We start from the raw sequence: 120,735 nt of genomic DNA, 5'->3' as shown, positions 1-120,735 counted from the left end.
GCCAGGGAAAGTCAGGAACATGGGAAAAACAAAAATATAAAAGCAACATGCAACAATTTAAATCATTTGACTGAATTACAGTTCATTTAACGAAATCAAGTAAATTTAAATAAATAAATTAGGCCTTAATCTATGGATTTGACATGACTGGGCAGGGGTGCAGCAATGGGAGGGCATAGGCCCACCCACTTGGGAGCCAGACCCAGCCAATCAGAATGAGTTTTTCCCCACAAAAGGTCTTTATTACAGACAGAAATACTCCTGTTTCATCTGGGTGGCTGGTCTCAGACGATCCCGCAGGTGAAGAAACCAGATGTGGAGGTCCTGGGCTTGCATGGTTACACGTGGTCAGCGGTTGTGAGGCCGGTTGGACGTACTGCAAAACGATGTTAGAGGTGGCTTATGGTAAAGAAATGGACATTACATTCTCTGAGAATAGAGAATACAACAGACATCAAGAAAGCCAGTCAGTTGATTATTGACAAGTTTTTCCAACACTTTTGATAAACAGGGCAAAATAGAAATTGGCCTGTAACAGTTAGGATCAGCTTGATCTCCCCGTTAAATAAAGGATGCACCGTGGCTGCCTTTCAAGCAATGGGAACCTCCCCAGAAAGGAGAGACAGGCTTAGCAATGATAGGGGCTGCAACCTTAAAGAAAGGATCTGAACCAGATGTCTTTGGGGGGTCAAGTTTAAGGAGCTCCTTTAGCACCTTAGACTCAGATACATTTTGTAGCGGGGCAGGGGGAAAAGCGGGAGGAGCATCAGGGCTAGTCGCATTAGAAGGGGTGGGAGATGAGGAAATGATGGATGGGCAATGAAGCATGGCTGAGTCAAATAGGAATCCTGACTTAATGAAATGGTGATTAAAGAGCTCAGCCATGTGCTCCTTGTCAGTAACAACCACATCATGGGACATGGGTAGCTGTGAGGAAGAGGGTTTATTCTCCAGGTCTTAAACCGTTTTCCATAACTTTTTGGGGTTAGACCCACAGAGAGAGAATTGCTCCTTAAAGTAACTAACTTTGGCCTTCCGGATAGCCTGAGTGCACTTATTTCTCATTTGCCTAAACGAGAGCCAGTCAGTCTGAGTATGTGTGTGCCGAGCCTTTCGCCAAATGGAATTCTTGAGGTGGAGTAACTCTGCGAGATCACGGTCGAACCAGGGGCTGAACCTGTTTTTTTTCTCATTATCTTTATGGGGTGTGTTATACCACTGAAAATATAAAAAAAGAAGGTCCAAGCGTCTTCGACAGAGGGGATCAAGCTGATTCTATACCAATTTGCAGAGGCCAGGTCATGAAGGAAGGCTTGCTCATTAAAGTTTTTTAGCAAGCGTCTATGACAAATCAGGACAGGTCGTTTCACCGAGCAGCCATTACGAACACAAGCTGTAAAACAGTGATCACTAAGGTAATTAGAGAAAACACCAGACTGATACCTATCAGGATTATTTGTGAGGATAACATCAAGGACAAACATTGGCAGTAGAATGGCCCTTACTGAAGAGCTCAGTGACTTTCAACGGAGCACTGTCATTGGATGCCACCTTTCCAACAATTCAGTTCGTCAAGACTCTGTCCTGCTAGAGCTGCCCCGGTCAACTGTAAGTGCTGTTATTATGAAGTGGAAAGTCTAGGAGAAACAACGGCTCAGCCGCAAAGTGGTAGGCCACACAAGCTCACAGAACTGGACTGCCGAGTGCTGAAGCGTGTAGCACGTAAAAATTGTCTGTCCTAGGTTGCAACACTCACTACTGAGTTCCAAACTGCTTCTGGAATCACTGTCAGCACAAGAACTGTTTGTTGGGAGCTGAGCAGCCATACACAAGCCTAAGATCACCATGCGCAATGCCAAGCGTCGGCTGGAGCTCGCCACTGGAACAGTGTAAACAGTGAATCACGTTTCACCATCTAGCAGTCAGACGGACAAATCTGGGTTTGGCAGATGCCAGGAGAACGCTACCTGCCCCAATGCATAGTGCCAACTGTAAAGAGGCCCCTTAGTTCCAGTGAAGGGAAATCTTAACGCTACATCATACAAATGGTCAGTTGTTCCTTCACAGCTAACTTTACCAGCAGAGGGTGCTATGGACACAGAAATACAATATTATGCCAGACCAATAAGCAATTGAAGCATTCTGTTTACTGTAACATGAGTGCTGGCGGTAAATACTCGTTATTTAGGCATAGGAACTTTTATATGAGGGCCCTTTTGGATCCAGTCAGTCTCTAACAGGGCAAAAATATTTTAAAACCTGTTATAGGATCCTATGCCTAATGTTTGATATAGTCATTCTACCCTCATCTAACAATTTATTTCTCTCCCACTCACTACCCTTCCTCTCTCCATTCTCATCATTATCAATGTGAAATGGGAGACCCTGGCCTACTGTACTCTTCTGTCCATCCCCCCCTCCTCCCCCTGGCCAGCTGTTGAATACATACCCACCCTTTGGTGCAGACAGCTGCCCATAGCAGGAGGTCCAGCACAGTCACACCAGATTACATAACACCTCCCCCACGAGACACAACACCATCACACACCATACTGGCATGGGAGGTATGTTTAGACGTACATCTATACATCATGGGAGATATGCCATGGACATCATTTATCTCTCATGTACAGTATGAAACCATTTCCACGAAGAGCAGTATATAGGCTACTGGACAGCAATGATTGAGTCAGAGAAAGGCAAGACCAATTAAGTCCTGAGCAGTGAAGGCTATGGCTAACATATAAAGTGCCTTCTGCCCTGTAACTCTGAAGCAGGCTTTACAATTACAGTGTTGTATGGGGTGGATATCTAATATCTCCCTGATACTTTAGAAACACTCCATCATGAATACTTCCTTTCACCCTAATATGTTTGATTAGAGCAGGCTTTACACTTACAGCCAGTCTGAGCTGTCTTCTATACTGATACTGCAGAGCGTCATTGAGCGTTGAGGGAGAGGCAGGAAACACGTCTTTCAGCGGGCTGTGAACAGAGACAGGAAGTGGAGGTGCCTGGCCCAGTAATGTCTTTGCCTCTCTGGCCCCGCCCACAGGAAATGCCAGTCCGCTGTGCGTCTGGATCAACAGGCTTCTGGAGGTCCTTAGACAGGGGACTGGAGTGCATCACAAATAACACCCTATCCTCTATATAGTGCAGTACTTTTGACCAGAGCCGTTTGGGCCCTGGTCAAAAGTACTGCACTATAAAGGGAATAGGGTACCATTTAGGACTAACCCTGGAGTGAGAAAGAGCAGGGCAGGGCAAGGGGTACGACCCAGTGAAGGGGCAGACTAGGCTGGGTTACATTCTTATAGTTTGGGTGTGATATTCCGGGAGAGGGGGGTAGGGGAACAGTAGTAACACACACGCAACCACATATCGGTACACATCCTCTGCTATTGTGACCCCCTTTGGTGGTTTAGAGTATATGTCCAAATGTCAAGGAATTCATAAGAGATAATACATGACGTTGTCCTAATTTTATAAATCCTATTTCTCCTATTCCTCATCTGGAAACATGGAGGTATTTGAGCTGAATGTTCCCTCTGCTACTTGGAAGCTCAAGTTCAGCTCAGTGTGTAGTCCTCCCTCTCTGTCATTGCATTTTGATGAGAGTATTTTCCATAGCAGCCTAAAGCCACCAATCTAATTATAAGACATTGTAAATACTTCCAGATATTCTTGGTTAGACCATGCAATGTCATGGTGGAAGACCACTCGACACACTAAATAAAAGGATTCTGACTAACCAACCATTGGATGATCAGTCATTTGACTAAGTTTCCATCTGCATCTCATTGACGAAACACTCCTATTAAAATATGAGTATCATTCAAATTCAGAGGATGAAGTTATTAGAATATTTCAAACTTACTTCAACATTTACGTTATTCTACACCGATCTCGACAAACCCTTTTTGTATGTACCTCACTTTGTGTACTTGGGGCATTGTCATGCTGAAACAGGAAAGGGCCTTCCCCAAACTGTTGCCACAAAGTTGGAAGCACAGAAACGTCTAGAATGTAATTGTATGCTGTGGAATTAAGATTTCCCTTCACTGGCCTCCTGAGTGACGCGACCGGGAGACCCATGAGACGGTGCACAATTGGCCCAGTGTTGTCCAGGTTAGGGAAGGGTTTGGCTGGCCGGGATGTCCTTGTCCCATCGAGCTCTAGCAACTCTTGTGGTGGGCAGGGCACATGTACGCTGACATGGTCGCCAGTTTGACGGTGTTTCCTCCGACACATTGGTGCGACTGTCTTCCGGGTTAAGCGAGCAGTGTGTCAAGAAGCAGTGCAGCTTGGCAGGGTCGTGTATCGGAGGACGCATGGCTTCGACCTTCGCCTCTCCCGAGTCCATATGTGAGTTGCACTGATAGGACAAGACTGTAACTTCTAATTGGATATCACGAAAAAGGGGTAAAGAATATAATAATATTTATAATAATATTTCCATTCACTGGAACTAAGGGGCCTATCCGTAACCATGAAAAACAGCCCCAGACCATTAATCCTCCACCAAACTTTACAGTTGGCACATTGCATTGGGGCAGGTAGCGTTCTCCTGGCCTTAACACAGATTCATCCGTCGGACTGCCAGATAGTGAAGCGTGATTCATCACTCCAGTGAACGTGTTTACACTACTCCAGAGTCCAATGGCGGTGAGCTTTACATCACTCCAGACAACGCTTGGCATTGCGCATGGTGATCTTAGGTTTGTATGCGACTGTTTGGCCATGGAAACCCATTTCATGAAGGTCCTGACGAACAGTTCTTGTGCTGACGTTGCTTCCAGTTTGGAGCTCAGTAGTAAGTGTTGCAACCGAGGACAGGGAATTTTTAAGCACTCGGTCCCGTTTTGTAAGCTTGTGTGGCCCACCACTTCATGGCTGAGCCGTTGTTGCTCCTAGACGTTTCCACTTCACAATAACAGCACTGACAGTTGACCAGGGCAGCTCTAGCAGGGCAGAAATTTGATGAACTGACTTGTTGGAAAGGTGGCATACTATGACGATGCCATGTTGAAAGTCAGTGAGCTCTTCAGTAAGGCCATTCTACTGCCAATGTTTGTCTATGGAGATTGCATGGCGGTGTGCTCGATTTTATACACCTGTCAGCAACAGGTGTGACTGAAATAGCCGTGCACTAATTTGAAGGGGTGTCCACATACTTATATACACTGCTCAAAAAAATAAAGGGAACACTTCAACAACACATCCTAGATCTGAATGAATGAAATAATCTTATTAAATACTTTTTTCTTTACATAGTTGAATGTGCTGACAACAAAATCACACAAAAATAATCAATGGAAATCCAATTTATCAACCCATGGAGGTCTGGATTTGTAGTCACACTCAAAATTAAAGTGGAAAACCACACTACAGGCTGATCCAACTTTGATGTAATGTCCTTAAAACAAGTCAAAATGAGGCTCAGTAGTGTGTGTGGCCTCCACGTGCCTGTATGACCTCCCTACAACGCCTGGGCATGCTCCTGATGAGGTGGCGGATGGTCTCCTGAGGGATCTCCTCCCAGACCTGGACTAAAGCATCCGCCAACTCCTGGACAGTCTGTGGTGCAACGTGGCGTTGGTGGATGGAGCGAGACATGATGTCCCAGATGTGCTCAATTGGATTCAGGTCTGGGGAACGGGCGGGCCAGTCCATAGCATCAATGCCTTCCTCTTGCAGGAACTGCTGACACACTCCAGCCACATGAGGTCTAGCATTGTCTTGCATTAGGAGGAACCCAGGGCCAACCGCACCAGCATATGGTCTCACAAGGGGTCTGAGGATCTCATCTCAGTACCTAATGGCAGTCAAGCTACCTCTGGCGAGCACATGGAGGGCTGTGCGGCCCCCCAAAGAAATGCCACCCCACACCATGACTGACCCACCGCCAAACCGGTCATGATGGAGGATGTTGCAGGCAGCAGAACGTTCTCCACAGCGTCTCCAGACTCTGTCACGTCTGTCACATGTGCTCAGTGTGAACCTGCTTTCATCTGTGAAGAGCACAGGGCGCCAGTGGCGAATTTGCCAATCTTGGTGTTTTCTGGCAAATGCCAAACGTCCTGCACGGTGTTGGGCTGTAAGCACAACCCCCACCTGTGGACGTTGGGCCCTCATACCACCCTCATGGAGTCTGTTTCTGACCGTTTGAGCAGACACATGCACATTTGTGGCCTGCTAGAGGTAATTTTGCAGGGCTCTGGCAGTGCTCCTCCTGCTCCTCCTTGCACAAAGGTGGAGGTAGCGGTCCTGCTGCTGGGTTGTTGCCCTCCTACGGCCTCCTCCACGTCTCCTGATGTACTGGCCTGACTCCTGGTAGCGCCTCCATGCTCTGGACACTACGCTGACAGACACAGCAAACCTTCTTGCCACAGCTCGCATTGATGTGCCATCCTGGATGAGCTGCACTACCTGAGCCACTTGTGTGGGTTGTAGACTCCGTCTCATGCTACCACTAGAGTGAAAGCACCGCCAGCATTCAAAAGTGACCAAAGCATCAGCCAGGAAGCATAGGAACTGAGAAGTGGTCTGTGGTCCCCACCTGCAGAACCACTCCTTTATTGGGGGTGTCTTGCTAATTGCCTATAATTTCCACCTGTTGTCTATTCCATTTGCACAACAGCATGTGAAATTTATTGTCAATCAGTGTTGCTTCCTAAGTGGACAGTTTGATTTCACAGAAGTGTGATTGACTTGGAGTTACATTGTGTTGTTTAAGTGTTCCCTTTATTTTTTTGAGCAGTATATATAGTGTATGTACAGTTGAAGTCGGAAGTTTACATACACCTTAGCCAAATACTTTTAAGCTCAGTTTTTCACAATTCCTGACATTTAATCCTTGTAAAAATTCCCTGTCTTAGGTCAGTTAGGATCACCACTTTATTTTAAGAATGTGAAATGTCAGAATAATAGTAGAGAGAATTATTTATTTCAGCTTTTATTTCTTTCATCATATTCCCAGTCGGTCAGAAGTTTACAAACACTATATTAGTATTTGGTAGCATTGCCTTTAAATTGTTTAACTTGGGTCAAACGTTTCAGGTAGCCTTCCACAAGCTTCCTATAATAAGTTGGGTGAATTTTGGCCCATTCCTCCTGACAGAGCTGGTGTAACTGAATCAGATTTGAAGGCCTCCTTGTGTTGAGATGGTGTTCTTCTTTCTCTAGGAGACAGAACGCATTTCCTTCCTGAGTGGTAGGATGGCTGCGTGGTCCCATGGTGTTTATACTTGCGTACTATTGTTTGTACAGATGAACGTGGTACCTTCAGGCGTTTGGAAATTTCTCTGAAAGGTGAACCAGACTTGTGGAGGTCTACATTTTTTTCTGAGGTCTTGGCACAGTCAACTTAGTGTATGTAAACTTCTGACCCACTGGAATTGTGATACAGGGAATTATAAGTGAAATGATCTGTCTGTAAACAATTGTTGGAAAAATGACTTGTGTCATGCACAAAGTAGATGTCCTAACCGACTTGCCAAAACTATAGTTTGTTAACAAGAAATGTGTGGAGTGGTTGAAAAACAAGTTTTAATGACCCCATCCTAAGTGTATGTAAACTTCCGACTTCAACTATACATACAGTACCAGTCAAAAGTTTGGACACACCTACCCATTCCAGGGTTTTTCTTTATTTGTACTATTTTCTACAATGTCAAATAATAGTGAAGACATCAAAACTATGAAATAACAGATATGGAATCATGTAGTCACCAAATAAGTATTAGACAAATCGAAATATACAGTATTTTATATTTGAGATTCTTCAAAGTAGCCACTCTTTGCCTTTGACAGCTTTGCACAATCTAGGCTGTCTCATCGTCGTGGGTGATCAGGCTACCACCCTCGTGTCATCAGCAAACTTTTATTTATTTACCATTATTTCTTTTTTTTACCTCTTTATCGCCCCAATTTCATGGTATCCAATTGGTTGTTACAGTCTTGTCTTATCACTGCAACTCCCATATGGACTCGGAAGAGGCAAAGGTCGAGAGCCGTGCATCCTCTGAATTACAACCCAACCAAGCCGCACTACTTCTTGACACAATGCCCACTTAACCCGGAAGCCAGCCACCCCAATGTGTTGGAGGAAACACCGTACACCTGGCGACCGTGTCAGTGTGCACTGCGCCCGGCCTGCCACAGGAGTCGCTGGTGCGCGATGGTAGAAGGACATCCCTGCCGGCCAAACCCTCCCCTAACCCGGACGACGCTGGTCCAATTGTGCGCTGCCCCATGGGTTTCCCGGTTGCGGCCGGGAACCCAGAATCTCTAGTGGCACAGCTAGCACTGCAATTCAGTGCCTTAGACCTCTGCGCCACTCGGGAAGCCCCGTCAGCAAACTTAATGATGTTGTTGGAGTCATGCTCTGCCACGCAGTTGTGGGTGCACAGGGAGTACATGAGGGGACTAAGCACGCACCCCTGGGGTGCCCACGTGTTGAGGGTCAGCTTGGTGGGTGTGTTGTTGCCTACCCTCACCACCTGGGGGCGGCCGTCAGAAAGTCCAGGATTCAGTTGCAGAGGGATGTGTTCAAGCCCAGGGTCCTGAACTTAGTGATGAGCTTGGATGGCACTATGGTGTTGAACACTGAGCTGTGGTCAATGAACAGCATTCTCACATAGGTGTTTCTCTTGTCCAGGTGGGAGAGGACAGTGTGGAGTGCAATAGAGATTGTGTCATCTGTGGATCTTTGGGGTGGTATGCGAATTGGAGTGGGTCCAGGGTGTCTGAGATGATGGTGTTGATCTGAGCCATGACCAGTCTTTCAAGGCATTTCATGGATACAGATGCTTGAAACATGTAGGTATTACAGACTGGGTCAGGCAGAGGTTGAAAATGTCAGTGAAGACACTTGCCTGATGGTCAGCGCATGCTCTGAGTACGCGTCCTGCTAATCCATCTGGCCCCACGACCTTGTGAATGTTAACCTGTTTAAAGGTCTTACTCACATTGGCTATTTATAGGGAGATCATACAGTAGTCCGGAACAGCTGGTGCTCTAATTCATGGTTCAGTGTTGCTTGCCTCGAAGCGAGCATAGAAGGAATTTAGCTTGTCTGATAGGCCTGTGTCAATGGGCAGCTCGCAGCTGGGTTTTCCCTTTCTAACCCTCGATAGTTTGCAATTCCTGTCACATCCCTGCCATAGACCTGTATTGACGTTTTGACTGTTTGATGGCTCGTCAGAGGTCGTAGCGGGATCTCTTATAAGCGTCCGAATTAGTGTCCTGCTCCTTGAAAGTGGCAGCTCTAGCCTTTAGCTCAGTGCGGATGTTACTTGTAATCCATGTTTTCTGGTTGCGATATGTACTGTACATATGGTCACTGTGGGGACGACTTCATCGATGCACTTATTAATAAAGCTGGTGACTGATGTGGTAAACTCCTGAATGTTATCGTATGAATACCAGAACATATTCCAGTCTGCTACCGAACAGTCCTGTGGCTCAAGGTTACCCAATGAGCAGTACATCCACAGCTGCCGACTCCTTGTATAAATCTTCATCCAAATCGAGGTTCGTGATCACTGTTCCGATGTCCAGAAGCTGTTTTCGGTCATAGGCGATATTATTTAAAAAAAAGTGAAGCTCAACGTAAAAAAAAAACACAAAATAGCAGAATTGGTCAGGAGCCCGTAAGACAGCAGCTATCCACTGCGGCGCCATTGTCTTCTTTTGTGTGTGTATGTGCGTGTGTGTTTGTATGTGAGAGAGGGGAGGAGGGCAGGGGCAGGATTGTCTTTAGCTGGGCAGTAAGGGCCCTGCATACGTGGCTCCTCAGTTATAGTCAGGGTTTAGCACCAAGCCAAGCTCCATATCCACAGTCTGACTGTCCCCATGCCAGCAGCTCCCAATGAAGATACCATACACACATACACAAACACAAAAACACACACACTTGCACATACACACTCAAACTAAAGTTCCTCAAAGAATGGTAAGTGTATAACAGGTTGGAGTCCCTCCTGCAATCTCAGCATTACAGTGAATTTGTTCCAAACTGCCCTGTACATCATAAATCAAACCTAAGATATGACATTCCTTCCTTGTCTGTGTGTGTATGCATGCGTGCTTTCCTCCCTGCGTGTGTTTTCATAGCATTTTTGCCGATCATTTGTGTGGTAATGTGGCATATCTGTGTATACAGTAACAAGCAGAGCTTTGAGTGGCTGTCTTAGGAGAGTAGATGCGAGCTATAAACAGAGCTGTTGAAAGGAACATTTATGGTAAGTAAGAACTATCAAGACATACAAAATTACTTAAGACATAAAAAAATGTGTTTAAACCTCTCAGCAGGGTCAATGTGGATTTTACATGCAGTAAACCAGTGTCGCTGTGGAGAGAGTTGGGTCTCTATATAAGGAGGCCTCCTGTGCCTCACTCTGTTTCTGTCCCAAATGGCACCCTATGCCCTATATAAGGCCCTGGTCAAAAGTAGTGCACTATATACGGAACAGGATACAATTTGGGATGCAGATCCTCTCTCTGGACCTGGCCTCAGGGTAAGGAAGGAATGCTACCCAGTGGTGGCTAGCCCTGGGTAGAAGGTCTGGGCTCTGTCTGCCTCCCTGGCCTGGCATCATCCCTACACCACCATCTGTCTTTCTGAGAATACACCAATACAAAGACCAGTACAGACTAGAAGATATACCAGCACAAACCAGTACAGATACCAGAGAGGACTAGTTAGAATAGCAAAGACCATCATGGATTTTCACATAATTGATAGACCAGATGCAAAGACCCGAACGGTCCACTTCAGAGACCAGCATAGAAGAGTGAACAGCAGCATACCAACCAGCACAGAAAAGCTCAGACCACAGGGACCCATTGGATGAAGATAACAAGTCCAGCTGTTTTTCTCATGGCAACAAAACGTTTGTTGGTTGTTTCTATAATTCTGGAGAGCAAGGACCTTTTAGCGCCCTCATTGTTGAATAGAAAAATGGCCAATCTCTACCCCCACCACAGAATGGGTGACCGCATGCCTCTTTTTCAACTTACATGCCCACTGTCACAAACACACTCTACTGTTAAGATGCCACTCTTCACCACATGTTGAGTACTAATTACTCTGAGGTGAATACTGTCACGGTCGTGTGGAGAGACGGACCAAAGCGCAGCGTGATTGGAGTTCCACATCTTTATTTTAGTGAAACTTAACCTAACCAAACCGCAACCAACAACCATGCAGTACTGAAGTGCTACATGCACTCTCTCAAAAACAATATCCCACAAACACAGGTGGAAAAACGGCTACCTAAATATGATCCCCAATTAGAGGCAAAGATTACCAGCTGCCTCTAATTGGAAACCATACAAAACACCAACATAGAAAATATAAACTAGAACACCCCCTAGTCACGTCCTGACCTCCTACACCATAGAGAACCAAGGGCTCTCTATGGTCAGGGCGTGACAAATACAAACACACACTCTACTGTTAAGATGCCACTCTTCACCACATGTTGAGTACTAATTACTCTGAGGTGAATACAAACACACAGACACTGTCTCCAAAAACAGAATGGGAGAGAGTGTTATCCACATGTTGACTGACGTACAAACACACACATTACATTTCAGTATGTTGCATGTCTTTTGCACGCAGGGAGGAGTCAAGAGTGTGCCTGGTGTGTGTGTGTGTGTGTGTGTGTGTGTGTGTGTGTGTGTGTGTGTGTGTGTGTGTGTGTGTGTGTGTGTGTGTGTGTGTGTGTGTGTGTGTGTGTGTGTGTGTGTGTGTGTGTGTGTGTGTGTGTGTGTGTGTGTGTGTGTGTGTGTGTGTGTGTGTGTGTGTGTGTGTGTGTGTGTGTGTGTGTGTGTGTGTGTGTGTGTGTGTGTGTGTGTGTGTGTGTGTGTGTGTGTGTGTGTGTGTGTGTGTGTGTGTGTGTGTGTGTGTGTGTGTGTGTGTGTGTGTGTGCGCGCGCGCGCGTGCGCCACTGTGCATACTATGACGAATGTCTGTGATCATGACTTCCGGGCTCCTGGGTGGCGAGGTCGTCTAAGGCACTGCATCTCAGTGCAAGAGGCAACACTACAGTCCCTGGTTCGAATCCAGGCGGAATCACATCTGGTTGTGATTGGGAGTCCCATAGGGCGGAGCACAATTGGCACAGTGTTGTCTGGGTTTGGCTGGGGTAGGACATCATTGTAAATAGGAACTTGTTCTTAACTGACTTGCCTAAATTAAATTTAAAAAATAAATAATCTGTGGACCACTGGCCTGAGAGGCTGACCCTTTATGTGTCTGCTCCACACCTGGCTACACACACTGCTCCACTCCAGACACAGACACACACTCTTGACCCCTCCTGTCCCCTGCTCCTCGGATATACGGCTCAAACTAAATAAACACATACAGTTTATGTAGCTAAGCTCCCCTTCTCTCTCTTATCACATGGACAGATACAGGCTTAGAGGACAACACTGGCTTTTTCCATAAGATCCCTGATAACTGGGACCTGGAGTCTCAGCATAGTCCTGTGAACTCAGACACGTCACCTTTACAACAAAAGAGAGGAGGGTTGGGACTGGGATGATCCATTTGTTTAGGATGGGTACGAAAGGATGAAAGATCTATTGTGGGAGAGATCCAAAGCTATTTGGAGACTGTGAGGTATGTGTCAGACGATTTCTGTTTGTGAGTGTGTGGGTCTTTTGAGAGAGAGAGAGAGAGAGAATGTGGGTGTGTGTGTGTGTTTCAGTCTGTTTTCCTGTTTTAGTCTTGCATGAGCATATTGCTGGACCTAATAATAGCCCATTGTCTCTGGTCCCCGCCACATTTCCTTCCAGGTCAGAATTCTCGGAAATAGGGACACAGTCCAAACAAATACCAACAGCTACACCTCCATCCCTACCTCACTACTGCATCGCTGGAGGAACCGTGTGCCTACAGGGGTCTTGTTTCCCAGAGGAAGCTAATCAACGTCGCACCCTGACCTGAGAAAAAGCCACATGCAATTGTGCTTGGGTGTGGGTACATAGAGATAAATGGGCGGATGAAGGTTTTTAAAATGAAACCAAGACTGTGATATTCAATAGTAGCCCATGTAGCTTGTTTGGTCATAATCCAAGGTAAGGATTTGAGGAATGTAAACTGATCCTAGATCTGTGCGTACAGGCACCATCCACCCAGAGAGGTTCCACAGCAGATCACTGGCCTCAGGGATATAGACTGGGTACCAGGGATACAGGCCTCTCCTGTACATCCCCTCCACCTCCCACCTTCCCTTCTGAAGGCAACATCTGGGATTTATAATAACCAAATCCAGCTCTGCTCTCCAGCTCCTAATAGAGCTCAAATACCGCGGCTGCATGGCCAAGGGTCTCTGGGTCTATGCTTTGGCTGCTCTGACTGCTCCATTACATAAATATTTGCTTTCTGGGAAAACAAAAGAAGAAAATTACCCAACATGTTAACTGTTGATGTCCCTGCTGTTCAGAGACTAGAAAAACAGAAAGTTGATATAGAGAAGTTTCTTTCATGATGTGAATGTAAACATATAAATACGCACACACTTGCACACACACGCAAGTACACACACAAACCTTTCCTCCACTAAGCCCATGGCAGTATAGGAAAGGAAAGAGTAGGTCAGGATACAGACTTCATGAAAACAAGAATTTGGAGATTTGTTCATCTGGCCACTAAGATTTCACTGCGACTGCAGTAAGTCACTCCAAAACATATCAAACCCTGTGCCATACTCCTGGAGAAGATGTACTATACCTGTGGTCCCTCCAGACTTCTCCCTCCCTCAGAGGGCTGAAAAACACAGTAGTTGCTGTTATTTTAGGAGTCAAATTAGTTTGGACCTCAACATGGAACCTCATTGCAGCTCTAGATGAGTAATTGAAAACAGTTGTTAAGCCCACAATTAAGCATTCACTGCAATAAAGATAGGAAGATATTGGTTAGCGGTATCATTTGAATTGAACTAAGTTAAAGTTACATTTGTGGTGTAAATTGCAATTTAAAAGATAGTCTCATCATGGCACTTATTAGTAGTAGACCCAGTCCAAGATCTCCCCCAAACGGTGTGTCTATGTTATTAGCAAACTGTTGCTGGACCATTTGCAACGCCACTTTTTTTCAAACCATTACATATACATTTGTAAGGTTGCTTATTACCTGAACATTTTAAATGATACAGTAAGAAAAGCATCCTGCTAAATCCTGAAGTAAATCATAAAATTTAACAAAAAATGTGAGTAGGCGTTTGGTAAAAGGGTTTCAACATAGCTGGCAGACCTGCTATACTGTGAAAGTCATTTCCTGGAAAGACATCCCTGTTCTGTTTGTGATATATTTATCACATTTTACTGGCCCCTTGAAGAATGTAAGAATATCCAAACTGTTCTTCTATCCAATTACAATGACACAAACTCAAGACACAAATCACAAGCAAAGGTTTGGAAAAGATTGGCACATTTACACTTCCAAACACAAAACTCAGGAGACAACAGGAGACAACATGGGCTAATACTATGAACCAGACATACACACAGCCATGTACACACCTCCCCCTACCAAAGAACCCAAAAACAAAACACACAGTCAGTCCACTAAAAATGAAAACCTGTGAGGCACGTTTGTCTCTCTTTGGTTCTTGGCCTCAACCTCTCTCTATCTCCCTTCTCTCTCTCTCTCGGTTATTGTTGCTCTGGTTATTGTGTAATTACACCCTCAACATGCTCAGGAAGCCAAACAGTTATCTGTATCTCTATATAGGAATGGTGGCCCAGTCTAAACACGGGATACCGTGTTTGTGTGTGTGTGTGTGTGTGTGTGTGTGTGTGTGTGTGTGTGTGTGTGTGTGTGTGTGTGTGTGTGTGTGTGTGTGTGTGTGTGTGTGTGTGTGTGTGTGTGTGTGTGTGTGTGTGTGTGTGTGTGTGTGTGTAGGATGCTGTGGTCTGACAGTAGCTCGCCTCGCCGGCTGGTTACTGTGCATGGAGGACGGAGGTTGCTGTCATCGCACACTATCGCACAGCTGGTACACAGTGCTGATGGGCCGTAACACAAGGAGGGAGAGAGGAGAGAGAGGCAGACAGAGGGTAAAGAGATGCAGACAGACAGAGAGTGTTTAATGTCAAGCCAAGTACCAAAGACCACAAAAAAAAACAAAAAACAATCAAGACAATTATCCAAACCTAAAAGAGAATGTAGTGTGTTACCGCCAACTGTGTTGTTAAAGTGTGTGTGGGTGACTGTGTGTGTCTGTGCATGCTTATGTGTGTGTGCTCCTGTGGGACTATACTGAAGTTTAGCCATAGCTTTGAAGCCTGAGAACCAGAGGTTTTCCCCTTATGATAATTTAGGGTTAGTGTTGAAACCCCTGGCTAGTCATAGAAACATGTCAGTGATTGTTAAACAATGAGGGAGAGGGGGACTTGATACAGTACAACTGCTGAGCTATGGAGAGGGTGTGCAGGTCAAATGTAAGGGTGCCAGTATTACGGTACTGGGTGTGATAATTACGCAAATTGTGAGTCCACAGGGCCCTTTGAATGATTGACTTAAACCTCATCAGAGAGAGCGAGGGAACGAAAGAGCTAGTCAGACAAAGGGAGACAGAGAGAAAAATAAAAAGGATTACATTTGTAATCTTGCCTCCCTGTGGGGACCCATATATCTGAACAGTGTCCAAAATCTGTTGGCTTTTTTGGACAAATAGCTGGCATGCTTCAGCACGGGGTTGTTTATCTTGGGACGGAGGGGGGACGGGGGGGGGACGGGGGGGACGGGGGGGGGACGGAGGGACTCAGGGATAGCCTGTGAGAAAAGAAGGAGAAAACAGACCCAAATAGATGGATTGGAAGATAGAGTATGAGCTTATGCAAAGGCAACAGAATAAAGAAACACAGAGAGGGAGAGATGAGAAAGATGAGAGAGAAAGAAAAAGAAGTAGGCTTAAGCCTGATGCTATCCCTTCATCCATCCCGTGTTAAACCAGATTGGAAAGCCGGATCAATTTACTTCAAATTGCTGATGTCACAATGCTCCTTGTCACAAGATAGATCACAATATCGATCAGGCATTGAACCTAGTTTGGGGGTGAAAAAAAGTAAACTTTGGTTCAAGACACCTAGAGCTGTGCACAGAAAGTGGTTTGTATAAGTACCAGCCTTGTCAACGTCTCATGCCACACCATTTGAATCAGAGAAGCGTGGGTAGAGGTGGCAGCTGAACACAGCACAGACCATATACAGCCCTGCCATCCTCACATGCCCTAACCTACTTGTTTAAACTGATACAAGTGTGTGATCCACAATGGCCAGGCAGACACCTCAGCGTAGCCTTGAGGTAGACATTGTTGCTAGGCACAGATTTGGATCAGCTTATTGTTCGACTACAGCCATAAACATGTGGAGGTGAAAAGCAAAACTGACCATAGATCAGCACTGAGGGGAAACTTTGTCGTACATTTAAGTGATGAGATGAGGAAGGGTGTTTACTTGGTTTTTACAGTTCTACGGAGGTGGTGTGTTTGTGTTTGTGTGTGTGTGTAAAACATGAAGAGTGGGTGTCATCAAAACTCGAACAGCCTTGCCAGAAGCTCAGGCCACCTGGGAGTTGTTACTACTTAGCGGCCGACACATAAAATACTTTGAAGACCGTCTTCAGGATACTTCTGTGTTCCTGTTGATAAGAACGTAGTATCCTGTTGAACATGTCAGCATTGGAAACTGGAAATTGGTTTCATTACTGTGTATATGTATATGCCTCACAAGTCCTCAACTGGCAGCTTCATTAAATAGTACTTGCAAAACACCTGTTTCAATGTCAACAGCGAAGAGGCGACTCCAGGATGCTGGCCTTCTAGGCAGAGTTCCTCTGTCCAGTGTCTGTGTTCTTTTGCCCATCTTAATCTTTTATTTTTATTGGCCAGTCTGAGTTTGCAACTCTGCCTAGAAGGCCAGCATCCCGGAGTTGCCTCTCCACTGTTGACATTGAGACTGGTGTTTTGCGGGTACAATTTAATGTTTCTCAAACTAGACACTCTAATGTACTTGTCCTCTTGCTCAGTTGTGCACCGGGGCCTCTCACTCCTCTTTCTATTCTGGTTAGAGACAGTTTGCGCTGTTCTGTGAGGGGAGTAGTACACAGCATTGTACGAGATCTTTGGTTTCTTGGCAGTTTCTTCTCGCATGGAATAGCCTTCATTTCTCATAGAATAGACTGACGAGTTTCAGAAGAAAGTTCTTTGTTTCTGGCCATTTTGAGCCTGTAATCGAACCCACAAATGCTGATGCTCCAGATACTCAACTAGTCTAAAGAAGGCCAGTTTTATTGCTTCTTTAATCAGAACAACAGTTTTCAGCTGTGCTAACATAATTGCAAAAGGGTTTTCTAATGATCAATTAGCCTTTTAAAATGATAAACTTGGATAAGTTAACACAACGTGCCATTGGAACACAGGAGTGATGGTTGCTGATAATGGGCCTCTGTACGCCTATGCAGATATTCCCCCCAAAATGTGCCGTTTCCAGCTACAATAGTAATTTACAACATTAACAATGTCTACACTGTATTTCTGATCAATTTGATGTTATTTTAATGGACAAAAAAAAAAGACCTTTTCTTTCAAAAACAAGGACATTTCTAAGTGACCACAAACTTTTGAACGGCAGTGTATATAGAGTGGGGAGAACAAGTATTTGATTCACTGCCAATTTTGCAGGTTTCCCTACTTACAAAGCATGTAGAGGTCTGTCATTTTTTATCATAGGTACACTTCAACTGTGAGAGACGGAATCTAAAAAATCCAATCCAGAAAATCACATTGTATGATTTTTAAGTAATTAATTTGCATTTTATTGCATGACATAAGTATTTGATACATCAGAAAATCAGAACTTAATATTTGGTACAGAAACCTTTGTTTGCAATTACAGAGATCATACGTTTCCTGTAGTTCTTGACCAGGTTTGCACACACTGCAGCAGGGATTTTGGCCCACTCCTCCATACAGACCTTCTCCAGATCCTTCAGGTTTCGGGGCTGTCGCTGGGCAATACGGACTTTCAGCTCCCTCCAAAGATTTTCTATTGGGTTCAGGTCTGGAGACTGGCTAGGCCACTCCAGGACCTTGAGATGCTTCTTATGGAGCCACTCCTTAGTTGCCCTGGCTGTGTGTTTCGGGTCGTTGTCATGCTGGAAGACCCAGCCACGACCCATCTTCAATGCTCTTACTGAGGGAAGGAGGTTGTTGGCCAAGATCTCGCGATACATGGCCCCATCCATCCTCCCCTCAATACGGTGCAGTCATCCTGTCCCCTTTGCAGAAAAGCATCCCCAAAGAATGATGTTTCCACCTCCATGCTTCACGGTTGGGATGGTGTTCTTGGGGTTGTACTCATCCTTCTTCTTCCTCCAAACACGGCGAGTGGAGTTTAGACCAAAAAGCTCTATTTTTGTCTCATCAGACCACATGACCTTCTCCCATTCCTCCTCTGGATCATCCAAATGGTCATTGGCAAACTTCAGACGGGCCTGGACATGCGCTGGCTTGAGCAGGGGGACCTTGCGTGCGCTGCAGGATTTTAATCCATGACGGCATAGTGTGTAACTAATGGTTTTCTTTGAGACTGTGGTCCCAGCTCACTTAAGGTCATTGACCAGGTCCTGCCATGTAGTTCTGGGCTGATCCCTCACCTTCCTCATGATCATTGATGCCCCACGAGGTGAGATCTTGCATGGAGCCCCAGACCGAGGGTGATTGACCATCATCTTGAACTTCTTCCATTTTCTAATAATTAAACAGTTGTTGCCTTCTCACCAAGCTGCTTGCCTATTGTCCTGGCTCCGGGCTGAGAGGCGTCGCTGGAGACTCCAGGCTGGGGAGCGTCGCTGGAGGCCTCCTGCGTGGAGCTGGGACCGGTCTTCCCGGACTGGGGAGACTTACAGGAGACTGGGTGCGCAGAGCAGGCACGGGGCACACTGGGCCGTGGAGGCGCACCGGCGGTCTGGAACTCAGGGCTGGCACACCCCGTCCTGGCTGAGTGGTCACTGTAGCCCGGCATGGGCGGAGCGCTGGCACAGAGCGAACTGGGCTGTGCTGGAGAGTGAAGGCTGCCGTGCATAGAGCAGGCACAGGGTAAGCTGAACCGAGGAGACACACTGGTGGCCAGATGCGCTGCGCCGGCGTGCTTCTCCCTGGCTGCCGGCCAACTCTCGCCCGGCAACGCTGCGGAGCCCGTACTGACCGCACCGGACTGTGCGTGCGTATGGGCGACACCGTGCGCATTTCTGCATAGCTCGGTGCTCCCCTCGTCACCTGCTCCACACGGTAAGCACTGGGAGTTGGCTCAGGACTCCATCCTGACTCTGCCCAACTCCCCGTGTGCCCCCCCCCCCCAAATATGTTTTGGGGCTGCCTCTCGCACTTGCCTCTGGGCCTTTACAGCTCCTCATAATAGAGCCGCTCTGCCTTTGCTGCCTCCGCTGCATCCAGTTCCGCCTTCGGTCGCCGGTACTCCCCAGCCTGCCTCCAGGGTCCTTTCCCATCTAAGATCTCCTCCCACGTCCATGACTCCAAATACTTCTCCTTCCACTGCTTGGTCCTTCTTTGGTGGATGGTTCTGTCACAGGCGTCGTTAAGGACAGACCAAGGCGCAGCGGGTATAGTGCTCATTCTTACCTGTTTATTTAAAGAGAACACTTAAACAAAGAAAAAACAAACGACAGCAAACAGTTCTGTAAGGTTCACAGACTATAACGGAAAATAACCACCCACAAAACCCAAAGGAAAACAGGCTGCCTAAGTATGGCTTCCAATCAGAGACAACGAAAGACACCTGCCTCTGATTGGAAACCACACTTGGCCAAACCTGGAAAACGAAACATAGAAAATGAAAACTAGAACCAAAATCCCCTAGACCAAAAACCCCAAAACACACAAAACAAACACCCCCTGCCAAGCCCTGACCATACTACAATGACAAAAGACCCCTTTACTGGTCAGGACGTGACATCATCACACATAACATAGCCAGCACTGCTATTATCCTCTTTTACCAAATCAACTCCGGCATTGTCCTTTTTGCCTCAGTGGATCAAATCAAATTAAATGGTATTGGTCACATGCAGTGAAATTCTTACTTACCAGCCGATTCTCCAAAATGCTGAGTTTAACATTTTACAGATGCTCTTATCCAGAGCGACTTACATACATTTCATACATTATTTTAATATACTGGTCCCCCGTGGGAATCGAACCCACAACCCTGGCGTTGCAAACACCATGCTCTACCAACTGAGCTACACGGGACCACTTTAAAAGCTAAGACAAATATTTGCTAAATAAAAAAAGGAAATAATAACACAATAAAAACAATAACGAGGCTATATATACAAGGAGTACCAGTACGGAGTCAATGTGCAAGGGTACGAGGTAGTTGAGGTAATTGAGGTAATACAGTATGTACATGTTGGTAGGGGTAAAAGTGACTAGGCAATCAGGATATATAATAAACAGAGTAGCAGCAGCATATGTGAAGTGCGTGTGTGTGTGTGTGTGTGTGTGTGTGTGTGTGTGTGTGTGTGTGTGTGTGTGTGTGTGTGTGTGTGTGTGTGTGTGTGTGTGTGTGTGTGTGTGTGTGTGTGTGTGTGTGTGTGTGTGTGTGTGTGTATGTGGAATGTCAGTGCAGTATGTGTGAGTGTCTGGGTAGAGTCTATAGAGTCAGGGCAAAACAATGAAGATCTTTTTTTAAATTTATTTTTAATTTATGTCACCTTTATTTAACAAGGTAGGCTAGTTAAGAACAAGTTCTCATTTACAACTGCGACCTGGCCAAGATAGAGCAAAGCAGTGCGACACAAACAACACAGAGTTACACATGGGATAAACAAACGTACAGTCAATAACACAATACAAAAGTCTATATACAGTGTGTGCAAATGTTGTAAGATTAGGGAGGTAAGGCAATAAATAGGCCATAGTGGTGAAATAATTACAATTTAGCAATTAAACACATAGATGTGCAGAAGATGACTTAGTACTTGGTGGCAAAATCCTTGTTGGCAATCACAGAGGTCAGACGTTTCTTGTACAGTGGGGGAAAAAAGTATTTGATCCCCTGCTGATTTTGTACGTTTGCCCACTTACAAAGAAATGATCAGTCTATAATTTTAATAGTAGGTTTATTTGAACAGTGAGAGACAGAATAACAACAACAAAAATCCAGAAAAACGCATGTCAAAAATGTTATAAAAGGATTTACATTTTAATGAGGGAAATAAGTATTTGACCCCTCTGCAAAACATGACTTAGTACTTGGTGGCAAAACCCTTGTTGGCAATCACAGAGGTCAGATGTTTCTTGTAGTTGGCCACCAGGTTTGCACACATCTCAGGAGGGATTTTGTCCCACTCCTCTTTGCAGATCTTCTCCAAGTCATTAAGGTTTCAAGGCTGATGTTTGGCAACTCAACCTTCAGCTCCCTCCACAGATTTTCTATGGGATTAAGGTCTGGAGACTGGCTAGGCCACTCCAGGACCTTAATGTGCTTCTTCTTGAGCCACTCCTTTGTTGCCTTGGCCGTGTGTTTTGGGTCATTGTCATGCTGGAATACCCATCCACGACCCATTTTCAATGCCCTGGCTGAGGGAAGGAGGTTCTCACCCAAGATTTGACAGTACATGGCCCCGTCCATCGTCCCTTTGATGTGGTGAAGTTGTCCGGTCCCCTTAGCAGAAAAACAGCCCCAAAGCATAATGTTTCCACCTCCATGTTTGACGGTGGGGATGGTATTCTTGGGGTCATAGGCAGCATTCCTGCTCCTCCAAACATGGCGAGTTGAGTTGATGCCAAAGAGCTCCATTTCCATTTTCTGACCACAACACTTTCACCCAGTTGTCCTCTGAATCATTCAGATGTTCATTGGCAAACTTCAGACGGGCATGAATATGTGCTTTCTTGAGCAGGGGGACCTTGCGGGCGCTGCAGGATTTCAGTCCTTCACGGCGTAGTGTGTTACCAATTGTTTTCTTGGTGACAATGGTCCCAGCCGCCTTGAGATCATTGACAAGATCCTCCCGTGTAGTTCTGGGCTGATTCCTCACCGTTTTCATGATCATTGCAACTCCACAAGGTGAGATCTTGCATGGAGCCCCAGGCCGAGGGAGATTGACAGTTCTTTTGTGTTTCTTCCATTTGCGAATAATCGCACCAAATGTTGTCACCTTCTCACCAAGCTGCTTGGCGATGGTCTTGTAGCCCATTCCAGCCTTGTGTAGGTTTACAATCTTGTCCCTGACATCCTTGGAGAGCTCTTTGGTCTTGGCCATGGTGGAGAGTTTGGAATCTGATTGATTGATTGCTTCTGTGGACAGGTGTCTTTTATACAGGTAACAAGCTGAGATTAGGAGCACTCCCTTTAAGAGTGTGCTCCTTATCTCAGCTTGTTACCTGTATAAAAGACACCTGGGAGCCAGAAATCTTTCTGATTGAGAGGGGGTCAAATACGTATTTCCCTCATTAAAATGCTAATCAATTTATAACATTTTTGACATGCGTTTTTCTGGATTTTTTTGTTGTTATTCTGTCTCTCACTGTTCAAATAAACCAACCATTAAAATGATAGACTGATCATTTCTTTGTCAGTGGGCAAACGTACAAAATCAGCAGGGGATCAAATACTTTTTTCCCTCACTGTAGGTATTTGTAGTTGTCCACATATTCTAATTCAGAACCGTCCAGAGTAGTGATGCGAGACGGGCGGGTGGGTGCGGGCAGTGATCGGTTGAAGAGCATGCATTTAGTTTTGCTTGCATTTAAGAGCAGTTGGAGGCCACGAAAGGAGTGTTGTATGGCATTGAATCTTGTCTGGAGGTTTGTTAACACAGTGTCCAAAGATGGGCCAGAAATATACAGAATGGTGTCGTCTGCAGAATGGTGTCGTCTGCGTCTGCGAGGTGGATCAGAGAATCACCAGCAGCAAGAGCGACATCATTGATGTATACAGAGAAGAGAGTCGGCCCGAGAATTGATCCCTGTGGCACCCCCATAGAGACTGCCAGAGGTCTGGACAACAGGCCCTCCGATTTGACACATTGACCAATATCTGAGAAGTAGTTGGTGAACCAGGCGAGGCAGTCATTTTGGTCAGTGATCTGTTTGTTAACTTGGCTTTCGAAGACTTTAGAATGGCAGGGTAGGATAGGTATAGGTCTGTAACAGTTTGGGTCTAGAGTGTCACCCCCTTTGAAGAGGGGGATGACCGTGGCAGCTTTCCAATCTTTAGGGATCTCAGACGATACAAAAGAGAGATTGCACAGGCTAGTAATAGGGCTTGCAACAATTGTGGCGGATAATTTTAGAAAGAGAGGGTCCAGATTGTCTAGCCCAGCTGATTTGTAGGTCCAGATTTTGCATCTCTTTCAGAACATCAGCTATCTGGATTTGGGTGAAGGAGAAATGGCTGAGCCTTGGGCAAGTTGCTGTGGGAGGTGCAGAGCTGTTGACCGGTGTATAGGTAGCCAGGTGGAAAGCATGACCAGCCGTAGAAAAATGCTTATTGAAATTCTCGATTATCGTAGATTTATCGGTGGTGACAGTGTTTCCTAGTCTCAGTGCAGTGGGCAGCTGGGAGGAGGTGCTCTTATTCTCCATGGACTTTACAATGTCCCAGAACTTTTTGGAGTTTGTGCTACAGGATGCAAATTTCTGTTTGAAAAATCTAGTCTTCGCTTTCCTAACTGCCTGTGTATATTGGTTCCTAACTTCCTGAAAAGTTGCATATCGCGGGGGCTTTTCGATGCTAATGCAGTACGCCACAGGATGTTTTTGTGCTGGTCAAGAGCAGTCAGTTCTGGAGTGAACCAAGGGCTATATCTGTTCTTAGTTCTACATTTTTTGAATGAGGCATGCTTATTTAAGATGGTGAGGAAAGCGTTTAAAAAAAATAACCAGGCATCCTCTACTGACGGAATGAGGTCAATATCCTTTCAGGATACCCGGGCCAGGTTGATTAGAAAGGCCTGCTCGCTGAAGTGTTTTAGGGAGCGTTTGACAGTGATGAGTGATAAAGATAAGTAAATAAATAATAAAAGGGATCAATGTAAATTGTCTGGGTAGCCATTTGATTAACTGTTCAGCAGTCTTATGGCTTGAGGGTAGAAGCTGTTCAGATGCCTTTTGGTCCCAGACTTGGCACTCCGGTTGTGCCATTCAAGAAGCACTCGTTAGTGTGTGCTTTTTCCCTGTTGTTGCTCTACTGTTGACATCACGTTCATAGAATCTAGTGATTTTCTCTTCTGTAGCTTTGGTAATTATGTTGCACTGCTTTTTCCTGGAGTATTGAAGACTTGTTGGCCTGTTTTCATTTGCCCTTTCACCAGGCCGTACTTTCTCAGGATGTTGCCTGTGAGCATTTTTGAATCCACTTGTTTGCACTCCGCATTTTTTGATACTTTTGCTTTAGCTCTGCAACGGTGGCATTTTGAAACAATAAAATCCTTCTCAAGTTCTTCGGAGTTCCCTTCATTTGCTGTTTTGACTTTGTCTTTGTGGAATCTTGTCTCTCTATTTTCTTCATCAGTTGATCATACCTTTTTTCCTCAGCTTTCTGTAAAGTTTGATCAAGTTTGACATTTGTCATGCAATGATATCTCTATGTTTTTGAGCGACCTCTTCCAACCTTTTTCCTTCCAGCAAGTATTCGACTTCTCATTCCTGTTGCAGATGATGAGAAAGGGGTATCAGGGCATGCATCAGGGGCAGGTAAGTTAGGGGCAGGTATGTTGGCCTCATGTTCTGGCTGCAAATCATCTGGTGACTGAGGTGGTGTGTCTCCTGATAGGTAGGTCTCCATTGCAACTGTTCTCTTTAAAATCTGTCTTCTATTCCGTTGGTTACATTTCCATGGCCTCCTCTTGCTTCTTTGTTCTTGCTTTGTAAGCTCAGAGATAGATTTCACTTCTCCCTTCTCTTTTTTCTTCCAGTATCTCTCCCTGTCTATTTGCAGATGTTCCAGGTATGGTATAGGATATTTTTTTAAATGTTGTTTCTATGTCTCTATGTCTTTATGTGGCATCTTTTCAAAGCAAAGAAAAATACTACTTAAGTTTTGAGTTTGTGCACCAATTGGAGCATTTTCTAGATTAAATGAATTTAAAGCATGATTAAATAAGCCTAAAGCAAAACAAAGTAAAAAGTAATAACATAATGGATTTTTGTGAATACGTAAAATAAAACATAAATTATACTCCAAATTAACGAAATTATAGCCTGTTTGACCCTAAACCTGCATATAACTGCGGGACTGCAGGTTATGAGTCAACCCGCGTATCACTAGCTACTTCATACAGTAAATTCCTCTTGCCTGCTTCGCTGCTGCTGATTCGATGATGGCCTCGTCATCAGTTTTTGAGTAGCCCGCCCCATTCTTCACCGCCTACTCAAGCTCATTCTACTGAAGCTGAACGCGCTAGCAGTACTGTCCGGTTACAAGACCGGCTACTAGAACTCACACTACTTCATGATACTTCATTATAAATACGGATTTTTGGGGTTATCATAAAAAGTACTGGTTTTTAATCGTATTCTAACTGTGTGAACGTCTCAGTCTACTTGCCCAGGTAAGTTTTTCTTTACGCTCAACTTTTTTCTTCTTGTCTTGAATAAATATTAAGGCTATTAATTAGCCTTCTATAAATGTAATCTCTCAAATATCAATAGACTCTGTGTCAACTGAAAATAAAGTATGGAGGAAAACTTTTTTGTTGTTCAATTGTTTAATGTTCTCTTGCTGTCTATTCACAATCAAGTCATCATATTTGATATCTGAAATTATGAGCCATAGGCTGCCGATGTATACGGTTCTATGGCTCTGTAGCCTAACTGTAGCCTAACATGCACATTTGTTATTGTGCTGAAGGTTTTGTGGGTGACTATCCATAGATCATTTGGCATGAAACATAATCTGTCCTGCATTATATTTAGGGTTGCTTGTGTTGCAATATATCACTGGTCTATGCTTAGGTCTTAGCAGATGAAAAATATTGTCCACAAATTATATGAATCTATCCTCTCCTGTGGTCTGCATTCTGCATATGCTCATCTGATGTTTTATGGGGTGAATCAGAACATTTACCATTGAGGATTCAACTATTCATTAAAATGACTTGTTTAAAAGCATGGTTATTAAACTGTAGGGGACCCCCTGACTCACATATTGACAAGTTAATCATGCAGCCCCTGCTCCACATGTCAAGGGTAGCAACACCACATAACAGAGCTCTCATTACTCTGACCTCATTAGGGAGATCAGCCAATACAATTGGTTGGAGAGCGTGTTAGCTTCACACACAAGACAGATCAATGAAGAGGGCAGGCTCTGTGATAATAGCAATGTTTTCCTGGCGCTCTGCCTGCAACACCAGGCAGGTCTGCTGGATCAACTCTAGCTCATGCATGGCCACAGTAGACCTGTTTGACCATCCGCATGCCTCTATTGATTTTTGTTTTTCAATTTTGGCCTGCCGCCGGCCTTACTCATGCATATTGAACCAGAATAACCAAGCAAACACCTGATGATGAGGTATTGGAATGTAGATTTGGGGCATTCCTTCCCTGTTGGCCTCATCCAATGAGATTCCTTCATTTTAACTCTGGACAATTGTACCTGTGCCCCACCTTCCTCCAATGTGACCCGTGTCATTGATGCCAGAGACAGCAGAGGAAGCGAGACACCCCACTCGCAGGTTTTTTTCTGCTTACATTGAAGTCAATGACCTAATCAGACCAGACCCAGATGCTATCGCATTGGTATCTATGGGAGAGCCATCCCGTTAAGCAGACAGAAAATAATTCAATGGTAAACGGCCTGAGTGAACTATCTTCATTTATCCACCATCTTTGATTAACGCAGCCAGGAAAGAGTTCAGTTTAGGAGGCGTGAACTCCCAGTATGGGCGCACTGTCTGTTTTAACACCTGAGGCTACTTGTTGTTGGTGTCTTGGTTGCCACACATAAAGGGTAGGGGATACATGCTCCATCATGGCCTGTCAATCTCACCAAATGGGCCTGACTCATTCCTTCCCTGACCCCCTCAAAGTCTGTCCACAACAGCATGGCAAATGACAAATAGAGAGAAAGAGGGGTAGAGAGAGAGTGAGGGAGGTGGGAGAGAGCGCTGAAAGGGGGGAAAAGGAGGACAAAGAATGAAGGAAGGATAGATTCTTCAAGAGCCTATGGATGTTTGTTGAAGAAGCATTAAAAAAATGATTGGCTTAGGGGAAGTGTTTTCCTTGGATTCAAATAGAGCACAGCTAAGGGGAAGATAATTTATTTGGATGTGGCGGGGGAGTGAAAAAATGCAGCCTTATCTTGTATGTTTGTTCACCTGGTTAACTTAGTTAGTGAGTACGGGACTTACAATAGGACCGGAGTTTGGAAAGGAGGAGAGGGGTCAAATGCTGGTTGGTATACCCAACAAAACATAATTCTGTATAAAATCTTGACTCATTCGATTCAATAAATGATGATTGAGAGTACAGTACAGTATCTCTCCAGTCCATTGATCTAGCCGTGTGTTTTTTTTTGCATGTGTGTGCCAACTGTATCTCTCCAAACCATGAGATCTTCATACAGTACTGTAACACAGCCAGCCTCAGAGAAGGGAAGCGGGATCAGACCTAAAGGTGTTTCTAATCAGGGATGTGGTTGGGTTCTTTTCTTCTCTGTCTGTTGTGATGGTTGTAATGGAGAGAGAGAGTCCAGTGATGTTGCTCCCAGGAATGTGTTCACACACACACGGCTCCTATTAGAGCCTGGCTTCTCTGGTTTACATCTACAGTGCATCCCAAATGGAACCCTATTCACTACATAGTGCACTACTTTTGACCTGACTATATAAGTAATATGGTGCCATTTGGGATGTAGCCATACCATACCTCACAGGCCAGGCAGTGAACATCCACCATCCCTCACCTTGGCTCACAGGTATGGTAGCTACATGGTGGAGGGGGTGGATTGGATGGATGGTTCTGGGATGTAGCCTACCAAAGAGATATTTGGGAAACCCCTTTATTAATACTCAGCTTGTGTAATTTTGGAGTTTTGCGTTATGTTTAGCCAGTTGAATTACAGTCAAACAGAAACTATTATATAGTTACTACTTGAGTAGTGGCAGGAAAGGAGTGGAAAAAATATGGAATACAAACGAAAACAACTGTCAGTACCAGCTGCACTTTGAAAACAACTGTCAGTACCAGCTGCACTTTGAAAACAACTGTCAGTACCAGCTGCACTTTGAAAACAACTATCAGTACCAGCTGCGCTTTGAAAACAACTGTCAGTACCAGCTGCGCTTTGAAAACAACTGTCAGTACCAGCTGCGCTTTGAAAACAACTGTCAGTACCAGCTGCACTTTGAAAACAACTGTCAGTACCAGCTGCACTTTGAAAACAACTGTCAGTACCAGCTGCACTTTGAAAACAACTGTCAGTACCAGCTGCACTTTGAAAACAACTGTCAGTACCAGCTGCACTTTGAAAACAACTGTCAGTACCAGCTGCACTTTGAAAACAACTGTCAGTACCAGCTGCACTTTGAAAACAACTGTCAGTACCAGCTGCGCTTTGAAAACAACTGTCAGTACCAGCTGCACTCCAAATGCCAGATGATTTATCTTTCATTATATTTATATGCGTGTCTTACCTACAGTTGAAGTCGGAAGTTTGCATACACCTTAGCCAAATACATTTAAACTCAGTTTTTCATAATTCCTGACATTTTAATCCTAGTAAAAATTCCCTGTCTTAGTTCCGTTAGGATCACCACTTTATTTTAAGAATGTGAAATGTCAGAATAATAGTAGAGAGAATAATTCATTTAAGCTTTTATTTCTTTCATCACATTCCCAGCGGGTCAGAAGTTTACATACTCAATTAGTATTTGGTAGCATTGCCTTTAAATTGTTTAACTTGGGTCAAACGTTTCGGGTTAGCCTTCCACAAGCTTCCCACAATAAGTTGGGTGAATTTTGGCCCATTCCTCCTGACAGAGCTGGTGTAACTGAGTCAGGTTTGTAGGTCTCCTTGCTCACACACGCTTTTTCAGTTCTGCCCACAAACTTTCTATAGGATTGAGGTCAGGGCTTTGTGATGGCCACTCCAATAATTTGACTTTGTTGTCCTTAAGCCATTTTGCCACAACTTTGGAATTATGCTTGGGGTCATTGTCCATTTGGAAGACCCATTTGCGACCAAGCTTTAACTTCCTGACTGCTGTCTTGAGATGTTGCTTCAATATATCCACATAATTTTCCTACCTCATGATGCCATCTATTTTGTGAAGTGCACCAGTCCCTCCTGCAGCAAAGCACTCCCACGACATGATGCTGCCACCCCCGTGCTTCACGGTTGGGATGGTATTCTTCGGCTTGCAAGCCTCCCCCTTTTTCCTCCAAACATAATGATGGTCATTATGGCCAAACAGTTCTATTTTTGTTTCATCAGACCAGAGGATATTTCTCCAAAAAGTACGAACTTTGTCCCAATGTGCAGTTGCAAACCGTAGTCTGGCTTTTTTATGGCGGTTTTGGAGCAGTGGCTTCTTCCTTGCTGAGCGGCCTTTCAGGTTATGTCGATATAGGACTCGTTTTACTGTGGATATAGATACTTTTGTACCTGTTTCCTCCAGCATCTTCACAAGTTCCTTTGCTGTTGTTCTGGGATTGATTTGCACTTTCCGCACGAAAGTAACTTCATCTCTTGGAGACAGAACGTGTCTCCTTCCTGAGCGGTATGATGGCTGCGTGGTCCCATGGTGTTTATACTTGCGTACTATTGTTTGTACAGATGAACGTGGTACCTTCAGGCGTTTGGAAATTTCTTCCAAGGATGGACCAGATTTGTGGAGGTCAAAAATAAATATTCTGGGGTCTTGGCTGATTTCTTTAGATTTTTCCATGATGTCAAGCTAAGAGGCACTGAGTTTGAAAGTAGGCCTTGAAATACATCCACAGGTACACCTCCAATTGACTCAAATTATGTCAATTAGCCTATCAGAAGCTTCTAAAGCCATGACTTCATTTTCTGGAATTTTCCAAGCTGTTTAAAGGCACAGTCAACTTAGTGTATGTAAACTTCTGACCCACTGGAATTGTGATACAGTGAATTATAAGTGAAATTGTCTGTCTGTAAACAATTGTTGGAAAAATTACTTGTGCCATGCACAAAGTAGATGTCCTAACCGACTTGCCAAAACTATAGTTTGTTAACAAGAAATTTGTGGAGTGGTTGAAAAACGAGTTTTAATGACTCCAACATAAGTGTAAGTAAACTTCTGACTTCAACTCCCCTCTCTCTCTCCCACAGCAGACAGCATTTTTTCAGGCGAAGGTAGCTTCTCAGACCCAGATAACCAGCAGATAACCAGCAGGCCTGGCGGAGAGAACCAGCACAGACCCAGAGAGAGGGAGGTCAGTGCCAGAACAGAGCCCAGAAAGAGGGAGGAGAGAGCCCAAAAAAAGTATTGACGGACAGGCGAGGGGAAGAAGAGATCCATGGATTAGGGGCTAATCCAGTCTACGACCAATCCCCTGAGGAGACCCCCCTTTTTCCTTCTGAAAACTCAGACAGCCGCCCGGATTACTGCATTAAACTTATTACCTTTTAGAGACTTCTGTTTTTGTTCTTTTTTTCTGAAACCAGCTGGTGCTCAGTTTCAGCCGTGCTCTATCAGATGCCTGGAGTGTGGGCGGCTGGATTTGCGTAACTCTGAAAACAAAGGATCAGAAGGAGAGGAGGAGGACAGAGCAGGGTATGGGGGGATGCTGGAACGTTTAGGAGACATCTAGGAGCGTTCTTTAAAGACGTGTGGGGATAAACCTTCGGGCTCCGGCTGTGTCTGCGGGAGTCAGACGAGAGGTCAAAAAGTCTCTCTCTCTCTTTCTCTTTCTTTCAACCATGAGAGAGAATCTGCTTTGCTTCACATTCACACACAAGCTGAGCATTGCATGATTGCTTTTGCGTCTGCAGCTCACAGTCACACAGGAGAGTTAGTCAGGGATGTTGAGGTGGTGGCTTGAACTGTAAGTATATGAAGTCTGGTTATGAGTGTCTGGTTCATGCTCTCGAGAGGTTAAGACTATCTGAAATTCAACATCACACCTAATAGAAGTCTGTTGGTCTGGTAAGTAGACCCCTGGTACTGCTCTCTCTATCTCTCTCTCGCTCCTCTCTCTCGCTCTCTCTCTTTCCAGTCTGTGGTATGAGGCGTGCTTCCTCCCTCTGTGCTGCTACCAGCTGCCCCTCTTAAAACGCCAGCCAGTGGAGACCTAAAGGAGAGGGCCTGGGACTGTGGTCAGGAGCAAATTAAAAGGCTGCTTTAACCCTGACGCAATCCCATTCAGAGGTCTGCTCCAAGTCATTAATGAAGACAGGCTATCGCGCGTGGGAGGGCCTCTGAAGTGGAAAGCTCTAAAAAGAACAAGAACACCTTGTCAGTGTACGTTACACTATCAAATTATTACAGAAAGCAATATCCATTACTTTGCTGGATAAAGATAACAGGAAAAGTCCATTATTTGCATACCTCCTGCCAGTGTTGACTTACTGGGGTATTTTGTGCAATAAAAGTCAGCTAAGTGATTTTCTTATCAGTACATTTGTCGGTATTTTATGAATTTTGGGCTAAAAATAGAACACGTTTTTTTCTGGTGGAATATATTTTTCATGTTTGAAAACAAGATTTGGGGCTTCTGGTCAGATCAGTTATAAGTGTTGAATTAGGGTCTCTGCTCTGCTTTTATAGAGATTTTGCAAATGTATTTCGGGGAAATATGTGATATGATTAAGTAGCACTCATGTTGTAACAAAACACAGGACGAGAGAGAGACAAAATACCCTGAAACTCTCAGACAAAAAAAACAGACTTACATTTAATTTGTTCTCGAGGGCAGTGACAGGAGAGTCACTGTGGTCTACATTTAGAAGGTTCCAGAACAGTGGACTTTGAAACCCGGAACTTTGACGACTAACAGCAGGCAAGGGTCTGTAGAAAAACCTGATCCAGTTACTTTATGACTGAATGTTCCAGATAGTGATGTGTTCTGTCAGATCTCCTACCTGGTTCTACATCTTTACACTAAATCAGTCTCTAGCATAGAAAGTCCCCTCATGGTTACTGGACTGTTATAGCTGCGTTTGAGCCTCTTCTAGACAGAGAATTGAATAACGTTTTGTGCTTTCTTTTAATAAATGTTTCCAGTGTACAACCACAGGAGGGATATTTGCAGCTAAAACTCGGGTTATTCCTAAGCTGATGTTTTATAAACCCAAAGCCTAAAACAACTGTTGAGCATAGCGTCTCTGACCACACTCAAACTGGCAGTGGATTCCAGGAACTGAGCTGCATACTTTTTTCCTCCATTTCTCTCCACTTAATCCAGCTGGGTATGGATGACAACAAACAGCAGAAAATGGGACTGAAATTGCAAACAGCACATGATAACAAGAGAATACAATAGACATCTCCATTACTGAGGTTGACCCTACAAGACCTGGTGGTGGAATTCTATTCAAAACCTAAACGATCACGATCATTACTTTTGAGCCACACAATCCCCCTGGGAGAATTTCTGAAGCAAATCTTTCACCAAAGATATTTAAATTCCTTTGCCATCCCTACTTTCAGTGGATTTAAAGGGATTTTTGTAATTTTGCCATCACCATGAACCTGGGGAAGATCCCTGGGCTGAAGGGCCTGGTGGCCGGCTCTCACGGTAAACGTCATTTCAAGGGTGACCTCACCTTGGACATGATCAGCCCTCCGCTGGGAGACTTCCGTCACACCATGCACGTGGGCCGCGGAGGGGACGTGTTCGGGGACACTTCGTTCCTTAGCAATCACGGCGGGGCTGCCAACGGAAACGAGGATGATGTTTCCGTCACAAGTCCTGACAACAAGATCGGGGCTTTCTTCTCCCGGACCCTCCGGCATGTTCGGAAGACACCAGAGCATCCCAGGGGGGGGTCGAAGGACCTGTCCCCGCCACCCCCTCCCATCTCCCCCATCATCAAGAACGCAGTGTCTCTCCCCCGGCTGGATGTGGACGGCTGCCCTATTAAAAACCTCTTCCACACCCCTCCTACCTCCCTGGATGAGACCACTTATGGTTATGGTGAGTCTTACTGTACACCCACACACACACAAACATATGCACGCATCCACACAATAAGTGAACATGCAACCGTACCTGTGAAGACTTGCGGTAGATCCTGGACCTAAGGTCTAAGCTTAAGCTCAGAAAGCTAACACTGTTTGTGGCATGCAGGAGACTTGGATTTTATACATTGTCATGTATCAAACATAGACGCAATAGCTGCTGTTGGACATGCTGTGAAAACGCTCTCATTTCCACAGTAATTCAAACAAATTTTCCACAGCTGTCATGATGAATCACCTTGGCTGACACACAACAACCCTCACACTCTCTTTAGCTTGTTATGTGATGATAAGAGAGAGGCGCATCAGACATTACTGTGCTGTTGTGTGTCTGGTCTGAGGCCCTATGTGACTGACTGCCCCACATTAATACCCTCATGTTTCACTGTCTGACCTCTCTGCTCTATTTTGGTGTGTATGTGTGTGTTTGGAAGCATGTTTTTGTCTATGTGCGTGCATGCATGTTATTGGTGTAAGAGCCCTGTACTCCCAGGCAGAGGGCACTTCCCATTCAAACTATGTAGTGGTACTAATTTACCTTGTATCATGTTTGTTTCCAGCAGACCTGGGCAGAATATTTTTGCATTTTGTAGTTTATTTGAAAATACCAACTTTTTAAATACTTAAGGTAGTCGAATATACTGTAGTTTAAATAGAGTTTAAACTAAAAGGCAACTATTTTCTTTGATATTTAAATACAGGTCCAGAAAAATAAATAATATTTGAATGTATTTGAATATATGCAAGTTATTCGAAATATATGATCATAAGCACATGGTTTGGAGGGCTCTTAGATATTAATCTTAATGTAGCCTATAGCCTACAATTAAATATATAAGGGACATGGAATCACCTCAACATTTCATTAGACCACTTTTGCAGCTTAAAAATGACTAACAAATATATTTTCATAATGTCTGAGTCATAAGGTAATACCAACAAACTCTCACAGTCTAACTTCATCCACATTCTCCAAACGTTAAATTTCAATGTTGCTCAAAATGTCAAATTTCAAAGTGTTTTTCACACACTGGGTTGACTCCTGCTGCTCTTTATCGCTCCATTTCTCCAAATGTCAAATGTTGAAGTTAAGGGGTAAGTTTAGGCACTCTTTCTGAATGACTAAGGTAAGTAAGGGTTAAGGTTCGGGATAGGGTTAAAACCCCAAAATGCCTCCAGAGTGGCGCAGCGTCACTGCATCGCAGCGCTAGAGGTGTCACTACAGATCCGGGTTCGAACCCGGGCTGTGTCGCAGTCGACCGCGACTGGGAGACTCATGAGGTGGCGCACAATTGGCCCAGCGTCGTCTGGGTTAGGGGAGGGTTAGGCCGGCTGGGATGTCCTTGTCCCATCGCACTCTAGCGACTCCTTGTGGCGGGCCGGGCGCATGCACACTGACTTCGGTCACTAGCTGTTCGGTGTTTCCTCTGACACATTGGTGCGGCTGACTTCCGGGTTAAACGAGCAGTGTGTCAAGAAGCAGAGAGGCTTGGCGTGGTTGTGTTTCGGAGGAGTCCGTACGGGAGTTTCAGCTATTGGATAAGACTGTAACTACTAATTGGAAATCACGAAATTGAGGAGAAAAAGTGGTCAAAAGTTAAAAAACATATACAGTATATATAATTTTTTCTAATAAAAATAAAAGAACAGTGTTCATGACTGGGATCGAACATACAACCTTCTGATCCAGAGTCATGGGATTACTATTTCTGAATGGTTAAGGTAAGGGTTAAGGTTTGGGATAGGGTTAAAAGTATCATGCTTGAAGGTAAGACCCAGAGGTGGGGCAAAGGTACAGGACGGCAGGCAGGGTCAGGGGCAGGCAGAGTGGTCAGGCAGGCGGGCTCAGAGACAGGGCAGGCAAGGTTCAAAACCAGGAGGGCACGAAAAAGAGAGACTGGGGAGAAGCAGGAGCTGAGATGAAAAACGCTGGTTGACTTGAAAAACAAGACAAACTGGCAACAGACAAACAGAGAACACAGGTATAAATACACAGGGGATAATGGGGAAGATGGGCGACATCTGGAGGGGGGTGGAGACAATCACAAAGACAGGTGAAACAGATCAGGGTGGTGGCGCCCCTAGAGGGGGGGTGTCCTGGTGTCCTACCTGTGCGCATATCTGGTTGACCGGGGTGTCGGCGTTGAAAATCCGCAATGAGGCCTGGGTCGAGGATGTCCCTGGCGGGGACCCAGCACCTCTCCTCCGTGCCATAACCCTCCCAGGCAACCAGGTACTGGAACCCCCTGCCCCGAGGTCGAAACTTCAGGAGACGCCTCACCGTGTAAGCCGGTTGGCCATCGATGAGACAGGGAGAGGTGTGGGCCTAGAAAAACAGGAGACAAAGGACTGTGAGACATGGGTTTAACTCTGGACACATGAAAGGTGGGATGTATACGAAGGGTATGTGGCAACAGAAGACGAACAGCTGATGGGCTAATCATTTTGTCGATGGGAAATGGGCTAATAAACCGGGGGGAGAACTTGCGGGATTCCAACCGGAAGGGCAGTTCCCGGGTGGATAGCCATACCTTCTGCCCAAGATGATGAAGGGGAGCCGGGGTCCGATGGAGATCCACTTGTTGTCGATATCTGGAGGTGGTCTTGAGGAGGGCCGACCGAGCTCTCCTCCAGGTATGATGACAGCGGCGGACAAACATCTGGGCAGAAGGAATGCTGACCTCTTCCTCCTGCTTGGGGAAGAGCGGGGGCTGATACCCCAAGGAACACTCAAAAGGAGATAGGCCCGTGTAATATGTCCGGTGGCGATTTTTATGAATTGTTCAGCAGTCTAATGGCTTGGGGGTAGAAGCTGTTGAGGAGCCTTTTGGTCCTAGTCTTGGCACTCCGGTACCGCTTGCCGTGTGGTAGCAGAGAAAACAGTCTATAACTTGGGTGACTGGAGTCTTTGACAATTTTATGGGCTTTCCTCTGACACCGTCTATTTATAGGTCCTGGATGGCAGGAAGCTTGTACTGGGCCATTCACACTACCCTCTGTAGCATCTTACGGTCAGATGCTGAGCAGTTGCCATACCAGGCGGTGATGCAACCGGTCAGGATGCTCTCGATGGTGCAGCTGTAGAACTTTTTGAGGATCTGGGGGCCCATGCCAAATCTTTTCAGTCTCCTGAGGGGGGAAAAGGTTTTGTCGTGCCCTCTTCACGACTGTCTTGGTATGTTTGGACCATGATAGTGCGTTGGTGTTGTGGACACCAAGGAACTTGAATCTCTCAACCCGCTCCACTACAGCCCCGTCGATGTTAATGGGGGCCTGTTCGGCCCGCCTTTTCCTGTAGTCCACGATCAGCTCCTTCGTCTTGCTCACATTGAGGGAGAGGTTGTTGTCCTGGCACCACACTGCCAGTTCTCTGACCTCCTCCCTATAGGCTGTCTCATCTTTGTCGGTGATCAGGTCTACCACTGTTGTGTCGTCAGCAAACTTAATGATGGTGTTGGAGTCGTGTTTGACCATGCAGTCGTGGGTGAACAGGGAATACAGGAGGGCACTAAGTACACACCCCTGAGGGGCCCCAGTGTTAAGGATCAGCGTGGCAGACGTATTGTTGCCTACTCTTATCACATGGAGGCGGCCAGTCAGGAAGTCCAGGATCCAGTTGCAGAGAGAGGTGTTTAGTTCCAGAATCCTTAGCTTACTGATTAGCTTCATGGGCACTATGGTGTTGAATGCTGAGCTGTAGTTGATGAACAGCATTCTCACATAGGTGTTCCTTTTGTCCAGGTAAGAAAGGGCGAGTGTGGAGTGCAATTGAGATTGTGTCATCTGTGGATCTGTTGGGGCGTTATGCGAATTAGAGTGGGTCTAGGGTGTCCGGGAGGATGCTGTTGATGTGAGCCATGACCAGCCTTTCAAAGCACTTCATGGCTACCGACGTGAGTGCCACTGGGCGGTTATCATTTAGGCAGGTTACCTTCGCTTCCTTGGGCACAGGGATTATGGTGGTCTGCTTGAAACATGTAGGTATTACAGACTCAGCCAGGGAGAGGTTGAAAATGTCAGTGAAGACACTTGACAGTTAGTCTGCGCATGCTTTGAGTACATGTCCTGATAATCCGTCTGGTCCAGCCACTTTGTGAATGGGACCTGTTTAAATAGTTTGTTCACATCGGCTACCGAGAGCGTTATCACACAGTCATCCAGAATAGCTGGTGCTCTCGTGCATGCTTCAGTGTTGCTTGCCTCGAAGTGAGCATAAAAGGCATTTAGCTTGTAAAGGTAGGCTCGCGTCACTGGGCAGCTCGCATCTGGGTTTCCCCTTGTAGTCCGTAATAGTTTTCAAGCCCTGCCACATCCGATGAGCGTCAGAGTCGGTGTAGTAGGATTCAATCTTTATCCTGTATCGACGCTTTGCATGCTTGATGGTTCATCTGAGGGCATAGGGGAATTTCCTACTAGTGTCTGGATTAGTCTCCCGCTCCTTGAGAGCGGAAGCTCTAGCCTTTAGCTCGATGCGTATGTTGCCTGGAATCCATGGCTTCTGGTTGGGATATGTACGTACAGTCACTGTGGGGACGATGTCATCGATGCACTTATTGATGAAGCCAATGACTGAGGAGGTGTGTTCCTCAATGCCGTTGGATGAATCCCAGAACATATTGCAGTCTGTGCTAGCAAAACAGTCCTGTCGTGTAGCATTCACGTCATCTGACCAGTTCCGGATTGAGCGAGTCACTGGTACTTCCTGCTTTAGTTTTTGCTTGTAAGCAGGAATCAGGAGGATAGAATTGTGGTCAGATTTGCCAAATGGAGGGTGGGGGAGAGCTTTGTATGCATCTCTGTGTGGAGTAAAGGTGGTCTAGGATTTTTTTCCCCTGGTTGCACATGTGACATGCTGGTAAGAATTTGGTAAAACTGTTTGCCTGCATTAAAGTCCCCGGCCACTAGGAGCACCACTTCTGGGTGAGCATTTTCTTCTTTGCTTATGGCCTTATAGAGTTGGTTGAGAGTGGTCTTAGTGCCAGCTTCGCTTTGTGGTGGTAAATAGACAACTACAAATAATACAGATGAGAACTCTCTTGGTAGATAGTGTGGTCGACAACTTATCATAAGGTACTCTACCTCAGGCGAGCAATACCTCGAGTCTTCTTTAATATTAGACATCGTACACCAGCTGTTATTGACAAAAAGACACACACCCCCACCCCTCGTCTTACCAGAGGTAGCGTCTCTGTTATGCCGGTGCATGGAAAATCCCGCCAGCTCTATATTGTCCATTTCTTCATTCAGCCACGTCTCGGTGAAACATAGGATGTTACAGTTTTTAATGTCCCGTTGGTAGGATAAGATGATTAAAATGGTGCAGAAAAACATGGCTGACGTTTTACATTCTCCCAACCAATTGTGCAATTTTTTATTTTTATTTTGCATTTTGTGTAACTTATTTTTTAACTTATTGCGTACATAATGTTGCTGCTACCATCTCTTATGACCAAAAATAACTTCTGGACATCAGAAAAGCGATTACTTTCCACGGACTGGAAGAAACTTTTTCTTTTAACGAGTCCGACGAGAAGGATATCCTGCTTTCACTGAAACAGGCCCAGATCCACTCCTTTTGCGTGAAGAAAAGACACCAGAAAAGGGGACGCAGATCGATAATCCTTCTGAGAAGCCAGAGGCGAGCGAGTAAACTCCCAATGCCTTCCATTCTCCTTGCTAACGTGCAATCGCTAGAAAATAAAATTGATGACCTATTATTAACATATCTGACCTATTACTATACTATATATGTCACTCCCTTTGGTTCCTTCCCCAAGCGTCATTGTTTCTGTTCCAGTGTCATGTCTGTGCATTGTTTGTGTTTCTTGTTTTGTATTTAGTTGTGTTTATTTATTAAAACACTCACTCCATGAACTTGTTTCCCGACTCTCAGTGCACACGTTTCAATACTAAAGAAAACAATGACATTTTAGAAAAACAATGGCAACACTAGCTATTCTCTTGTGGAATTTGAAAGGCCTTAATATTCTTAGCAAGTGTTCCAGCTGTCTTGATATTCTAGCAAGAAACTATATTGATATAATGCTCCAACACACCTGCTCCAAAAGCACACAGAATAGAGAACCATTTGTATAAACTTGCTGCTTTTTCATCAGCCCCAAACAGAACTAATGGTGTAATCATAATGACATAAATCCCCATCCTTGGTAAAGGTGAAGACCAAGAAGGCAGAATCACTTTCCTCAACTGTATCCATAATGGAAAGTACATTGCCTTTATTAATGTGTATGCTCCAAATTAATATGATCCTATGTTTTTGGATTATTTGAACAGCATGTTAGAATTAACTGAATTCCAACTGGTTAATGGGACAGACATGAATGCCATTCTTTAGGGGTGTGCCGACATAGCCATACTCGTATCCGTAAATTGACAGTTGATAGTGGGATCAGATGATACTCGTGATTTGAAAAAACGGAAGTGTTTTAACATGCCTAAAATGTCTCGCTGCACATTCTCACTGCAAAAAAGCAGCAGATTAGGATTAGGGGGGGGGGGTTGTCTGTGCGAGTAGTCAGACAAAACTTCAGCGGGTAGCAAAGTTTGCTGTCACTGTCAGATTGCTCATCAGCTTTTCAACTTTTTTCCCTACCCTTGTCCCACTTGTTAGATATTATGCATATTGATAGCTTGATAGTTGAGTTAATTAGACCATGTAGAACCTTGGATTTGTCTGACTGACATGCGAAAGATGAGTGCTGGCACCTGAAAATTAAAAAAAAATACTCGGTTCATAATCGTATCCATAAAATTGCCCAATGTCCTTTATGATACTGTTTTGTCCGACTACTCAGCACACCCCTACCATTCTGGACATAAGGGACAAATCTAATAAGACCAACTAAAATCCACCGGGAACCAAGGCTCTCAACATATACTCTATGATTGATGCCTGGCGAGCTCATAATCCAAAAGCAGAAGAGTACACTTTCTATTCAAACAGGCACAAAACATTCTGCCAAATCGATTTAGTTTTATTATCATCTCCTCTATTGTCTTTAGTCAGGCTCATATGTCAAATGTATATTTTCTTATCTGATCATCATGATTATTACTGCCAGCTACACATTCCAGAATCTCCTAAAAGAGCCACAAGATGGCAATTTAATGTTTCCTTACTACAAAATCCTACTTTCTGTGAACATTTTGAAATTGATTTATAATGATTAATAAAAATTCACTCAATCCTCCTCAGATTTTATGGGACACCATAAGGTTTTATCTAAGGATCGGACCCTTTTTTTTTACGCCTAAAATAACAACCCAAATCTAACTGCCTGTAGCTCAGGACCTGAAGCAAGGATATGCATATTCTTGATACCATTTGAAAGGAAACTCTTTGAAGTTTGTGGAAATGTGAAATTAATATAGGAGAATATAACACATTAGATTTGGTAAAAGATAATACAAAGAAAAAAACATGCTTTAAAAATTTTGAAATGCAAGAGAGAGGCCACACTGTATTATTCCATCTTAGGTGCAATTTAGATTATGGCCACTAGATGGCAGCAGTGTATGTGCAAAGTTTTAGACTGATCCAGTAAACCATTGCATTTCTGTTCAAAAAGTCTGCTCAAATGTGCCTAATTGGTTTATTAATGAAATTTTCAAGTTCATAACTGTGCACTCTCCTCAAACAATAGCATGGTATTCTTTCACTGTAATAGCTACTGTAAATTGGACAGTGCAGGTAGATTAACAAGAATTTAAGCTTTCTGCCCATATCAGAAATGTCTATGGCCTTTGAAATGTTCTTGTTACTTACAATCTCATGCTAATCACATTAGCACACGTTAGCTCAACCGTCCTGTGGGAGAGGACACCTATCCTGTAGAGGTTACAATGCATTGTTTTAACCTCTACAGGATCGGTATATGGGCTGAATAAATCACAATTAAAGATGATATCAGAATTGGAAAAGTTAATGACGAGTTCTAACAACTTTTTTCAGACCAGATAGCAACTACTCTCTTCAAAGTCAAGACAGAACTAAATTTATTGATTAGACAGAGAGCAGAATTTGCCATCCATCAAGTTAGACTCAACCATTACTTCCATGGTAATCGACCCAGTTGTCTACTGGCTAACGAGCTTTGCCGTAATGATCAATTAGCAATATTGCAACTATCGAATCTGAATCAGGTGAATTACTATCAGAACCCATATTAATCAACCAAAGATTATCCCATTTCTATAAAGAATTGTACACCTCTGATTGTAAATCCACACCAAGCCAGATCGAGTCATTTTTAAAAGATATAAGAACTCCTCTTCTCTAAACTGAGGAAGCCGGGTTGCTGGGAGCCCAAATCTCTCTCCATGACCTCAAAAGGGCATTGGATAACATGATTAAAGGCAAATCACCTGGTTGTGACAATATTCCTCCTGAGGGATATTTAAAATGTTGGAACCAGTTAGGTCTGGTGTTGTTTAAAATGATTAATACAGCTGTTCACAAAGGTTAATTTGGAAGAGATGCAAATACAGCACTAACTTAATTTTTATAAAAAAGGTAAGGACGCCATCTAGTGCACTCATTATCGCCCTCTAGCTTTGATAAACACAGAAATGAAATTATTTTTTAAAATTCTGTCGCCCAGTCTCTAAACTTACTTACCCAAATTGGTACATCTAGACCAAAGTGGGTTTGTTAAAAAAACTATTATCCTCCGTTGCCTATTACATATCTTACATGCTTCATCAGAACCAAAGCTCCTTGGGCAGTTCTATCTCTCGATGCAGAAAAAGCTTTTGATTGACTAGAATGGTTATATCTTTGGTCGGTTTTGGAACATATGGGAGTTGGCTCCAATTTCATTAATATGTTTAAAATACTGTATGCCAGTCCCTCACCCATATTAATAACAGGCAATAACTACAATAACAGGCAATAACTGTTCTGTTCAGAATAACTAGAAGTGGAAGGCAAGGTGATCCCATCTCACCACTGCTATTTTTATTGTCTATGGAGCCCCTGGCTCAGGCAATTCAACAATCGAAAGAAATTACACAAATATCTTTCAATTCTACAGATCACGTAGTCTCATTATATGACAACGATATATTACTTTTGTCTAGATAATGTATCTCAATCCCTCCCAAAATCTTCATAGACAAATTCAGCTCCATCTCAAGTAATAAAATAAATTGAACAAAATCTGCCCTACTGCCTCTCAAGATCCCGAACCCATCACTACTTATTTAAATATTTGGGAATAGATATATTTCCATCCTTAGATAAAACCATTTCCAAAAACTTTAACAGAACGCTCAAATCAATTCAATCCAACCTCAGTAGATGGACTAATATTCCAGTTGCTTTAACCTGCAGAATGTCTATTGTCAAAATGAATATATTGCCACAGTTTAATGTGTGTAGTTCAATGCTTCTCTTGTCTTCCCCTTCTGGCTTTTGGGATAAAATCCACAGTGTGGTTTCAAAATGTACAGTACCAGTCAAAAGTTTGGACACACCTACTCATTCAAGGGTTTTTCTTTATCTTTACTATTTTCTACATTGTAGAATAATAGTGAAGACATCAAAACTATGAAATAACACATATGGAATCATGTTCTAACCAAAAAAGTGTTAATCAAATCAAAATATATTTAATATTTGAGATTCTTCAAAGTAGCCACCCTTTGCCTTGATGACAGCTTTGCACACTCTTGGCATTCTCTCAACCAGCTTCACCTGGAATGCTTTTCCAACAGTCTTGAAGGAGTTCCCACATATGCTGAGCACTTATTGGCTTTTTCTTCACTCTGCGGTCCAACTCATCCCAAACCATCTCAATTGTGTTAAGGTCGGGTGATTGTGGGGGCCAGGTCATCTGATGCAGCACTCCAGCACTCTCCTTCTTGGTCATATATACCTTGGCCTGTTGAAAAACAAATTATAGTGACACTAAGTGCAAACCAAATGAGATGGCGTATCGCTGCAGAAGGCTGTGGTAGCCATGCTGGTTAAGTGTGCCTTGAATTCGAAATAAATCATAGATCATCGGTTCACCTACTCTGCGACTCACAAAGACATGGCGGTATGAACCAAAATCGCAAATTTGGACTCCTCAGACCAAAGGACAGATTTCCACCGGTCTAATGTCCATTGCTCGTGTTTCTTGGCCCAAGCAAGTCTCTTCTTATTGGTGTCCTTTAGTAGTGGTTTCTTTGCAGCAATTCGACCATAAAGGCCTGATTCACCCAGTCTCCACTGAACAGTTGATGTTGAGATGTGTCTGTTACTTGAACTCTGTGAAGCATTTATTTGGGCTGCAATTTAGGAGGCTGGTAACTCTAAGGAACTTGTCCTCTGCAGCAGAAGTAACTCTGGGTCTTCATTTCCTGTGGCGGTCTTTCTGAGAGCCAGTTTAATCATAGCTCTTGATGGTTTTTGTGACTCCACTTGAAGAAACTTTAAAAGTTCTTGAAATTTTCCAGATTGACTGACCTTCATGTTTTAAAGTAATGATGGACTGCCGTTTCTCTTTGCTTATTTTAGCTGTTCTTGCCATAATATGGACTTGGTCTTTTACCAAATAGGGCTATATTCTGTATACCACCCCTACTTTGTCACAACATAACTGACTGGCTCAAACGCATTAAGAAGGAAAGGAATTCCACAAACTAACTTTTAACAAGGCACACCTGGTATTTGAAATACATTCCAGGTGACTACCTCATGAAGCTGGTTGAGAGAATGCCAAGATCGTGCAAAGCTGTCATCAAGGCAAAGGGTGGCTACTTTGAAGAATCTCAAATTTAAAATATATTTTGTGTAACACCCTTGGTTACTACATGATTCCATAAGTGTTATTTCATAGTTTTGATGTCTTCACTATTATTCTACAATGTAGAAAATAGCAAAAATAAAGATAAACCCTTGAATGAGTAGGTGTGTCCAAACTTTTGACTGGTAGGCCTACTGTATATGGCAAAGTAAGCTATAGTGCACCCTGGTAGAGGTGGACTTAACTGATATATTCATTAAACAATGTAACTAGGCTTTGGTCCTATTATTGCACACAATTGCGCACTCCTATTATTGTCCACTCCTTAATTTTCCAGTGTTAGTGATTGCGTACCCACAGAAACTGCTTCTTCTTGCGTTTAGTTGATAGGAGTGGTCATCTGCTGCAATAGCCCATCCATGACAAGCACCGACGAGTTGTTCATTCAGAGATGCCGTTCTGCACACCACCGTTGTACTGCGTCGTTATTTGGCTGTTTGTGGCATGCCTGTTATCTTGCACGATTATTGCCATTCTCCCTCGACCTCTCATCCACGAGCTGTTTTTGCCCACAGGACTGTCGCTGACAAGATGTTTTGTGCTTGTCACACCCTTCTTGATAAACCCTAGAAACTGTCGTGCGTGAAATGCACAGGAGGCGGGTAGAGTGATTAGCAACCCTAGTCGCTAGGTGGAGTGGGAAGGGAAATGGGAAACATGGTTTCCAGGACTGGGGGGAGGTTGGGGCTGGAGGCACACTTCTTTTTTTATTTAATTTTTCTGCGTGTATTGAATTCATCACTTAAACTCTGTATGTATTTGTGGCAGCCTATGGATACATGTTTTATAAACATATCATTTTAAATGGATAATGTATATAGTGTTTTGGAACAAAGCGGTTAAGATATGACTGTCAGATCGATTGCAATAGTATAGGAGATTGTGTGTGCTCTATTCATTCTATCTTCAACATGCAGTTCTAGATACAGCCCTGCCATTAGTTGGAAGCAGCCAATCCGATAGTTTCAGAAAGGTAGTCACTTCCTGAGATCTGTATTGAAGTATTTTACAAAAAGTAGTTACTTTCTGTGAACTGTATTCAAAAATATGAATGCAACATATAAAGTGTTGGTCCCATGTTTCATGAGCTGAAATAAAAGATCCCAGAAATATTCCATACACACAAAAAGCCTATTTCTTTCAAATGTTGTGCACAAATTTGTTTACATCCCTGTTAGTGAGCATTTCTCCTTTGCCAAGAAAATCCATCCACCTAACAGGTGTGGCATATCAAGAAGCTGATTAAACAGCATGACCATTGCACAGGTGCACCTTATGCTGGAGACAATAAAAGGCCACTCTAAAATGTGCAATTTTGTCACACAACACAATGCCACAGATGTCTCAAGTTGAGGGAGTGTGCAATTGGCATGCTGACTGCAGGAATGTCCACCAGAGCTGTTGCCAGAGAATTGAATGTACATTTCTTTACCCTAAGCCGTCTCCAATGTTTTTTCAGAGAATTTGGCAGTACGTCTAACCGGCCTCACAACCACAGACCACGGGTAACGACGACAGCCCAGGACCTCCACATCCGAGATCCTGAGGCCCATTGTCGTGCCATTCATCCGGCGCCATCCCATCATGTTTCAGCATGATAATGCATTGCCCCATGTAGCAAAGATCTGTACACAATTCCTGGAAGCTGAAAATGTCCCAGTTCTTCCATGGCCTGCATACCCACCAGACAGGTCAACCATTGAGCATGTTTGGGATGCTCTGGATTGACGTGTACGACCACGTGTTACAGTTCCCATCAATATCCAGCAACTTCACACTGCCATTGAAGAGGAGTGGGACAACATTCCACAGGCCACAATCAACAGCCTGATCAACTCTATGTAAAGGAGATGTGTTGCGCTGCATAAGGAAAATGGTCACACCAGATACTGACTGGTTTTCTGATCCACGCCCCTATCCCTTTTTTTTAAGGTACTGTATCTGTGACCAACAGATGCATATCTGTATTCTCAGTCATGTGAAATCCATAGATTAGGACCTCATTTATTTATTTCAATTGACTGATTTCCTTATATGAACTGTAACTCAGTAAAATCTTTGAAATTGTTGCATGTTAGGTTTATATTTTTGTTCAGTGTAGTTTTTAAAAGTAGTCACTTTCTGAAATCTGTATTCTAGTAGTTTTAAAAAGTAGTTATTTATGGGGATTCAAATAGTTGTCACCGCCAAAGTAACTATTTCTTCCCCCGGAATAATGTTTTACTTTCCACAAAGCATAGTTAAAACTATAGTTTATCCTAGATCTTGTTTCAGCTATGAAAGCAGTAGGTCATGAGGGCACTGTGTGACATGTCATGTGAGTAATCTGTCCTGGGAACAACGTGCCTGAGAGGTGATGTCTAACTCAGAGATAGAGATAGAGTTGGAATTTTTCAGCATTTTGAAACTGGCAGGACTCACTATTTTATGACATAGCTTACACTGCCCTCTGTTGGTGATGAGAGATTATCTATAGTGCGTTCAGAAAGTATTCACACCCCTTGACTTTGTCCACATTTTGTTGTGTTACAAAGTGGGATTAACATTGATGTAATTGTAATTTTTTGTCAACGATCTACACAAAATACTCTGCAATGTCAAAGTGGTAAAAAAAAGCTAACATTTTCCCCATTTTCTTTTTAAGAAACACTAATATACAGTATCTTGATTATATAAGTATTCAACCTCCTGAGTCAATACATGTTAGAATAACCTTTGGCAGCGATTATAGCTGTGAGTCTTTCTAGGTAAGTCTCTAAGTGCTTTCCACACCTGGATTGTGCAACATTTTCCCATTATTTTCAATGTATTTTTTCAAACTCAGTCAAATTAGTTGTTGATCATTGTCAGACAACCATTTTCAGGTCTTGCCATAGATTTTCAATCAGATTTAAGTCAAAACTGTAACTCGCCAACTCAGCAACATTCACTGCCTTCTTAGTAAGCAAATCCAGTGCAGATGTGGCCTTGTGTTTTAGGTTATTGTCCTGCTTAAAGTTGAATTAATCTCCTAGTGTCTGGTGGAAAATAGACTGAACCAGATTTTCCTATAGGATCCTGTGCTTAGCTCCATTCCATTTCTTTTTTATCCTGAAAAACTCCCCAGTCCTTAACAATTACAAGCACACCCATAACATTATGTGGCCACCACTGTGCTTGAAAATATGGAGTGTGGTATTCAGTAATGTGTTTTATTGGATTTACCCAAACATAACACTTTGTATTCAGGACAAAAAGTTATTTGCTTTGCTACATTTTCTGCTGTATTTTGTGCCTTGTTGCAAACAGGATGCATGTTTTTGAATATTTGTATTCTGTACAGGCTTCCTACTTTTCACTCTATCAATTAGGTTAGTATTGTGGAGTAACTACAAGGTTGTTGATCCATCCTCAGTTTTTCCTTTCACAGCCATTAAACTCTGTAACTGTTTTAAAGTCACCATTGGCCTTATGGTGAAATCCCTGAGTGGTTTCCTTCCTCTCCGGCAACTGAGTTAAGAAGGACACCTGTAACTTTGTAGTGACTGGGTGTATTGATACACAATCCAATATGTAATTAAATCTACCAATAGGTGCCCTTTGCGAAGCATTTGAAAACTTTGTGGTTGAATCTTTGTTTGAAATTCACTGCTCGACTGAGGGACCTTACAGATAATTGTATGAGTGGGGTACAAAGATTCAGAAATCATGTTAACTATTATTGAACACAGTGAGCCTATGCAAATTATTATGCGACTTGTTAAGCACATGTTTATTTAATGTTAAAACTAGGGTGGCAACTGAAATTCCATGTATTATTTTACATTTTTAAGTTTCTGTCAAAATCTAAATCACAATACAGAATGTTATGCCTAAACTCCCTGTCTCTGCTCCACCTCAGGTCTGGAGTCAGGTTTCGTCACTCTGCCCCGCCTCTCACGCTCAGCGGAGCGTCAGTCGCAGCAGGGAGGCTCTAACTCCTGTACCCCCAACACCCACGGCGGCTCGCTCACCGACGTCTCTGCCCTCCTGTCCTCCTCCGCTGACCCGACCCTGACCTCTGACCCCGAACACATGACCCGGTTCGACTCCTTGTCCTCCATGGCATCCTTCACATTCGACCTGGGGCCCTCCCTCATGAGCGAGGTGTTCGGTTTGATTGACAGCCCTAATGGCCACCCAGAGCCCAGCCACACCTGGGAGGCAGAAGAGGCGGAAGAGCCAAGTGGCTTTGCGTTTGGGTTTGCAACCAATGAAGGCTCGGAGATGGACTCGGAGATGGATGCCACCACTGCCTCATTGGTGGATTCTCTGCTTCGAGAGGACTGTAGTAGCAGCAGGAAGAGTCCATATGGGATGGAGTGGGAAGAGGAGGAAGAGGAGGCTAGGAGAATGAAGGTGAACGGAGGTGACCAGCATCTTAAAGGGGCGGTGCCTGATTTAGTTATGGGCTCCCCCTCTAGACAGAGGCTTACTATGGAGAGTGAGAGGTTCCAGGGTTCCGCTGATGTGCTGGGGGTGCTCTATGGGGTTGGAGGGCTCCTGAAGGGGCAGCAGAGGATGGAGCTGGAGGGAAAGGTGACCATGTGCCAGACCATGAAGAAAACCCCTTACATCTGCATTACACCTGATGAGGAGGAGGAGGAGGAAATCAAAGTCTGAACTACAATGACAGCCTCAATTTTGTTTAACCAGAATTACCTACAACAGATTTCCCACTGTGTACACACTGGTTGATTCAATGTTGTTTCCATTTCATTTCAATTAAATGACGTTGAACCAACATGAAATAGACGTTGAATTGACGTCTGTGCCCAGTGGGTTGTGATTATTGGTTAATTCCTTGTAAAGTCTTTTGTTTTAAGAAACTGGCTCTATTGACCTGACTCAGCTTTGAATCCTTCTTCTTCATAATTTTCCAATATTCCTTGCAGAAATGTAATGTTATGTCGTCAGAAGACTCACTTAAAGACTTTGATTGTTCCCAAATTGTTCCCAAATGTAATGGAAAGTATGTTTGTTGACAGACTCACTGAAAGATTATGGAGGCTGAAAGTTCCCCAAGCAAACATGTTGTATGGAAGGAGCTAGAACAGGCTAATAATAGCTAACTACATGTCCTTTTAAAAGGTCAGTGGAACCAGTGGTGAACAAAGAAATAAAGAGATGGGGTAGAAAGTGTGAGAATGTACCAGAGAAAGTGGTTGGACACAGAGGAGTTACCATGGAAACCATAGGAGGTTGGTTGCACATTAATTGGGGAGAACAGACTCGTGGTAATGACTGAAGTGGAGTAAGTGGAATGGTATCAAATACATTAAACACGTCGTTTTTCCAGGTATTTGATGCCATCCATTTGTGCCGTTCTGGCCATTATTATTAGGTGTCCCCCCCCCCCCCAGCAGCCCCCTGTGATGGAAACACTAAATATGTTGCTCAACAGTGTGTAAGTCAGTTAACAGCTGGTTAAATATATACTGTGTGGACTTCCTGAGAAAAATGCTCAATGTGTGACTTCATATAACTATTCAAGGCAGAAGGCAGGACACGAAGACAAAGCAGTAGCGGTTTCAACCCAACTTCATCTTTCCCTCACCACCAACCAGTCCCATGGGAAAAAACTACGCCAAGAGAGAGATCTTAACTCTTAGCACGTGACGTTAACTTCAGGAAAACAATCCCCTTTTGCCTGAAGATTACACCCAAGACAAACACTTCATATTCTACAGATACAGTATGAAGCCCAAACCATGAGAAATTCACTCAGAAATGAAATAGAAGAGGATAATTTTGTACAATGTAATAATCACAAGTATAATGTTGTTACGGTATGTTTGTTAATTCACATATTTACATCATACCCCATTTAGACATGTTTCCCAAATTCATTATGGGTCTAGCTAACTCTCATCTTGTTTGTCTGCTATTGTGTCAACCAATGGTTGAATCCTATTTTTAGACTATATTTAGAAAAACTGTGTCCCCCATTTGCATAAATGTGCTGCTATTGATACCAATGATATTTCTATAATGATAAATGAAATAAAATGTTTTTAATAAGCATGGGCATTAATATTTTATTTACATGTCTGAAAACATTCATACAACTGTAATACAAAACATGCACTAAATAAATCACAACATATAATGCATGTATGGTAGCTCTCAAACTACAAAGCACTTTTTCTCTAAGAGTTGAACTGGCTGCAAAAGCACAATACATCTCTGGCCTTGATATGCAACCCAAAGCAGGTTACTCCAAATGTCAGGTTACGGTCAACATTTGTACCTAAAGCGTAAGAAAACTTCTTTACACAGGCTTAGATGATACACTATACACTACATGACCAAAAGTATGTGGACACCTGCTCGTCAAACATCTCATTCCAAAATCATGGAGTTGGTCCCCCCTTTGCTGCTCTAACAGCCTTCACTCTTCTGGGAAGGCTTTCCACTACATGTTGGAACATTGCTGCAGGGACTTGCTTCCATTCAGCCACAAGAGCATTAGTGAGGTCGGGCACGGATGTTGGGTTATTAGGCCTGGCTTGCAGTCGGCGTTCCAATTCATCCCAAAGGTGTTCGATGGGGTTGAGGTCAGGACTCTGCGCCGGCCAGTCAAGTTCTTCCACACCGATCTCGACAAACCATTTCTGTATGGACCTCGCTTTGTGCACGGGGAAATTGTCATGCTGAAACAGGAAAGAACCTTCCCCAAACTGTTGCCACAAAGTTGGAAGCACAGAATTGTCTAGAATGTCATTGTATGCAGCAGCATTAAGATTTCCCTTCACTGGAACTAAGGGGCCTAGCCCGAACCATGAAAAACAGCCCAAGACTATTATTCCTCCTCCACCAAACTTTACAGTTGGCACTATGCATTTGGGCAGGTAGCATTCTGGCATCCACCAAACCCAGATTTTTTCCGTTGGACTAACAAATGGTGAAGAGTGATTCATCACTCCAGAGAAAGCGTTTCCACTGCTCCAGAGTCCAATGGCGGCGAGCTTTACATCACTCTAGTCGACACTTGGCATTGCACATGGTAGTCTTAGACTTGTGTGTGGCTGCTCGGCCATGGAAACCCATTTCATGAAGCTCCCGACAAACAGTTATTGTGCTGACGTTGCTTCCAGAGACAGTTTGGAACTCTGTAGTGAGTGTTGCAACCAAGGACAGACGATTTTGACGCGTTACAAGCTTCAGCGGTCACATTCTGTGAGCTTGTGTGGCCTACCACTTCGTGGCTGAGCCGTTGTTGCTCCTAGACGTTTCCACTTCACAATAACATCACTTACAGTTGACCGGGCAACTCTAGCAGGGAAGAAATTTGACGAACTGACTTGTTGAAAAGGTGGAATCCGATGCCACGTTGAAAGTCACTGAGCTCTTCTGTAAGGCCATTCTACTGCCAATGTTTGTCAATGGAGATTGCATGGCTGTGCGCTCCATTTTATACACATGTCAGTATTTTTATTTTATTTATTTTATTTCACCTTTATTTAACTAGGTAGGCCAGTTGAGAACAAGTTCTCATTTACAACTGCGACCTGGCCAAGATAAGGCAAAGCAGTGCAACAAAAACAACAACACAGAGTTACACATAAACAAATGGGTGTGGCTGAAATAACCAAATCCACTAATTTGAAGGGGTCCACATACTTTTGTATACAATATATAGTGTATCTCTACCCCCTCACTGCGCTATAGAGGTCACCTGTTTGCTTTCCAGTACTGGGGGCTTGGGAGGTGGGATTTGGGGGGGCCTAATTATACCCTTTTTGCTTAGGGTCTTCTTCAGGACCGGAGCTAGGGGCTTGGGTGCAGGTTGTAGCTGGGTTTTGGGTGCATCTGCTGGTGTTAGAGGTGCTGGGGCCCTGGGTTTGGAGTATGTGACGGCCACCTGCTCTTTACTCTGGATGGGCGGCATGTGTTGAAGGAAGGATTTCCTCGCTGTGAAAAGAGAAAAAGGAGAAAGGGGTGTTGAGGATACGTTTAGAATAAGTATTTTTGGAACTATAGATGTGTATTATTATATTAGAGTATTTGGGGTATGTATTTACAGTGTCTTTGGAAAGTATTTCGACCCCTTGACATTTTGCACATTTTGTTATGTTACAGCCTTATTCTAAAATGGATTAAATAAAAACGTTTCCTCATAAATCTACACACTATACCCCATAATAACAAAACAGGTTTGTAGACATTTTTGCAAAAATGTATTAAAAACAAAAAACTGAAATACCTTATTTGCATAAGTATTCAGACTCTTTGTTATGAGAATCGAAATTGAGCTCAGGTGCATCCTGTTTCCATTGATCATCATTGAGATTTTTGTTCAATTTGATTGGAGTCCACCTGTGGTAAATTCAATTGATTGGACATGATTTGGAAAGGCACACATCTGTCTATATAAGGTCTCACAGTTGACAGTGCATGTCAGAGCAAAAACCAAGCCATGAGGTCGAAGGAATTGTCTGTAGAGCTCAGAGACAGGATTGTGTCGAGGCACAGATCTGGTGAAGGGTACCAAAACATTTCCAAAGGTCCTCGAGAACACAGTGGCCTCCATCATTCTTAAACGGAAGAAGTTTGGAACCACCAAGACTCTTCCTAGAGCTGGCCGCTTGGCCAAACTGAGCAATCGGAGGAGAAGGGACTTGGTCAGGGAGGTGACCAAGAACCTGATGGTCACTCTGACAGAGCTCCAGCGTTCCTCTGTGGAGATGGGAGAACCTTCCAAAAGGACAACCATCTCTACAGCACTCCACCAATCAGGGATTTATGGTAGAGTGGGCAGACACATTTTTTTTTACCTTTATTTTAAGTCAGTTAAGAACAAATTATTATTTACAATGACGGCCTACCCCAGCCAAACCCAGACAACACTGGGCCAGTTGTGCACCGCCCTATCGTACACCCAGTCACAGCCAGATGTGATGCAGGCTGGATTCGAACCAAGGACTGCAATGACACCTCTTACACTGAGATGAAGTGCCTTAGACCGCTGCGCCACTCGGGAGCCCCTCCAGGCACATGACAACCTGCTGGCACCTAAAGGATTCTCAGACCATGAGAAACAAGATTCTCTGGAAACCAAGATTGAACTCTTTGGCCTGAATGCCAAGCGTTACGTCTATAGGAAAGCTGGCACCATCCCTATGGTGAAGCATGGTGGTGGCATCATGCTGTGGGGATGTTTTTCAGCGGCAGGACTGGGAGACTAGTCAGGATCGAGGCAAAGATGAACGGAGCGAAGTACAGAGAGATCCTTGATAAGAACCTGCTCCAGAGTGCTCAGGACCTCAGACTGGGGCGAAGGTTCACCCTCGAAAGGGCAACGACTCTAAACACACAGCCAAGAAACGCAGGATTGGCTTTGGGACAAGTCTCTCAATGTCCTTGAGTGGCCCAGCCAGAGTCCAGGCTTGAACCTGATCTAACATCTCTGGAGAGACCTGAAAATAGCTGTGCAGTAACTCTCCCCATCCAACAGACAGAGCTTGAGAGGATCTGCAGAGAAGAATGGGATTAACTCCCCAAATACAGGTGTGCCAAGCTTGTAGCATCATACCCAAGAAGACTTGAGGCTGTAATCGATGCCAAAGGTACTTCAACAAAGTACTGACTAAAGCGTCTGAATACTTATGTAAATGTGATATTTCAGGTTATTTTTTTCAAGGGGGTCTGATTACTTTCCAAAGGCACTGTATATCTACTTGAAACCAGAACTGTGGGTTGTGGTAGTGCAACAGTTTTTTATCAGGACAGTTTTGTCATTAGAAGACGTTGGTTATTTTAGCCACTGCTGCCGGGGATCGTGGCTTCCTTGTACTAAAGTGGGGCAGTGGTTTGTCACTTATGCTGGGTGGACTATAATGCAACATGAGTGCTCTGAGGGACTTTAGTATCGTCTAAGTAAGTATTGTCTTCACTACTGTCTAAGCATTAGATATCGTTAGCTAGCTAGCACGAGTTATGCGCTTTACATTTGAGTAATTTAGCAGATGCTCATATTCACAGGGACTTACAGTAGTGAGCGTATACATTTGATACTTTTTCATACTTGTCCCTCGTGGGAATCGAAAACACAACTCCGTCGTGGACGGCCACCTACGTTTGTATGGTGAGGTGATGTTCAGTATAGCTCTGGGGGAGTCCGGTGGGGCCTCTAGGATGGGTTCTAGTGAGCCCGATTCAGGGCTCTGCTTCTGGGTCGGACTGCAGACAGACACTGGTGGTGGGGAGGGAACCAGGGTTGGGCCAGGTGCCAGTTTGGGGCTGGGTAGTGGGGATGGGTTGTGGACCAGTGTCGGGCTTGGGACAGGGGACGGGCTCTGGGTATGGACTGGGGTAGGGTTAATTGGGGTTGAGCATGGTGGGTCTGAGGCAGGGTTCCCCCAGGTGGTGGTTCTACGACCAATGGAGCCTGACTTGATGATGAAAAAACCTCCACTGTCCTGAGATGCTGAGCTGTGGAGGAGACGGTCGATGTTAGATAACACACTGTTATAATAGAAAGTGAACATACATCCTGTTCAGTCTGTGCCTGTGGTACCTGATTGTTTTACAGAGAGAAGAATGAGAAGAGGAAGAGGAAGCGCATGTTGAAGAGGAGGAGGTCATTCTGGCAAGGTTCTCTTTCCCAGACTCTGAACGTTGAGGTTCTAACATTTTCAAATCTGGGACCCCAGGAAGCTCAGGAATCTCAAAGTCCACCTCTGGAAAGGAACACAACACAGGCCTACTTTGAGAAACTGTGTTCCATAAAAAATACATAGACCTACCTCAATATAGTGAGACAAAAATAAGTGAATGAATAAAAGTACTATCCAAAGGTCATAAGGGGTTCAAGCATCCCTCTCAGTTATCTAGTAGCTAACTTCCACACATTTCATGCATATCAACTCATCACTAAAAAGACTCCCACTGCTCCTCCCTCGAACACACAAACATCACATTGAATGTGGTACTGTACCTTCTGGAAACAGGCTGCTGGAGTGTTGTATGAGAGGCTCAACCACCGCCACCACCTGGACGGAGGAGGCAGATGCCATGTCCAACAGCGCTGCCTCCCTGAAAGAGAGGGAGAGAGGTTGATGGGAGAGATGTGAAGAGAAAAATGTATGATGGTACAGAATTGGACGGGGAGAGGGAGATTGAAAGGAAGAAAGAGAAGCGGGATGAGAAAGTGAGACAGAAAGGGAGGGAGAGAAAGAAAGACACATAGGTTAAAGTCAAGTACTAAAAAACACAGAGACATAGCTAAACAGACATAATCAGATTAATAACAATCATGTAACAATAGAAAGTGACACCAGGAACAACATTGAGATATAGGGCTATTATGACAGACTAATAGAGGGGTTCAGTTTCCTCTCTCTGTCAGTACGTCAGTAGTACCCACCCCTCCATGCGAGGCCACAGCAGGTTGGGACCCAGTACTATGGCAATGTTACTGGGACTCATCCTGTTAACCGCCTGCTGCTCTGACAGACACGACAGGAACTGTACCAGGTACCTAATGGGGGAGGGGGGGGAGAGAGAGAGAGAGAGCGAGAGGGGAGGGAGGGAAGGAAGGAGAAGCACATATAGTGGCATGTATTCATCAAATAAATCACATTTTATTTGTCACATGCGCTGAATACAACAGGTGTGTACAACAGTGAAATGCTTACTTACAATCCTTTAACCAACAATGGAGTTCAAGAAATAGAGTTAAGAAAATATTTACTAAATAAACTAAAGTAAAAACATTTTATCAAAATGAAAAAGTAACACAAGAAAATGACATAACAATAATGTGGTTATATACAGGAGGTACCGGTACCGAGTCAGTGTGTGGGGGTACAGGTAAATCGAGGTAATTTGTAAAGTGATGCATAGATAATAAACAGTGAGTAGAAGCAGTGTAAAAACGGGGGGGGGGTCAATGTAAATAGTCCGGGGTGGCCATTTGACTAATTGTTCAGCAGTGTTATGGCTTGGGGGGAGCCTTTAGGTCCTAGACTTGACGCTCCGGTACCACTTGCCGTGTGGTAGCAGAGAGAACCGTCTATGACTTGGGTGACTGGAGTCTTTGACCATTTTTTGGGCCTTCCTCTGACACTGCATAGTATATAGGTCCTGGATGTCAGGAAGCTTGGCCCCATTGATGTACTGGGCCGTATGCACTACCCTCTGTAGCGCCTTACGGTCAGATGCCGAGCAGTTGCCATACCAGGCGGTGATGCAACCGGTCAGGATGCTCTCGATGGTGCAGCTGTATTACTTTTTGAGACTCTGGGGACCCATGCCAAGTCTTTTCAGTCTCCTGAAAATGTGTTGTCGTGCCCTCTTCACAACTGTCTTGGCGTGTTTGGACCATGATAGTTCATTAGTGATGTGGACACCAAGGAACTTGAAACTCTCGACCCGCTCCCCTTCTGGCATGATGGTGTTGATTTGAGCCATGACCAGCCTTTCAAAATCTTTCAAAGCACTTTATGGCTACTGACGTGAATGCTACGGGGCGGTAATCATTTAGACAGGTTACCTTTGCTTTCTTGGGCACAGGGACTATGGTGGTCTGTTTGAAACATGTAGGTATTACAGACTCGGTCAGGGAGAGGTTGAAAATGTCAGTGAAGACACTTGCCAGTTGGTCATCGCATGCTATGAGTACACGTCCTGGTAATCCGTCTGACCCTGCGGCTTTGCGAATGTTGACCTCTCTGAAGGTCTTGCTCACATTGGCTACGAGAGCGTGATCACACAATCATCCGGAACAGCTGGTGCTCTCATGCATGTAGAAATGAGGTAAAACGGATTTAAGTTTGCCTGCATTAAAATCCCCGGCCACTAGGAGCGCCACTTCTGCATGAGCATTTTCTTGTTTGCATATGGCCTTATACAGCTCGTTGAGTGTGGTCTTAGTGCCAGCATTGGTTTGTGGTGGTAAATAGATGGCTACGAATAATATAGATGAGAACTCTCTTGGTAGATAGTGTGGTCTACAGCTTATCATGAGGTATTCTACCTCAGGCGAGCAATACCTCAAGACTTTTTTAATATTACACATCGCGCAGCAGCAGTTATTGTCAAATAGACACACATTTCACCCCTCGTCTTATCAGACGTAGTTGCTCTGTCCTGCCGATGCACGGAAAAGCCAGCCAGCTCTATATTATCCATGTCGTTGTTCAGCTACCTCTTGGTGAAACATAAGATATTACAGTTTTTAATATCCCGTTGGTCGGATTGTTTTAATCGTAGATCGTTTGTTTTCCAATGATTGCACGTTGGCCAATAATACGGAGAGTAGTGGTGGTTTACCTACTCGTCAGCGAATTCTTACAAGGCACCCCGCCCTCTTCCCCGTTTTTTCTCTGTCTTTTCTTCACGCTGATGACAGGGATATCTTTCGAGTCAGACTCATTACAGAAAGAAATCGCTGTTCTGATGTCCAGAAGCTCTTTTCAGTCATAAGAGACGGTAGTAGCAACATTATGTAGAAAATTAGTTACAAACAATATGAAAAAACAAACAAAATAGCACAGTTGGTTAGCAGCCCGTAAAACGGCAGCCATCCCCTCCGGCGCCATTATTATCATGGATGCCAAGGGAAGCCAGGCTTCCCAAAAAGATGTACTAAGAAAAAAAGGAAAAAAGAAAATTTATCTTTCGTCTCTCTGTGTTCCATACATTTCCTTCGATTCTGATTCTGTCTGGTCAAAAAGAGTATGATATTGTTGCTGCCCAGAGCATTGAATGCAAGGGAAGCCAGCGAGCATTTGGCCTACCTTGATAAAAAAATATAAAATAATGGCCAACCAGAGTTGAGCTAAACTGAGTGAACTCAGTTGTGAATAGTCCTGGCACACCAAAAAAAGTGTCAAGGGAAGCCAGTTTGGATTTGGCTTCAGACCAGCCACATTGCATCAGAAGGCAAACGTCATTGACAGAAAAAAACTTTAATTGCTGCATCTCACTGTGTCACTGTCCTCTGGTGGCTAGCAAGCTAAAATTGTCCCTTTTCTAAATTAGCCAAGGATGGAGATAGGGATTTGGACTTGTGGTTTTACTTAATTCTCCGTACTGGCCAATGATTATAACGGCGATTCGGATCCAACCATAAATTCATACATTGTGCCCCTGGCCTGAGAGGATGGAAGTTCAACATGTAGCTAGATGTAGTAGGCTAATGTTAACTAGCTGGCCTGGCGCATCATTGCCCATGAAAGGAAGTTAGACTAGTGAGCTAAAATCTTTGCCAGGTAGCCTAGGACAACAAAAACTAAAAGAGTTTAGACAACATGAGGAGGACTGCATTGGCATTTCTCTACAAGTAGGGTGAGTCAACAAATGTTCTACTTGCACACACATGCACGCACGCACGCACGCACACACACACACACACACACACACACACACACACACACACACACACACACACACACACACACACACACACACACACACACACACACACACACACAGAAATCTATACCATGGACAGCCACATCATATTTAGCTTACATTGGTTGGACTAAATAGTTTTGGGCATTTTTGGCATAGGTTATTAGATGATGTTGAAATGTTGAACTTGAAATGGCGCTGGAATAGTGAAGGCAGTTCCTGTTTTCTTTGTGACTTGCGGTAAATCTCTGTGGTTCTAAATCAATAGTTGTTTAGTGGTCAGAAAATGTCAGAAACATTACCTTGCATGACCATGCTCTAGGTCATGTAACTGTTTGTTACATGCAATATGTTTTGTGGACTTCACCGGACAGATGTTGCTCTCCGGGTTTTGTAATGAAACAAATGTGTGGTTGAATTAGTTCTGCCACTGTGTCTTCTTATTGTCTCGACCTTTAGGCCTATATGTCACTGTGCCAAGGCATATGAACGAACAGGTCATAGAGCAAACAACGCAATTATCACAACACATAGTTGTAATATTGCTAGGGAGATATTCCCAATCATACACCATGCATCATTCTTGAGTTTTTACAACCTCACACAGGAATCGGTCAAGATCTGAGAGAGCTATGGGTTACAGAGATATGGACATACCGGAGGTTGTTGTAGTTTTCTGATGGTAACTTCTTCAGCACAATTTTAAACTGCTCAAGTTTGTCTGTCAATTCTTTCTCCCTAAATAAAGAGTGGAACAGAGAGACATTTGAAGAGCAGAAATTAAAGGGGAGAGAAATCATGTAAAGACACTATGTACTGTATGCTTTTAAGATGTAGACCAATCAAGGACCTTACCCTGCTGCTTGAAACCAATCATTGTAGAGTTCAAAGGTCATGAGTGGTTCAGGCAGCTCTCTCAGGTAGCTTTTCAAAGCCCCTACATGGATAAAAGAGAAAATGCTGCTTAGTGCCTATGTGTTGTTTAACTGTCAAGTAAAGACATTTGAAACTTGAAAACCTTGAATAAGGGGTACTGTCAACAGGGACGGTCTCTCTGACCTGCGACTGCATGAGGGTCAGTGAATTCACTGTGATTCACAACCCCTCCATCCAGACTGCTCTTCAGTCTCTTCACTACCGAGGCTGCTGCTGCCAGACGAAACAGACCCTGGGAGAGAGATGAAAGGAGAGAGAGATAGACAGATTTTATCCAAGAGGGCAAACATTATCGTAGATGGCTACAGAGTCCTTACACCTGCTCAGTTAATTAATAATATCCCATTCACATGTATACCATGTAGTAGATTAATAATCCCAGTCCTCACCTCCTCCCTCATACCGGTGTGCAGCAGCATGTGAACACACTCGTGGATGGGAACAGCGATCTCCCTGCCGCTGTTGTACAGATGAGTCAGCAGGGACTCGCCGTATACCTTCCCCTTATAGTTATTCTCCTGGGAGTCTGTGTTAACACACATACTGGTGACACACTGGACAAATCCTAGGCAAGTGGGTGCTACACATTGGATAGGGGGGGGGGGTTACCCATGTACACTAAGTATGGCCTGGGTATTTTAATTGCAAACACACACACACACACACACACACACACACACACACACACACACACACACACACACACACACACACACACACACACACACACACACACACACACACACACACACACACACACACACACACACACACACACACACACACATACAGTGCATACATACACACACCCTATTCACCTGTTTGACTGTGGTTGTCTTTCAGCTCACTGATGTTTCGTTCCAGGAAGTCATGGGAATTCTTATGATGTTCTGCTTGTAGTTCCAGCAGCTAAGGAGAGAGCACAACCCAGACACTTATCAATTATAATTCCTAATAGCTAATAGCACATGATAATTAACAGGAAGTACAGCTTGAAAGAGAGAACAATTAGTAGGCCACACTCACACGAATGAAGTAGTTGGCATAGTCATCTTCTTTAGTGGCAAAGTGATACAGATCTGCAGAGTATTGGTCCTGCAGAGAATGTACAGCCACACAAAAAGTGAATACTGTATGTTAGAGGCTGAAACTACTGCATAAAACAACAAAGTGTCTGAAACAGTAACATCCAACACCATCCAACACCTTGATGCTCTCCAGTTTCCTCCAGGCCTCCTCCACCTCCTCTTTCAGCCCATCCTGCTTTGCCTGAGGTCCCGTACTAGCCTGGGACCTGAAGGGGCAAAGTCATTCATGATCAGAAGCCATAAAAAGTAAAAGAAAGGACACAATGGAGAAACTGACTAAAGGTAGTTATTATATATGAATAAATGAACTGTGTACTGTCTGGAGCATATAGGGTCTGTCAAATACAAACACACAGGATGTGTGACCCACTTGTTGCGTGCATTGTGCCAGTCCATTGTGAGTTTGGCAAACTGCTTCTTGTTTTTGAGAATCTCTGGAAGGTCTTCCTACAGATAGTATTCATATGTCATTACATCTCTCACTAAAAGCTTCACTAAAGCTCCAGTAGATTACTAAGAAAGGCTTTGTTTAAAAATGGCCTTTTGGCCTTTATAAAGATTACAACTTCTCATTTTTGGTTAATTGAAAATGAAACCTTGTTCAAAGTATCACCCTTCCTTAAACAAGTCCTGCAAAGCTGGTTACAATTTCAATATTATCTTCCAGAAAATACAGAAAAAATATTACAACCAAAATTATGGTTCAACTCAAATATACTGATTGATAAAAAAACATTATGGATTTTTTTTAAATGGTATTATATTTATTAAAGATATTATGAATAGGAACGGTGTAGTTATGTCACATATGCAGCTATCGAAAACATATGGAAATGTTTTCTCATTCCGAAGTTATACTGATTGCAGCATTACCTCAAAAATGAAAGAGTCAAGTGGAAGGAGGATAAGGTAGGTAATTGTATGTCTGCCATACTGTATATTAAAGACCAAAATTGGCAGAAAAAGGTTGGCATATATAGAAAAATATACCAGTTTGATTTGTGAACAAAAATATTGACAACTGCGCTATACACGTTGCAAAAATATCTGGGAAGAGATTTTCGATGTACCGATTCCATGCACATGGTGTATGAATTGATATACAAAACAACGCTTCATTCAACATTGAGTTTTTCAATTTAAATTATTATACAAAATTCTTGCCACCAACAGAGTGTTATATATATGGGACATACAACAATCTCAGCTCTGTATATTTTGCTGTGAAGAAACAGAATCCTTAGATAATATATTCTCGTATTGTCCCCATCCAGCTTGTTTCTGGCTGAAAACACAACATTCTTTTAAAATGATCCCTACAAACAGCAGTGTTGGGCAATTTGGAAAGCCATAGTCAGTCAATCAACAATATAATAATACTTTTAGGAAAAATGTTCCTCTTTAACTCACAATCTGTGGATACCATGCGATTAGAAAGGTTAAAAATGAATGTAAAACATCATATCAAAAGAGGATATCTACAGAGATAGGTGGGACGGGCTGAGAGTAGCCCAAAATGTAATGTGTAAAATCAAAAAACAATATCTTTGTTGTGTAATTACTGTGTGTAAAAGTACCATGTATGTAAAATGTGTGTAAAATGTATATGTAACCAAAAAAGTGAAAAAAAACGAAAATATAAAACAAAGTCCTCCGAAGAGGGGGGGGGGGGGCAATACAATTTTTTTAAACAATAATATATATATTTTTTAAGTATTCATATGTAATACTACATAATCACAAACTTCAATTGTTATCCAAAAATGGCTGAATAACTCTTGCTAATGCAGCCCTTACCTCACTGAGTTTATTGAGAGGTTCCAAAACCTCCTTCTCCAGCTTCAGCTCAAAGTCAGACAGTGTTGCGGCCAGGTGACTCTCCATGAAGCAACACATCTCCAATACTTTCCTATCAGTGAGGAAATAGACTAATTGATTAATTGATGAATGTTCAACTGATCATTTGGAGGATTGAATACATGGTTTGGTTACTTAAAGTACCTGATAGAAGAGTCTGGATCAAAGTCTTTTAAGCTCTCAGCCATGCTAACAGAGAGCAGCATGAGAGGGAGTTTTTTCTGGAGAGAGAGCGAGAGAATTTTATACTGATAATCATAATAGAGTGACTTCAAGTCAAGGGTCAGGGATGAAAGGTGAAAGAGTAGACTTTACCATTCGTCTCTCTGTGTCCAGCCCTAGTTGACTCTGCAGACAGCCCAGCAGCTTCTTGTGAATAACCTGCGCTGCCTTCTTGGCTGGCTCCACCCGCTGCTCCACCTTAGACCAATGAAAATGACAGGTATAGAGCGTATCTTATGTTCACACTGAGCTAGGTACAAATGTATTCACTGATAAATCTTTTCACGTAGTGAAATGAGCCACCACTGTCCCCCTTTATCATCAGCCATAACTCACCATAACCAGATCTTCTGTGAGAAGATCTGTGGCATCCTGTGACCTATTAATAAGATTAAAAAAGGCTTTCAGGCAGTATTTGTGTTACAGTGTGTTGCAGTCTTATTTGGCAATGTTCTTGGTAAGTGAAGTGTGCCAATACAGTATATTTTGCATTATGCTTCTTTGACTAGAATACTGACATTACACAAAATAAAAAAGACAGTAAGGCACATACGACCAGATGCAACATTTATGCTTAACGTTTCATACATACATCTATGTGCTTTTACAAAGAAAGAAAACATTTAGGCTATGATGTGGATGTGGCTATTATATTCATAGCCACATCCATCGTAAAAATAAATAGATGACAATAGTGGTCATGTCGACTCGGTGTATTTTTTCCCCAACTCCTATGGCTGATTGGTGGCGCAGTCTGCTAAGGTTGTGAGTTCTAATCCCACACGGGACAGATATTTTTGGTTTTCAAATCCTTTATTTACTATATTCATCCCATGCCCACATACTTCTAATTCTGATAAGTGAAAGCATACCTGTGAGAGAGGTCGCCCTGGTAGTAGTTGTATGTTTTTATTCAGTATCCAAAACCAATATGTGAGTTAATTTGACCACTGGAAAAAGAGCTACTGCATAAATACTGCAACGCGGGTGGGATTCATTTTCAAGGTGATGATTACACTGTTCCTACCAACACAATAGTACATTAGAAAGATTTTATTTTCTGTCCAGAGCTGTATTTGCTCACAATGCACATCATTTTATGATAAAAGCGTGCCAGTGGACAGGTAAGTATGCTTTAGTGAGAAAATGTTGGGATCAAGTGCAACCATCCCCCAAATCAATATTTATGAGGAATTCCCTCCAACCCACAACTTCTCACTTGAATGCATTTTATAAAAATTGGATAGTGGTTTGGCAAATGCTGAAATTGGGGTTGAGAGTTATCCTTTAAAGTTAGAGAGTGGAGGCTACTGCTGTGGGCTGAAACCAGGCCAGAGAAGGGGGGGGGGGGGCTGTTTTAGGGGACTTACAGGTGGGGATGAGAGAGTGAGTGAGTGACAGGCAGAGAGAGAGAGAGAGAGAAAGAGTGAGAGAAACAGAGAGAGAGAGAGAGAGAGAGAAAGAGACAGCGAGAAAGCGAGAGTGAGAGAGAGAGAAAGAGAGAGAGAAAGAAAGAGAAAGAGACAGAGACAGCGAGAAAGCGCGCAAGAGAGAGAGAGAGAGAGAGAATGAAAGAATGGCAAGGAAGTTTCAGCAGCATCTGATAGAGAGCAGTGTTTCAGCAGCATCTGATAGAGAGCAGTGTTTCAGCAGCATCTGATAGAGAGCAGTGTTTCAGCAGCATCTGATAGAGAGCAGTGTTTCAGCAGCATCTGATAGAGAGCAGTGTTTCAGCAGCATCTGATAGAGAGCAGTGTTTCAGCAGCATCTGATAGAGAGCAGTGTTTCAGCAGCATCTGATAGAGAGCAGTGTTTCAGCAGTGAAACAGCTGCAGTGTAACCGTGAAGCCCAAGCATTTTCTAACAGTTTTTTTCTTCTTCAACTAAACAAAAGCCCATAGGCGTCTTTCTATCTGTGTGTGTGTGTGTTTTTATAGTTAAGGTCACATTCAGTTATTCTGAACAAAGTGAGAATAGTGTAGGTAGGGCTCCTTTACTGTGGTTAGAGCTCTGTTCTGGTGCAGCCGTCCTGTTAGTTACCAGGGATTATTAATAGCCTGAAACACGTCAGTGGCATGGAGGCCTGCAAACACACAACTTCCATGGTCTGTTGCAACCTGCTGCAGACACGCTCAGCTATCAGCCAGGGTAGTGTGGGTATCAACAACCCGACGTGGGTGTCCAATTCCATATTTTTGCTGATCTGAAGCATAATACACGTACGTACACATGCACAGATTGGCTTTTGTACATGGGACATTACTGGATCAAAGGACATTCAGGGGCACAGTTAACTCTTTAAGGTACAGGGGAATCTCAAATAAAATTGTATTTGTCACAACTTTCATAAACAACAGGTGTAGACTTAACAGTGAAATGCTTACTTACAGGCCCTTCCCAACAGGAGAGAAAAATAATAACATGAGGAATAAATACACAATGATTAACGATAACTTGGCTATATACACAGGGTACCAGTACTGAGTTGATGTGCAGGGGTACGATGTAATTGAGGTAGATATGAATCTTGTGGGCGGGGATGTGCCCTCTAGTTAACAATTTAACCCCCCAGAGTCATGTATTTAGAGAGTTGGGCCAATGTAGTTACTGCATTATCAATCAAACTTATTTATAAAGCCCTTTTTACAACAGCAGTTGTCACAAAGTGCATATACAGAAACCCAGCCTAAAACTCCAGAGAGCAAGCAGTGCAGATGTAGAGGCACGTTGGCTAGGAAAAACTCCTTAGAAAGGCAGGAACCTAGGAAGAAACCTAGAGGACCAGGCTCTGAGGTGTGGCTAGTCGTTTTCTGGCTAATGTATTTATTGTACATGACACTTCAACATTCTATGGCAGCCATGTTAGCTCCCCATTAACATGACATGGCAAATATTTAAACAATGCTATGTAACTGAATGTCTAGAATTAGAAGAATGTTCTAAATTCTAAAAGTTGGCCTAACTCTCTTAAATATGTGGCTCTGCTGTGGCATTGTGTCACAGGCCACAAGCAAAGTAAGACATGATGCACGTCATCTCGCCGTGACACCGCTCAAACAAACTATTCGTTGTTATGGTTGTTCTCTCACTCATCAAGATGAAACATTACAGTCATCCACCATTCACACTACACCATGCAACCCTGTCTGCTTCACTCTTCCTCCTACTTTCATACCAACGGTGGCATGATGATCATGAACTCTGAGGTTGTCCTCAGACACCAAAGATACTCTGTCCTTTGCAGAAGTCAGATGACTCTACCACATGAGGCTGCTGAGGGGAGGACGGCTCATAATAATGGCCGGAACGGAGCAAACGGAATGGCATCCATGTGTTTGATGTATTTGACACCATTCCCCTGATTCTGCTCCAGCCATTACCACGAGCTCATCCTCCCCAATTAAGGTGCCACCAACCTCCTGTGGACTCTACCAAACAGGCTCCCCACTCACCAAAAGCTTGTCTAAAGGTTCTCTTTTCACCCACAGATGCTCATGATGAAAATAACTAAGATTAGAACGTAGAATCAGACTGGAGTTTAGATTGTCACAAAACTTGATAGCATTGGTTATTTTTACAGTATCTCGCCATTTATTCTCCATTCTATGCAGTTAGTTCCAAGTTCTTTGAAAATAACTATTGTACTAGAACTGAAAAGAAATAGGCTATTGTATTTTCACAAATGTATACCCCAAAAACAAACGAAAAGTCCAAAATGGCACATGAAAGTACTTACTTCCCCACAGAGCCAAGCTGCTTTAAGAGGTTGAAAGATTTAAGCATGGTTGCTTAGGAGTCAGCCCGCCTCTAACAAGTTATCCCTCTGTCTTGACTCCAACCAGGTCCTCAGTCATGTGTCGCCAAGTCAGTATTTCGTTGAGCAGACACCACTGCAAGTGGTTTTCATCAGTGTGTTGTTAGTGTTTTGCTCTGTCATCCAGCAGTATTTGTTCTTGTTTTGAAAATGTGCTCCGTGACTGTGTTCAACCACCACTCAGTCACACAGAGCTCTAAGAGAACAGGAAGTTGCCTCAACCGAAGCAGCAGGAGGGGAAGAGGGGGTTTTCAATATCAATGTGAAATAATATATACAGTGAATTCAGAAAGCATTCAGACTCTTGACTTTTTACACATTTTATTATGTTACAGCCTTGTTCTAAAATTGATTAAATAAAAACATTTCCTCATAAATCTACACACAATACTCATAATAACAAAGCAAAAACAGGTTTGTAGACATTTTTGTTGATGTTTTCTTTATTTTTTGTATTTTCTACATTGTAGAATAATAGTGAAGACATCAAAACTATGAAATAACACATATGGAATCATGTAGTAACCAAAAACGTATTAAACAAATCAAATTATATTTTATATTTGAGATTCTTCAAAGTAGCCACGCTTTGCCTTGATGACAGCTTTGCACACTCTTGGCATTCTCTCAACCAGGTAGTCACCTGGAATGCATTTCAATTAACAGGCGTGCCTTCCTAAAAGTTAAAAGACCAAGTCAATATTATGGCAAGAACAGCATGAATAAGCAGAGAAATGACAGTCCATCATTACTTTGACATGAAGGTTAGTCAATACGGAAAATTTCAAGAACTTTGAAAGTTTCTTCAAGTGCAGCCGCAAAAACCATCAAGCGCTATGATGAAACTGGCTCTCATGAAGACCGCCACAGGAAAGGAAAACCCAGAGTTACCTCTGCTGCAGAGGATAAGTTCATTAGAGTTACCAGCCTCAGAAATTGCAGCCCAAATAAATGCTTCACAGAGTTCAAGTAACAGACACATCTCAACATCAACTGTTCAGAGGAGACCGTGTGAATCAGGCCTTCATTGTCGAATTGCTGCATCGAAACCATGACTAAAGGACACCAATAATAAGAAGAGACTTGCTTAGGCCATAAAACACGAGCAATGGACATTAGACCAGTGTAAATCTGTCCTTCGGTCTGAGGAGTCAAAATTTGAGATTTTTTTGTTCCAACTGCATCTTTGTGAGATGCAGAGTAGGTGAACAGATGATTTTCGCATGTGTGGTTCCCACCATGAAGCATGGAGGAGGATGTGTGGGGGTGCTTTGCTGGTGACACTGTCAGTGATTTATTTAGAATTCAAGGCACACTTAACCAGCATGGCTACCACAGCATTCTGAGGTGATACGCCATCCCATCTGGTTTGCGTTTTTGTAGTTTATTTGTCTCTTGCGCCAAATACAACAGGTGTAGACCTTACAGTGAAAAGCTTACTTACAAGCCCTAACCAACAGTGAAATTTTTAAGTAAAAAAATAGGTATTAGGTAAACAATAGATAAGCAAAGAAAAAAAACTGTAAAATGGCAGTGAAAATAACAGTAGCGAGGCTATATACAGGTGGTAGTGGTACAGAGTTAATGTGTGGGGGCACTGCTTAGTCGGGCTAATTGAGGTAATATGTACATGTAGGTAGAGTTAAAGTGACTATGCATAGACGATAAACAGAGAGTCATAGCAGCGTAAAAGAGGGGTTGGCGGGTCAGGGGTGGTGGGACACAATGCATATAGTCTGGGTAGCCAATGTGTGGGGGCACCGGTTAGTTGGGCTAATTGAGGTAATATGTACATGAACGTATAGTTAAAGTAACTAAGCATAGAAGATAAACAGAGTAGCAGCAGCGTAAAAGAGGAGTCTTATGGCTTGGGGGTAAAAACTGTTGAGAAGCCTTTTGGTCCTAGACTTGGTGCTCCGGTACTGCTTGCAATGCGGTAGCAGAGAGAACAGTCTATGACTGGGGTGGCTGGGGTCTTTGACCATTTTTAGGGCCTTCCTCTGACACCGCCTGGTGTAGAGGTGCTGGATGACAGGCACCTTAGCCACAGTGATGTACTGGGCTGTACGCACTACCCTCTGTAGTTCCTTGCGGTCGGAGGCCGAGCAGTTGCCGCACCAGGCAGTGATGCAACCAGTCAGGATGCTCTCGATGTTGCAGCTGTAGAATCTTTTGAGGATCTGAGGAGCCATCCCAATTCTTTTCAGTCTCCTGAGGGGGAATAGGTATTGTCGTTCTCTCTTCACGACTGTCTTGGTGTGTTTGGACCATTCTAGTTTGTTGGTGATGTGGACACCAAGGAACTTGAAGGTCTCAACCTGCTCTACTACAGCCCTGTCGATGAGAATGGGGGCGTGCTCGGTCCTCCTTTTCCTGTAGTCCACAATCATCTCCTTTGTCTTGAATACGTTGAGGGATAGGTCTTTATTATGGCACCACCCTGCCAGGTCTCTGACCTCCTCCCTATAGGCTGTCTCGTTGTTGTCGGTGATCAGGCGTACCACTGTTGTGTCGTCTGCAAACTTAATGATGGTGTTGGAGTCGTGCCTGACCATGCAGTCATGAGTGAACAGGGAGTACAGGAGGGGACTGAGCACGCACCCCTGAGGGGCTCCAGTGTTGAGGATCAGCGTGGCAGATGTGTTGCTACCTACCCTCACCACCTGGGGGCGGCCCGTCAGGAAGTTCAGAATCCAGTTGCAGAGGGAGGTGTTTAGTTGCAGAGGGAGATGTTTAGTCCCAGGATCCTTAGCTTAGTGATGAGCTTTGAGGGCACTATGGTGTTGAACGCTGAGCTGTAGCACATGAATAGCATTCTCACGTAGGTGTTCCTTTTGTCCAGGTGGGAAAGGGCAGTGTGGAGTGCAATAGAGATTGAATCGTCTGTGGATCTGTTTGAGCGGTATGCAAATTCGAGTGGGTCTAGGGTTTCTGGGATAATGGTGTTAATGTGAGCCATTACCAGCCTTTCAAAACACTTCATGGCTACAGATGTGAGTGCTACGGGTCTGTAGTCAATTGGGCAGGTTACCTTGGTGTTCTTGGGCACAGGGACTATGGTGGTCTGCTTATAGCTTCCATCAATCAATCAATCAATCAAATGTATTTATAAAGCCCTTCTTACATCAGCTGATGTCACAAAATGCTGTACAGAAACCCAGCCTAAAACCCCAAACAGCAAGCAATGCAGGTGTAGAAGCACAGTGGCTAGGAAAAACTCCCTAGAAAGGCCAGAACCTAGGAAGAAACCTAGAGAGGAACCAGGCTATGAGGGGTGGACAGTCCTCTTCTGGCTGTGCTGGGTGGAGATTACAACAGAACATGGCCAAGATGTTCAAATGTTCATAAACGACCAGCAGGGTCAAATAATAATAATCACAGTGGTTGGCGAGGGTGCAATAGGTCAGCACCTCAAGAGTAAATGTCGGTTGGCTTTTCATAGCCGATCATTCAGAGTATCTCTACCGCTCCTGCTATCTCTAGGGAGTTGAAAACAGCAGGTCTGGGACAGGTAGCACGTCCGGTGAACAGGTCAGTGTTCCATAGCCGCAGGCAGAACAGTTGAAACTGGAGCAGCAGCAGCACGGCCAGGTGGACTGGGGACAGCAAGGAGTCATCAGACCAGGTAGTCCTGAGGCATGATCCTAGGGCTCAGGTCCTCCGAGAGAGAGAGAGAAAGAAAGAAAGAGAGAAAAAGAGAAAGAAAGAGAAAAAGAGAGAAAGAGAGAGAGAATTAGAGCGAGTATACTTAAATTCACACAGGACACTGGATAAGACAGAAGAAATACTCCAGATATAACAGACTGACCCTAGCTCCCCGACACATAAACTACTGCAGCATAAATACTGGAGGCTGAGACAGGAGGGGTCGGGAGACACTGTGGCCCCGTCCGACGATACTTCCAGACAGGACCAAACAGGCAGGATATAACCCCACCCACTTTGCCAAAGAACAGCCCCCACACCACTAAGGGATATCTTCAACCACCCCCAAGGGGGGGCGCCAACCCGGACAGAAAGATCACGTCAGTGACTCAACCCAAATCAATTTAATTGTCTGCATCACTTCCAATCCCCCATATATCTTTTGGGGTAAATATATATATTTAAATACATACATACACATACCCACATATATATAAATATACACATACATATGCATACAAATACACATACATATCTTTTTTAAATGTATTTCACTTTATTATTTACCGGAAACCTTACTCCCCTAATTGGAGTAAACTACTAGACAACAACACTTAGGCTTCTACTTCCAGCTTATGCATACTATATATATTTTACAGACTATTTTACAATAGTTATATTTAGTTTGGTTTTAGTCCTGGCCTTCGTCTATTTCTGATGTCCATTCAGTTGGATGTCTATTTGCTATATATTTTTAACTGTGCTATTTCACAAAAGTTCTGAACCTATATATACATTTTACAGACACAGTATATTTTACATTTATTATCTTGTTGTTATTAGTCCCACCCTTCAGCTCCACTCAACCCCTCCCATCTATCTCTCAACATCATCCAGTTTTGGATTTCCATTTGCCTTATATTTTTCAACTGTGCTGTGATTCTTCACAAAAGTTCTGAACATTTGTATTCTCATAGTTTCTACAGATTGTAAATTAAAGATAAACATTTTTGCTAAAAGTATTATTATATTATTGTTCGATTGGCTATGACTTTTCAAATCACCCAGTATTGCTATCTACAGTGTTAGCTCCAGGTAAATCATTACATTCTTCAGCCATTCCTGGACCTGTGACCAAAACGAGCTACGTATGGACAGTACCAAATGAAAGTGGGACTATCATTTGTTTTTCAACAGGACAATGACCCAAAACACACCTCCAGGCTGTGTAAGGGCTATTTGACCAAGAAGGAGAGTGATGGAGTGCTGCATCAGATGACCTGGCCTCCACAATCACTCGACCTCAACCCAATTGAGATGGTTTGGGATGAGTTGGACCGCAGAGTGAAGGAAAAGCAGCAAACAAGTGCTCAGCATATGTGCAAACTCCTTCAAGACTGTTGGAAAAGCATTCCTCATGAAGCTGATTGAGAGAATGCCAAGAGTGAGCAAAGCTGTCATCAAGGCAAAGGGTGGCTACTTTGAAGAATCTCAAAAATAACATGTATTTTGATTTGTCTAACACTTTGCTTACTACCTGATTCCATATGTTATTACATAGTTTTGATGTCTTCACTATTATTCACCATGTAGAAAAGAGTAAAAATAAAGAAAAACCCTTGAATGAGAAGGTGTGTCCAGACTTTTGACTGGTACTGTAAGTATTCAGACATTTTTCTATGAGACTCAAATTTAAGCTCAGGTGCATCCTGTTTACATTGATCATCCTTGAGATGTTTCTAAAACATGATTGGAGTCCACCTGTGGTAAATTCAAGTGATTGGACATGATTTGAAAAGGCACACACCTGTATATACAAGGTCCCACAGTTGGCAGTGCATGTCAGAGCAAAAACCAAGCCATGAGGTTGAAGGAATTGTCCGTAGAGCTCCGAGACAGGATTGTGTCGAGGAACAGATCTGGTGAAGGGTACCAAAACATTTCTGCAGCATTGAAGGTCCCCAAGAACACAGTGGCCTACATAATTCTTAAATGGAAGAAGTTTGGAACTATCAAGACTCTTCCTAGAGCTGGCTGCCCGGCCAAACTGAGCAATCGGAGGAGAAGGGCCTTGGTCAGGGAGGTGACCAAGAACCCAATGGTCACTCTGACAGAGCTCCAGAGTTCCTTTGTACATATGGGAGAAACTTCCAGAAACCCAACAATCTCTGCAGCACTTCACCAATCAGGCCTTTAGGGTATAGTGGCCAAACGGAAGCAACTCCTCAGTAAAAGGCACATGACAGCCCTCTTGGAGTTTGCCAAAAGGCACCTAAAGAACTCTCAGACCATGAGAAAACAAGATTCTCTAATCTGTTGAAACCAAAATTGAACTCTTTGGCCTGAATGCCAAGCGTCACGTCTGGAGGAAACCTGGCACCATCCCTACGGTGAAGCATGGTGATGGCAGCATCATCCTGTAGGGATGTTTTTCAGACCAGGGACTGGGAGACTAGTCAGGCTTGAGGGAAAGATGAACGGAGCAAAGTACAGAGAGATCCTTGATGAAAACCTACTCCAGAGAGCTCAGGACCTCAGACTGGGGCGAAGGTTCACTTTCCAAAAGGACAACGACCCTAAGCACACAGCCAAGACAACGCAGGAGTGGCTTCGGGACAATTCTCTGAATGTCCTTGAGTGGCCCAGCCAGAGCCCAGACTTGAACCCGATCGAACATCTCTGGAGAGTCCGGAAAATAGCTGTGCAGTAACGCTCAAAATCCAACCTCACAGAGTTTGAGAGGATCTGCAGAGAAGAATGGGAGAAAATACCCAAATACAGGTGTACCAAGCTTGTAGCGTCATACCCAAGAAGACTTGAGGTTATAATTGCTGCTAAAGGTGCTTCAACAAAGTACTTAGTGAAGGGTATGAATACTTATGTAAATGTGATATTTCAGTTTTTAATTAGCAAAAAATTTGAAAAACCTGTTTTGGTTTTGTCATTATGGGGTATTGTGTGTAGATTGATAAGGGGGAAAAAACAATTTCATCCATTTTAGAATAAGTCTGTAACGTAACAAAATGTGGAAAAAGTCAAGGGGTCTAAATACTTTCCGAATGCACTGTATATACAGTATCTGAGTCATAGATAGTCTTACAGTGCATTCGGAAAGTATTCTGAGCTCAATTTTGAGTCACATATCAAAGGGTCTGAATACTTATCTCAATAAGGTATTTCTGTGTACATTTACATTTTAGTCATTTAGCAGACGCTCTTATCCAGAGCGACTTACAGCAGTGAATGCATACATTTCATTTCATGCATTTAAAAAAAAAAAAACATTTGTACTGGTCTCCCATGGGGATCGAACCCACAACCCTAGCGTTGCACACACCATGCTGGCATTGCAAACACCATGCTCTACCAACTGAGGCATAGGGAAGGACTGTTCTCTCATGCATTTGCAAAAAATTCTAAAAACCTATTTTCTCTTTGTCATGTCATATTGTGTGTAGATTGATGAGGAAAAACATTTATTTAACCAATTTTAGGATAAGACTGTAACGTCATAAAATGTAGAAAAAGTCAAGGGGTCTGAATATTTTCCAAATGCATTGTATATCTGCCTAGATGTAGTAATCTGCACCTTTAACTGAGGATGATCAGTTTGATTAAATATATTACTGTACTATACAGTTATAGGATGTAAACTTCCATATGTATGATTGATGATATAAACTAATGGTCTGAGTCATATACATTGATTATACAAAACATTAGCAACACCTGAACTTTCCATGACATAGACTGGTCAGGTGAATCCAGGTGAAAGCTATGATCTCTTATGGATGTAACCTGTTAAATCCACTTCAATCAGTGTAGAGATGAAGGGGAAGAGACAGGTTGGAGAACAATTTTTAATCCTTGAGACAATTGAGACATGAATTGTGTATGTGTCCCATTCAGAGGGTGAATGGGCAAGACAAAATGTTTAAATGCCTTTGAACGGGGTATGGTAGTAGGTGCCAGGCCGGTTTTTGTCCAGAACTGCAACGCTGCTGTGTTTTTCCTGCTCAACAGTTTCCCGTGTGTATCAAGAATGGTCCACCACCCAAAGGACATCCAGCCAACTTGACACAACTGTGGGAAGCATTGGAGTCAACATGGGCCAGTATCCCTGTGGAACGCTTTTAACACCTTGTAGAGTCCACGCCCTTATGAATTGAGGCTGTTCTGAGAGCAAAAGTGGGTGCAACTCAATATTAGGAGGTTGTTCCTAATGTTTTGTACACTCAAAGTATACTGTATACCAGGGTTCCCCAACTGGCGACCCACGGGTGGTTTTATGTGGCCCCTCATGTTTTATGAGCATAAATAAAATAATTTTCATTGTTGGACATAATAGACTGTAAAAACTCCAGGAAATCAGCTCCAAGTTATATTAATTTTGTCAATCTGTTCCCAAGTATTCCAAAACATAATAGAGAGACGTGATTTTATACAAATGTAAGCAAGGTTGGAAATTATGTTTTAGTCAAATATATCTGTTTTGGCTTCTTGTGGTTAATTTGTAATCTAATCTAGAAATTATTTGTAATTATGTTCCCGCCCCCCAAACTGAGCAATCGGAGAAGTGCCTTGGTCAAGAAAAAATCTGCCGTGGCTGAATCTAGTTGATGATCCCTGTATGTCTGCCTAGATGTAGTATTCTGCATCTTTAATTTCGGATGTGCTGGTTGAGGACGCACCATGCATACTAGATTGTGCAAGGGCCCTTGGTAAATGTTGTACTAGCAACTAACAAGGATTTACCAAGACACACACACACCTATCAATTTCTTTTCAAATCACATCACTGAATACAGGCCTGTCTGTGTCAACATCAGTCCCCCGATGACTTGAGGATATGCACGATTCTTTTACTTTACATGAGAATCTAAATACAACGTCTATGGTGATATTATGGGCTAATAATACTGGACGCTCTGACATTTTCGGCTTCTGTTCTGTCTATGCTTCTGTAAATGGAAGCGGTCTGTACACAGCATTCATAGGAGCAGGATGTGAGAGACAGAAAAGGGGAAACACCATCTATTGAAGTCTGGGCTTCACTTCTCATATTGAGTCTAATAATTATGGTATGTGAGTGGTGACACAATAGCAATCTATCCTAGCTATGCTTTCTGATAGGCTTATACTATAGTTGACACCACTGGTTAAATACAGATGTCATGCTTTTCTGAAAATGTCCAGTTTATCTACAACATCAGTACAGTTGCATGTAGGCCCATGGCAGATTGGCTGTTATGGCCTTATCAAATACTGCAGCCTGGTGGTCACAGTAAAATTGCAAAGAGATGGTCACTAGGTATGGGGTGATGGGTAGATTGGTGAACGGTGTGGAAAATTAGCAATAAGCAATAGCCAAAGCTTATAGTCTTCAGCTACCATCTCGGGGGGAAAAAATGGTTTCACCTATATGTATTATAGCGACCATCAGTGCTGTCCCCCAAATCCACTACAGTATCATAATCTTGTGCGTTATCACTCTGTTCAACAACACCCCAGAAGCCAAGCAGTGGACTCAACGGATTTCACACCGTCTGTCAGAGCATTCACATCAGCTATTGAAGCCAAAGCAGATCTTTTGTCCAGCTCTGAAAAGCTTGGTGTGTGGAAGAACAAAATGTTCTAAATGAGAGGCATAAAAAAAGTCTACAACTTCTGCAATGTCATACAGTGCATTCAGAAAGTATTCAGACCTCTTGAATTTTCCCACATTGTTACGTTCACAGCCTTATTCAAAAATGTATTAAATTGTTTTTTCCCCCCTCATCAATCTACACACAATACCCCATAATGACAATGCAAAAACAGGTTTTTAATGTATGCAAAAGTACATATAAAAAACAAAACTGGCCTCCTGAGTGGCACAGCGATCTAAGGCACAGCATCGCAGTGCTTGAGGCATAACTACAGATCCGGGTTCCATCCCAGGCTGTGTCGCAGCCGGCTGTGACTGAGACCCATGAGGCGGCGCACAATTGGCCCAGCATTGTCTGGGTTAGGGGAGGGTTTGACCGGCTGGGATGTCCTTGTCCCATCGCGCTCTAGCGACTCCTATGCTGGGCGCATGCACGCTGACACGGTCGCCAGTTGTACAGCGTTTCCTTTCCCGATTCCGTACAGGAGTTACTGCGATGGGACAAGACTAGCTACCAATTGGATATCACGAAATTGGTCATATAAAAAATATAAAATGACATTTCACATTTACATAAGTATTCAGACCATTTACTCAGTACTTTGTTCAAGCACCTTTGGCAGCAATTACAGCCTCGAGCCTTCTTGGGTATGAAGCTTGGCACACTTGTATTTGGGGAGTTTCTCTCATGCTGTCAGGATAGCTGCGGAGCATCGCTGCACAGCAAATTTTCAGCTTTCTCCAGAGATGTTCGATCAGGTTGAAGTCTTGGCTCTTGCATCCCCACAGCATGATGCTACCACCACCATGCTTCACTGTAGGGATGGTGCCAGGTTTCTTTCAGACGTGACACTTGGCATTTAGGCCAGAGTTCAATCTTGGTTTCATCAGACCAGAGAATCTTGCTTGTCATGGCTGTCATGTGCCTTTTACTGAGGTGGCTTCCATCTGGCCACTCTACCATAACGGCCTGATTGGTGGAGTGCTGCAGAGATGGTTGTCCTTCTGGAAGTTTCTCCCATCTCCACAGAGGAACTCTGGAGCTCTGTCAGAGTGACCATCGGGTTCTTGGTCACCTCCCTGACCAAGGCCCTTGTCCCCCGATTGCTCAGTTTGGCCGGCTGTAGGATCAGTCTTGGTGGTTCCAAACTTCTTCCATTTAAGAATGATGGAGGCCACTGTGTTCTTGGGGACCAGAATTCTTTCCCTCGATTGCTCAGTTTTGCTGGGCGGTCAGCTCTAGAAAGTCTTGGTGGTTCCAAACTACTTCCATTCAAGAATGATGGAGGCCACTGTGTTCTTGGGGACCTTCAATAGTGCAGAAATGTTTTGGTACCCTTCACCAGATCTGTGCCGACACAATCCTGTCTGAGCTCTACAGACAATTCCTTTGACCACATGGCTTGCTTTTTGCTCTAACATGCACTGTCAACTGTGGGACCTTAGACAGCTGTGCCCCTTTCCAAATCATGACCAATCAATTGAATTTACGACAGTTGCACTCCAATCAAGTTGCAGAAACATCAACGATCAATGGAAACAGGATGCACCCGAGCTCAATGTCGAGTATCACAGCAAAGGTCTGAATACTTACGAAAATACCTTGTTTTAAAAAAAATTAAAATGTGCAAACATTTGTTTTTGCTTTCTCATTATTGGGTATTCTGTGTAGATTGATGAGGAAAATGTTTTTAATTTAATACATTTTAGAATAAGGCTGGAGCAAAACAAAATGTGTAAAAAGGGAAGGGGTCCGAAATCTTTGAAAATGCACCGTGATGTGTAGGGTGCGGCATAGGCTAAGAATGTATTATGAGTCCATTCAATAAAAAAATAAATGATACCCAAAAAAAGGTTATTAATTTATCTATTAATGTATTTATTTCTATACAACAAATGAATTCAAATACAGACGAAAACCAAACAATTCTGACCAATCCTGGAGAGTCATTTTTATAAACATTAAAACACTTTGTATATACTGTATGTTTTCAAGAGAGAAATGAGTTTCAACCACCTCCATTCATAGAATATTGCTTTCCTGTTAAAAGGCATCTCAGGTTCCAACCATCACACTATAGCATAGCATCCTCATGACTACTAGAGTGGGCGGGTTCCTCTGCCCGGCCGTTGCTTATGCATGCCAAATCTTACAATGCTCAGAAATGTATTTTACCCATCAGCTAACCACATTATGTTATAGCAATCTGGTGCCTGACCACACAGTCGATGAGGAGGCACGCAACCATTGGTTGATGCATCCAACTTCTGAGCAGGGGAACGCGACCATTGACATTGTCCTGTGTAAACTGTCAAAGGCAAAATTACAGAAGAGAAACCCATAGCACTGAAAAGGAGACTTACAGGATGAGGCCCCAGCAATGCTTTTTCAAGGTAATTGTGAAATATTAACACAATTAATTTTTATGCCAACAGATCTCCGTTTTGACTACAAGACGTTACGCTGCAAAGTGGTTCAATCAGAAATTAGAGCCAGGTGGCGGCTCAAAACGCACTGAACATGACTGGGCAGAAACACCAACAGAATAAAGGGTAAAAACTCCAACACCTAAATAGAAGGGGCTTAAAGTCTGACTGATTCCTTTAGACATGTTTTGTCTCAGACACTTCTGCCTATGGGACCTCTTCTTTCCCACATCTTTCCTTTGGAGGCAAAGGACTTTGAACTGTCAGGTTGTGAATGAAGACAACTGGCAGAGATGGAACAGAACATGATAAAGAATACATATAGACTTCTTGTATAACGTGTTCCTCCATCCCAACCACCACCTCCCGATTCACCTTAATAACAGGTCAGATGAAAGTATACAAACCCCTACTCATCCTCCCCCAACACTTCATTCATAAGTAAACAGTGTTAAAATGAAAAAAATATAATCAAAGAATGATCTCCAGCAGCTTTAGAATTAGAACACAGGGGAGGAGTGAAGACACTAGAACGCCTGCCGCTGGAACCTCACAGAATACGGAGGAACTAAACAGGCAAACCTGAAGCGCCCCTTTCCCGTCTCCTCCAAAATGCCCGGCTCACACCCTTCCCTCATCGGAGATGAAGGGTAGGAGCCCAAGCACATGTTACCCCTGAGCTGACAACCCTCATATCGGTCCCCTCCCCTCCTACAGTCTTCTTGTCTCTCCATCCTCCCCAGAACGTTTTCCAGGCCAAGTCCTCAGGAGACAGGCCTAACGCTTGGACTTGGAGTCTTCAGCTTCTTTTTCTAGGAAATCAGATAAAAGACAGTCAGGCACTGAATTCAAAAGGAGCAACCACAGTCTGTCTGAATAAACAGTGTCCATATGACTTTCTCTGACTAACCATTTAAGCCCGGTGTTCCTGTCGGACAGTATAGCACAAAGGACAAGCACAGCATGAGAGATTCCTTATCCCTCACCTTTTTTGAGGCCGTCCCTCTTCTTTTGCGCGTCCTCTCTCTGCTTCTTGATGATGGCCAGCCTGGCGAGGTCAGCCCGTGCCTGGTCCGTCTTCCCCTCTAGGTGAAGCTTCATGTAGCGTTCCTTAGCTTTCTGCTTCTCGATTTCCTCCCTGAGACAGAAAGCCAGAGGGTCAAACAGGGTCCTGCTTTCAAGACCTAATAACAACCCCACAACATTTGTTGTTATCATTTCCATCAGAATGATAACATATCCTTGCCTACACCTACTCCCAAGACTTTCACTAACAAGTCAAAACGGGCTCATCCTAAATCCACTGACTTCAATCTTCATTTTAGGCATTGGCATTAGGCCTGAGACTTGAAGGAAAAGTGAGATCCTCACCTCTCTCGGCGTGACAGCTCTTTGGGTGCGTTGACATCTAGCTCGGTCACCTTCTTACTTTTCTGGGATATGCGGTTGGGATTCTCAATCTCAATCAATCCTTCCACTCCACTCTTCTTCTTATTCTGCAATAACAGAGAACGTTAAGACATTGAACAGAGAGCCAACATTGCAGCTCTGACTGAGGTAGTGTTGGCAGGAAAATGGTAGGTGACACTTTGAAAGTGAGTAGGAACATCTTGACGAGCATTTCAGTAAAACCACAACACTTCTAATTCCTTAGCGGACAGACTAGACATTAAAAGGAGATCCCGCACTCACAACGTCCTCCTCTTCACTGCTGCTGTCGTCAGATCCTGATGACTTCTCCTCCTCCTTCTCCACTCCACCGTTCGCCTCCTATCACACATTCACCGGTAAGATCATGTTCAAGCCGTCATGTCTGTGTTTGAAATGTATTTCGCACACCTCTGAATATATAGATAAATGTTACTAGCTAAATTAACTGGTGCAGGAGGTCGAGCAGCCAGGCTATAGACTGCAAGGTAAACACATTTTTAACCATCCTTGACAATACCTCCAATCGAGGGCAGGTGGAACGCCAAAAAACAGATAGAGAAAAATATTAAATCCACTTTTTGCACAGAGTAAAGAGTACCCTTGTAATTTAGTGGCAGGACATCGCCATCTTCCCAACATCATTGCTGGAACGAGTAATTTCTAAGTGATGCAGCCACATGTGGATGAACATGACAGCACTTTACACAGCTTGACCCCAAAAAAAAGACCTACACATTCGAAAGGCATGTCTCACTCAGTACAATAACTGGATTTAAAATATTTCAGAATATTTATTCATTATCAGAGTTACACCTGCAATTTGAAACGGGAGTTTAAGTCACTGGTGGGTTCCAAATCAAGAATTAATGAAATATCGGGAAGTAAATGCTGGTCGAAAATATCTCTCCCACGCATTGCACTTGCGAAGCTGGAACCCTGTATGTGGGGTCTATAATACAAAGATCTGTTTAAAGCTATGTTAACCACAAGTTGCAAAAACTAGATATCCCCTCAGAGCCATGGGTCCTTTACTCACCAGCTCTCTCTGTGCTTTCATCTGTCTATCAATCTCTTCAGGGTTGCTGAACTGCTTTCCCCGGCCCTTGTGACCTTTTTTACCTAAAAAACAACAAATGAGAGCGAGGCATGTTGTAGAAGATCAGAGAACCAGAGATGAGTCAGACATGACGTTCACTCTGCGGCATGGTTACAGATGTCAGAAAGTGATTGAGCTTATTCGCTGCCTTACTATATTGTGGCATAATGTTAACTCATTAGCCACATATCATTACTACCGGGGATGAAATTAACTGGGTGAAATCAACTGGGTACAAATAGAGTTCGCCAGACCAAGTTTAGCTATCTACTAAGTTACTGTAGTGACAGTAGCCTAGCTAGCAAGCAAGCTAACTAGCTAATTAGTTATCTAACAGCTGTAACTAGTTAGCTTGCTAGTTAGCTAACGTTACGTCAGTCCTCACGACACGTTAATACTCAAGTAGAACATACATTTGACCAGATCATCTAAGTAGATCGCTAGCCAGCTATCGTTACGTCAGTTCTCACGAAACGTCGATACTCAAGTAGAACATACATTTGACCAGATCCTCCAAGTAGCTAGCTAGCTAGCAAGCTATATTTCTTGAGGTAATGTTACGTTGGCTGGCGAGCTAACAGTTACATTTGGAACGTTAGCAAAAATAACGCCGCTGGATACTCACCGCCTCTTGGCATATTTGGTATAGGAACTTGAACGACTAAGACCGCAAATAAATAAGTTCACTGTTTCCAGTTAAACATATAGTTTATTTTCTAAAGAAAAGGCCTTCGGGACACAGTCCTCGTCCAGCTAGACAAGAGCACTATATTTTACCCGCTTCCTGAGAGCAACAAGAGTGAAAGGCGTTAAAAGTGCAATGACGCAATATTCAGCCAATCGCTACACAGGGATTTTGACAGACTTGTCAACAGACCATTCATATCAGGAAAATACATGCACAGTGTACGGAAATTAAAAATAGCCAATGATAACACAGGTCTGTATGTGCGTTGCTTTACCCAAGCACCGCCATAATAACTTTTGTGGCGGTCATTTTTTCACTAGCAAATGTTGCGTTTATATTTTTGTTCAGTACAGTTCAGACAGACAAGGCATGTGTATTTGTTATTGAAATGATGCAGAACTACGAGAGAGAGAACTTGCATCTCCAGACAAATTACATGTCCAAGATGTTCACATTTTCTATATTGATTCTCCCATTCAAAATGCATCTGACAGATTTGTTTTTCGTATGGGATTCAAGCTCAGCGGCCCCTAAAGCATCTCTTGATCGTCTTCTGACCTGAGCCATAGAGCATGGCCAGTATGATGGAGGATATCCAGGCTGTGTCGCTGTGACCCACGAACAAATCCCTCATCAGCTCTTTGAAGTAGACACTGATGGCTTTGGGGAAGGTGTAGGAGAACCCAAAAACAACGAAACAGCTGAGCAGAACCATCCTACCCCCAGCCACCATCAGGGGGTCCAGCCTCCATCCTCTTGGTTGTACTGATTCACATTGTCCATCAAGAGGATGTTCCTCTCTAGGAGGCAGGAGTGGGGTATGTTAGACAATCCATGTCTCAAATGTGGAATGTATATTGTGGAAGGAGGTACTGTGGCTCACACTGAGTAATAATTGGTCAATTCATAACCAAACAGTCAAAATGCCACTTTGTTTTCCCACTCACACTGGTGCAATGCTTCCTCAATGAACGACTGACTAAGCCTTTGGATTATGATTGTATTTACTGCATTTGTTTACAGTGACTTGGCCTGTTTGAGAAAGCTAATCAGATTGAATTTGTCTGATATGGTGTCTGAGATTGTTGTTAATCACAGTGCGAGAAGCCTGTTACTATAGAATTGTCTCTTGCCACACAGAAGTATGACGTAACTCTTTACTTGATGGGTGGGCTTGTGTGTTTAGGTCTTGAATTAAATATCTGCTTAGTTGCTGGTGTCTGATCTTGACACATTCACTGACCCATTTCACCACAATCTCAAGCATCCCCACCAATAAAAGTACATTTGGAATTAATGGAATCTACAGTTATCCTTCTTTAAGAAAAAGTATCAAAACCTTCTCTCTTGCATGGGTCCTCAGATCCTCAAAAGGTTATATACAGTGCCTTGCGAAAGTATTCGGCCCCCTTGAACTTTTCAACCTTTTGCCACATTTCAGGCCTCAAACATAGAGATATAAAACTGTAATTTTTTGTGAAGAATCAACAACAAGTGGGACACAATCATGAAGTGGAACGAAATTTATTGGATATTTCAAACTTTTTTAACAAATAAAAAACTGAAAAATTGGGCGTGCAAAATTATTCAGCCCCTTTACTTTCAGTGCAGCAAACTCTCTCCAGAAGTTCAGTGAGGATCTCTGAATGATCCAATGTTGACCTAAATGACTAATGATGATAAATAGAATCCACCTGTGTGTAATCAAGTCTCCGTATAAATGCACCTGCTCTGTGATAGTCTCAGAGGTCCGTTTAAAGCGCAGAGAGCATCATGAAGAACAAGGAACACACCAGGCAGGTCCGAGATACTGTTGTGGAGAAGTTTAAAGCCGGATTTGGATACAAAAAGATTTCCCAAGCTTTAAACATCCCAAGGAGCACTGTGCAAGCGATAATATTGAAATGGAAGGAGTATCAGACCACTGCAAATCTACAAAGACCCGGCCATCCCTCTAAACTTTCAGCTCATACAAGGAGAAGACTGATCAGAGATGCAGCCAAGAGGCCCATGATCACTCTGGATGAACTGCAGAGATCTACAGCTGAGGTGGGAGACTCTGTCCATAGGACAACAATCAGTCGTATACTGCACAAATCTGGCCTTTATGGAAGAGTGGCAAGAAGAAAGCCATTTCTTAAAGATATCCATAAAAAGTGTCATTTAAAGTTTGCCACTAGCCACCTGGGAGACACACCAAACATGTGGAAGAAGGTGCTCTGGTCAGATGAAACCAAAATCGAACTTTTTGGCAACAATGCAAAACGTTATGTTTGGCGTAAAAGCAACACAGCTCATCACCCTGAACACACCATCCCCACTGTCAAACATGGTGGTGGCAGCATCATGGTTTGGGCCTGCTTTTCTTCAGCAGGGGCAGGGAAGATGGTTAAAATTGATGGGAAGATGGATGGAGCCAAATACAGGACCATTCTGGAAGAAAACCTGATGGAGTCTGCAAAAGACCTGAGACTGGGACGGAGATTTGTCTTCCAACAAGACAATGATCCAAAACATAAAGCAAAATCTACAATGGAATGGTTCACAAATAAACATATCCAGGTGTTAGAATGGCCAAGTCAAAGTCCAGACCTGAATCCAATCGAGAATCTGTGGAAAGAACTGAAAACTGCTGTTCACAAACGCTCTCCATCCAACCTCACTGAGCTCGAGCTGTTTTGCAAGGAGGAATGGGCAAAAAGTTCAGTCTCTCGATGTGCAAAACTGATAGAGACATACCCCAAGCGACTTACAGCTGTAATCGCAGCAAAAGGTGACGCTACAAAGTATTAACTTAAAGGGGCTGAATAATTTCGCACTGACAATTTCTGTTTTTTATTTGTTAAAAAAGTTTGAAATATCCAATAAATTTCGTTCCACTTCATAATTGTGTCCCACTTGTTGTTGATTCTTCACAAAAAATTACCGTTTTATATCTTTATGTTTGAAGCCTGAAATGTGGCAAAGGGTCAAAGTTCAAGGGGGCCGAATACTTTCGCAAGGCACTGTAGCTACACCATCGAGAGCATCCTGACTGGTTGCATCCCTGCCTGGTATGGCAACTGCTCGGCCTCCGACTAGAGGGTAGTGCGTACGTCCAAGTACATCACTGGGGCCAAGCTTCCTGCCATCCAGGACCTCTATACCAGGCGGTGTCAGAGGAAGGCCCTAGAAATTGTCAGACTCCACCCACCCTAGTCATAGACTGTTCTCTCTGCTACCGCATGGCCAGCGGTACCGGAGCGCCAAGTCTAGAAGCCTCTTGAACCTAAACAGCTTCTACCCCCAAGCCATAAGCCTCCTGAACATCTAATCAAATGGCTACCCAGACTATTTGCATTGCCCCCCGTACCCTCTTTTACGCTACTGCTCTCTGTTTATTATCTATGCATAGTCACTTTAATAACTCTACCTACATGTACATATTACCTCAATTACCTCGACTAACTGGTGCCCCTGCACATTGACTTTGTATCAGTACCCCCTGTATATAGCCTCGCTATTGTTATTTTACTGCTGCGCTTTAATTATTTTTTAGTATTTTGGGGGCTATTTCTCTTAACCAAAAATGCAGTTAAGGGCCTGTGTAACAGTATGGCTTCCGTCCCTCTCCTCAACCTGGGCTTGAACCAGGGACCCTCTGCGCACATCAACAACTGACACCCCATGAAGCATCGTTACCCATCGCGCCACAAAAGCTGCGGCCCTTGCAGAGCAAGGGGAACAACTACTTCAGGTCGCAGAGCGAGTGACGTCACCTGATTGAAACGCTATTAGCGCGCACCAACGCTAATTAACTAGCCATTTCACATCGGTTACACTTGTAAGTAAGCATTTCACTGTACGGTCTACACAAATCAAATTTATTTATATAGCCCTTCTTACATCAGCTGATATATCAAAGTGCTGTACAGAAACCCAGCCTAAAACCCTAAACAACAAGCAATGCAGGTGTAGAAGCACGGTGGCTAGGAAAAACTCCCTAGAAAGGCCAAAACCTAGGAAGAAACCTAGCGAGGAACCAGGCTATGAGGGGTTGCCAGTCCTTTTCTGGCTGTGCCGGGTGGAGATTATAACAGAACATGGCCAAGATATTCAAATGTTCATAAATGACCAGCATGGTCAAATAATAGTAATCACAGGTCAGGGTTCCATAGCCGCAGGCAGAACAGTTGAAACTGGAGCAGCAGCACGGCCAGGTGGACTACGGAAGAAAATAAAATGTATGAAAATGTATGAAATGTATGCCTTCACTACTGTAAGTCGCTCTGGATAAGAGCGTCTGCTAAATGACTAAAATGTAAATGTAAGGAGTCATCATGCCAGGTAGTCCTGAGGCATGGCCCTAGGGCTCAGGTCCTCCAAGAGAGAAAGAAATAATTAGAGAGAGCATACTTAAATTCACACAGGACACCGGATAAGACAGGAGAAATACTCCAGATGTAACAGACTGACCCTAGCCCCCCCGACACAAACTACTGCAGCATAAATACTGGAGGCTGAGACAGGAGTGGTCAGGAGACACTGTGGCCCCATCCGATGATACCCCCGGACATGGCCAAATAGGACAGATATAACCCCACCCACTTTGCCAAAGCACAGCCCACTGTTGTATATACCCGATGTATTCAGCGCATGTGACAAATAACATTTGATTTGACATTGTTAAACACATGGCAAAAACATTACAGGAATGTTACAGTAAAGAATTTTAGCTGAATAATAGTCTGCAATATATGCAGTATGTATAATAAAATAAACTGCTGGAGACATCTGCTATCATCACTGAAACCAGCTTGTTTTTCAGCTACATAATTAAATAGCCTACCTCTAACGACATTCTTCACATTCAGCATCTGGTGTAACAATATTGTAGTAGTTACATTGTAATAACAATCTTACCTGACCTGTGACAGAAAACCACAGGGATCCAAGAGATGGTAGAAATATCCAGAGATACAGTTCTGAAGATGGAGACCTGTTGAATTTGTGACCTCCACAATCTGTGGATTTCACCCCCCCCCCCCCCACCCCATTCTTGCCAGTTTCCATCAGACGTTGGTCTAAGCTCGCATTAGTATGGGCACTTGCATACTAATACAGACATGTATGCAAACAAAACATAACTACATTTCATAAAGTAAAAACCTTTTAATAAAGTAGAAAGGATATGAAAACAAATATTCAAATACACACAGCTGCCAAAACCATACACACACAGGACGTTGAATATAAATCCTAGTATTCTAAAATAGTTCAGCACTGATACGATAATGCTTACAAAAGTTAATGAATCAAAGAAATTCATTTTTATAAAAGGATAGGGCACATTTAAACTCTCATACCTTCAATGATTTAAAATCCATATAACGATAAATCAAATTTTACAGTACAGTTGGTCACTAACACTGCCATCCCTTATCTATACCCTTCCTCATTCCTCTTAAATCATTCCTTTTCAAGTGTCACTGGGAACCCGTCTTCAGTTTTCTATTCATCACTTCTTCCTTCGACTGTAATTTTTCACCTCCTCCAGTTCCTTCTCCATCAGGTGAGACTCTGCAGTGGTTTCTGACAACTTAAGGGAAAGGAAATCAGTTACTAATATTCTAATATTCTAAGCCGTTCTTTATATTTTTAACTAAGTTAACATGGAATTGTTTTAAGATGGTCATAACATGGATCATTTAGCTATTGGATTTAGAATTTTAGGACCCCTTTAAGGTAATTATTTTTTTTATAATTTGATAAAATATTGAATTTGGCCTTTACTACTATAGCCAAAATAAACACATTTAATAACACATTCATAAATGGCAAAAAAGACAAACACCGCTGTAGCTCTGCCACTTTTCACCGCAGATGCGGAAGGGCGACATTGGCGGATGCGGTGGATTGAGACTCAGCCAATGCAAACTGACAGATTTTGATGGGGATTTTTGTATTATGTTCATTAGATTGACGCACGGGTGCATCAATATAGTCTCAAGGAAAAAGGGAGTGTAGCCCTTATTTCTCACTGCCAAAAACACATATCATTTTAACTTAAGAGCACCCCAAGAAAACATTACCAAATTAAACTCTTAAATCAATTGTTATAATATTATAATGTGGCGGGCGAATTGGGCGTCTACTCGTCCCTCTGCAGGGCACATTTCATCCCTGAAAACTTCCACAGCTATCAACAATGGAAGGAGTGCTGAAGCAAGAAGTTGCTTCTCAAAGTGGATGCTGTCCCTTCCATCATGTGGCGTCTAAAGCATCTCAAACAGCCAGCACCACCAGCAGCGCCCAAGCATTATCATGGGCTTCAGTGAGCATGTAAGTCAACCTGGTAAGTGAAAGAGTTAGCTTGCTACCTCTATGCTAATGTTTGCTTGCTATAGTGCATTTAGCTCACAGCTTTCATCTAAATAACAATGATTCAAATTGTTTAATAGTCAAATGTACAGGGTTGCAGGTAGCCTAGCTGTTAAGAACGTTGAGCCAGTAACCGAAAGGTCATTGGTTTGAATCCCAGAGCCGACTAGGTGAACAATCTGTCGATGTGCCTTTGAGCAAGGCATTTAACCATCATTGCTCCTGTAAGTCGCTCTGGATAAGAGTGTCTGCTAAATGACTAAAATGTAAATGTGATTGCAGGGTACAGTGAAAATCTTAGGCTTCGAGCTCCTGCAATGTTTTATCGGAGCTTGAGGCGAGGCGCCCTCTGTCGGTGCCATCTTAGCCAAGATAAAAACTAACCAAATGTAGACATGTCTGCCAGCTGTTGGTCGCTAACTGCTGATGCTGTCATACTATAGATAGTACAAGCCAATGGGAAAGAGTAGTGTTGGTGATTGTGGGGGCTGCACGTTGCGATAATTTGACCATTTTGTGGCTCCAGGGGAGTTTTCTATAAAGCCTGCCGATTGTGGGTTCATCCGAAATGTCATTTTGGAGATGCCCCAGAGCCATGCCTTCTCTGGAGGGGTGGATTGTGGATTTTGCTCATTGGGAAAGTAATTGTTTTAAATCTTAGGATTAATGTTGTCACAGTTACTTCTTGTTGAAGAGGCAGCTGCTAACATTAGTTTGCTATAGCTAGCTATCCTCTTCCTCCATTTCTGAATGAATTTGGGCTATTTGTTTTCCGCTAGCAAAATAAGTGAGCTATATTTTGTTAGTGTACTGCAATATGTCGATAACACAGCTTAGTTTGACACTGGTATGGGCTAGTAAATATCCTAAACCTAGCCAGCTAGACATGAAGCTAAAACCAGGGAGAGTGAGGAGAGAATTCACTTTCTGCTTCATCTGCTGCTGGCTAGCTAACCTTCACTCAAATACATATTTCCACATATAATTTATGAAATAATATTTTTATTCTATAAAGATTGTAATTTAGTCAATATGTTGTGAATATTGTAGAAAAGTTTTCCACACTAAAAAGTGAAGTGCCACTTACAGTTTATCATGTACAGTGCATTCAAAAAGTATTCAGACCCCTTGACTTTTTCCACACTGTTACATTACAACATTCTAAAAATGATTAAAAATATTTTCCCCCTCAATCTATACACAATACCCCATAATGACAATGCGAAAACAGGTTAATAGAAATTTTTGCACATTTATTACAAATAAAAAAATGGAAATAATCACATTTACTTAAGTATTTAGACCCTTTATTCAGTACTTTGTTGAAGCACCTTTGGCAGCGATTACAGCCTCGAGTCTTCTTGGGTATGACGCTACAAGCTTGGCACACCTGTATTTGGGGAGTTTCTCCCCATTATTCTCTGCAGATCCTCTTAAACTCTGTCAGGTTGGATGGGGAGCGTCGCTATACAGCTATTTTCAGGTCTCTCCAGAGATGTTCGATCGGCTTCAAGTCCGGGCTCTGGCTGGGCCACTCAAGGACATTCAGAGACTTGTCCCGAAGCCACTCCTGCGTTGTCTTGGCTGTGTGCTTAGGGTTGTTGTCCTGTTGGAAGGTGAACCTTCGCCCCCGTCGGAGGTCTTGAGCGCTCTGGAGCAGGTTTTCATCAAGGATCTCTCTGTACATCTTTCCTTCGATCCTGACTAGTCTCCCAGTCCCTGCCGCTGAAAAACCCCACAGCATGATGCTTTAACCACCATGCTTCACCGTCGGGATGGTGCCAGGTTTCCTCCAGATGTGACGCTTGGCATTCAGGCAAAATAGTTCAATCTTGGTTTCATTAGACCAGAGAATCTTGTTTCTCATGTTCTGAGAGTCCTTTAGGTGCCAGTGGGCTGTCATGTGCCTTTTAATGAAGAGTGGCTTCCGTCTGGCCAGGCTACCATAACGGCTTGATTGGTGGAGTGCTGCAGACATGGTTGTCCTTCTGGAAGGTTCTCCCATCTCCGCAAAGGAACTCTGGAGCTCTGTCAGCTCTCTGACCAAGGCCCTTCTCCCCCGATTGCTCAGTTTGGCGGGTGGACAGCTCTAGAAAGAGTCTTGGTGGTTCCAAACTTCTTCCATTTAAGAATGGAGGCCACTGTGTTCTTGGGTACCTTCAATGCGGCAGACATGTTTTGGTACCCTTCCCCAGATCTGTGCCTAGACACAATCCTGTCTCGGAGCTCTACGGACCATTCCTTCAACCTCATGGCTTGGTTTTGCTCTGACATGCACTGTCAACTGTGGTACCTTATATATACACACAGGTGTGTGCCTTTTCAAATCATGTCTAATCAATTGAATTTACCACAGGTGGACTCCAAGGATGATCAATGGAAACAGGATGCACCGGACCTCAATTGAGTCTCATAGCAAAGTGTCTGAATACTGTAAATGTTTTTTTTTTAATTTATACATTTGCAAAACATTCTAAAAACCTGTTTTCACTTCGTCAACATGGGGTATTGTGTGTAGATTGATGAGGGAAAACATTTATTTAATCCCTTTTAGAGTAAGGCTGTAATGTAACAAAATGTGGGAAAAGTGAAGGGGTCTAAATACTTTCCGAATTTAGACTCCTTAATATTAGCTCATATACAGCACCAACAACATAAATATCTGTTATGGTCCATTATCTGCTACCTGGACATTAAAGGCTCCTATAAATATCTCTAATGGCCTATACTCCGAGTTGCTATTCACTATTTTGCCACCGTGGGGGGAAACATGGGGGAGTTCTCATTAGGGGCATCATTTGGGTATGGCATACCCTAGCTCAATACCAAAAATGTAAAGTAGGCAACAACAAAAAATACAAAAATATGAGAATAAATCATTCCAATCCTGATTAAAATCCAACGGCTGATAAGCGTACTGGGTGCTGGATTTACTGAGTGGCTGGCTTTAGGACCATGCAGAGCATCGCGTGATGGCTCCGACAGAGATGGTTGCCTCGCTTCAAATTCTTAGGAAACTATGCAGTATTTGGTTTTTTTACGTAAACTCAGCAAAAAGAGAGAACGCCCCTTTTTCAGGACCCTGTCTTTCAAAGATATTTCATAAAAATCCATATAACTTCACAGATCTACAGGGAGGAGGTGAGGGCACTCGGAGTGTGGTGTCAGGAAAACAACCTCTCACTCAACGGCAACAAAACAAAGGAGATGATCGTGGACTTCAGGAAACCGCAGAGGGAGCACCCCCATCCACATCGACGGGACAGCAGTGGAGAAGGTGGAAAGTTTTAAATTCCTAGGCGTACACATAAAAGACAAACTGAAATGGTCCACCCACACAGTCAGGAGGCTGAAGAAATTTGGCTTGCCACCCAAAACCCTCACAAACTTTTACAGATGCACAATCGAGAGCATCCTGTCGGGCTGTATCACAGCCTGGTACGGCAACTGCACCACCCTCAACAGCAAGCCTCTCCAGAGGGTGGTGCGGTCTGCACGCATCACTGGGGGCAAACTACCTGCCCTCCATGACACCTACAGCACCCGATGTCACAGGAAGGCCAAAAAGATCATCAAGGACATCAACCACCCGAGCCACTGCCTGTTCACCCCACTATCATCCAGAAGGCGAAGTCAGAACAGGTGCATCAAAGCTGGGACCGAGAGATTGAAAAACAGCTTCGATCTCAAGGCCATCAGACAGCTAAACAGCCATCACTAACTCAGAGGGTGCTGCCTACTTTGAGACCCAATCACTGGCCACTTTAATAAATGGATCACTAATCACTTCATACAATGCCACTAAATAATGCCACTTTAATAATGTTTGCATATCTTACATTACTCATACCACATTTATATACTGTATTTTATACCATCTATTGTACCTTGCCTATGCCACTCGGCCATCGCTCATCCATATACTTATACGTACATATTCTCATTCACCCGTTTAGATTTGTGTGTATTAGGTTGTTGTTGGGGAATTGTTAGAATACTTGTTAGATATTACTGCACTGTCGGAACTAGAAGCAAAAGCATTGCGCTACACTCGCATTAACATCTGCTAACTAATGTGTATGTGACAAATACAATTTGAAAGCAGCTGCGCCTTTTGTCTCACTTTTAGAAAGCAGAAACCTTGCCCGTTTGCCTTGCTATAACAAATGTGCATTGTCATGCAGTGACAGAATGATAGGCCTAATTCAGATAATGAAAATCATTAATGATTTCTTAGTTGGGCTAACTTTTTTTGAACTTCTTGCTGTTGACCTACTTCATCATCATCATCCTCATCCTCTGCCTGCATCCCTAATCCCTACCCACCGCTCACTCCATCAATCTTGGTTGTTCATCTTTCTAAATTAAAATGTGATATTCTTACAGATCAATCCGGCTGGCAAGATCATTAAACATTGCTAAGTTATTTAGCTGTAGTGTGGATTTATGGCAGTTTTTCTAAATATAAATCAGCACCCAGATATTGTATTGCCTACGCAGTAGTTGAACTATCAGACTAGCTGGCAGGTGGAAAAATCTGCGCGAGCCACCCCCTCGTTGGATACTGTTACAATGAATATTGTCTGAGCTGCCTTGTTGATACAACGCTTCAATATTCACTGAATGTTTCTCTTCCCTGGCGAATAATGCAGACAGGAAAATTAAAACATTTGGGGGAAGCGCATGAGACAACGGCAGTCATAGTACACTTTATGCACTGTTCCACAAGGGTGGCTTCATATACAGTAGTTTATAGCAGGGGGTCGGTAACCTTTCTCATGTGGAGTGCCAATTTACAATTGATCCTACCATTTCTAAAGATTTGCGAGCCACGTATGATTTAAATATAGGCCTACGCATTGTAAGCTACTTAACTGTGCCCAAAAAATGTCTAACTGCCCACAAACTAAATAATGATATAGCTGGTTACTAGTCAGAGGCGCCATCCATTCAGCACCAAGCCACGGAGCTCCACTATGCCTACCTGTACTGAGGCGCTGAATCTTTGCCAAGATATGCCACACCTGTCAGGTAGATGGATTGTCAAAGAAGCCAATTAAACAGCGTGATCATTACACAGATGCACCTTGTGCTTGGAACAATAAAAGGCCACTCTAAAATGTGCAGTTTTGTCACACAGCACAATGCCACAGATGTCTTAAGTTTCAATGTCACATGCACAAGTACAGTGAAATGACTTTCTTGCAAACTCAAAACCCAAAAATGCAATAATCAATAACAATGTAATACTAGAAATAAAAAAGAAATATGAAAAACACAATGAGTAAGTAAGCATACAATATACAGGGTCAGTTCCAATACCATATTTACAATGTGCAGGGATGCTGGTGTGATGGAGGTAGATATGTATAGGGGTAAGATGACAAGGCATCAGGATATAAGATAAACAGAGTAGCAGCAGCTTGCATGTGAGTGGGTGACTCTACACATTCGCACACCAATGATCACACCTGTCAGGTGGATGGATTATCTTGACAAAGGAGAAATGCTCACTAACACGAATGTAAACAAACTTGTGCACCAAATTTGAGAGAAATAAGCTATTTGTGCGTATGGACCATTTCTGGGATCTTTTATTTCAGCACTTGAAACATGGGACCTGGGCATAAAATGTACTTTTTGGTCCACCAGCCACTGTGGCAAGTAGATTTTTTTAAAATCTACCAGACACTCAGATTTTTTACCAGCCAAAATATTTTTGTTCTGCTAAAATTACACCAACACACACAAAAAAAAAACAGATGAGCATGCTCTGTAATGTTTCTTAAACAAATGCATTACTAGTAAGAAGTAGTGTGGTATATTGTTTAATTTCATGTTTTGTGAGTCTTAACCAAAATATCACAGATGAGACAAAAATGTTCAGGTTACCGTGCTAACTTGACTTAAGTCATTTTTGTGCTGGTGAGATTGAGTCTACCTAGTAGAAGTCTTCTCTTCCCAACAGTTTACACTCTAACATGGAAAAACAACCTAGCTTGTGAACGAAACAATGTAAATAGGCAAAAAAGCCAACGACAAAGTCTCTCTTCAGTAGACTTTCATTTCAAGTAAATTAGACCAACTTTTAAGCCTGTGCGCAGCTTTTAACATGTGCACAGCCCCCAGCCAGACAATGTTGGCAAAGGGTGGCTACTTTGAAGAAACTCAAATATAAAATATATTTTGTTTTGTTTGACACTTTTTTGGGTTACTACATGATTCCACATGTGTTATTTAATAGTTTTGATGTCTTCACTATTATTCTACAATGTAGAAAATAGTAAAAAATTAAGAAAAACCCTTGAATGAGTAGGCGTATCCAAACTTTTGACTGGTACTGTATGTATATATATTTTTTTCCCCCTTCTCTCTATTCTTCTTACATAATTAGCCCAGAACGATTTTTGCGTTATTACATACAGCTGGAAAGAACTTTTGGATATCAGAGAGGCGGTAACTCACCAGCATTCCGACCAGAAATACGACTTTCCAGAATTAGATCCTTTGTTTATACCCCCCAATTTGTCCCTTTAACTGGTCCAAGACGTCGCCGGCGGAGAAGAGGTATTCAGAGTGGACTTCTAGTCCGACTCAGGAGGCATGCATACCATCCACCATTTCCGATTATATTACTCGCCAATGTTCAGTCCCTGGACAATAAAGTATACGGGCTCAGGGTGATTTGATTTGACCACCCTCCAACGTGGCTGGTGAAATAGACATCTTACCTGCCAATGGCAAAATTTTAGGCCCTGCATTGGACCAACACTTTACATGTTGCATTTATATTTTTGTTCAGTGTACTTAAAAAAACACTTCAACCAGTAAAATGGCTCTTTGGCTAGCTTTGCTACAGCCTATTTCAATGAGTGTTCACATTCTAACATAGAATGCTGCATTCAAATAGGTATAGGTATTTCGCAACGATCACAAACAAATATAATCTTAACGGTTGTTCAAGCAATAATCAAAACAACATTGTAAGCCAACTTTGTTTAAGTAATAACTAAGTAAATCTGGGCTATGGTGAATGGGCGCAGACAGTGAAGGGCAGTTGTTTCCCCCCAACGTGTCTGTTGTACTTGTTTATGACGTGAATAGTGACTGAGGATAAAAAAAGGGAGTCCCTTTTTCAATCTGCAACTGTATGGCTGATGATAACTCACCATGTCCAACAGGAGGTCAATCTTCAGCCTCAGTAGGTTGTTCTCCTCTTCAAGCTGTAAGTTCCTCTTTTTTAGTCTCTGCACCTCCTTCCCTGATGCATTCCCTCCTGACTCTGGGGGCAAGAAACAAAACACATGAAGAAAAACAAAAAGGAAATACCAGTGGGGATCAGATAGATCAGATGTCTTACAGTAGCAGTGCAGACAATGCTGCTTTCTACTGCATTTAAGTGAAGATCAGTTACCTGCAATCCATTGTCCCTCTTCAAATTTCAAGCTCTGCCCCCCGATGTTCATTACAGGGGCTCCATATTCAAGACCCAGCTCTATTTCCCTCGTAGACCGATCCAACTAGACCCAACAAATGACCCAACGAAGGGGTGATTAATTACACAGACTAACTTCAGATAACCGACAACAGATGCACATAGAGCTCCACAGTGGAGGTGTCATAATACCTAGAAAATCTATCGATCAAACAGGGAAATGGTTCCAATCGTTTTCCACCATTCATTTCTTCCCATAGGGGATTTTAGAAACAGTTCAAATAAGGGCTGTGTTTCGTGTAGGCTTACCCTGTCATGAGGTTTTTATAACCTTGTAAATATTTATCGGACAATGTTACTTGTATCAATATATTCAGGTCTATTTAGTCTCAGATTTGAGGGGGTAAATACAGGCGAATATATTGTTAAGTCACTTTGTCCTTATTTTAAATGTTTCTAAAATCTCCTACGGGAAAAATGAATTGTGGAAAAACGATTGGAACCATTTCCGTATTTGATTGCTAGGTTATGGGTATTATGACATACTGTGGTGTAATACTCTATAACGGGGTTTCCTAAACTCAGTCCTGGCCCCGACCCCTACACAGTTGATTCAAATAACCAACTTATCATCCAGCTTGATTATTTGAATCAGCTGTATAGTGCTATGGCAAAAACACTAAACGTGGCCCCAGCCCAGGACCAAGTTTGGGAAACCCTGCTCTGGTACACAAGAATGTGTTTGCGGATCACAGGGGAATTTTGATCAACTCACCGTGTGCAGATTGGAGAGAGAAACAGACTTGCGAGGAGGGGTCTTCTTTGGACTGAAGGTGTTGCCAAAAAACGGCATCTTCTTAATCAGCGGCGTTATAGATAGCTCTGAAGTGAGATAAATATAGATTGTGGAAGATTAATGTTGGATTCATAACTTCTTATTTTGCAGCTTTGGAAATAATCAAGTAGCGTTAACTAGCTACGTAACGCGTTAGCTATGACTAATAGCATTGCCAGCTAGCCAAGGCTACCAACAGCTAACGTTACGCCACTATCTTTGCTGTTTTGATGAAGTTTCTAGCTTAATCAGCTACTGCACAGCGCTAATATTTACCTTATTCCTTATCATTGGTTAGCAAAGGCTTCCCTTCTCTTTTTCGCCCAGCTAGGTGATTTTTAGCCGTTTTTTTTCACACATGCAGGTTACTGCGCAAGATCCATTTTGCCCCAACCGGGTAATAACGGAAGAATCTACAAATGGCAGCACAGCATTTGAGTTGGATGATATCAAATAATGATACAATGTTATGAAAGTTTACTTTAACTACATACAATTCGATTCTATATAATATGACCAAGTCTAGGTTTGATCCTTGTAATAATGTAAATACCTGATCAATACCCCTGCTGTTGAGTTTAAGTGGAATAGTCTGTCAATGTGAACGTATCACCATGGTGATAGCGTCACTTTGTGGTTATTTACAGAAAGCTTCGATCGAACTGTTTTCCCCGAGAAATAGTTTTCTGTGTGTCATTACTCGATTGTCTACAGTTTTATCACCGCATACAAAAAGTCGTTTCCGTCATTGTTACTATATTCTTCCTGGTTATCACAAATATTCATTTCATAAAGGCCTAACCCCGCCCATTTCACAACTAGCCCCAGTGGCCTAATGGATAAGGCACTGGCCTCCTAAGCCAGGGATTGTGGGTTCGAGTCCCATCTGGGGTGAATTGTTTTTGTCCATGGAATTGTTCAAAGCCGTGTCAACAAGTAAATACAATGCTTATTATCAACATGGCAAATGGCTTAAAAACGTACATTGATAATTTCAATCAAATTAACAATGTACTTACATATATATATATGCATATACTTCTCTCTATATATATATGCACACATTATGAATCTTGTCAAAACATTTACAAGGATTGTAGTTGGAAATGTATATCCAAAGTCATCCTACAAAGGATCAATTGATGATTCTCATGTAGCCTCATTGCTGACCACACCGCTCGCGGGGAGGGTTGCAAAATAAATATACACAAGTTATTCAATCATTGCACCCACACTGCTCGCGCGCCAAGGAGCGTTTGCTTTGCAAAGCGATAAAATAGAAGTCAGTTCTATTTGTGACGCTGTACGTGGTGCAAGTTCCGCCTCTCCCATCTCTGCGGCCGGTTTGGCTACGGTGTAACATGCTGAACAGATCACATGTGCGCATGCGTCCACGTGTACATGTTGATTTTGTCCACCCACACCAGACGGGATCAGGACATGCAGGTTGAAATATCAAAACAAACTCTGAACCAGCTATATAACTATATCTGAACCAACTCAGGTCCTGTATGTATCTAACTGACCCGCTCTGCCCTTTCTTCGCCATTTACCCGTTGTTGTCTTAGCTCTCCTGATCAACACCTGTGATTGCTTTATGCCTCTCTCTGTCAATATGCCTAGTCTACTGCTGTCTTGGCTAGTTTTTATTGCTTTATTTCACTGTAGAGCCCTCAGTCCCACTCAAATTGCCTTAGATAGCTATTTAGTCCCACCCCACACACCTATGTTAATTGATAACTCCAGAGACGAAACCTCTCATCATCACGCAATGCATAGGTTTACCTCCACTGTACTCACATCCTACCATACCCTTGTCTGTACATTATGCCTTGAATCTATTCTACCACACCCAGAAATCGGCTCCTTTTATTCTCTGTCCCCAATGCACTAGACGAGCAGTTCTTATAGCCTTAACCCATACCCTTATCCTACTCCTCCTCTGATCCTCTGGTGATGTAGAGGTTAACCCAGGCCATGTAACCCCCAGTTCCATTCCTATTCCCCAGGCGCTATCATTTGTTGACTTCTGTAACCGTAAAAGTCTTGGTTTCATGCATGTTAACATCAGAAGCCTCTTCCGTAAGTTTGTTTTATTCACTGCTTTAGCACACTCCACCAACCCTGATGTCCTAGCTGTGTCTGAATCCTGGCTTAGGAAGGCCACCAAAAAAATCGGAAATTTCCATCCCCAACTATAACATTTTCCGCCAAGATAGAACTGCCAAAGGGGGTGGAGTTGCAACTACTGCAGAGATAACCTGCAGAGTTCTGTCATGCTATCCAGGTCTGTGCCCAAACAATTCGAGCTTCTACTTTTAAAAATCCACCTTTCCAGAAATAAGTCTCTCACTGTTGCCACTTGCTACAGACGCCCCTCAGCCCCCAGCTGTGCCCTGGACACCATATGTGAATTAATTGCCCCCCCATTTATCTTCAGTTTTTGTACTGTTAGGTGACCTAAACTGGGATATGCTTAACACCCCGGCCGTCCTACAGTCTAAACTAGATGCCCTCAATCTCACACAAATTATCATGGAACCTACCAGGTACAACCCCAAATCCGTAAACTCGGGCACCCTCATAGATATCATCCTGACCAACCTGTCCTCTAAATACACCTCTGCTGTCTTCAACCAGGTTTTCAGCGATCACTGCCTCATTGCCTGCGTCCGTAATGGGTCCGCGGTCAAACGACCACCCCTCATCACAATCAAACGCTCCCTAAAACACTTCAGCGAACAGGCCTTTCTAATCGACCTGGCCCGGGTATCCTGGAAAGATATTGACCTCATTCCATCAGTAGAGGATGCCTGGTTATTCTTTAAAAGTGCTTTCCTCACCATCTTAAATAAGCATGCCCCATGCAAAAAAAATTGAACCAGGAACAGATATAGCCGATGGTTCACCCCAGACCTGACTGCCCTTGACCAGCACAAAAACATCCTGTGGCGTACTGCATTAGCATCGAATATCCCCTGCGATATGAAACTTTTCAGGGAAGTTAGGAACCAATACACACAGGTAGTTAGGAAATCAAAGGCTAACTTTTTCAAACAGAAATTTGCATTGTGTAACACAAACTCCAAAAAGTTTTGGGACACTGTAAAGTCCATTGAGAATAAGAGCACCTCCTCCCAGCTGCCCACTGCACTGAGGCTAGGAAACACTGTCACCACCGATAAATCTACAATTATCAAGAATTTTAATAAGCATTTTTCTATGACTGGCCTTTGCTTTCCACCTAGCTACCTCTACCCCAGTCAACAGCTCTGCACCCCCCACAGCAACTCACCCAAGCCTCCCCCATTTCCCCTTCACCCAAATCAAGATAGCTGATGTTCTGAAAGAGCGGCAAAATCTGGACCCCTACAAATCAGCTGGGCTAGACAATCTGGACCCTCTCTTTCTAAAATTATCCACCGCAATTGTTGCAATCCCTATTACTAGCCTGTTCAACCTCTCTTTGGTATCGTCTGAGATCATCAAAGATTGGAAAGGTGCCGCGGTCATCCCCCTCTTCAAAGGGGGAGACACTCTAGACCCAAACTGTTACAGACCTATTTCTATCCTACCCTGCCTTTCTAAGGTCTTTGAAAGCCAATTTAACAAACAGATCACCGACCATTTCGAATTCCACCGTACCTTCTCCGCTATGCAATCTGGTTTCTGTGCTGGTCATGGGTGCACCTCAAGGTCCTAAACGATATCATAATCGCCATCGACAAAAGACAATACTGTGCAGCCGTATTCATTGACCCGGCCAAGGCTTTCGACTCTGTCAATCACCGCATTCTTATCGGCAGACTCAACAGCCTTGGTTTCTCAAATGACTGCCTTGCCTGGTTCACCAACTACTTCTCAGATAGAGTTCAGTGTTTCAAATCGGGGGGGGAGGTTGTCCGGACCTCTGGCAGTCTCTATGGGGGTGCCACAGCGTTCAATTCTCGGGCCAACTCTTTTCTCTGTATACGTCAATGATGTCGCTCTTGCAGCTGGTGATTCTCTGATCTACCTCTACGCAGACAACACCATTCTGTATACTTCTGGCCCTTCTTTGGACACTGTGTTAACAAACCTCCAGACAAGCTTCAATGCCATACAACACTCCTTCCGTGGCCTCCAACTGCTCTTAAATGCAAGTAAAACTAAATGCATGCTCTTCAATTGATCGCTGCCCGCACCTGCCCACCCGCCTAGCATCACTACTCTGGACGGTTCTGACTTAGAATATGTGGACAACTACAAATACCTAGGTGTCTGGTTAGACTGTAAACTCTCCTTCCAGACACATATTAAGCATCTCCAATCCAAAATGTAATCTAGAATCGGCTTCCTATTTCGCAACAAAGCATCCTTCACTCATGCTGTCAAACATACCCTCGTAAAACTGACTATCCTAACAATCCTTGACTTCGGCGATGTCATTTACAAAATAGCCTCCAACACTCTACTCAGCAAACTGGATGCAGTCTATCACAGTGCCATCCGTTTCGTCACCAAAGCCCCATATACTACCCATCACTGCGACCTGTATGCTCTCGTTGGCTGTCCCTCGCTTCATTTTCGTCGCCAAACCGACTGGCTCCAGGTCATCTATAAGTCCTTGCTAGGTAAAGCCCCGCCTTATCTCAGCTCACTGGTCACCATAGCTGCACCCACCCGTAGCATGTGCTCCAGCAGGTATATTTCACTGGTCACCCCCAAAGCCAATTCCTACTTTGGCCGCCTTTCCTTCCAGTTCTCTGCTGCCAATGGCTGGAACGAATTGCAAAAATCACTGAAGCTGGAGACTCATATCTCCCTCACTAACTTTAAGCATCAGCTATCAGAGCAGCTTACAGATCATTGCACCTGTACATAGCCCATCTCTAAATAGCCCATCCAACTACCTCATCCCGATATTGTTATTTATTTTATTTATATTATTATTCTTTTATTTTTTTTGCTCCTTTGCACCCCAGTATCTCTACATGCACATTCATCTTCGGCACATGTTTCACTCCAGTGTTCATTTGCGAAATTGTAATTATTTCGCCACTACGGTCTATTTATTGCCTTACCTCCCTAATCTTACTTCATTTGCACACACTGTATATAGACTTTTCTATTGTGTTATTGACCTTACGTTTGTTTATTCCATGCGTTGTTGTTTTTGTCACACTGCTTTGCTTTATTCCATGTGTTGTTGTTTTTGTCACACTGCTTTGCTTTATTCCATGTGTTGTTGTTTTTGTCACACTGCTTTGCTTTATTCCATGTGTTGTTGTTTTTGTCACACTGCTTTGCTTTATTCCATGTGTTGTTGTTTTTGTCACACTGCTTTGCTTTATTCCATGTGTTGTTGTTTTTGTCACACTGCTTTGCTTTATTCCATGTGTTGTTGTTTTTGTCACACTGCTTTGCTTTATTCCATGTGTTGTTGTTTTTGTCACACTGCTTTGCTTTATTTTGGCCAGGTCGCAGTTGTAAATGAGAACTTGTTCTAAACTGGCCTACCTGGTTAAATAAAGGTGAAATAAATTAAACAAAAAATGAATTTGGGGACAGGTCAAAAAGCATTAAACATTTATGGCAATTTAGCTAGCTACCTTGCTGTTGCTCGCTAATTTGTACTGGGATATAAACATTGGGTTGTTATTTTACCTGAAATGCACAAGGTCCTCTACTCCAACAATTAATCCACAGATAAAAGGGTAAACCGAGTTAGTTTCTAGTAATCTCTCCTCCTTCAGGCTTCTTCTTCTTTGGACTTTATATGGCGGTTGACAACCAACTTTAAGGTGCATTACCACTACCAACTGGACTGAAGTGTGGACCTCAGTTCATCTTACAATCACCCACTTGGGTATATGCTCCTAAAAACCAATGAGAAGATGGGAGAGGTGGGACTTGCAGCGCATCAAGCGTCACAAATAGAACCAAGTATCAATTGATTACTGGTCCCCTGTAGCTCAGTTGGTAGAGCATGGTGTTTGCAACACCAGCATGTGTGCAATGCCAGGGTTGTGGGTTCAATTCACACGGGGGGCCAGTACAAAAAATAAAAAATGTATGCTTTCACTACTGTAAGTCGCTCTGGATAAGAGCATCTGCTAAATGATGTAAAAGTAAGCTATTCCCTTTCTGTACAATAGAAGATGTTTAAACCCAGATAGCTTTAAGGGAAACACTTCTCTCATTAGTTTAAGCCATGGAGGAAGAGTAGCCAGCAGTTAAAGCTATAATTTTTCTGTGTCAGTAGGTCTACTCTGTCTGAGGTGGAAAGGTAGGCCTAACTTTTGAAAGTAGCCTACCATGCTCAGATTCCTCATGATGTCTGATTTAATTATTTGCAAACAGGGACAGTTTCCTTCCAAACAAGACACACTGATTTGGCATTAGAGAAATATGAACACATAGGCCTCTCTGTCCATTCTTAGCCTGTCCTTTCGGTAATTTGTGTGGTATTAAAAAATATTCTGCTAATATGTAAAATGACGTAGAATTGCATGACATTTTTATAAAATAAAAACATTTCGGGACCTGCAAATACAATGATAAATTCATGCAATGCTTTTACCATAAAGGAGATCTTTCCACCCCAACTCTTGTCCACGGTGGTCTGCAAACCCACAATCTTTTGGCCCGCAGCCCTGTGTGCTATCAAAATTCCTTAGTTGCCATGTTTAAAAAAAAAATGATTTAACCTTCTTTTAACTAGGCAAGTCAGTTAAGAACAAATTCTTATTTACAATGACGGCCTACCAAAAGGCAAAATACCTGCTGCGGGGACGGGGGCTGGGATTAAAAATAAATAAATAACATAAATATAGGACAAAACGCATATCACGACAAGAGAGACAACACTACATAAAGAGAGACCTAAGACAACAACATAGCAAGGCTCAACAAATGACAACACAGCATGGTAGCAACACATCATGACAACAACGTGGTAGAAACACAACATGGTAGCAGCACAAAACATGGAGCAAACATTATTGGGCACAGACAACAGCACAAAGGGCAAGAAGGTAGAGACAACAATACATCACTCAAAGCAGCCACAACTGTCAGTAAGAGTGTCCATGATGGAGTTTTTGAATGACGAGATTGAGATAAAACTGTCCAGACTGAGTGTTTGTTGCAGCTCGTGCCATTCGCTAGCTGCAGCAAACTGAAAAGACGAGCGACCCAAGGATGTGTGCTTTGAGGGACCTTTAACAGAATGTGACTGGCAGAAAGGGTGTTGTATGTGGAGGATGAGGGCTGCAGTAGATATCTCTAACAGGGGGGAGTGAGGCCTAAGAGCATTCCATGTAATGCTTACAAGACAAATAACCGTTTCTAAAACTGCATATCTAAGGCTCTGGTCTGTCCATGAAGTGAGGGTAAATGGTAGACATGTTCTCTGCTATCCACTTTATGTTTTAATTATTATTTTGGGTATAGGGGAGGGTCACTTTTTTTTCAAGTGTTCAGTGAGGCCTAAGAGCATTCCATGTAATGCTTACAAGACAAATAACCGTTTCTAAAACTGCATATCTAAGGCTCTGGTCTGTCCATGAAGTGAGGGTAAATGGTAGACATGTTCTCTGCTATCCACTTTATGTTTTAATTATTATTTTGGGTATAGGGGAGGGTCACTTTTTTTTCAAGTGTTCAGGGAGGGTTTAGGTCAAATGTATTTTGCTGATGGGAGGGCATCTATTTTCATTTCAGAGAGATTCGATTTTCTCCATGTAACCCTTATTATTGAAAACCCAGGATCTTCTCCATATGTAGGGTTTTCAGGGAATACTTTCACTCACATTTGGCTCCATGTGCACTATAAATCCAACGCTGTGTTTCAATGTTTAGAAAGGTCAATAATCATCGGCATCACTTTCAAACCGGTTTTCAAAATATATGCTGATATCTTTCATATCCGTGAGAAATAATCTTTAAAATAAAAATATACAGTTACTGTACCAGTTTTGCACAGATCCACAAGCTGTTTGTGCCTCCAGTTAACAAACTACACTTCCTCCCCAGTTATGCTTACACACAGGTGTTCTGAGCACGCAAGCTAATTAGAACAGGTGGGCTGGTCACCTATGTCTTCCGTAAACAAGCTATGTAACATAGAGATATTGCCATGTGGGAACCCTAACCCTATAAAGTTATGTAGTAATTAGGTGTGCACGCAAAGCAATGCATAACTCCAGATTTCTTACGTTCTCATATTATTATTAGGTGGGACTTGCGAAGCAAAAATCTTCGTCATAATTCTTCATCTTATCATTATTCTTCGCACGCTACTCCTCTTACACAGTTTAAGATAGAAAAGCCTTTCAAACTTTATAACGTGTAGACTGATCTGGATTAGGTTGCTTGCATACAACTTTTTGATATCTTTTATAGGGTATGCCATCTTTGTCTACTTCTCTGCTATTCAAAAATATCCGCCACGGCTCTAACATACAGCTGTTTTAACAACTGCATTAATTTCCCCCAAACTTTTTCCAAACAACTGCCGTTTTGACCACTCCCCCAACTAGTCAGACAAACATTTAGAGCGTATGACATCTTCCTCTACTTCTCTGCTATTCAAATCAGAACAGAATTATCTTCTTATAATTAAAAGTTACAGTTGTTTGTAGGAGTTTAGAGTGACGAAAAGCAGCTAGCTAACGTCAGTTAACAGCTCTCTCATGTTGCATCATTGAGTAGACCAAATGGAGTCATTGCTATGGATACCAATGCATTTCAATTGCAAAGAATTACCAAAACTAGAATGGTTAAAAAAAAATCTCACATTTCACCGCTTAGCTATTAACTCCAAACCAACGCTGAGATGTTTAAACTGACCCTACTTAGATTGCTTGTCAAAATACTTTCGATACTATATATATTTTTGAACTATAATCATTTAAAATGTGCATAAATTAACAGGTTTGAATGTGAACCAAAGGAATACAGGGGTAGAAATTCAAAATGGTCCTTGCTCCTTGGCCAATTAAGCTACAAGACCAACTTTAAAACATTCAAGCTATCAAATTCTTTAATATTCTTTAATATTTAATAATATTATCTATAGACGCTAAAGCAGTTAGTGTCTATGAATGGGGTAGTTAACACTGAGCTGCACTGGGGTTGGAACACAATCATGGTTACATTAAGACACCGGTGAGCCGGTGCGAGATATGGATGGGAAAACATACCTCAATGCAGGGATGGGATAAGCCACTGTACTCCAAATTTGACCTTTATCCACACTGCTCCATCGATAAGATAGAAATACCGCTAGTTTTCCCAGAAAACTGCCCTTTTCGTCTTCAAGCTAGCCACCGCAGCCATCATGAAACGTGTTTAACAATAAAGGAACTGATTGGCTGACACTGCCATTCCAAAATGGCTGCGGTTGCTACTACTAGCTAGCATGAGGAAGAAAAGGGCAATTTTCTGTGAAAACTAGCGGTATTTCAATCTTCTCGATGAAGCATTTCTGCATTGAGGTACTTTTTCCTACCCATATCTCACGCCGGATCAAAGATGTCTTGTACCAGGCGTACACTACACAACTTTAAAAATCCTAACATCGCTAAGCCTCTCACATTAAACAACCGTCTTTCTTTTAGTTTTTTGTCCTGCCAACATAGTGGTGAGCACACTAAACGATGTGGCACAGACAGTGAGTCACACTACAACATTCTTAATTTGGTCATAAGGATTCTCTATACCACGCTGTCTCGCGAAACAAAGATGTGATACATTGATGATGTGATTAGATTAGCTAAAACGAACTGTGGCCTCAAATGTTTTCAAATGTTTTCAATCAGAAATTCACGCTTGCCATACAGTTGAAATGTCTAGCCAATAGCCTACATTTTTAATTGACTAGCATTGCTTGTAAAATTCAGAGCTTTAATGATTTAACTTTTGCCTTTTGTCTATAAAAGGCAAGGACAAACGCAGACTAGTAGTAGTCATCGCACCTGCTCAAGAGTCTACACATTCTGGGTGATGCGATACCACATAATTAGGAATACTAATAATTGAATAGGATTTATAGGTGCGTTACAACGTCTTCTCACTGGCTTCTTCTCTGGCGAGCTCTCATTGGCTATTGCTGATCATCGTTCTCAAAACTTGTAGTTGCACATCTAACACTTCAAGAGCATTGCAGATTTTGTGTCAGTATCGGGACATCTGGGATGGCTCAAAGACTGGATTGGTAGCCTTCAGATTGTGTTTCTGACCCGCTCACATTAAACAAGCTGTCACATGTGCTCCCTCTCTGGCCTCTAGGTCACCAGGCTGCTCGTTATGGTGCACACCTGTCACCATCGTTATGCGCACCTGCGTGTCGTCAGACTCACCTGGACTGCATCACTTCCCTCATCACCTCCCTGTTTTAACTCACTCCCTGAACTTGCTTCCCGACTCTCAGCGCACATCGTTACAGAATGACACCTCACCTAAGGGAAGCATCAGGGAGTGTATTTTTTTGTTAAATTTTTTTTCGGTGGGAATGACGTCGGGTTCGTGAGCCGCTACAGGCTCTCATGCCTCAGACAGATCGGCAGGCTCCCCTGCCTTTGCCAGTTCATCAGGCTCTTATGCCTCCGCCGGATCGCCAGGCTCCCCTGCACAGCCGGCTCGTCGAGCTCTCATGCCTCAGCCGGATTACCAGGCTCCCCTGCTTCATCCGGGCTTTCAGGTTCCTGCGCCCAGGCAGGCAACAGGTTTCCGCGCATCAGCAGGGGTGACCAGTCCGCTCCTGATCCCCAGGATTGTCCCTTTGGTTGGCATCCTGCGGCCGGAGCTGAATGCCCCGGGGAGGGGGTACCGTCACGAAAGCTCTCTCCGGCGCTCTAGGTCGCCATGCTCCCGCATCTCAGCCGGACTGACAGGTTTCTCGCTCCTCAGCAGAGGTGACTGGTCCGCTCCTGATCCCTGGGATCGTCATTTTGGTCGGCGTCCTCCGGCCTCTAGGTCACCAGGTTGCTCGTTATGGCGCACACCTGTCACCATCGTTACGCACACTTGCGTGTCGTCAGACTCACCTGGACTCCATCACTTCCCTGATTGCCTTCCCTATATATGTCACTCCCTTTGGGTCCTTCCCCAGGCATCATTGTTTCTGTTTCATGTCTGTGTGCTGTTAGTGTTTCTTGTTTTGTATTATGTTCCGTTTATTTTATTAAAACACTCACTATCTGAACTTGCTTCCCAACTCTCAGCGCACATCGTTACACGAGCGTTGGTGATGGCCGCGCACTACGAGTAGGCAACGACATGGGTATTTTGTCTCTGATCTAAAAAACGTGTCTGGGACAGCTAAATCGGGTCCAAAATTGTGTAGTGTATGCCTGGCTTTAATGTAACCATGATTGCGTTCTGACCCCAGTGCAGCTGTGTGAATAAGCGTAACGGTAGGGTCATTATCTTCTGGCAATGGTGCAGTTTGAGTGACATGTCATGTCAGACAGCTATAATGCATGCAGTAGCAGAGAACCCCCCGAGTGAACATTTTGGATAGTGCATAGGCTACATTGTCAAACACTTTTTTTTCTTGGTGATGCAGATCAAAGAAATCATTCACAATCATTATATTTACTGTCCAATTTGTTTCCTGATATTTTGAATTCTGTATTCCACACATTATTTCTATACAGTGTGAAAACTATGAAAAATGTATTAATAAAATACAGATTGACATTGTAATTATTTGAATATACACTCCAAGGTAAGAATGGTAGGCAGTATACACTTGCTCAAAAGAACCAGAGTCATGTATTTAGCAAGTTGGCCAGTGTGGTTTCTGCATTATGATGCATTTACATGACCATGTTAGCTCTCCAGATGGGGAATATTTTAAAAATACTATGAAACTGAATGTCTTAAAATGAGCTTTATGATGCTTTTACATGACACCACAACATCAAATTGTATTTGTCACATGCTCCGAATACAACAGGTTTAGACCTCATAGTGAAATGCTTACTTACAAGCCCTTAACCAACAATGCTTGAAGAAGTTTTAAGAAAAATAAATGTTAACTAAAACATTTAAAATAAAAAATAAAAGTAACAAATAATTAAACAGCAGCAGTAAAATAACAATAGCGAGGCTATGTACAGGGGGTACCGGTACAGAGTCATTGTGCGGGGGCATCGGTTACGGTTAGTCAAGGTAATATGTACATGTAATCCATGTACATGTACATATTACCTCAATTACCTTTTTTGTTGTAATGGCGCCGGAGAGGATGGCTGTCATTTTTATTGGCTCTTAACCAACCGTGCTATTTTGTTAGTTTTTACGCATTGTTTGTAACTTATTTAACTTATAAACAATAACACTTAGGCTTCTACCTTCAGTTTATACTATACACACTTTACAGACACAATCTATTTTACAATAGTTACATTTTGTTTGTTTTTAGTCCTGGCCTTCCTCTATTTCTGATGTCCATCCAGTTTGATTTCTATTTGTAACTGTGCTATTTCACAAAAGTTCTGAACCTACAGTATGTACATTTTACAGACCCCGTATGTTTTACATTTGTTATCTTGTTGTTATTAGTCCCACCTGTCAGCTCCATTCAACCCCTCCCATCTATCTCTTAACACCATCCATTTTGGATCAACTGTGCTGTGATGCTTCACAAAAGTACTGAACCTTTCTATTCTCATAGTTTCTACAGACTGTAAATTAAAGATAAACATTTTTGCTAAAATAATTATAAAAATTATTAATCAATTGACTATGACTTTTCAAATCACCCAGTATTGCTATCTGCAGCGTTAAATTTAGGTAAATGTTGCAATTCTTCAGCCATTCCTGGACCTGTGACCAAAAATGAGCTACATATGGAGTAAAAGTTTGGTATACTTCTACTGCTATGCCATCCAGCCCTGAAATCCATACAATTAGCTTCGGGTAGTGGAGATGGAGGAGACTGAAACGAAACATATGCTTAAAGTACTTTACTTCCTCTTTCAAAATATCATTTGGTGAATCCATTTGTAACAAGTTTCAATGAAACATTTTTGGAAGCATTTCTATGTTGAAGATTGAAAAAAAAATGGTCAATTTTTTCCCATATTCTATCCAGTTCGCTTTATTTATTACACGGGATCTTTCTTGAATAAGTTCCTCCATTTCTTTTTGTTTTTCCTCAAACTTACTCTGAGCCTCTATGGTACAGTTTTTATTGCTATCTATCTGTATTGTTAGTCCTTCAATTTCCTTTAATTAATATTAATATAGACTATTTTGACCTAAATTGCTTTTGATTTATAGATGAGTACTGAATTGCATGGCCTCTAAAGGCACATTTAAAAGTGTCCCATACAATAAGGGAATCTGCTGTACATATGTTATGTCGGAAAAAGTCAGTTGTAAATTCTTCTGTCCTAGTTAAAAACAAGTTTTCATCCAGTAGGCTTTGATAAAATGTCCAATATCCTCGCCCATGTGGAAATTCTTTAAGAGTAATATATATGCCAATTATGTGATGGTCCGACAAAAAATCCCGTCATTTGCAGGAGAAAGAGATGGAGGTTTCATGGAAGGAGATTAGAATGCCTTGTGAGGATCCGCCGACGAGTGCCTAATCTGCCTTTGCCATCAGTCCTATTGGCCAACATACAATCGCTAGATAATACATTTGACGAACTTAAAGCACATATATCCAATCAACGGGACATTAAAAACTGTAATATCTTATGTTTCACCGAGTCGTGGCTGAACGACGACATGAATAACATACAGCTAGCGGGTTATACACTGTATCGGCAGGATAGAACAGTAGCCTCTAGTAAGACAAGGGGTGACGGTCTATGTATATTTGTAAACAACAGCTGGTGCACAATATCTAAGTCTCAAGATTTTGCTCGCCTGAGGTAGAGTATCTCATGATAAGCTGTGGACCACACTATCTACCTAGAGAGTTTTCATCTGTATTTTTGTAGCTGTCTACATACCACCACTGACCGATGCTGGCACTAAGACTGTACTCAAAGAGCTGTATACCGCCATAAGCAAACAGGAAAATGCTTATCCAGAGGCGGCACTCCTAGTGGCCAGTTGGAGCACCTCCTCTGGTGGTTGGTCAGCGCATGCTCGGAGTACACGTCCTGGCAATCAGTTAGGTCCTGCGTCCTTGTGAATGTTGGCCTGTTTAAAGGTCTTACTCACATTGGCTACGGAGAGCGTGATCACACAGTCGTCCAGAACAGCTGATGCTCTCATGCATGTTTCAGTGTTACTTGCCTCGAAGCGAGGATAGAAGTAATTTAACTCATCTGGTAGGCTCGTGTCATTGTGCAGCTGTCAGCTGTGCTTCCCTTTGTAGTCTGTAATAGTTTGCAAGCCCTGCCACATCCGACAAGCGTTGGAGCTGGTGTAGTACGATTCGATCTTAGTCCTGAATTGACGCTTTGCCCTTTTGATGGTTCGTCGGAGGGCATAGCGGGATAGCTGATAAGCTTCCGGGTTAGAGTCCCGCTCCTTGAAAGCGACATCTCTATCCTTTAGCTCAGTGCGGATGTTGCTTGTAATCCATGGCTTCTGGTTGGGGTATGTACGTACAGTCACTGTGGGGACGACGTCATCGATGCACTTATTGATGAAGCCAGTGACTGATGTGGTGTACTTCTCAATGCCATCAGAAGAATCCCGGAACATATTCCAGTCTGCTAGAAAAACAGTCCTGTAGCTTAGCATCTGCTTCAACATTATATGGCAGCAATGTTTGCTCGCCATTAACATTACATGGGGAATATTTGAACAGTGGTTTGTAACTGAATGTCTACAATTAAAACAATATTGTAAAAGTTGACCTAGCTCTCTAAATATGTCTCTCTGAATTGGCCTATTCTTAGGGAGATCTACAATACATTCAGCTAAATACACAGACAAGACACTCTTGCTTAGTTTCTATCCACCGCACATGTTAACATTCTTCTAATATTACGTAAGGTGTGTTATTCATCCCTATCCCCCTGTGGTAGATATCCAAGAGGCCACTGTGTACTGAGATGCTGCCCAGAACAGTGTGAATCTGAAGGAGGGGGTGTTGGAGAAATAGTTAGGTGCCTATGGCTGTTACCAGTGGTGACCCATCATTCAGGGCAGAGCCCCACCTGTTTTGAGCCTCACCTGTTTAGCTAAAAAATATATATAAAAAAAATATAATAACATACAGTCAAAAGTTTGGACACACCTACTCTTTGCAGGGTTTTTCCAGTATTTTTTATATTTTCTACATTGTAGAATAATAGTGACGACATCAAAACTATGAAATAACACATATGGAATCATTTAGTAACAAAAAACAGTGTTAAACAAATCAAAATATATTTTATATTTGAGATTATTCAAAGTAGCCACCATTTGCCTTGATGACAGCTTTGCACACTCTTGCCATTCTCTCAACCAATTTCATGAGGTAGTCACTTGGAATGCATTTTAATTAACAGGTGTCCCTTGTTAAAAGTTAATTTGTGTTGTGGAATTTCTTTATTTCTTAATGTGTTTGAGCCAATCAGTTGTGTTGTAACAAAGTAGGGGTGGTATACAGAAGATAGTCCATATTATGGCAAGAACAGCTCAAATAAGCAAAGAGAAATGACAGTCCATCATTACTTTAAGACATGAAGGTCAGTCAATCCGGAAAATGTAAAGAACTTTGAAAGTTTCTAATAAAATCCAATCAAAACAAATTTCATGGGTCACATACACATGGTTAGCAGATGTTAATCTGAGTGAAGCGAAATGCTTGTGCTTCTAGTTCCGACAGTGCAGTAATATCTAACAAGTAATCTAACAATTCCCCAACAACTACCTAATACACACAAATCTAAAGGGGTGAATGAGAATATGTACATATAAGTATCTTGATGAGCGATGTCCGAGAGGCATAGGCAAGGTGCAATAGATGGTATAAAATACAGTATATACATGTGATATGAGTAATGTAAGATATGTAAATATTATTAAAGTGGCATTTTTTAAAGTGGCATTGTTCAAAGTGACTAGTGATCCATTTATTAAAGTGGCCAGTGATTGGGACTCAATGTAGGCAGCAGCCTCTCTGAGTTAGTGATTGCTGTTTAGCAGTCTGATGGCCTTGAGATAGAAGCTGTTTTTCAATCTCTCGGTCCCAGCTTTGATGCACCTGTACTGACCTCACCTTCTAGATGATAGCAGGGTGAACAAGCAGTGGCTCAGGGGATGACATGCCACCGGTGTTGAGTTGTGCAGACCGCACAAACCCTCTGGAGAGCCTTGCGGTTGAGGGAGGTGCAGTTTCTGTACCAGGCTCCGATACAGCCCGACAGGATGCTCTCAGTCTCCTGAGGTTGAAGAGGCGCTATTGCGCCTTTTTCACCACACTGTCTGTGTGGGTGAACCATTTCAATTTGTCTGTGATGTGTACGCCGAGGAGCTTAAAACTTTCCACCTTCTCCACTGCTGTCCCTTCGATGTGGATAGGGGGGTGCTCCCTCTGCTGTTTCCTGAAGTCCACGATCATCTCCTTTGTTGACATTGAGTGAGAGGTTGTTTTCCTGACACCACACTCTGCCCTCACCTTCTCCCTGCAGGCTGTCTCGTCGTTGTTGGTAATCAAGCCCACTACTGTAGTGTTGTCTGCAAACTTGATGATTGAGTTGGAGGCGTGCAAGGCCATGCAGTCGTGGGTGAACAGGGAGTACAGGAAAGGGCTGAGCACGCACCCTTGTGGGGCCCCACCGTTGAGGGTCAGTGAAGTAGAGATGTTGTTTCCTACTTTCACCACCTGGGGGCAGCCCATCAGAAAATTCAGGACCCAATTGCACAGGGCGGGGTTGAGACCCAGCTTGATGATGAGCTTGGAGGGTACTAGGGTGTTGAATGCTGAGCTGTAGTCAATGAATAGCATTCTTACATAGGTTTTATTTTTGTCCAGATGGGATAGGGTAGTGTGCCGTGTGATGGCAATTGCGTCATCTGTGGACCTGTTGGGGCGGTATGCAAACAGAAGTGGGTCTAGGGTGGCCGGTAAGGTGGAGGTGATATGATCCTTGACTAGCCTTTCAAAGCACTTCTTGATGACAGAAGTGAGTGCTACGGGGCGGTAGCACTCAGTCGCAAAAACCATCCAATGCTATGACGAAACTGGCTCTCATGAGGACCGCCACAGTAAAGGAAGAGCCAGAGTTACCTCTGCTGCAGAGGATAAGTTAAATGGAGTTACCAGCCTCAGAAATTGGCAATTAACTGCACCTCAGATTGCAGCCCAAATAAATGCTTTGCGGAGTTCAAGTAACAGACACATCTCAACATCAACTGTCCAGAGGAGACTGCGTGTATCAGGCCTTCATGGTCTAATTTCTGTAAAGAAACTACTACTAAAGGACCCCAATAATAAGAAGAGACTTGCTTGAGCTAAGAAACACGAGCAATGGACATTCGACCGGTGGAAATCTGTCCTTTGATTTGATGAGTCCAAATTAGAGATTTTCGGTGTGTCTTTGTGAGATGCAGAGCAGGTGAACGGATGATCTCCACATGTGTGGTTACCACCGTGAAGTATGGAGGAGGAAGTGTGCGGGTGCTTTTCTGGTGATGCTGTCGTGATTTATTTAGAATTCAAGGCACACTTGACCAGCATGGCTACCACAGCATTCTGCAGCGATACGCCATCCCATCTGGTTTGCGCTTAGTGGGACATCATTTGTTTTTCAGAGGACAATGACCCAAACACCTCCAGGCTGTGTAAGGGCTATTTGACCAAGAAGGAGAGTGATGGAGTGCTGCATCAGATGACCTGGCCTCCACAATCACCCGACCTCAACCCAATTGAAATGGTTTGGGATGAGTTGGACCGCAAAGTGAAGGAAAAGCAGCCAACAAGTGCACAGCATATGTGGGAACTCCTTCAAGACTGTTGGAAAAGCATTCCAGGTGACTACCTCATGAAGCTGGTTGAGAGAATGCCAAGAGTGTGCAAAGCTGTCATCAAGGCAAAAGGTGGCTACTTTGAAGAATCTAAAATATAAATAATATTTTGATTTGTTTAACACTTTTTTGGTTACTAAATGATTCCGTATGTGTTACTTCATTTATTTTGATGTCTTCACTATTATTCTACAATGTAGAAAATTGTTCAAATAAAGTAAAACCCTTGAATGAGTAGGTGTCCAAACTTTTGACTGGCACTGTATGTATATATGTTTTTTGTGTGTGCCTGTTTTGTATGTTATTTTGGCATTAATACGTGTCACATAACAGTTTACAAACAATGTAAAAAATAAACATTGTCATAATAAAGCTGTATACAAACATGGTCTCTTTTTTGCTTTCTTGAGTAAGGCAGCTCCAAAATGGAAGTGTTTCAGCCTTGCTCAGTGCTTTCTGTGGTGGTGGGGCAGCCAGAGGAAAATACGGAGCGTAGGGGTTGGTAATGTTCTCTACCTGCGCCGTGATTGGCTCAGTGGTCTGTCAGTCATGAGAACACTACGTCACGGCAAAATCTACGGGGAGAGCTCAAATTTAAGCCCCTTGGGTGCTGCCTTAGAGTTAGAAGTGCCCAACCAAGAAGGCTCAAGGTCATTGGCCACAGATAAAATGACGTCAAATCACACTTTATGTACCGTAGCTTTGATTGGACTGATCATGTCAACATCATACTTTTAAAATCTTAGCTAGCAAGTTAGCAATCATCATGAATCAAGTTGACAATATACTGGCAAATCATTTTCAATCCTGGTCAAATTAAGAGAAATTATGAAGAGAAATTATAGATCAAATGTATCGGTGCTCATCAGCCATGAGACAAACTGATATGTGACACGTATTCATTTCAAATTAACATGCAATACAGGCAAAAAAAAGATATATATTTTGTAAAATGTTTTGCTCAACAGGTGGAGCTCAAAACAGGTGGGGCTCTGTGCCCTGAATGACGGGTCGCCACTTGTACATTCTGAATACCTGAGTCTATCAGGAATCAAGGTAAGACCCAGATGCAGACACGTCGAATTGACAATGGAGACAAGGGGCAGTCAGACATGGTTTTAACGCTAGACACAGAAAAGGTAGGAAAAATACAGAGGGTATTTGGCAACAGAGGACGAACAGCAGAGGGGCTATCGATCTTGGAGCGGGGGAAAAGGTCTCGGCCTCCGGGGGTGTAGCCAGCGACTCAGGCTTGACCTTCTTGGATACCGCTCGGTGCTGTGGAAGCGAAGTGGCCTGGGCCTTACTGAACCCCTCCCAGGAACCTGCAGAGACTCAACCAGCTGGATGGGCTCTTGGCTAGAACTGCACACATGGCCAGAGAAACAGGCAGAGATAGAGGTGTGTGCGTGTGTGTGGGGGGGGGGGGGATAAGAGAGTGGACATTCCCTTCTCTCACATGGTGTGAGAATTGTGTTTGAAGTGTTTCTCTCTCTAGGTTCTGCCAGGCTTTGAGAACCTGCTGTTTGCCCACTCCATACGGGTTCCACCATGTGCATCTACAAACACTTGGACTTCAGGCTGGCCAACACACACACCGCCACGGGCAAGATATCCTTCAGCAGCTGTTTGACCAGTTTCTAATAGCACTAAGGCACCTCGGGGGTTTGTGATATATGGTGTCGTGTCTCTGAATTCTTTAATGTGATGACAAGCTATTTTATCAAATCGATTACCTAACGTTTGATGGATTACGTGCTTGAAATAAACCATGCAACAATTAACTCGTTAATAACCTGGGGCACCATGGAAGAGTTAGTTTATATAGAGCGGCTGTCTCCCGAATCCACTCTTAAAGATCTGAAGATCTTTTATATCAATTGCAGTCAATCAGTCATTAATTATTCTTTACCTTCTATCAGTCTCATCTGAATGTCGTAAAATTCTTGGTTATCTGCACAAACCCAGCCTTTACTATGAATCATACATACAGTTATTTATTTACTAACTAAATCAAAAATTACAGAATATACAATACATAACAACATTATACATTAAATACCATCCCTAGTGGACTAAACAAAAACTGTTTAGTTATAACACAATAGATTTAGAGAGTAAAGTGGGGGGGACAGAGAATTTTTTATTTATTTAAGTAGGCAAGTCAGTTTAGAACAAATTCTTATTTTCAATGACAGCCTAGGAACAGCAGGTTAACTGTCTTGTTCAAGGGCAGAACGACAGATTTGTAACTTGTCAGCTCAGGGATTTGATCTTGCAACCTTTCGGTTACTAGTCCAACGCTCTAACCACTATGCTATACTGCCGGTCTCTAACAGACATGGACATGGACATGGACATGGGTCTCTATCGGACATGGGAAGCTATTCTCACATAAATATGAATACATATGCACTTTAACAATTGCTCGTTCGGATAAAGGAATGTAATCAGTATTTACTATTGAGCTGGTGATGTGAGGCTTGTTTTTGTGGCCTGTAGGGTTGAAATTAGAATTAGCCCTTTTTAAACATAAGTCCTCACGGTATTTGGAACTGAGGTGACTTTTCGTCACGGGGGCTTTTATTCTAGAGTGGAAAATGGGTTGGTTCATCATTTTCAACAAATGTCTGTTCACTTGGGAGGTGCCACTGACTGGGCACACGTTACCATAAATCAAACACTTTTCATTTTAGAAGACTAAATCACATTGTTATCTTTTCAAAAGTATTCTTATACTTCGTCAAACATTTTTCCATCATTCAGATGCAAGCCTCATAACTGAGGAACCTGTGTAAACAGAGTTAGGGTAATGTGGCTGTGTTGTCTTTCATGAGATAACAAACATGAAACAAAATGGACCAGGTCGTTTCCACATTCTCTAAATTAGGAACAATGTCTAATTCTCCAATTCGGGGAGGTAGGAGTATTTGGCGGAAGAGTTCCTTTGTTTTACTGTGAAACTCTCTCTCTCTCCATACTGCATGGTCATGGAGAGAAGAGTTATAACATCTACCGAAAAGACAGAAATGCCAATGGGGGCAGTGTTGTGGTCTATATTCAGAACCACATTACTGTAAAGCATAGGGAGGATCACATGTTAAATAATGTTGAAGTAATATGGCTGCAAGTTCATATGCCTCACCTAAAGCTCATTCTTGTGGGAAGCTGCTACAGACCACCAAGTGATAACAGTCAGTATCTGGATAATATATGTGAAATGCTTGATGAAGTATGTGATATCAACAAAGGTATATTTTCTGGGTGATTTCAATATTGACTGGCTTTCATCAAGCTGTCCGCTCAAGAAAAAGCTTAAAACTGTAACCAGTGCCTGCAACCTGGTTCGGGTTATCAGTCAACCTATCAGGGTAGCTACAAACAGCACAGGAATGAAATCAATCCATAGGACATAATGATCACAATATAGTAGTCATATCTAGGAAAACCAAAGTTCCAAAGGCTGGGCCTAATATAGTGTATAAGAAGTAATTCAATAAGTTTTGTAGTGATTCTTATGTTGATGATGAAAATAATATTTGCTGGTCTGTGGTGTGTAATGAGGAGCAACCAGACGCTGCACTTAACACATTTATGAAATTGCTTATTACAGCTACTAATAAGCATGCGCGCATTAGGAAAATAACTGTAAAACTCTTAAACCTCCTTTGATTGAAGAGGAATTTAAAAATTGTATGGTTGAGAGGGATGAGGCAAAAGCTATGGCAAATAATTCTGGCAGCAAAACCGATTGGCAAACGTACTGCAAATTGAGAAATCATGTGACTAAACAAAATAAAAAGAAGAAACTATGCTATGAAACAAAAATAAATGATATTAAGATTGAAAGTAAAAAGCTTTGGAGCAACTTAAATGAAATTTAAACTTTGCCCCATCACTCATTGAATCCGATAGCTTATTCATCACAAAACCCACTGATATTGCCAACTACTTTAAGATTTTTTTCGTTGGCAAGATTAGCAAATTTAGGCATGACATGCCAGCAACAAATGCTGACACTACACATCCAAGTATACAGTTGAAGTCGGAAGTTTACATACACTTAGGTTGGAGTCATTAAAACTCGTTTTTCAACCACTCCACAAATTTCTTGTTAACAAACTATAGTTTTGGCAAGTTGGTTAGGACATCTACTTTGTGCATGACATAAGTAATTTTTCCAACAATTGTTTACAGACAGATTATTTCACTTATAATTCACCGTATCACAATTCCAGTGGGTCAGAAGTTTACATACACTAATTTGACTGTGCCTTTAAAGAGCTTGGAAAATTCCAGATAATTCCATCATAGCTTTAGAAGCTTCTGATAGGCTAATTGACATAATTTGAGTCGTGTAGTGTGTATCTGTGGATGTATTTCAAGGCCTACCTTCAAACTCAGTGCCTCTTTGCTTGACATCATTGGAAAATCAAAAGAAATCAGCCAAGACCTCGGTTTGCAACTGCACATGGGGACAAAGATCGTACTTATGGAGAAATGTCCTCTGGTCTGATGAAACAAAAATAGAACTGTTTGGCCATAATGACCACTGTTATGTTTGGAGGAAAAAGGGGGAGGCTTGCAAGCCGAAGAACACCATCCCAACCGTGAAGCACGGGGGTGGCAGCATCATGTTGTGGGGGTGCTTTGCTGCAGGAGGGACTGGTGCTCTTCACAAAATAGATGGCATCATGAGGCAGGAAAATTATGTGGATATATTGAAGCAACATCTCAAGACATCAGTCAGGAAGTTAAAGCTTGGTCGCAAATGGGTCTTCCAAATGGACAATGACCCCAAGCATACTTCCAAAGTTGTGGCAAAATGGCTTAAGGACAACAAAGTCAAGGTATTGGAGTGTCCATCACAAAGCCCTGACCTCAAGCCTATAGAACATTTGTGGGCAGAACTGAAAAAGTATGTGCGAGCAAGGAGGCCTACAAACCTGACTCAGTTACACCATCTCTGTCAGGAAGAATGGGCCAAAATCCAACTTATTGTTGGAAGCTTGTGGAAGGCTACTCGAAACGTTTGACCCAAGTTAAACAATTTAAAGGCAATGCTACCAAATACTAATTGAGTGTATGTAAACTTCTGACCCACTGGGAATGTGATGAAAGAAATAAAAGCTGAAATAAATCATTCTCTTTACTATTATTCTGACATTTCACATTCTTAAAATAAGGTGGTGATCCTAAATGACCTAAGACAGGGAATTTTTACTAGGATTAAATGTCGGGAATTGTGAAAAACTGAGTTTAAATGTACGTATTTGGCTAAGGTGCATGTACATTTCTGACTTCAACTGTATTATGAAAGCCAATGTCCTTTTTGAATTCCATAAAGTGAGTGTGGAAGACGTGATTCTTATTTTTTGTCTATCAACAATGACAAGGCACCAGGGTCTGACAACTTGGATGGAAAATTACTGACGATAACAGCGGACGAATTTGTCACCCCTATTTGCCTTATCTTTAGTTTAAGCCTACAATTTAAGTGTATGCCCTCAGGCCTGGAGGGAAGCAAAAGTCATTCCGCTACCTAAGAATAGTGAAGCCCACTTTACTGGCTCAAATAGCTGACCAATCAGCCTGTTACCAACCCGTAGTAATTTTTTGGAAAAAATTGTGTTTGAGCAGATACAATGCTATTTTACAGTAAATTGACGACAGACATTCAGCACGCTTATAGGGATGAACGTTCAACAAGCACAGCACGTACACAAATTACTGATGATTGGCTGAGAGAAATTGATGATGAAAAGATTGTTGTGTTAGAGTTCAGTGCTGCTTTTGATGTTATCGATCGTAGTCTGCTGCTGTAAAAACGTATGTCTTATGGCTTTACACCCCATGCTATATTGTGGCTAAAGAGTTACTTGTCTAACAGAACAAAGAGGGTGTTCTTTAATGGAAGCCTCTCCAACATCATCCAGGTAGAATCAGGAATTCCCCAGGGCAGCTGTCTAGGCCCCTTACTTTTTTCAATCTTTACTAACAACATGCCACCGGCTTTGGCATACAGTGACTGAAATGACTGCAACACTTAATAAATCACTTGTGTTAGTTTAAGAATTGGTGGCAAGAATAAGTTAGTCCTAAATATTAAAAAAACTAAAAGCATTGTATTTGGGACCAACCATTCACTAAACCCTAAGCCTCAACTAAATCCACACGACTGTTCAGTTGTGTGGTCACGTTCCACAAAGAGGGACTTAGACAAATTACAATAGGCTCAGAACAGGGCGGCATGGCTGGCCTTTAAAAGTACACGGGGAGCTAACATTAATGATATATATGTCAATCTCTCATGGCTCAATGTGAAGGAGAGTGACTTCATCACTGCTTGTTTTTGTAAGAAGTGTTGACAAGCTGAATGCACAGAGCTGTCTGTTTAAACTACTGGCACACAGCTCGGACAACAATGCATACCCCACAAGACCAGCCACCAGAGGTCTCTTCACAATCCCCAAGTCCAGAACAGACTATGGGTGTAACGTGTATGCTCTGAGTTGGGAAGCAAGTACAGGGAGTGAAAACATAATAATAAATAAAACATGGAACAACACAAGAAACACGAATAGCGTACAGACATGAAACAGAAACAGAGTCAATAACGCCTGGGGAAAGAACCAAAGGGAGTGACAGATATAGGAGAGGTAATCAGGAAGATGATGGAGTCCAGGTGAGAGTCATGAGGTGCAGGTGCACGTAACGATGGTGGCAGGTGTGCGTATGATGAAAACTGGCAACGGTGAGCACCGGAGAGGGGGAGCGGGAGTAAACGTGACAGTACCCCCTCCCTGACGCGCGGCTCCAGCTGCAGGATGACGCTGACCAGAGGGGCGGTCCCGAGGACCAGGAGTGGGCCGGTTGCTTCTGCTGAGGCACGGGAGCCTGTCGTGCCGGCTGAGGCAACCCCGGTTGCTTCGGCAGCGGCACTTGGACCCGACGTCACCAG

At 43.0% G+C, this 120,735-nt stretch overlaps 4 protein-coding genes and 1 non-coding gene across 7 annotated transcripts; 2 read left to right on the top strand and 3 right to left on the bottom strand.

Annotated features, from left to right (window-relative positions):
* The first annotated feature begins 25,409 nt into the window (after positions 1–25,409).
* Positions 25,410–50,044, top strand: LOC106589541 (cdc42 effector protein 1). Its single transcript, XM_014179650.2, has 3 exons — positions 25,410–25,597; positions 30,343–33,149; positions 47,885–50,044. Exons 2-3 carry the CDS (start codon positions 32,699–32,701, stop codon positions 48,643–48,645), a joined length of 1,212 nt encoding a protein of 403 aa, XP_014035125.1. The 5' UTR covers positions 25,410–25,597; positions 30,343–32,698; the 3' UTR covers positions 48,646–50,044.
* Positions 50,045–50,911: 867 nt separating this feature from the next.
* LOC106589540 (SH3 domain-binding protein 1) lies at positions 50,912–66,508 on the bottom strand. Its single transcript, XM_014179649.2, has 18 exons — positions 66,220–66,508; positions 62,820–62,862; positions 62,577–62,681; positions 62,406–62,482; positions 62,202–62,313; positions 60,775–60,851; positions 60,523–60,610; positions 60,343–60,411; positions 60,135–60,225; positions 59,706–59,842; positions 59,440–59,548; positions 59,236–59,317; positions 59,038–59,118; positions 55,391–55,504; positions 54,962–55,059; positions 54,542–54,704; positions 54,101–54,456; positions 50,912–51,936 (listed from the first exon to the last, which is right to left on the bottom strand). The coding sequence occupies exons 1-18, from the start codon at positions 66,264–66,266 to the stop codon at positions 51,680–51,682; spliced, it is 2,106 nt and encodes a 701-aa protein (XP_014035124.1). The 5' UTR covers positions 66,267–66,508; the 3' UTR covers positions 50,912–51,679.
* A 10,939-nt stretch (positions 66,509–77,447) lies between these two features.
* Positions 77,448–81,369, bottom strand: LOC106589537 (28 kDa heat- and acid-stable phosphoprotein). Its single transcript, XM_014179641.2, has 6 exons — positions 81,169–81,369; positions 80,484–80,566; positions 79,709–79,786; positions 79,388–79,512; positions 79,003–79,154; positions 77,448–78,828 (listed from the first exon to the last, which is right to left on the bottom strand). Exons 1-6 carry the CDS (start codon positions 81,179–81,181, stop codon positions 78,794–78,796), a joined length of 486 nt encoding a protein of 161 aa, XP_014035116.1. The 5' UTR covers positions 81,182–81,369; the 3' UTR covers positions 77,448–78,793.
* A 4,998-nt stretch (positions 81,370–86,367) lies between these two features.
* On the bottom strand, positions 86,368–96,619 carry cby1 (chibby 1, beta catenin antagonist). Of its 3 annotated transcripts, XM_014178887.2 has the most exons (6): positions 96,415–96,613; positions 96,138–96,274; positions 95,802–95,908; positions 95,006–95,111; positions 94,761–94,873; positions 86,368–86,809 (listed from the first exon to the last, which is right to left on the bottom strand). In XM_014178887.2, the coding sequence occupies exons 3-6, from the start codon at positions 95,877–95,879 to the stop codon at positions 86,729–86,731; spliced, it is 378 nt and encodes a 125-aa protein (XP_014034362.1). In that variant the 5' UTR covers positions 95,880–95,908; positions 96,138–96,274; positions 96,415–96,613; the 3' UTR covers positions 86,368–86,728.
* A 63-nt stretch (positions 96,620–96,682) lies between these two features.
* On the top strand, positions 96,683–96,755 carry trnar-ccu (transfer RNA arginine (anticodon CCU)). The gene has a single exon. It is a non-coding gene; the product is annotated as a tRNA-Arg (tRNA).
* Positions 96,756–120,735: the final 23,980 nt, after the last annotated feature.

This window comes from Salmo salar, chromosome ssa28, assembly GCF_905237065.1.
Source record: "Salmo salar chromosome ssa28, Ssal_v3.1, whole genome shotgun sequence".
NCBI classification, from domain to species: domain Eukaryota; kingdom Metazoa; phylum Chordata; class Actinopteri; order Salmoniformes; family Salmonidae; genus Salmo; species Salmo salar.
This window is presented reverse-complemented; position numbering and strand designations above follow the sequence as displayed.

What these genes read in the sequence shown, in the direction of transcription:
- LOC106589541 (XM_014179650.2), top strand. Translation starts at nt 32,699, where the DNA reads ATGAACCTGGGGAAGATCCCTGGGCTGAAGGGCCTGGTGGCCGGCTCT. An exon ending in TGAGACCACTTATGGTTATG is followed by an intron (nt 33,150 to 47,884) that starts GTGAGTCTTACT and finishes GCTCCACCTCAG; the next exon opens with GTCTGGAGTCAGGTTTCGTC.
- LOC106589540 (XM_014179649.2), bottom strand. Translation starts at nt 66,266, where the DNA reads ATGCTTAAATCTTTCAACCTCTTAAAGCAGCTTGGCTCTGTGGGGAA. An exon ending in GAAAACTACAACAACCTCCG is followed by an intron (nt 55,505 to 59,037) that starts GTATGTCCATAT and finishes CTCCCCCATTAG; the next exon opens with GTACCTGGTACAGTTCCTGT. An exon ending in CATCACCTCACCATACAAAC is followed by an intron (nt 51,937 to 54,100) that starts GTAGGTGGCCGT and finishes CTCTTTTCACAG; the next exon opens with CGAGGAAATCCTTCCTTCAA.
- LOC106589537 (XM_014179641.2), bottom strand. An exon ending in TGAAAGCACAGAGAGAGCTG is followed by an intron (nt 79,787 to 80,483) that starts GTGAGTAAAGGA and finishes AATGTGTGATAG; the next exon opens with GAGGCGAACGGTGGAGTGGA. An exon ending in GCAGTGAAGAGGAGGACGTT is followed by an intron (nt 79,513 to 79,708) that starts GTGAGTGCGGGA and finishes CTGTTATTGCAG; the next exon opens with AATAAGAAGAAGAGTGGAGT.
- cby1 (XM_014178888.2), bottom strand. Translation starts at nt 95,879, where the DNA reads ATGCCGTTTTTTGGCAACACCTTCAGTCCAAAGAAGACCCCTCCTCGC. An exon ending in CTCTCTCCAATCTGCACACG is followed by an intron (nt 95,112 to 95,801) that starts GTGAGTTGATCA and finishes TGTTGGGTCTAG; the next exon opens with TTGGATCGGTCTACGAGGGA. An exon ending in TTGACCTCCTGTTGGACATG is followed by an intron (nt 86,810 to 94,760) that starts GTGAGTTATCAT and finishes CTTTCCCTTAAG; the next exon opens with TTGTCAGAAACCACTGCAGA.